This window comes from Eulemur rufifrons, chromosome 19 (genome assembly GCF_041146395.1).
Source record: "Eulemur rufifrons isolate Redbay chromosome 19, OSU_ERuf_1, whole genome shotgun sequence".
In the NCBI taxonomy this organism is placed as follows: domain Eukaryota; kingdom Metazoa; phylum Chordata; class Mammalia; order Primates; family Lemuridae; genus Eulemur; species Eulemur rufifrons.
Window position 1 is genome coordinate 6,887,041 of NC_091001.1, and position 144,179 is coordinate 7,031,219.

Here is a 144,179-nt window from a genome sequence, read left to right on the forward strand (position 1 = left end):
AGCTGGCTTGAGGTCTTGCTGGGCTTTGTGACATGGGGCTAGGGACTCAACTTTTTAAAGACATAGTTTTGCCTTCTGGAAAATGGGTATAATCATGGAATCTTGATCCAAGTATCGTTGTGAGCATTAAACGAAAGGACTTACAGTATGTGCAGTAACAGGCACGTAGTAAGTGCTCAGTAAATGTTACCTATAATGAAGTACTCTTATTTTACAGATAACTTACAATGTTCAGTCACTTAAGTAACTTCCCTAAAATCTCTAACTTGCTAGGAAGTGGCAGTGCTTTTTGTCTGAGTCCAGTGCTTTTTTTCTTGGTGCCACCAATGAACGGTAAGAATAAAGAGTAGCTAAAAGGTCTGGTCCTGAAGAAGCAGGTGCTGCTCTCAGCACTTTATCCACGTGAGCGCAATTTATCCTCATTAACCAGAGAGTAGGCACTGTACTGTGACTGTCCCCATTGCACAAAGGAAGAAGCTGGGACACAGAGTGGTTAAATGGTTTACATATATACTATTAAGTGACAGAGCTAGGATTTATAGCAAGACAGTCTATTGCTTAATGATGTTGGCTTCAGAGATGACACCATAGTTCGTTTTCCAGCATGATTTGGAGCTTCTGCCAGGTCACTTACTGCGAGAATGAGCACCCGGCTAACCTGCAGGTGTAGCTGCAGTGGGGACCCTGCCACCCTGGAGGCACTGACCTGACCCGAAGCAGCTCTCTCCGCAGGGCACCGCAGCCACTCCACGTTGCTCTTTGCTTTTTTCCTTTCTCTTGTCTCTGCCTCATTCCTCCTATTATTTTAATTCTGTGTCCTTATTGTTTATCACCATTTTTTTTTTTAACCCTAGCCCCTGTGCTTTGGGCTTGCTCTGAAAATGGTGTGAGCTGGGGAGGGGGTGAAAGAGACCAGCATTTACTAAGAAATTAAAGCTCAAAGAACGTAAGTAATAAATTGCCCACCGTCCTTCTGTTGGATTGGAACAGAATTAAGATTAGAACCCACGTCTGTTTCCAAGGCTTGGACATTTCGCCAGGGCTGCTAATCGTATGCACTGGACAGCCGTGCAGGCTGTTACGATGTCCAGCCAGGCTGGGTGCGTGGCTCACACATGCAATCTCATCGCTTGAGCCCAGAAGTTCAAGACCAGCTTGGGCTACATGGCAAGACACCGACTCTACAAAAAATAAAAATAATTAGCTGGGTGTGGTGGTTTGAGTCTATAGTCCTAGCTACACAGGAGGCTGAGGCAGGAGGATCATTCCAGCTGGGGAGCTCAAGGCTGAGCAACAGAGCAAGACGCTGTCTCTTAAACAAACAAACAAACAAACAGTTCAAAGTTCAAGTCTCTCTGTCCCCTCTTGGTGGAGAGCTGCTCCCTGAAGCCTCCTGTCTACCTGTCCACCACCCCCAGCCTGGCCTCCCTAACGCCTTCCCCAGGACCCCCTAATCCTGCCCGTGAGCCAGCCACGGCAAGGTCGCTGCCCAGCCCAGCAGGGCAGACGGGCCCAGCGCGCAGCTGGCGGGCGGAGGGGGCCGGTGCCTTTGAGGTGCCCCTGCTCTCAACCACACCGCCCGGTGGCATCGGTACCACGCTGCGCTCCGCTTAACGTCACCGGGGAGTTCAGGATGAATGAGAAAATAACTTCACAGCTCATTAATGACAATGCCATTTGGGATCAAATCAAAAGCACCGTGGCAGCTTAGTTGAATTCAGTGCGTCCCTTGGTGAAGCACAGCGTGAAGACTGTGGCCTCTGTGGACACAGATTTTGAGCTGGAGGGCGCGTTTCCTCGGCCCCTGCCCTCTGGCCCTGCCCTCCGCCCCGCCACTGCGCGGGCCACCCAGCAGGGCCCTCCCCGGTCGCCAGGCCCCAGGGCCCCTGCTTGGGCACTCCCCGCTGAGGGTCCCCGGGCCTCAGAAGACCAAAAGGCCGGTGCTGCTTTTAGGATGGTTCCTCTTACACTTGGGCAAAAAAGGTTATCAGTAGGGCCTGGGCTCCTGAAAGTCATTTCCAACATCTTTCCTTGAGAAAAGCCTTCTACATTTCAAAAAGTAACTGGTAAATAAGGAGCTTTTCTAAAAGTTAAATAGGAATTTCTTGCATTCTAGAAGAAAACTAAATTAGTATGTTTTACTCTTCCCCAAACTCTGTTGATTTCTTCCTGTTGCTTTATGTTTGATGATAGGCCAGCAGATGTTTTACCTGCGTTATTTATTTCTTTTACTTTATTTCTTTATCAGATGTTAGCGCGCAGGCGCACTGCGGGCCAGCAGGCGCGGCTCCCGGGACCCGTTTCTTTTACATTAAAGCCATACTTTTCCTCATCGTCAGAGATTCCTTGTGTATTCATCAGGATAGGCTGGGTGGCAGTAACATAAAAACCCCAAAATATCGGTGGTCTCCCAACAGAAATGTATTCCTTGCTTAAGTAGCATTGCTTGGGGGGATGCTGGCTGGGGGTGGCTCACCCCCGTAGGCTCATTTGGAGATGCAAACTCACAGTAGCTTTGCCTTTTCCAACACGCGGGTCCAAGGCTGCCTGGCATCACCACCCCAGTCGGAGGAGGAGGGAGCCCAGAGGAGGGTGCGTGGTACGTCTTTAAGGGCCAGGTGCGCGTCACGTCGTGGTGACGCCTCCCACTTCCTCGCCACCCGCGGGCCAGAGCGCAGTGGGCGGCCACTCCTCACCGCAGTGTGGGAACTGTGGTCGAGCTGTGGACCAGAGAAGGGCGGCCTCCACACCTTGGATTCCTCATAACCCTTGCGTACATCAGCGACTGCTGTTGTCAGTGTGCTTCGAAGGCTGTGCTTGGAGGACATGCCACAGCAGTCCTGTTGCTCTTTTGTTTTGATTTCAAGAAGTAGCCTTGGTAACACGGTCACACTGGGAGGGGTGTCTCTGACATCTGTGGATGAGGCAAGTCCAAAGAGGGGAGCAGGTGGAGGCTTAGCACGTGGGGGAGGCCCCCCACCCCCGGCTCTGCTTGGTGGACACTACCTCTCTGAGCACCACCAGGTGTGTGGGGGAAAGGCCTTGGTGTGGGGCCCCCAGCTGACCACTGGCCTGTTGTGTGACCTTGGGAAAGTCACCTGACCCTCTGAATCTGTTTTCTTATCTAGATCAACAAGCTGATATCCAAGGTATTTTGCAGTTTTAAGAGGGCACGATGCTAAGAATTTGGCCCATAGGTCATCCTGCAGGATAACCACAGCAGAAGCACAGAGTTTGGAGAGCATTTTACATCTTTTACAGCCATTTAATCATTTTTTTAAAGAGATAAAAAGAAAAGAAAAGACAGCATCACAGATCATTAAAGCGTTCATGGTTTAAATACTGTGTGGGAAGCAAAACAGATTTATGTGGGCCGGCCTCGTGGAATGGTGAGCAGCTCAGCGGTCACCAGCCACGCTGAAGTGTACTTTTGATTTTAGCAAGGGCTAAAAAAATGCCAGTCTGATATAACACGTGGACCCATTCATTTTGGATAATTTAATATATTTTTTAAAATTCAGTTTAATTTTTTTAGAGATGGGGGCTCACTACGTTGCCCAGGCTGGTCTCAAACTCCTGGACTCAAGTGATCCTCCAGTTCTAGTCTCCTGAGTAGCTGAGATTATAGGTGTGAGCCACCACGCCCGACTCTCATTTTGGATTATTTTAAGCAGCCTGTTTACCCTACCTTATCATTGAACTTGACATTTTTTGCAGTATGGCATTTGGTGCGTCACACTCACCAAATGTGACTCGCAACCCTTAAAGTCAATTCTTCCTTGCTGTTGTCTTTTCCAAGAATAATATGGCTTGAGCAGCCCTAAAGTTACATTGTCAGTGAAACAAGCTCTAGCTTCTAGGGAGTAGTAGTCACAAATAGGAAAGAAACATTTCGAGGGCAAATTATGTGTATGTATGTCATCCCCTGTAAGAAGCAATGTATTGTGCACATAAAAATGTCTGCAGGCTTTGGCCTAGGAAGAGCCAGTCCAGGGCTGTTGGAAAAAGTATTGAGTGCCTATTTGCACAAGGTGTTGGGCTAAGGATTGTGTTAGCATTTTTGAATATCAGCATTAGCTAGGGCAACCTAGCATTGGCCGATCTTCTGAGTATTATGTCATGTGGGGTTTCAGTGGGGCAGGATTTAAGTTTCTGAGACTTCACTTGCTAGGATTCGGGGCAAAGGAGCAAGGAGAAAGCGTTCTTGGTTGTACAATACGAGCCGTTGTAGTATTATCTCTCAAAGCAGTTTTCTAAACCCCGAATCTTACTGCCTCTCACCGGGCCCACGTCCACGATGGGCAGTATGAATTGCCAGAGAACTGTAGTAGTCAAACCTGCCTGGGGATTAGAATTGTCTGGGCAGGGTCTAAAAGGAGGGATTTCTAGACCCCTTCTTTGGAGGTGCTGACACAGAAGACACAGAGCAAGGCCCAGGAATCTGAGGTTGAACTGCTTCTGCGGAGCAGTTGTCCCCAGCCTGTCAGGAGAAGGGCGCTCCGAGGGGCAGTGTGGGAATGAGATGTGCCCCACTCTAAGGACCAGGCGGCAAAAAGTCAGCGTGACCGTCTAGCACAGCAGCGGCCTAGAGCAGGCCCTGCGTGGATATTGGTTACCCATTGAAGATAGGGTTCCTCTGGGGAAGGAGCACATTCTCTCCCTCCAGGCAGCCTTGGGTGCGTGAGTCGGGCAGCGGAGTCAAGTCATATTCAGAAGACGACCCGGTGAGCTTGGGATTGCAGCCGGGGAGCAGAAGGGTCTGAAGTTTAATGGCGCCTGCCTGCTTAGACGGATGCGACTGCAATTTCACAGTAGAGTGATCTTGGCTTTGGGACCGGAACCCTTCTGCAGCCCCTCTCCTGGTCTGTGCCCCAGCAGGCATTGTCAACTGTCACCTGTCCTCCGTCCTCCAGGCTGCTGAAGGAGGACCACTCCTCCTTTTGATAGCGGCATTTTCTTCGATCATGTTAATCCTACAGTCTGGTTCCCCACCCCTCCTGCGGTCTTGGAGCCCAGCGGACCATGTGGTCTCTTTCTATTGACTTTGCATATCTTTAAATCTAGTGGATCCTGCAGATTATCTCTCAAGAGGTTTATTCCCTGGATTGTGATCTTACTGTACTGATTGTAAAACTTGCGGTTGATTTAATGATAGCTTTTAAAGTGAGTAAATATACACGTGGCTTATTTGAGAAATATTAAAATGTAAAATGTGGTGTATTGTAGAAGGGAAGAGACAGATTTCAAGTCATTGAGGGAACCACGAATTGTAGACCTCTAATGAGTGTTAACTGATTGGCTGAATGAATAAATAACTGAAGGAAGGGTATAGATTTCTGATCTCCTTGTGGAAGGAATGGAATAATTAAGACAATGAAATAATGCCATAAAGACCAAGGTTTAAGTCCCAGTCTGCCTCTTACAAGCCTTTTAACAAGACAATCTCTCTGGGCCTCAGTTTCCTTCACTGAAAATGGGTTTAGCAGTTCCTACCTTCCTTGGTTGCTGGGAAGAATAAAACTAGACACATGGTCTTGGTCAATGCAGTGCCTGGCATATAGCCAGTGCTAACAATATGGCAAATAATGGAAGAAAAGGGAACAGCAACAACTTTTGATTTGTTACGGTGGTCAGCAAAGAGGACATAGGGAAATACCACGTAGAGAATATATGAAGACATCAGATTCACGAGTGGGCAGGGGAGAGCCAGGGGAGGTCACCTTCTGGTTGCCTGGGCTTGCAAGTGACCAGAGGCCAGCATTCGGAGAAGGGGGAGAGCCCGGGTATTGTCATTCCATCTGAGGAATTGGTTGTATTGTGAGCTGATTTTTTTGTTTAACTGAACCTGGCAAGTATGCTTTGAATTCTGTTGGTCATCTGAGAGTGACAAGAAAGTTCTGGGCCATGCACATTCTCATTCCTCCGAAACACCTGCACCTTGGGAAAGTAGAGCCAACCGCAACTGAGAATCTCCAGGTTCTTATACTTTAAAGTCTGACCTTACTAAGTGCTGAAAGCATTTTAGGGGTTTTCTGCACTTTTCATGGAGTGGGTTCAGATTTTGCAGGTGATGCTGGGGAAACCTTTAACTGCCAGCGCCCCTGGCCGGGTTAGGAAGTTCCTGACCAGCGTGAGAACTCTGAGTAGCGAGGCTGTGTTTTGACAACAGTGTTTCGGCTGACTGGTCTCGTGTTAAACCTCGTGCCTCTTGGAGGGTTGGGACGGAACAACGAGAAGAGGGTAGTGTCGCCAAGCGAGTGTGTGGTCCTGGGAGAATGATTCGCAGACCTACTTGCTAAGCTGTCTAATGGCTATCCAGTAATTTGACCAAAAATTTTTAAAAAAGTAAACACTAGAAACTGCTTGAAACTTACAAATTTGAAGGAATACTGAGTTATCTCTTTCATTTGTGGTTTGTTGTGCTTGAGGGTCAAGGCTGGGACCTATTTGTGCTGCCCGCAGGAATCAAAAATTGAGAGATCAGGAACAAGTGTTCTTTCTACTCTATCATAAAGGGCCTGACTTAGCAAAAACAACAGTAATCCTACTGTGGCACCACCAAAAGTCTTCCTGATTTGGGTGGAGCCTTAAAGGACAGTGGGGGGGCTATTTCATGAAACTCAAAAGAACTTTGCTGAATCAAGATTTTCTCTACCCTGGTGTTGGTCACTCAGAGGAGCAAAGATAGAATCTGTATTTTATATGTAAACACCACAGTTTTTCTTCCTTGGCAGTCTTATTTTTTTTTTAATTTAGATAAAATCTCCACGTTTGCTTCAGACTTTCTCATTTGACCTTATCCTGCACGTTGGTGCTTTAGAGAGAAAACACAGCTTCTCTGTAGAGCGTCTGAAGCGATGCATTGCACACCTGCGCAACTGGATCTGTTACTGTAGAAATAACACTCGCATTATGGGCTAACCCATATCATATTCTGTATTTGCCACCTGTCATGGTTTTAGGAGACACAGTCTGATTTCATGTTAGACTCACCTGAAAAATATTTATTAGGCTCTTTTCTTCTTTGCGCCAGGTATAGAGGCAAAGGTCCTCCTTTCCCAGAACTTATATTCTAGTTCGGTTAGGTCGCCTCTAAAGAAACAACCATTACTGAGAGAAAAATGGTATCTCTGTAATGGTAGTATTTTATACCATGTCCTATGGGCAAAATAAAGGCTGGGTCTGCGCTGCTCACCACGGTGACCAGCACAATGAGTGGCACATAGTAGAGTCTTCACAAATATTTCTTAGAACAAATGATTGAATAAATGAATGTCTACATATTAAAAATTATACAATCCAATATAGCATAATATGAAACAGATGAAAGACCCAAAGTTCACAGGCAGGAAAAATGATTTCTAAACCTATGTTGAGACCCCTCTATCAGAAGGGAAGAGCAGAAGCTTGTCTGAATTCAAATCCCAACTTGTATGAACTGTGAGTCACTTAATTTCTCTGAGCCTCAGTTTCTCCATCTGTAAAAAAACAAGAATAGTAATACCAGTTTTGAGCACTAAATGAAGCAATAGTATAAAAAGGGTAGCTGTAAAAAAAAAAAAACCACCACCATGGGAGTGCTCAGAAATTCAAGACAGTATATTAATAATTTATACTCAGTGTATTTATAATCTGGTTGGGAAGACAAGATCTAACCAGGGTAAAAGTTAAATAAGAATAATAAAGTTGGGCAACAATCCCAAACTACAGAGGCAACAGGTCACCGGGCAGCGCATGGTGAATTGCCACATAGGGTTACCCAGGCAGCAGCAGTTGCACAATTCAGAGGTGGGAGAGGCCTTGTGCATGTCTACTGCGGAAGTGCTGGCCGACCCGTTTTTAATTGTGAAATTCTAGACTCATTCCCTCATTCAACAAATATTTATTGAGCTACTAGGATGTGTCAGGTGCTGGGCTCCATGCTGGGGACACCGAGGTGAGCAAATGGACAAGTCCTGTCTTCATGGAGATGACAGTCTGCTGGGGACAGCCAGAGACAGTGAACCAATAAAGCCACAGGTGTTTAATCACAACCCATGATTCATGCCGTAAGGGAAAGCTTATAGCAAGAGTGGGTGAGAATAAAAGGAGGGAGACAGTCTAATCTGGGGTGGGGGAAGGCTTCTCTGAGGAGGAGACATTTGCACTGAGATCAGAAAAAGGGAGGTAATCCCACGCACCTGGCGAGGTAAGAACACTGCTGACCCAAATGAAGCAGCATCTTTTATTTCTACAAATAATCAATTTAGGGAATAAAAATAAGAGCTGAAATACAACTTACAGTTGTTCTGCATTCTGGACATCAGAGAAAACTCATTCTGCAACGAGCACACGCCACGTGTGCAGCCCCTGCGCACGCTCTCACGCTCACCCTGCCCTCAGTTTTCCCACCCCCCGCACAGCGTGATGTTTTTAAAAATGTGGAAAGATCATTCCAGATCCCTGGCAGATCCGCCCTGATGCTTCCCAGCGGCTCCTGTGCAGAGTCAGGGAGGTGACAGTTTTGATCCCCAAAGCCTTGGATGCTCTCGTCCCAGGTGTGGGCCGTGAGGCCCAGTGTGGGGGCTGCCACACCAGAGCACCGACTCGGCCGGGGCCACGGCTAGTCTGAATCGGCCTTCACAGGTGACAACACAGGCTGCTCCGGCTGCTCACCTTGCTGAATCCTATTTCCTGGAGCCACATCAGAAGAACAGCTGAGGCAATCATTGACTTCACATCACAGCCTGCCGGCCACCAGCGAGGCAGTGTGCTGCGGTGGCCACAGGCACGGGCTGCAGAATTAGACTCCCCGGAGCACAGTCCTGGCTTTGCCACTTATTAAGTGTGTGATGTGGACAAGTTACTTCTCTACATTCATGTACATCAGAGACATCCTCGTCTGAAGCCCTTTATATCAGATGTGTTTTAGAATCCCAGAATATTTCAGATTTTACAAAGATAGTAAGTCGCACATGCCCTGTATTGCTTGCTGTGACTAGTCTTGGGCAGCCTTCCACAATCAGATGTGTCGCTGTTTCTTCGGCAAAGCGTATGAATGCTCAGACTTGCTGGAAGAAATAAAATCTGTAGAGAGTCTCATTAGAAACTAGAGAATCAGATTTTGCTGCTAATTTGTTTCTAAAAAATACTTGGGTTTTCAGAGTTGTAGTATCTCTCTTACAGGTGACGTGTACGTCTTGGGAGAATTCGATGAGATAATATACATAAAATTTTGAGAGCAGAAGGAAGCATGCAAGTGTGAGCTCTTATAAAGTAAACTTATTTGTCATGGGGAAGCCAGTGTTGACTGGGTGTACACTGGATCTGCAGTGTCCTCTTTCTATTCTGCTCCCTCCCTACAAACAGGTCTCGACTATGTGCCAGGCACACTGCTGGGTGCTTCCAGAGTACAAACCCGAGCCAGACAGGGCATCTGCCTGCAATGACATTGAGGGCACCTGTGGCCAGTCTGCCTGCTTTTGCCTTTTTTTTTTTAAGTGCATATCCCACTTTTTTCTCAGGTATTTTCCATTCTGGGCTATTTGAATTATGTTAGAATCAAACCAGACCTGAGCTACACTATTGTGCCTGGTGTGTTGTCAGACTGCACCTTAACACATTGGCTGCCTCACCAGAAAAGAAAATATTTTGGGGGGTGGCCACATTGTTCTATTACAAAAATAGAATAAAAACTTCGAAAACAAAATGATCCTTTCTAATTTAATGAAAAATTTGTTATTTTTTATTGTTTTCTGTGCGTGACTTACACGCAACTGGAAAAAGAGTTCTCGGGGCTCGCAAGGTGAAGAGACGTGTGAGTTACATACCCTTCACGAGGCCCAGGCTCAAAACTAGCGTGAGTTAAATACAACTCACACAGCAGTTAGTGTGTTAAAAGGAGAGAAGACAGGAAGTAACGCCACGTGACTGGAATGGTTCTCGGATAGGAAGTTATGTTTGGGACGGTAACGAGAGGAAGTACAGTTAGTGGAATGAGCACTTAGAGTGGGACTGAGGGCAGCGGTGCCTCGGTGCAATTCTGCTGAGCTCATTCTTTGTGCCAGGCACCGTGCTGAGTCCTGGCGTCATGCAGATGACTAAGGCACTGTGCACTTTTAAGTTGTCCCAGGTCTGCTGATGTTCGCCATTTCCGAGTGAGCTTGGAGAACCCAGGGAAGCTCTCAGCACCTGTGCAGCTTCAAAACAAAAGGCCTGGAGTAGGTTACAACTGTGGCCGTAGTCTACCTTCAAAAGTCTGTGATCTCAAAGAATTACTTAACGAAGAGTGTTGGTCAACCACTGTCCATCACTCTGGGATTCAAGTAAAGGCCATGGGCTTTTATTGCAGCAAGAAGGACTTGAGGTAGACCTGAGGAAGGACTTGTTGACAGTGATAGTGTTGGAACGAGTTTGATTAAGGGCTTATTATCTCTCCAAGCAGTGATATTTTATTTCTTCAGTATTGTCTAGTGCCAGGCTCTGCTTTATGAGCTGGGGGTTCCTTGGTGAAGAACAGAAAGTTCCTTCTCATGGAGTTCATGTTTCAGTGGGGCCAGATAGGTACTAAAAAAATGATAAAAAGGAATATGTAATGCAATTTCCATTACTAATAAGGGCAAAGAAGAAAAATAAAGCTAGGGAAGAGGAGAAAAAATACAAGGCTGGTGATTGAAGGATTCTTTTAAAAGAATGGTCAGGGAAGACTTCTTGGAGGAGGCGACATTTTGAGCAAGACCTGAATCCAGTCAGGGAGACCGATGAGGGCAGAGAGGTGAAGAGGGCAGGATGAGGCTGGGAATGGAAATTCCAGGTGGGGGCAGCAGTGGGTGCTAAGGTGGGGAGGAGGGAATGAGCTGGCATTTTGAAGAAATTGCCAGAAGGCAGTGGTGTAGCTGTGAGGCTGTTGGAGGGAGGCAGGAACAAAGCAGAGCCGGCCGGCCGTGTGGCGCAGGCTCATAGAGGGAACCCCAGGAAGGACTTTGGATTTTATTCTAAGCTTGAGGAGAAGCCATTGGAGGGTTTGGGAAGGGAAGTGAAGCGATTGGATTTAAAAAGAGATGGATCTGCTAGAATATGGATGCAGCAGCCATTTGTCAAGAACGAGTCTGGCCAGGTGCAAGTTAATTTAGTCCAGCCTGATGCTACAGGGTCTGGACTAGACAAATTTCTAACATCTCAGCAGTTGAAATACAGCGTCTATTTCCATCTATATTCTTATCTTTTAAAAGCTCTGTATTTTTCTTTTAAAAGTGATCTTATAGGAAGATGGATTGCTTTCTAAGGGAAACTTTGCCATTTTTTGAGTCAGTGCTTGTGTCCCTATGTTCTTTCTTCAGTGCAACGTTTGAAAAAATATGCTATTTGATCCTCCTTCCCTTATTTCTTTCCTTCTTGTGTACTTCTTTCTTTCCCCCCTCCGTCCCTTTCTTTTTTAAACGAATCCTTAATGTTTTATTAGACACCTGGATTCCTCATGCTAATGCTAATAAAAAACAATGTTGGGTACTATTTGATTGCTTTTGTTGTTTTCTTTCTTTGTACAAAGATATCTTGGGAATATGGAATATATTCACAGGTGGTGGAATTGGAACTTGCGGTTCTGCTTTCTTTGCACTGACCTAGTTGGAGACATGCTTGCTTCTGATGACGCCGATTTCGCAGTGCAAAAGTGAAAGTATGTACTGAAGTACATTAAAATTAAGCAGCAATGTAAATTGAGATTAAATCGTCTCTGGAATATGTCAGCCTCAAACCTTATGTATTTTCTGCCAACCCCATTTTCTTACTTATTTAAAACTGTGACCTAAACCCATAATGACGCAAGCACTCTCTCCGTGGAAGCGAGTCGGCTCACTCACTCTCAGTCACTGTGACAAGTGCTTGCGGGCAGGCTGGGCTTGGACCTGCACAGCTTGAGACCTGCCCGCTTTTGTGCTCCAGCAATATAGCGAAAGCACAAGAGGGCAGCTTGTCCAGCGAACCTAAGGGTAGGAAGTGCTGCTCTTTAGCCAGAGGATAATGAGGACAAAGACATTTGACTTTTTCAAAATGTTGCTCGCATAAGGAAGCTTTTTTGCATCCCTAGCTAGCTTCATCCATTCACAGAAGGGATAATTTTGGAAATTAAAATTTTAAGTTAAGTTCTTTCACACGAATCTATTTTTCCCTTATCTTTGGAATATAAATATCCATTTCTCCTTGAATCTCCTATTCCTCCATCTTCCTTCCCTTCAGTCTTTACTGAGGTATAATTTATGTATAAGTGATGACTTTTAACAAATGTATACAATAGTGGAACCACTGCCCCGATCAAGAAAGAGAAATTTTCATCTCTCTGGAAAGTTCTCTCAGGCCCCTCTGCAGTCAGTCGCACTGTGTCCCCTTGAATCTTGAACACTTGAGCACATTTTACCCGAGATAAGGCATTTTATAGATTTAAAGTAATGGTCATGCATAAATAATGTGGCCCTTTATAGGAGGCCATGTGAGAATTCTGGAGAGAGCTGAGGAAATCAAACCCAGCTCCCTTGAAAACAATTATGTAGGTTTAACCTTTGTGGCTGTGGTGGTGGTTTTAATCTGGCTCATACTCAGAAAGAGAGAGAACTGTCATTAACTGCACAATCGTTAATTGCCCATTTGTTCTTTAATGTTTATTTCTGCTTTAATTAACATTTATCACTCTTAAGTGCTTGTATTATTTAACTCAGGAGTCCTCCCAGTGAGGGAAGTACTAGCATTGTCCTTATTTACAGAATGGGGAAAATATCAGGAAACCGAGGTACTGTCACATGTGGCTTTGATTGATAAAAGGATTGAGTGAGGCTAGTTTCCTGATGCGAAATGAAGACAAGTGAAATTAAAAGTTTCTTAAGAAATACATTTTCTCATGATCAAAGTAGTACGCAGGTTAAAAAGCCGGTGTTTTTTCGTACATAATGCCCTTGGGCGGTGTCCTCCGTGGCCGGACAGCATGGCGGTTCCAGTCCTGCACTCCTGGCCCCGAACACCGAGCGTCCCTGTGTCTGTTTCCCTGGCTCCTGCCTTCATCTCCTCCCTGCAGGTCGCCCTGCCTTCGGCCCTGCTCTGCATCGTGGTCAGAGTGATCTTTCTGACACGCAGTCTGGTGGTGTCACCTTTCAGATTAAAATTCTTAATGGCTCCCCATGCAGCGTGAGCTCCTAGTTCCTTGCCTTGACAGCGTCCTGTCCTGTTGGTCCCCACTGCCCACTCTCAGACTGGCTGTGCCCAATTCACTGTCATTCTCCAAAGATACTGTGAGTGCTTGTGTCCCCGGACCCAGGAAGTGACTGTTCTGTCTGGAAAATGCTCTCTCATGCTTCATCCCTGTCTGCAGGGTGAACTGTCACTCATCCTTCAGGACTGGGCTCACGTCGTCCTGGGTTAGCCCAGGCAGACAAGGGATCATCCTTTCCCCAGTCTCCAGTGCCCTCGGTGTGTTGGAGCCAGTGTCACATTGTTTTATAATGGTCTCATTCCAACCCTGCCCCCATTAATCTGCACCCTCCTGGCAGTGACTTTGTTTTTTCACCTTGGTATTTCTAGTCTAGCTCAGTTCCCGGACTCACTGTCTGGACTGTGTGTACCATGAAGGCAGAGGATACATCCGTACAATTCCATTCACCAAGGCTGCTACCAGCACCTGCCATAGGGCCTGGCTTGTAGTAGGTGTTCAGCTCATATTTACTGAAAACATGAATAGTGGATGTTTTTAAACGTCAAGCTGTAGTGGTTTAGCCTGGGGATTGCAAACTGAAGGGCTACCAGCATAATCAAGCTTTGGCCACCTTTTGTGAATTTGATGCCTGCAGATACAGCAGTATGCCAGTAGGCGTAGCAGCCTCCGTTCAGCACTGTCCACAACACTCCTATGATCATGCACTTGGCCTACATGACATCACTCATTTGTTACCCACCTGGTCGTGGGACATAAGGTTGTGGGCTATGGGGAGAGGGGCAACGTATACATTTGCTCTGGCTGCCGTGACAAAATGCCACAGACTGGGTGGCTTCGGTAACAGAACTTTCTCACAGTGTGGTGGCTGGAAGTCCAGATCACGGTGTCAGCAGGTTTGGTTTCCCTGGAAGCCTTTCTGTTTGGCTTGCAGATGGCCACTTTCTTGGTGTGACCTCACGCGGTCATCCCTAAGTCTGTATTGTCTGTGAACTAATCTCTTCTCATAAGGACACCAGTCATGTCAGATTAAGGCCCACTCCAATGACCTCATTTGACCATAATTACCGCTTTAAAGGACCTGTCTCAAATACAGTCACATTCTGAGGTACTGGGGGTTAGGACTTCAATTTATTAATTCGGGGGAGGACACTATCCTATGACAGGAAGAGACATGAACTCTCTAGTGTGGAGATCCCTTCCTTGCGTCTGGTTCCTGCTTTGTAACATGTCAATAAAAGGGAACCCAGGACTGTCAGAGAGCAGAGTGCTCACTGAGGCAGAATCTGGGTGGCCATATGTGCACCTGCTAAAACACCTGATCGCCACGGTGCTTGCTTTGATCTTGAGGCCATATTCATGTTTCTTAAACATCTGACATGTAGTCAAAATGCCAGGTAGAGCTTGGGTGTTTTCAGTTTGGAAATATATACCCTTTCATTCTATTTGCTCCAAAAACTGACGTGTGGGCTGCAAACCTTCCTTGCAAAAGGGTTCGGTGGACAGCAAGGGTGAAAGCTGTGTAATGACATGGCGCCACCTCCATTGGCTATAAGCAAACAGCCAGGTCCTTTATTACCCTTGAAGTGGGCACTCGTGACACAGGTTGGACTTGAAGAAGCAAGTCAAATGCCAAGTTTCCCTGGGTCAAAGTTCGTTCCAGCCCTGTGTGTTAATCAGAAGCTCAGCCTTAGTTAATTTGGCTGTAGCGCTGGGCAGAACTTTGGAACAAATGCTTACTGAGTTGGACTGCAGGAGTTAGCGTAACTCAGTATTTTCTTACCCAAGAGGTAGGTTGCAGTCTTTCTTAGAGGGGGTGGCGGGAGTGAGACACTTGTCACAGCTTTATTTATTCTTGGTGGAGTAATAGTATAATATCTGCTGTACAGAACCGAGCTTATCAAAAGCCATTTATTTAAATATACAGCTGAATAGTTAGGGGATATTACTTATGTATAGGCAGAAAGGCCAGCTGTAAAGGGTCTTGAAGGTAAAGAAACGTTTACAACACCAACAATTCACAATGCTTTAAATGATTTTGAGTGTTTGGCGATTTACCCTAAAAGATCACTATTTAAGGTACCTCTGCAGAAAAAATTTTAAATGAATATGGTAATCATAGCTGCCCTTCATTGAGCATTTTCTCTGTGCCAGGCCCTAGGAACTTTATATTAATATCTGTTGTTGGCCGGGCATGGTGGCTCACGCCTGTAATCCTAGCACTCTGGGAGGCCGAGGCAGGAGGATCGCTCGAGGTCAGGAGTTCGAGACCGGCCTGAGGAAGAGTGAGACCCCATCTCTACTAAAAATGGAAAGAAATTAGCTGGCCAACTAAAAATATATAGAAAAAACTAGCCGGGCCTGGTGGTGCATGCCTGTAGTCCCAGCTACTTGGGAGGCTGAGGCAGTAGGATCGCTTGAGCCCAGGAGTTGGAGGTTCCTGTGAGCTAGGCTGACGCCACGGCACTCTAGCCCAGGCAACAGAGTGAGACTCTGTCTCAAAAAAAAAAAAAAATATGTTGTCACAATACTCTGACAGTTGGGTAACATCAGGCCCATATGAGGTGGGAAAACTCAGAGGCTCAGAAGACCGAGTGAGATGCCCAGGGTACCCCAGCCAGCAAGCAGTAGAGCCGACTTGGAGCAACCTGGTCAAACTTGTGAGTTTCCTCTTCCTGCTACTCCACCTCTTTATGCATTTTCCTCTTCTCTCCTTGGCAGAGTAAGGTGTTTTTTTCTTTGAATGTCCTTTGACTAATGTGAAACTGAATGGTCTTGCAGAGCTGGCAGAAGGATGTGACCTATTGCCTCCACGTATATGTGGGCCAGAGAAAAGCACCTTACTGCCCGGTTAGACGGCTTCCCTTGGAATTCCACGCGCACATAAAGGTGTGTGATGACAGCAACACACCCTGCTTCTTCGTCTTTCCCTTCCACGCCCAGTGCACCTCGTGGTCACTCACTGCGGACCCCTCGTTATCCGTCTTTGGGTCAGTAGTGCCGCCTTCTCCATTCCACAGTCCCCACACAGAGGCGGCGGAAGAGCACCTCGTGCCAGGGCTCCCCGCGGGCATCGGCAGCTCCTCGGCTCACTGAGGAGGTTTGGCAGGTCAGCATCACCCTCGCCACGGCTTGAACATAACCAGGGGTGGAAAACAGTAGGTGCATGTGGCATCGTGACATCCAAGGCTAATGTCCCCTTTTTCTTTTTGCAAACATGTATTGTTTTCGTGTTTGCTTACTTTACTAGGCCAGAGTGCCCTGTGTATTTGTAAGCGTGAATGTGCCCAGAGCACTCCCACAGTCAGAAAGAATTACAAAGCTGTATTTGAACGATTTTGCTTAAATTTTTTTAGCACTCATTTTTGTGGCAAGAGCTGGAGGGAGTTCTTCCTGTGGTGGCACCGGTGTGCTCCATGGCACCAGCTCCCGCGTGCCTTCCCTTCCCGGCTCACACACCCCACTCGGCATGTCTGAAAGTGAGATGCACCTTGTGGAGACTTAGATTTCTCTGATAACCCCCAAATGACCAGCATTTAATCGTTCCCTACCTCTGATTTTTCACAGAATACAAGTGCTTTTTTTTTTTTTTTTTTTTTTTTTTGGGTTAAATTTTTTTCTTTTCTTTTTTTTTTTTTTTTTTGAGACAGAGTCTTGCTTTGTTGCCTGGGCTAGAGTGCCGTGGCGTCAGTCTAGCTCACAGCAACCTCGAACTCCTGGGCTTAAGCGATCCTACTGCCTCAGCCTCCCGAGTAGCTGGGACTACAGGCATGAGCCACCATGCCCGGCTAATTTTTTTTTATATATATATATTTTTTAGTTGGCCAGATAATTTCTTTGTATTTTTTTTTAGTAGAGACGGGGTCTCACTCTTGCTCAGGCTGGTCTCGAACTCTTGACTTCAAGCGATCCACCCGCCTCGGCCTCCCAGAGTGCTAGGATTACAGGCGTGAGCCACCGCGCCCGGCCTTAAAGGGTTAAATTTTTAAGGGCAGGGAAAGAATAGTCCCCCGATAAATAGCAATTTAATAAGAACTCTTATTACCAAAGACAGAATTTAGATTTCTAATACTGAAAGAAAAACTACATTTTTTTGTTGCCTTCAGAGTGGTGGCTTTGAGCTGAGGAGCCCGAGGACCTCCTAGGCAGCGGGTGCTGGTGTCCAGGCCAGCCCGCGGGAGGTAGCAGTGCGGCCTCTGGCGCGAGGGCTCCCCGCCAGCGCTTGGCTCGTAGGAGTTTGCAGCTGAAATACCCCATGCAGCGTCCCAGAGTGGTTCGTCTGGTTGTCTGTGCATGGGCCCAGATCCACATCCACGTTAAATGTGTGGGAAAGTAGCGTCTCCAGCGTTAACGCCACAGAATGGGCAGGGTCCCCCAAGCCACATGGGCCTGATTTGTACAGACTTTAGGATTTGCAAAACCTCCACATTATGGGGCCCCACAGGTGACAGTCCACTAATCCTGCAATCCGTAGAGACACAGGTAAATCAGTTAACAAGCATTTTCTGAGCACCTGCTATGTGCCAGGCCCTGTGCCAGGCTCTGTGCTGGGTGCGAGATAATTAAGAGGAAATTAAGACAGAAAGGACTTCTGTCCCCACAGGGCCACTCTAGTAGTCAAAGCAGACATTAAATAATTAAGAGTAATGAGTGGGCTGATGAAGAACTGTGAGGAATTAAGGGAGTTTAAAACAAGAGACCCAGCATAATCTGGGGTCAGGGAATGACCACCAGGGAAGTGTAAGTGGTGCTTTCACTGAGAACTGAAGGACAAGGAATGGGCTGCCAGGCAGAGGAGGTTGGGGATGGGTGGTGGTGACAGTACCAAACAGCCTGTGTGAGGGTCCCAACGTGGAGAGGGAATGGCGGGTTCAAGGAACGGCGTGAACCTAGTGGGAGAGTGAGAGATGAGGAGGGAGAGTGACTTCAGATGAACAGGTGTCCCTTATAAAATGAGGACTTACTCAACTTTCTGGAAGAGTCTTATAAAAACCATAAAGAGATTGATTTCAGACTGATGCTCAGATGTTTTTGTTTTTGTGGTTCAGACAGAAATCCTACCTTGTCTATCAGCATTATTTCCTAGGGCAGGATCCCAAGTCCTGCTAATCCTCTGGATTCTCCCCAAATCTATGTTCTTAATTTCCCTCACCTACCTCCCCCAGGAAGGTCGTCAGCTTCCAGTGAGAGGTTGTTTGCACGAGCAAATGTGTCCACTTTCTTTTTCTCTACTTCCTTGACAGCAGCAGAGAAAGGTGATCATTGGTATAGTCAGTACATGTATGTGATTCCCCCGCCGAAAGGCGAGATGAAACAAAAAACAGATGCTTTAAACAGGATGAAGAAAGGCCAGCTACTGGACCCTGCTTCTGCTTTTGGACCGGTCTGAGATTCTCAGATTTCGAACCTTAGTGGTCTGTGTTGACCTTTTCTATTGAGAATCCTGCTGATCTGGGGCACTTTGGCTGGTATCTGAACGGGCTGAGAAATTCACACATGTACATGTGTACACGCACACGGAACCCTGATCCACTGAATTGATCATCCCAAGCTAGCTGATTTCTTAGTCATGAGTAAATTTGATGCAATCATTTTCTGAGAAGTCTGTTGAGTGTAGGTGCCTGACCAGACTTAGACTCATATTTTTAATGGACATATAACCTTTTTTGTTTTTGTTTTCAGAGACACAGACACAGTTTCGATCTGTCACCTCAGATAGAGTGCAGTGGTGTTATCATAGCTCACTGCAACCTCAAACTCCTGGGCTCAGGCGATCCTCCTGCCTCAGCCTCCCGAGTAGCTGGGACTACAGGCACGCACCACCAACCTGACTAATTTTTCTATGTTTTGGTAGAGACAGGGTCTTGCTCTTACTCAGGCTGGTCTCGAACTCCTGAGCTCAAACAATCCGCCCCCCTCAGCCTCCCAGAGTGTTAGGATTACAGGCATGAGCCGCCGCGCCTGGCCTTTTTTTTTTTTTTTTTTTTTTTTCTTTTTTGGAAATTTTTAACTCAGTCTGAGATGAGACTGGTCCATTTTCACCATACAGAAGGAAAGAGAATCACTGACCATGATTGACATAAAGAAATTTGAACTTCTAATATGAACTTTTGGTGAACTGTTTGGCCATTCCTCTTAAAAAGTTAACATTCAGGTCATCACCTGATTTTTCTCAGGTCCTAGGAAGTATGTGTCCCTCTGTCAACATGGGGCATCAGAAGCCAGAAGGGGGAGATGCCTGGGAAAGGCTGGGGAAGATGTCACAGAGTTCCTGGCAGGAACTTTGAATAAAACAGTAAACATTTCCAGTCTTGACCCTTTCCTACTAATCACAGCCTAGATTTTCATTCCAAGTAAGTTAATGCATTAAGAGGTGGATATTGTTTGACCAAATGCAAGTTGCATTTGAAAAGGAGGAAAAGGTGGGCTGCATAAGACGTTGTTTCTTTGAGAAATGGCTCTTCACGTTTCTGAATTGTAGCTCATTTAGTGAAACCACAGATCTCTTAGAAACAAATTTCCCTAAAAACTCTAAAAATCAGTAGAAGATACACCTTTTGGAAAATGACCTTCTCATCGCTTTGTTTCAAGAAAGCAGACTCTGCCCAGATCGGGCTTCAGGGGAGCGCTGTAGAGTTGAACAACTCATGGGTCCTTAGGAAGGAAATTTGGAAAAGAACAAATACACCCAAAAGTCAGCCAACTGAGTTGAAACAGACTTCGTTTTGTTTAGTCAGCTGCTATTAGGGACCTGTCACAAAGTGACCCCAGGCTGCTCAAGGCAATCCCAAAAGGCAGATTCCAAAAATGACCTTTCTGCTTCTTCACTTGAAGGCGGGAGAGATGTTTCCCCATCACACATCACTTGTTACTGTTTATTTTGTGGAACGTAACTTCCTACTCGAAGAGGGAATGAAAGGGCTCACAGTTTAATTTGACTCAAATTAAGAAACCTACCCAGGACTTCCATATGGAAGCCACTGGGGCAAGTTCACAAGGGATGCAAAGATAACTCAGACATCATCCTGCCCCCAGCAGAGTTTAAGAATAAGAGTTTAATTAATAATTGGTTAATAAGAAATACTAACAATAAAACAAGAGTGAATTAGAACAAGGAATATCATAACTCAAAACATGTAATGGTATTTCTGAAAAATGTAGAAGTTAATGGATCCTGTTTCTCATATATACCCAGATTTACCAGAGAGTAAATTCATTACCCTTTTGTCTCCACCTCTCTCTTTCCTTTTCTTTCATTTGATCTCTGATCCAATTCAGTATCAGTGTTAATTTAGGTATGGGGCCTCCTGGTGTTGAGAGCTTATGCAAAAGTAACCCTGGAGTCCTTTGCAGTTTATAAATATAAATGTGTAATTACCAACATGATATAAATGGAAGAACTTTCCAAGACTTGCTGTCAGAGTAATTGGGCCTGACTCCTACTTAGCCCACTGCAGATACAGTGACCTCCTCACAAGGCCTTCCTGTGATAACTAAACTGGTGCTGAGGTCCGTTTTCTGTGCCCAAACAACTGTTTGGAAAAGCTGGCTTTTGTAGGGTAGAAGAGCAGAGACTTTCAGGCTAATTCTAAACTTGATGATTTACCCTTTTAAAAAATCATTTCATTCATGTGGGCAAAAGTTTCATAGATCCAGTGGTTCCTTTGGCCACCCGCTCTTTGATGACTTTTCAAAACCGAAAAGGTAAAGAGGTGGGTGTGAGCCATCACTCAGCCAGTAACCAGGCAGACAAGCGATGTTGCTACAAAAAGAGGTCTGTCTTCCGAAAAGGAAGAAGTTTGCTCCTACCACGGAGAAGGAAAAAGAAAGCTACTGGCATCAACAAGATGAGTGTGTCTTTTGGCAGATTAACAGGTCAATGATGGCTTTATGCTTTGTAGGAGGCTATTTAATGCTCTGGAAGGCAAGGAGAGTACTCCAAGGTTATGAGGCAGAAATCTGTGGTTAATGTCAACATTGAACCTTTAGGCAAATTTCATGGGTGACACTCAAATGTCAGCCCTGAAGTTTCCAAGAACAAGGTCTTCCAACCCATCATTAGACATGCATCAAAGTTATGATGAGTTGGGGCCTCATCCGAGGCTGCGTGTTGGCTAAACGGGTTGCCCCAGGTGTGCCAGCAGGTGCTGCACCAGGGACAGAAAGCAACAGAATGTCTGTGTTCACTCCAGCCGGGCCCGCTGGTGTCTGTGCTGGGATTGGCTGCCAAGAAGTAACAGTAACAGAACCATATTGCTTTTGTCAAGAATAGCAAAAATTCTATGTCTGCAAAATAAATGAGGTCATTTTGAACCTAAGAACAAGATCAGCAAAATATAAGGAACACCTCAAGGAAAGAATGAAGTGGTTATTGAAATATCAGACCAGGCCGGAGTGAAAGGGTGTGGAACACAAACAAGGCCTTTCAATCTGGGCGTGTCAGGACTCCTGATTTTTGTTCACCTCTACCTGTGTAATCTGAGTGACTCTTAGAATCATAAAATATTGGAGTTAGAAGGAACTCTAGAGATCATGATGAAAATAATTATGATAATATGTATTAAGAATTTGCCATGTGCTAGGCACAAGAGAAGTCTTTCTCTCTCTCTCTTTTTTTTTTGAAACAGAGTCTCGCTCTGTTGCCCGGGCTAGAGTGCCGGGGCGTCAGCCTAGCTCACAGCAACCTCAAACTCCTGGGCTCAAGTGATCCTCCTGCCTCAGCCTCCCAAGTAGCTGGAACTACAGGCATGTGCCACCATGCTCGGCTAATTTTTTCTATATGTTTTTAGCTGTCCATATAATTTCTTTCTATTTTTAGTAGAGATGGGGTCTCGCTCTTGCTCAGGCTAGTCTTGAACTCCTGAGCTCAAGCGATCCTCCCACCTTGGCCTCCCAGAGAACTGGGATTACAGGCGTGAGCCACCGCGCCCGGCCTAAGAGAAGTCATTTTTTACTTGCACAGCCTCATCTAATCTCTACCATAAGCCTATAAAGGTTTCAGGATTCCTATTCTGCAAATAAGGAAACAGGTTTAAAGGCGAACCTGGAGCTTACACGAGGTCGCACAGCCAGCACGACAGAGCTGCGGAGACACCTGGTGGGTCGGAGGCCCCCGCCTGCGCTTTCTTAACTACCGGCTCCTTAGAGGCGGAGGGGTCCTCAGGGAAAGTCAGGTTCGCTGATAGTGCGGCCAGGTCCCCAGAAGTCCTCTATCTCGCAGGTTAGTGAAAATGACCAAAGGATGTGTCGAAATGACAGAATCTACACTCTGAAGCAGAAACTATACGTAGTTTAACGCGCGATTAAGGTGCCTCTGCGGGTTCCACTTTGGCGTCCAGTTCTCCCATCGCTGAGGAACTCGCTGCCACCCTTAACCAGGGGGCCAAGGGCACAGTGTGGACCCTACACTGCTCCTCTGTCCCTTGAACTGTTTTTCCTCTGGGGCGTCTTCCTGTGCTTCAGTTTCAATCATTGTGAGAACTTAAAAAAAATGCCCGCGCGCAGCTGCCACTCGGGGACGCTCCGATTTGGTTGGCCCGGGGGAAGCCGGCGTGGGGTTTTGCAAAGACTCTGGGGCGTGGTCTGACGCACGTCGGGTGATGACAGCCCAGCCGGAGACAGCCCCCGGGTGGCGTTTCGCTTGCAGCCCGGGGACAGCTGTGTGTTGCGCTTTCCCACCCGAGAGCGTCCAGTGTGCTCCCCAGCAGCTGTTTCTGTTGTGGTTTTTCTCCTGGCCTGCGAGGACGGATTGGGCTTCCTTCCGGCCCCTAGGAAGGAGGTATTGCCGCGTGTGGAGCCCTGTCTGGAATCGTCCCGCCGGTTACACGCCCGTCCCGGTCCTGCGGGCCACAGCTGCGAGGCCTCCTTACAAGACTGCTCAGACTATTTCTATGTTATGGTAGCCACTGCTATCTATATGTGATGTCCACTAAAAATACACGCAGATACACACTTGCACACATTTTAGTTCCATTTTAGGCCTTGGTGCGGGGGCAGCGGGGGGTGGAGCTGGGAAGGTCTCAAAAAATCTCATCGGACCCTTAAGACAACAATGAAAAAAGGTTGAGAGATTGAGGCAGAGTAGTATCTTAAGGGGTTGGGATCCAACAAAATAGCCAGGCCTAGAACTCAGATCTTCGATGCCAAAGACCTTCCCTGTTCACCCCGTTGCCGCCCTTAAATGTTCCTCTCACGGTGTTTCCTCTGCACTCACCCCGCCGCCCTCCCAGTCCAAGTCGCAACTTTGTGTCTAAATTATTGCAATGCCGTGGGAGGAGAACAAAAACTAGAAGAAAGTACATCAAAATGTCAACATTGCTTAGGTTTGAATGATAGATGTCTGACTTTAATTTATTTTTATTTTTTATTTATTATAGAGACAGGGTCTCACTATGTTGCTCAGGCTGCTCTCCAACTCCTGGCCTCAAGCAATCCTCTGCCTTGGCCTCCCAAAGTACTGGGGTTACAGGGTGAGCCACTGCACCTGGCTTTAATATTTTTTTATATCTGCTTTTCTGTGGTTTATACATTTTATATAATAATATTCTATGGTTTACTATACATTTTATATAATAAACAAGTATTACTTTCCTAAAGGGAAAACAAAATCCATTCCTGGAATAGCCTTTTTCCTGGACTCTGAAAGTATATGTCTGTTATACAACCTGTTCTAAGGCTAGCTAGGAGAGTCGACTAAAACATGTTCTTCAATCATTATCTTGCTTAAACCTTCAGGGGCTCCTGTTGCTCATGAGAGAAAGTCTTTGTTTTTTTGTTGTTGTTGTTTTTTTCAGACAGCGTCTTGCTTTGTTGCCCTGGGTAGAATGCAGTGGTATCACTGTAGCTCACAACAGCCTCAAACTCCCGGGCTCAAGCAATCCTCCTGTCTCAGCCTCCCGAGTAGCTGGGACTGCAGGCACGCGCCATCACTCCTGGCTAATTTTCCTATGTTTAGTGGAGACGGGGTCTCACACTTGCTCAGGCTGGTCTCGCACTCCTGAGCTCAAATGATCCTCCCGCCTCAGCCTCCCAGAGTGCTGGGATTATAGGCGTGAGCCACTGCGCCGGGCCCAGCTGAGAGAAAGTCTTAACCTAGCCCCACCCTTCTGTCTACTTCTCTCCCACCCCACCTAGCACAGTCTTCCCTTCCTGTGCCAGCGTTCTCCCTGTCCCAGGATCAGCAAGTGCCATACAGGTCCTTTGCTCCTACTCTTCGTTACATGGAGAACCCCATTCTTTTTGTCTTGTCCTCTGTACCTGTCCAAATGTTATCTTTCAAAGCTCAGCTCAAGTACTTCCTCCTCCAGTTCACCTTTGTCACCTTTTAGCTGTATCAGGAATGACAAAAAGGTCTCGTTTTATACGCCAAGTCACGGCCATCGGAAACGGTTGCATGGAGAATCCTGAGAGTCAGCCCACGTTCAGGGGGAGAGAGTTCTGTGATCAACAGTATTTTCTGGCATAGGCACAAGAAGGAGAAATGACAGAATGCATGTGACATTTTCCATCCAGGTCTATAACCACTCTTGTAGACCTGTGGTGTCCAAGATGGTAGCCAATAGCCACATGTGACTACTTAAATTTAGATTACTTAAAATTAAATATGGTGTGACTTAACAATTTTTTGACATGATGATGGATTTATCAGGTTATTAAATGCATTTTTGACGTAAGATAGTTTTGACTTACGGTGAGTTTGTCAGGATGTAGCCCTGTAGTAAGTCGAGGAGCACGTGTACAATTACAGTGTTCAGTTTCCTAGACACATGACCCACATTTCATGTGCTCAGTGGCCACATGTGACCACTGGCTACCATATTGAACAGCAAAGAACCGTTCCACCATTGCAGAAAGTTATATTAGTCCTGTTTTAGACATATAGTTACATAACAATATAAGACGGAATGTGTTTGTTTCATGTGCATGTACCTTATTTTCCCGGTGTTTATGGGCAGTAATGCTTGCTTACATTTATTTCATAACCCTAAGATACCCAGCCAGTGCTGGGTATGTAAGAAATGCTTTGTAAGTGTTTGTTGAATTGAAGTTTTTAGCACTAAATTGACAGTGTGCTGTAAAGAAAGAGAATGCATTTGGAAATAGGAAACTGAGTGTCGAGTCTCAGCTCTTCTACCAATTAGCATGTGACTTAGAATATCTCATTTAACTGAAGTAGGTCAAAGTTTCCTCAAATATAAACAGCTGTAGACTGGGCTATATCAGAGGATTTTTACAGGCTTGGAAATTTGTGATACATAGGGAGTATTCACTTTTAACTAAAAATGTACACACACACACACTCAGAATGCCAACTAGCAGGTTAAATAATATGCCAGCTTATTTTAAGCCTCATTCATCTAATTTTCCAAATATATAAGACTAACATTTCAGGCTTTAGTTCTCTGCCAGAGCTACAGCTGAATTCTTCTTTGAGGCCATCAAAGCAAAGGTAAGACGGCCCCCCAGTAGACACTGTCGGATTGGAGGCAAGTCAGACGGAGAGTTAGGTGGCTTTTGTCAGCGAGAAGGCAACGCAGCACAACCTCATGTGTGATACAGTCTTCCCTCACACTGTGGACAGAGGCCACCAGTGATTGCTGTCCACTTTTTTTTTTTTTTTTTTTTGAGACAGAGTCTTGCTATGTTGCCCTGGCTAGAGTGAGTGCCGTGGCGTCAGCCTAGCTCACAGCAACCTCAAACTCCTGGGCTTAAGCAATCCTCCTGCCTCAGCCTCCCAAGTAGCTGGGACTATAGGAATGCGCCACCATGCCCGGCTAATTTTTTTTTTTCTATATATATTTTAGTTGGCCAGATAATTTCTTTCTATTTTTAGTAGAGACGGGGTCTCGCTCTTGCTCAGGCTGGTCCCGAACTCCTGATCTCGAGCTATCCACCCACCTCGGCCTCCCAGAGTGCTAGGATTACAGGCGTGAGCCACCACGCCCGGCCTGCTGTCCACCTTTTGCTGTTGTTCTAAGGGAGGGATCAGCAAACTGTGGTGGGCTACCTGTTTTTGTGTGGCCCCTTAGCAATGGTTTTTACATTTTTAAAGGGTTGCAACAATGAAAAAGATAAGAAGGAAAGAAGGAAAAAAAGAGTGAATGAAAAAGGGAAGTATGTACCAGAAACTGATGGCCTGCAAAGCATATAGTATTTACCATGTGGCTCTTGGCAGAAAGTTCGCCGTCCCCTGTACTAAGGGATGTTCATGTACAGACCCAACCAGTTTTTAAGGCAAATCGTTTTTTAAGTGCTATGATAGCTGGTGACTCACACAGTGGAATAAAACGCCTTGTGCTCTGTGCTTTAGAGAACCCTGTAGATGGAGGGAGACAGCTGGGCTGGTGGGGAGGAGGTGGGGACATTTGGCTCTGTCACCTTTGCACCGCATACCATGAAGCAGGCAGGGCCCTGTGTTCGGAAGGTGGAAAGCGAGTCCTTGGATTCAGAGTCTGTGTGTTCTGGTCTTGGCTTTAGGAATTTGATGAGTCACAGGTCCTGGCTGTGTCCTCTTTGCCATTCAGCACTCACAGGAGTAAATTCCGAAGGCCCCACGAAGGGGCCAGCCGCGAGAGCTCCCGGAGGCTGAGGGCGAAGGCCCGTGACTGCATTTCACTTTGTCCTTCTTTTCCTTTTTGTTCTCGCTGCCTCTCCTAGCAGCACTGGAGGGATCTAGATTGGGTGGGCAGATAAAGCCACCAACCTGGGGCAGCAGGATCCAACAACCTTCAGGGCCCAGGGCGGGCTGGGCCAGTGTGTACAGATAACAGCACCGCCAGGTGGGCCCCAGGCAAACTGCAAAGTTGGCAGTTTCTCTTAAGGACTCTTATCCACTGGCCAGGGAGGGATTCAGGGCCCTCGGGCTTCCCCAAACCTTCTTTCTACCTTTCTCTAGGTTTTCGCCAAATCTTGGCTTCTAAAATGCCCCTCTTCTTAATTATCTAATCCTCCAGTTTTGGCAACATTTTCCCCCTAATCTGTTTTTTTTTCTTCTTTCCTAGTCCCATTCTTTTCTCTAGGCTAATTTTCAAAGTTCTGTTGGTTTTGGCTTCTATATACACAACTGCCCTTAGCATAATCCAGTGTGCCTCACCTCTGATAAAAATCCAGATTTACAAAACAAAAAATATCTGAAAGGTAAATCTTCCCTTTGTTAAAAAAAAATTTTCCCTGCACTCTGTCCCTCTCCTTCTGCCACACTACCTACCTCTCTCCCTCTCCCCTCCCCTCTTAAAAAAATCATTACCGTATAAAAGACTGGTATCTCTCCCTTATGTTTATTACTTTCTACATTCCATCATGGCAATTGGCAATGGGGGAGGCCCCCTAGCTGGCTGAAAGCAGGTACATTTTTGTATTTGCAGGTCATGTAGCACAGTGGAGTATATGGCCTTGCCCCATGCTGGGTCATCAAAAAATTCACTTTCCCTAATATTGAGCCTGAGCTCGTTAAACATATCCAGTCACCGAGGTCATGGTCATTCAAGAAACAGGACCTTGGCTTACTTAGCTGCATTTGCTTCTGTTAGTGCAGATTCGTTTGGAGAAATTCCCAACTTACTCTCAAGGATGATTCTAGTGCAGCATGAGGCTCTAGTGTCTTTCAATTAATAGTAATAGTAATGAGCAGGGTCTGTGCACTCTTGCTCCATTCTAGAATCCCCAGCCTGGAACAATGCTGTTTGTTATGCCCGGGAAAGCATCGTTAGGAAAGTCTGCCCCGAGTCCTGCGCGGATGGCGGTTCTGCATGCAGGTCCCTGGCGCGCACCGCACTCACAGCCTTGGCTCTCACTGCGGCTTTGATGGCACAATACACAGCTGCGAGACAGAAGGAGAGAGAAGATGAGCAACAGAAATTGATGTACCAAAATCTGAGGTGCAAATATGCAGAGAAGCCATCTGTCTTTAGGAATCTCACTTATTCAGAATTCAGTGTAAGCCTAATATTAATAGTTATGAGCTGCGTGGTGGGTTCCAGTCTTGCCTTTCACCAATGAGTAGCTTCATTTGACTCTTTTGGGTTCCTGTTTCCTCATTTGTGTGAGGAGACGGGGATCATGATAGTACTTGGCACACAGGACTTTGGAGAAGAGTGTGCGTGTCTTCAATCTAGCACCGTGTTTAGTACCCAGCAGGTACTAAGTGAATGTTCGTCTTAGTGTTTTGGCACATGTGGGAGGGATATGATCCAGGGCAGTGTTTCTCAAATTTTTTGAACTGTAGACATTTTAACAAGCTGATACAATACATGATATTCAATTAAATATGAACTTCAGATAAGCAGCGAGTAATTTTTTAGTATAAGAATGTCCCAAATATTGCATGGGATATATTATACTAAAATGTCGTTCATTGTTTACCTGAAATTCAAGTGTAACTGGACATCCTGCATTTTTATTGCTAAATCTGGCAGCCCTGTCTTATATAATATTCTTAAAAAATTATTCAGGAACCCAAAGTGTTTTTGTTTACAAGGATTCTATCTATTGATATTTACTGCAGTAGAAATTAAAATTAAGAAATTAACATAGGCCGGGTGCGGTGGCTCACGCTTGTAATCCTAGCACTCTGGGAAGCCAAGGCGGGTGGATCGCTAGAGGTCAGGAGTTCAAAACCAGCCTGAGCAAGAGCGAGACCCCATCTCTACTAAAAATAGAAAGAAACGATCTGACAGCTAAAAATATATATAGAAAAAATTAGCCGGGCATGGTGGCGCATGCCTGTACTCCCAGCTACTCGGGAGGCTGAGGCAGAAGGATCACTTGAGCCCAGGAGTTTGAGGTTGCTGTGAGCTAGGCTGATGCCACGGCACTCTAGCCCGGGCAAACAGAGCGAGACTCTGTCTCAAAAAAAAAAAAAAAAAAAAAAAAAGAAAGAAAGAAAGAAATTAACATAAATAACAATTTTATGAAAAATAATTATATGTCCCCAAAAAGTACATAATGAGAAAAGCATACTGTTTATATTTTTGCACATCTCTTTAATGACTGGCTTGACAGATGTCAGCTATATTCACATATTTGCTTCTGGTTCAGTCTATTGATATATGTTGTTTTCATTGGAGAACTATACCGAGAAAATTCAGCCTCATAATGTATATAGTTGGAAAAGGGAGGAATATTTTAGTAGCTTTTTCAGGTAATTATGAACATTCTTCTTTGACACTAAACCCAAACTCTACTAGAGGTAGCTTGTTAAAGGTTAGTTGCAGTGTGGAATCTGAGACTACATCAATAAACTTTTCATGCTCTGTTACATTATAATCTGTTGGCCTGCCTTGAACTTTGAATGGATCTCTTACCAGTGCATGATTCTGTAGTATCTTGCATCGATCCTTTGGAAAATATTGGTTCACTCAGTTGTGATCATCTTCCAAATATTGACACCTTTCAGTATGTAATATTAAAAAAAATCACATTTGGTAATATCACAACTGATCTCAGTAGAAAAGCCTTTAAATATTGACAAGCTGTCAAGCTCATGACAGTAAACACAAGTTCCCCCAAATTTTAAATTTTGCTTGAAAGTTTCAATTTTGTCATTGAAAACAAATATCATCAGTTGTGTTCTTTGAAGTGACAGACCCCTTCATTCATTTTCTAGAAAACATCTGCCACATATCCAGGTCTGAATAACCATAGTTTGTTCTTTCAAGTACAAATGTTTCAGGACAAAAGCAGCTAGGTTAGGCTATGACTCAGTCACACAGGTAATTTTCCTTGAGACAATGATCATAATTTGTTATGCAGTAGAAGTGCTTTATCACACTTCCCATTTCATCATACAGAATTTTAAAAAATACTTGAGTTGATTTAATAAAATTAATATTTTACTACTTTGTCAAATACATTCTTGAGGAAAAATGGCTCTGAAAAAAAGAGATAAAAAAGCTCTGAGTGCCCGGTGGTGAAAAATGCCATAATTACTAGTACACTTTGGCGGCACTGCCTTTTATAGTGCCAGCAATTTTACCCAGCATTGCCTTTTCATCAGTGGTGCAAATGTCAAAGCAGTGAAAAAGGGAAGTATGTTAGTATTATTTAGAGTCTTGGAGGCTCCCAGGGTTCTGGGGACCTCACTTTGAGAACTGCTGGTCTAGGGGATGATGTCCCAGAGAAAGACAGTGCTGGACAGTGTAGATTCATCTCGTGCTTCTCTCACCTGTCCTAGCCTCTCCTTCCTTGGCAATTTTGGAAAAACCAAGGGTGGCTGGGAGATTCCTGAGAGTCTGGGATGTGGCTGGGCTGGGTGATGAGTACTTTCTGAGGCTGCCCTCTCCGCACTCTTTGAAGCCCTGTCCAGACAACCGAAGGGGCTTGAGTGATTCATGGGAGTTCAAAGGCCTTTTGGAGAATGTGGGAGACTAAGAAGCTCCAGATTAAATCTCCACCTCTCCTGGTCCCTAATGTCCCAGGGAGCTCAGAACCTCTTTCAGAATCTGAAACCATTCTGCAGGCCAAATATTTACTAGCTTCAAAGATGTCTGGGCTAGAAGTAGGCCCCTAATGCTGACAGGCGCTTTGGAACAGGTCTGGGGTGACAGCAGCACTGGCAGAGATGAACTGTTCTGCTCGTCAGAACCCTGCAGTGGGCATGCCCACCTGTGTGCTGGCATACCAAAGACAGCAGAGCAAAAATTAGGCTTAGCATTGTATGGCGGGAGGTGGGGAATGCTATGATAAAACATTACTATTGTACAGAAGGCACAGTCCTTTCTCAGGGACACAGAATTTAGTCTCTGACCACCATGAGGTATAATATTTGAATACAGTCACATGACAGGTGCTGTATAGAACACAGGGAATTCTTTTGGTGTTTTTTGTTGTTGTTGTTGTTGTTGTTGTTGTTGTTGTTTTGAGACAGAGCCTCACTCTGTTGCCCAGGCTAGAGTGCCGTGGCGTCAGCCTAGCTCACAGCAACCTCCAACTCCTGGGCTCAAGCAATCCTCCTGCCTCAGCCTCCCGAGTAGCTGGGACTACAGGCACACACCACCATGCCCGAGTAACTTTTTCTATTTTTAGTAGAGACAGGGTCTTGCTCTTGCTCAGGCTGGTCTCAGACTCCAGACCTCAAGCGATCCTCCCGCCTCGGGCCTCCCAGAGTGCTAGGATTACAGGAGTGAGCCACCATGCCCTGCCTAAACACAGGGAATTCTAACACAACCTACAGTGTTTAAAGTCAAATATCAAATTTGTGACCACAGAAAAAAATAAATATAAAAGGCTGGCCAGGTGAGGTGGCTCATGCCTGTAAGCACTCTGGGAGGCTGAGGTGGGAGGATCACTCGAGGTCAGGAGTTTGAGACCAGCCTGAGCAAGAGCGAGACCCCGTCTCTACTAAAAATAGAAAGAAATTAGCTGGACAACTGCAAAAATATACATATATAGAAAAAATTAGCTGAGCATGGTGGCACATGCCTGTAGTCCCAGTTACGCGGGAGGCTGAGGCAGGAGGATCACTTGAGCCCAGGAGTCTGAGGTTGCTGTGAGCTGGCTGATGCCACGGCACTCTAGCCCGGGCAACAGAGTGAGACTCTGTCTCAAATAAAATAAAATAAAATAAAAGACTTACCCAAGGTAGGGGAATCCATACTCTTCGGTTGGGTTTTACGGTGAAATGGGGGCCCCAATAACAAATAGAATTGATCAGTAGATTTCAGAGTGGCAGTGGACATTGGCTTAGGCATGAGGAGCACAGGTGGAGGAAGAGGGTGGGAGGTGAGCAGGCCAAGGCAGAGGAGTGCAGCAGAGCAGGGCTGAGCAGGCTCTGGGCACAGAGTGGAGGAAAATCCACACAAGTGGATCTTGATTCAGGCACTAGACATGCTCCTGGAGTGAGTAGGCCCCAGTGTGCACGTGGCACAGTAGTGTGACTCGGGCAAGGAGCAAGGACTCCAACTGGGAGCTGCCTTGATTCTCAGTTCTGCACTTATCAGCTGTGTGCCCTTGGGCAGCGTTTCTGGATCTATCTTCTCATCTGGCTTATTACATTAAACGACGTCTCATGTATCCAGTACCTGGTAAATTGCAGACACTTAAGAGAGGATGCTTGTTGTATGGTGGGATTTGATAGCTAGCTTATTTGCTGTCTTGTCTTTATAATCCACATTTCTCATCCTCATTTAAATACCAAAAAAAAAAAAAAGAAGAAGCAAAGCAACAACATCAAACCCTCCAAACCCTGGCTTTTGCTTACACCTGGAATTTACTCCATTGAGGTACTGCTCTGCATTCACATATTTTGCCTTCAAATTTTTTACATTGAAATTGAAGTCTGTTTCTGGCTGAGTGCCATGGCTCACACCTGTGATCCTAAAACTCTGGGAGGCCGAGGCAGAAAGATCACTTGAGCTCAGACTGAGCAAGAGAGAGACCCCATCTCTACAAAAAATAGAAAAATTAGCTGGGCATGGTGGCGCATGCCTGTAGTCCCAGCTACTCGGGAGGCTGAGGCAGGAGGATCGCTTGAGCCCAGGAGTTTGAGGTTGCAGTGAGCTAGGCTGACGCCACGGCACTCTAGCATGACTCTGTCTCAAAACAAACAAACCAAAATTCAAGTATATTTCTGAAGAGTAAGTGCTAGACTCCATGCCAGAGGGTGCGGAGGTGAGTGCTCCGGTGGTAAGGCAGCGGAGGACACGCAGGTGCCCTGGTGCAGAGTGGAACAAGGCACGTGACCCAGGAGAGGCGCTCATAGGAAAGACTCCTGTGAAGGGAGCAATTACATTCCCAACGTTCAGGTTTGTCACTTTGAAGATTCATTCCTGTTGTGTTTACCTGAAGAAGGGCACACAAGGGACAGGAGGGCCCAGGCATGGATTATAGAGAGGTCCAGTGAGACAGACCCTACAAACCAGAATAAGGCTGACCAGTCTGGAGCCAGGAAGGGTGGAGCTGAGCAGATCGATGGAGAGGAAAATACGTCGCAGTTGGCAGGGAGAGCAGATTAGACTGGGGGGGACTCACGGGCCTGAGAAGAGGCACGTCTGGGGTGAGGAGCTGGTCAGTGGCTTGAGTGGCAGCAGGGAAATAAATCCTGGGCTGTCAGGACAGCAGTGGCTCTGGGACCTGGAGCCCACTGTTGAATCTGTCTTTACTCTCAGTTCCCTCACCTGTGGCACCTGGATAGCAGTGACATCTAACCTCGCACCGGGCTGTCTGGCTGTTTGACAGGTCACTGCTAAGGGCTGCAGCAGAACGGAATGATGAGAATAGTCACCCCACCCCCCTCTGGCCTCTCTCGGGGAAGCCAGGCAGGAAAGGAAGAGGGAAGAAGGAAGGGAGCAGGAAGGGGAGAGAGAGGCCAGGGCGAGACTTCCCAAGGCCGGTAGCGAATTGTGGCAGAGGGCAGGACGAGGAGCAATGTGAAAGCAAGGGAGTTGACAGGCGGGCGGAGGGCGGGAGGCCGTGGGGCCACGCCCCGCAGGCAGATAAACCCACCCTAGCAGATTAGTCATTCGGACCCTGGAGACAAGTCAGTTGCCCTTCGCCACAGGACTAACCTGAAGCTTCTGTAACAGGAGGAAATTGAAAATAAGATGGGACCCAGCCACTTAAGGTAGGGGGTGGACAAAAAAATTACAACGACCTAAAGTTTTGATGTTTTGAAAATTCGAAGAACTGCTCTGTGCCATTTTCTAGGAGCTTGGAGTTCTTTGAGGTAATTTTTGTGGTTGTAGACATTTTTATTTTATAGATAAGGAAACGGGGTCAGAGAGGTTAAGATACTTGCTCAAGGTCACACAGCTGGAACGCAGAAAATGTATGTACTCAGTTTTAAGTTCAGTTTTCTTTTCACCTCACCAGACATCTTGAAGGTATGAAATGGAGAATTCTGAGTACTCTTGAGGACTGGGGCAGGGGGTGGGGACAAGAGAGTGGGTTATCTCATTTGTCTTCCCTGTCTGTGTGTGTGATTCCCAAGCCAAAGCCAACTCTCGCCTTTGCTCTAAATGGACTTGGGTCTCCTCTTAGCAAGCAGGCTTGGCGGTAGCTAAATAATTCGACCATCTCAGTTCCCATGTCTTGGACTGTCCCACTCAGAACTCCAAGGGCAGGTGGTTGTGCTTTGCCCGCATGGGCTCAAGTCTCCAGCAGTCTCCGTGTGGAGTTCCGCAGAGCCAGGCACCCCTGGCGCCCTCTCTTTATCTCGTTAACCCTGGCGGCGCCAAGAGGCACCTGACATTCTGGGTGTGCTGATAGTTCTGTGCCAGCAAGTTTCTGTTTCCCTGTAGTTGTAATTGTTAACTTGAATGGAATGCAAAACTCCTGGTTTTCAACTGCGCAGAACTTGCGGAATATAGAAAACGGGAGTATCCCTTGTTATTGTGGCAGTTTATGAAAACTTTTCAGAGTTGCATCTCCTCTGATAAATAGAAATATGTGGTGAATGTATAGATGCTACTGTGTCTACAGATTCCCTGGTGAACTCTACCCTTCATTAACTCTTGCCTTGGATACTTTTTCAGTTCAGCAAGCCAAGACTTGTTTGGGGATTAGAACCATGAGCTTATCATAACGCCACCTTAAAAAAAAAAAAAAAAGCTCAACACTTCCAGCATCAAGGTTTATTTCTACAAGCCCTTCCTACTAGTCCACTCCCACCATCTGCAAGCTTCGATTTTCCCCCTCCCTTAAGGGGAAGTGTGGAAATAGAGCCTGCTTGTTCATTTTCATTACTGTACATGACACGGTATCTTTTCGACCATTATATTGTGTTCTCTCAATGGTGTTTGCTCTGAGGGTGGGACACAAGGCTGTTTAGTGTCTCGTAAAACATTTACCAAAAGCACTGAGCCATGGTTCTGAAGGGCATTCCGTTGCCAGAGTGTGGGAGGAGAGAGGGAGCAGGGGAAGGAGAGAGCCAGGTGTTCCGCAGGTACGTGCTTCCTACGTTAGTGTTTATTAATATTTAAAATTTCAGGTTATGTGCGATTCGTTTCCCTTCTGCTGAAGGGGCAGGAATGGTGAGGGGAGGCCGGGGGCGACAGGGAGGTCTCTTTGCCAACTGTTTCTCGGTGGCTCAGAGTCCCTGGATAATTGTAATCTTCGGTTTCCATCAAGCGTTGTTTTCAGTTTTGCTAGAGGGACGTGCGTGTGACAGAGAGTGAGGTAAAACCTACCTGTGCTCGAGGTTTTCTGGTGGACCGAATCAGATGTTAGCATGCGCTTTGGCCGAGGGTTCAGAACCGGGCTCCGGGTTTCTAGGAGGCGATTGTAGCCTTGCGATTTGCGCTTCCGTGTGCCGGTGACTCATCCCATTTAAAGGTTTTGCTAAATGGTGGCTCTGGTTTCATGAAAATACTTTTAAACTTTCTCCCCCCGCCCCTGCCCTTGATTCTGTTAAATTTAGACAAGATAACAACAAATTAAAGGTCAGGCTTGAATGACAGCCTCTTATCCTCAAATCTGTGTCTTTAGAACATAGCAGTGTAAGAGTGACTTTTTATATCCTGGTCATAGTTTTGGAGAAACTAATGAATAAATACTTCTTGAGAATACTAAATCTTTATATTCTAACTTTTTTTGTGTAGAAAAATATGAGCATATATGGTAAAGGTAGAGCCTTAATCAAATGTTTACATGTGATCAATTGTAATATGATGCGCCAGACACAGACACCTACACCTGTGTCATCAGTGGCCAAAACCCGAATGGCAAATGGGTTTTAGGAAAGGGTAGCTCCCACAGAGCTCTACCATTGCCGGCTCTTGGGGAAAGGTGTTGCAGTGTATAACATATGCAATGTAACAAGCGTGTGGGATCTTTGGCCTGTTTACTGTGTCTTACAGCAGGAGGCATAAGTATAAGGTCAAAGAGCTCATCGATTATGGAAGAACACGATTGGGGTACATTTTTTTGCCCGGCATCAGCTGGCAGTAACAAACCAAGGACCTTTCTTATGACAAGTTCTAGTCATTGTAAAATGGCTGGAATAAATCATTGTTTCAGAATTGGGAGGAAACTTCCTCCATGAGAAAAACTGCACTGTGGCTTTGTCTATTTAGTCAAATAGGATTAAATCTAACAACTGTGGAGTCAAAAGAATTCGCTGGAGGGATGGCAGATACCTTCGATATCTTTTATATGCAGATCAGAAAATGGAGTTTAGCAGCAAGTCATCTCACTGCTCTTACCGCTGACGGTTTGTGTAACTTCTGACAAGTGGATTAACCTTTTCCTACCTCTCTTTTAAGATTTTGATACTTGCTATCTATTTGCCTGTCACAGAGACCTACTTAGATTGCTTAAGAATCTGTCCATCTTTTGACTTTCTGTGATATGGCATAAATCCAAAATACAGACCCTGACAGGTGAAAGAACTCACGCATTAATGCCACACTCTCTGAAGGAGATTGATGCCGTAAGTCTGAAATTTTATCAGAGGAACAGAAAGACTCTGGGGAAAAGTCTAAAAACAAATCATTTCTCGATACTTGTCACTCTTTGTTTCCCTTTATTTCATCGGAAAAGTCTATATTTTATGCAAGCCCTTTGTTTGGTTTTTTCACATTTCAAGTTCTAAAGGTCTCTGTGGAACAGTAAGAAACTGAGATCACTAACGGCTGTATTTACACCTCTTGTTAGGGGTTCTTACAGCTTCCTGATAGTTTGTTGATGGATCAAGTCATGCATCAAATTAAACCCTGAATAACCTCGCCCACATCTCTGGCATTTTAAACTCTGCTGCTATTAAATGTGATATGATAATAAAGCTGTTAAGTCAGGTTGACTTTATAAGGCATAGAATTGAGTAACATCTCTCGACAGGGTTGTCGTTAGTATCTGTTTCTTCCGTTCTTTAGACTGTAAATTCTTCTTGATGTGTAAAATGTCATGAAGGTGAAATCTCTGGGGACAATAATAGGCCCCGAATTAAATGACATTTTGTAACATGCGATTATGCCCAAGGAGGCCTGCTTTGGCCTTCCTGGACAGAGCTGTTATGGCTTTGTTAAGGTTTGGGTGGGCGACAACCTTTCAAGGTGATTCTGGTGACGGTGCCAGAAAAGTCACACACGTGGTGGCTCAGGGTCAGAACCACATAGGCAACCTGGAGGGACTTTCATGGGGACTTGGGCCATCCATGGCTGGTTTTGTTTTTGCAAGAGGAAATAAAAACTGAATATGTATAGGTTAGCTGAGTGGTAACTAAAGATCCTTCACTTGTCCAGCAACTCAAGGCCTTAGGGTTAGGCGAAAACCAGTCTTCGAGGCAGCCCAGATTAATGCGGTAAATTCTGCCAGGGCCTCAGTCAGTGCCTATCAACTCCTAGGTTAGACATCTTTCAATAAAACTTCTGGTTTCTCAGTGCATAATAAATTCAGAACTCTTCCTTCTCCTCTTTGCTCTGCTAATGACCATGCGTGGCTTCATTCAGAAAATACCAAGGGCTCGCTTTTGGCTAGGTTCTTATCTCTCAGTTCTTAAATGTCACTTCTTCAAGGTGATCTTCCCAGACCCCTAAATAAGGTCCTATACTTTTGCCTTCAAGACACACACCACACTTGTTTTATACTTGGTTCTTCTGCTAAAATATAAGCTTCCTTAGGACATGGACCATGAGTATTTTATTCATCACTATATCCAGTGCTTGGCACATGCCAGGTGTTCTAAAGATATGTACCGAATATATGAATAAATGAATGAAAGATATGAGAAGGACAGAGATGGTTAGAGACAGGCATGCAACAGTGAGAAACAGCAGAAATAACAAAGAATGGGCAAAAACAACTATGGTCCAGTGTAGAAGCAACGGCCCCTTAAACCATCGCTTCATCTCAGCCGAGCTCCACCATATGAGTTTCTGCAGACAACCTTGGTTCACCAAGAAGAATGTGTTTCATAGCCTCTGCTTAAAATGATAGTGAGGAGTACAAATCATTGTAGAAATATTTTCACCCGAGGATGTAATAGTTTTCTTGCTTAAATGGATAAATTCAATTATTTGGAAAATTTTATTTACAAATAATTCCTACTATCATGAGGCACCAATGAAAAGTTTATCATTCATGTAAATGTGAAAGAGACTGGAAGAAAGCATCAGAGAAAAAGTTAAAATTAAGTCAAATAAGCGCTTTGAAAAAAAATGATTTTAAAACATTTATTGAAATATAACATAAAGGTAGTAAAGTGCACAGTTCAAGTATGTAGTTCGATGAATCGTCACATGCATGTGCCTGCACCTGTGTACCCACCGCCCAGGTCGAGGCACACGGCATCTCCAGCGTCCCAGGAGGCTCCCTTGTGCCTCTCCTGTCACCTGCCCGTGCCCCTCCCCCCACAGAAAGCTACTATTCTGACTTTCCCCCCTTTCTTTCACTGAACTTTTATTACTTTCTATCCACTATTCCAACTTCTATTACCATAGATCAGCTTTGGCTGCTCTTGTACTTTGTAAAAATAGAATGACATGGTATGTGCTCTTTTACATGTGGCTTCTTTCACTTGCCGTGTATGCCTGTCATGTTCATCCTTGTAGCTTCATGTTATAATTTATTCTCGGGTTGCTGCATAGTATTTCTTTGTAAGAACAGACCACACGTAAGACATTTTAGGGAATTAAAAATAGGACTATATGAGCTGAAAATCATTCCCTGTATGTGCCGGCTCTTTAAAGTTAAGTGATCTCATAAAAGGTGGGGTGGAAGGAGAGGAGTCTGTTTCTGGGAGTGGATTTGCTGGGTGCTCTACACTGGCTGTTTATTTAACCGAAATAGTAGCCCGAGGAGGTGGCTGCCACTGTTCTGTACATGAGGAGAGTGAGCTGAGAGAAGTTTCACGACTTTACAGTTGGGCTGAACTAAAAACGAAAATTGTTGGTGGCGCCAGGGAGCAGTCCCATCCTGGCGACAAGCCAACGCTGGGCGCTGCTGAGGCTGGGCCCGTCGGCCTCCTGAGGCTCAGCTTCTGTGGAACAGCTCAGACTTGCATCTCTTCTGTTGGGAAGCCGGCCGCTGACCGGACCTTTTCCTTAGGTCGTTTTCTCTTTCCCTTCAAATTTGTTTTGCTTTAAAAATAAGGCTCTCTCTGTATTTTTACATTTTTGCTTACGAATAATTTATATTTTCAGGTGCACGTGGTATATTCTAAAATCTGTGTTGGGCAATTTTTTTTTTTTTTTTTTAAGATCAGTTTTTAGTATGTATGTGTAAAGAAATATTTAATCACTATAAGAAAGTTAGAAATTTCAAGTCAGAATTGCTGAGAAGTTTCCTGGGAGTCAAAGGTCATGTGTTTTAAAGTGGAGTTTAAGAAAGTGCTTAAAATTCTAACTCACTGAAGACTGCCTGCTGACTGGATGGGGTAAAAGTCTCTCAACTAAACATCTTGAAAATGAACAGTGTTGAGGGTAGGGGCGAGGGCCTACAGTTTCTAAATTTCCTTTTCATTACTACCTTCTTCAATTTTCCATCCTACAAAGATACAGATTCGCAAATGCATAACACAAAAAAGTTACCAGACACTTGCTCAGAATGTCCTTACTTAGACTAACAAAAGGGGGTATGTACCCTTTCGACTTTTTCTAATTGTGAATTAAAGAGGTTATGTTTTTAACTTTGCATTAATGTTATAAAGCACGTGCAGTCACGGCATTGTTTCAACTAGGCCAGATAGATAGGCTGGTTACCCCACCCTAGATAGGCTGGTTACCCCACCCTAGATAGGCTGGTTAACCCCCCCTTTTGCCCGATGAAGCACATGGAAACACCTGGATAGTGTCTCAGTCAAACATGTTAAGTCACTTCTAGAAAGAGAGCACGAGATGCCCACATCCTCTGCTGCAGAGACTTATTATTTTCACAGTTGATAGAAAGCCTCTTCTACATGGGACTGCTTGAAAGCAATCATCAAAGCTTGTCTTGAATGGATTCTTTTTAACTGTATGAATGACCCTGGGAACAATATCTTGTATTTGTGTACTTTTAAGAAAATACTTCCTCAAATCATTTTCATGTTTACCTTTTTTCTTTAATGCTGTGATGATAAACATGCCCATTTTGTATATGAGAAAGTTGAAATAGAGACACTAAGGTCACAGCTGGTTCGTGAAAGAGCCGACATCCAGATTTTCTACCTCCAGCTCTTCCCGCTGGCTCGCACTGTCACCTGCAGTGTTTGGGGACTGTCCGCCATGGAAAACAGTTCCTTTTACAGCACGCTGGGCTATGATGGTTTCTCGAATCATACTGTTTTATTGCGCACTCAGCATATCAGTGTCAAGTACTGCACCAAGCACCCCATGTATATTATTCCCAATTCTCACCACAATTCTGCTAGCTAGCAGACATTAACCCCTTCTTACAAATGGGGAAACCAAGGCACCCAGCGGTCAAGTGCCTTGCTCAAAGCCACATTGTTTAGGATGCCAGAGAATACCTTCACAACTCAGATGACTTTGACCTCCAAAGTGCATTCTGTTGCCCCGTGCTATCATGCCACCCATCAGAAAATAACATCTTTTAATTACCTTCTCAATTATAATTGAGGCAAATAACAGAGCCCTGGAACAAATTGTTAACAAGTCTTGACTTACCTCAACACACCCTCCTGGCAAATGGGTGTTTGTTTTTTTTTTTTTAGAACTAGACAAAGACGTGTCCTGGGTTGGATTCAGTTTTTAAACCAGAGCTGTAGGAAAACCAGATTTGGTTGCCATGGGGTCAAATTGTGTCTGCAGAGCAGTGTCTTCCTCAGCAAGACTGGGTGACCCTTTGTTGGGGGTGCTGGAGAAAGGGCAGCTCCTTGGGTGGGAGGTTGGTCAGGTGACCCCCAAGATCTCTTTAAGTCGCAAACTTTTGTGAAGAAAAATTGGAGAGAAGCATGAAAGCCACTGCTTATTTGGTTCTGCCTGAATCGTTCTCTTGCTCCACCAGAGAGCAAAGTATTTAGGCAGCAGAAGAAGCAGAATCAAGTGGTGTCCAGCACCTAAGATAGCAATAAATGCTGGCTGGCAGTCAGGATGGTTTCAGAGACATCGAGTCAGCCAGAAAGGTGTCTTGGAAGCCACTTAACATTGCCATAAGGTTGCCGCCATGCTGGTCTTTTCCTGTACAACATGATGAGAGCCAGTCGGCAGCGGAGCCCTCTGCCCTTCCCAGTGTGGTGGCTTCTCTGTACAGCACTTTGACTCTTTCCGCAGATACATACCAACCTTTGGTGGTTATTATTCGGATTAACTAGGATAATGTGCAGTATAGGGAAGTATCTGGCACAGCATGGGCGTTCGAGAAATCTTTAGTTTGCCTTTCCTTCAAACAGGATTCCCTGGAAGGAATTTTGCACACATGAACAGAAGTGGACTCTCTCTCTCTCTCTTTTTTTTTTGTTGAGACAGAGTCTCGCTCTGTTGCTCCGGGGCTAGAGTGAGTGCCGTGGCATCAGCCTAGCTCACAGCAACCTCAAACTCCTGGGCTTAAGCGATCCTACTGCCTCAGCCTCCCGAGTAGCTGGGACTACAGGCATGTGCCACCATGCCCGGCTAATTTTTTCTATATATATTTTTAGTTGGCCAGATAATTTCTTTCTATGTTTAGTAGAGATGGGGGGTCTCGCTCTTGCTCAGGCTGGTTTCGAACTCCTGACCTGGAGTGATCCATCTGTCTTGGCCTCCCAGAGTGCTGGGATTACAGGCGTGAGCCACCTCGCCCTGCCCTGGCCCTGCCCTCTCCCCTCCCCTCCCTCTCCCCTCCCCTCCCCTCCCCTCCCTCTCCCCTCCCCTCCCCTCCCCTCTCCTCCCCTCTCCTCTCCTCCTTTCTGTTAGAGTGTCACTCTGTGGCCCTGGCTAGAGTGCCGTGGCATCACTGTAGCTCACTGCAACCTCCAGCTCCTGGGCTCAAGCGATCTTCCTGCCTCAGTTTCCTGAGTAGCTGGGACTACAGGCGCACACTACTGTGCCCAGCTAATTTTTTTTATTAATTTGCTGTAGATACAGAGTCTTGCTATGTTGCTCTGGCTGGTCTCAAACTCCTGGGCTCAAGTGATCCTCCCACCTCAGCCTCACAAAGTGCTGGCCAAAAATATACTTTTTTAATTCTAGGAGATAACATTGATTTGAATATTGTACTGTTATTACAGAAAAATTAAATATCAGGGAATGCTGGCTTACATATTTTAGTCTAGCATCTTTAAAAGATAAAAGTCTTATCTTTGCATAAAGGAAAATTAAGGAATCTTGTTCTTATTCCAAAAAACGGAAAACAAACAACATCTAAAAAAAGCTTTTTCATTTTCACAATTTGCCTTCAGAAGTTGGCAGTCCTTGGTCTTCCCTAAGTACTTTTTTGGTAAAGAATCTACTATTGCCAGATATCTCAAAAATGGCATATCTCTGGGCCGCATAAAAATTGTGACCAAAATAATGTGAGTGGGATGTGAACAAATTAAATTAATGGTGATAATTGTTTGGTGGGGAGGGATATACAACACAAATAAATAATCCAATATTTTATTAATTCAATTTCAATTAACAAGGCCTTATCATAGAATCTGAAGTTGGAGGGAAGTAGAAAGAAACAGTCTAATTTACAAAAGAAAAATACTGGTTTACAACATAAGCAAGAAAGTCAATATCACATATAACCTGCAAATTAAAACAATAGGGAGGTACCTTTTCCCTGCCATGAAAAGCCCAGCTTACTCATTTGGCCACACAAATTGGTGTGCCCCCTTCGAAAACCCGCGTGGCAACGTATACTTAAAAATGCTTAAGCCAGTATTCCCACTAATGGAATTCTGCTCCAAAGAAAGAATCTAAAATAGAAGAACATCTCTGAAGAATCAGAACATCCTCATTCCCACTCGTAATGAGTTTACAATTTCATTTCTAATTATCCATATTTCCCATGTCATCTTCTCTTTTGCTTTCCTTTCTTTAATGAGAAACCTCTAGCTATACCCTCAAGTGTGTGTGTGTATAAAAAATGTATACATATATTCTTTCTCTCCCCCCACTTTAGGCTTTTCCATGTTTTCCATGGTGAACATGGGTTTCTTGTATAATCAGAAGAAGCATTTAACACATGTTATTTCTAAAAATAACTGAAATACTTAAATGCCTCCTACTGGCAAATCTATAAGATGACAATAAACACTGTCCAAGGGGGAGGGCAGTAGTGAGCAGCGACCATGGGAAGGTTTTTAACCTTCCCCTTTATACTGGTAGTGGCACATTTCTTTTTTCTTCTTCTGGGTTTTTTGTTGTTGTTGTTGTTGTTGTTGTTTTGTTTTTGTTTTTGAGACAGTGTCTTGCTCTGTCACCCAGCCTAGAGTGCCGTGGTGTCATCGTAGCTCATTGCAACCTCAAACTCCTGGGCTCAAGCAATCCTCCCACCTTGGCCTCCCGAAGTGCTGGGATTATAGGCCTGAGCCACAGCAACTGTGAGCTCATTATACTTCTATTACATTTGCTCTTCCCTCTCAGCTTTAGGTTCTGATTTCAATTCTTTGTAGTGCTTGTTTCAAAGACAGGAAGTGAAGGAAGAAGGAAGATATAAATGTCAGATTTTAGTCACTGTTCTGAGTCTATGACACAACACCATCTTATGTCTGTCCAGGCTTAACAAAGTCAACTGTTTTCAAGTTCTGTGTCATTGAAGCCTTACTGATTCACAAGCAGTCACTGGCCTCTCCTCCCTTCCCCCCACCTCCACTGGAGAGATGGGAAAAACACCGTCTCAGCTGGGGAAACATTTCTCAACAGCTGCCAGGGAGTTCGGTCCACTTCCTCCTTCATGCACGACTTCCCCTCAATTCAGACCAGGCTGGATTCATCAAATGAAGTTCTGGACTCCTTTTTCTGAACACAGTAGCAAGGACACATCAGACAAATTTGCTGTGGGAAATGTGTCAACATGACAACAATATAACAGGTGATTTATCCGACGTGGCATATCCACCCTTGTAACCCAAGAAGAAAGGCAGTCAAACCTGCTTCAAACTTACATCAGAAATAGTTTTAAAATGCTCAAACTTGACCTTTGTGTAAATTCATTCTGATGAGCTGATTGGCCGGCACCAAGGTTTTAGACCATGTTAGTGTTCGAGACTACATGGATGGAAACTTCTTGGGGAAGCAGGGAATGGTGGGAGAATATGTGTATGCTAGGCCCTCGCCGCCATGGGCCTGTGGTGGTAGAGGAGTTGGTGGAAGTGACTGTGTGTGTAATTAACGTCAGTGCCAGGAAGGGAAGCTTTATCTGATTCTCACCTGTACATCTACTGAACCTTGAGGGAAGTTGACCAAAATTTTTTTTTTTTTTTAAGAGACAGGGCCTTGCTCTGTCACCCAGGCTGGAGTGCAGTGACCTGATCATAGCTCACTGCAACCTTGAATTCCTGAGCTCAAGCAATCCTCCCGCCTTGGCCTCCCAAAGTGCTGGATTACAGGTGCGAGCCACTGCGCCCGGCCTGACAAAACATTTGAATAGTGTATTAACTGGTCCTGGAGCTTTCCCATCACTGGAATGGGAAAGGCATTAATTAGATTAGCTCCTTGACCAGAGTAGATGCAACATTTCTAAGACTGACTGATCTAACTCTGTCCCAAATCTCTTGTTCTTCTGTCCAGGAACTACCCTATGAACCTATACCTGTGTTGTCCAATATGGTAGCCAATAGCAACATGCAGTGCAGCTATGTATGTTTAATTAGCTAAAATTAAATGAAATAAATAATACAGGTCTTTCTTTGCACTAAGCACATGTCAAGTGTTCAGTGGCACTTGTTTAGTGGCTATGGTACTGGACAATGCAGATGCAGAATATTTTTGTCATCACAGAGAGTTCCGTTGGCTAGCACTGGTCTTCAGGATCTGACTGTATGAAAGATGGTCTGTGTATCCCTCTACCCTCTGAGGCTAAACCTGTAAGTGGCAGAACCTAGATAGGTTTTACATCCTAACCTTCTTTCTGCTTTCCACATCTTCTTTGCCATCCTACCTTCACTGTAACTTTTACGTTAGTGTTTCTACATGAAGGTGTGGCTCCAAATTGCCATGAGATCAAGTTCAAGTTTAGATTATGCTCAAATTAAAACCAGGAATGTTTCTCTGTGTTTGCTTCACTCTTCATAATAAATGAAGCCACCAGCTGATCTTCTATGCAGCATTTGGATTGTGAGTTACGACTTCAGGCCCCTGGATCTCTCGTTTTATATCTCTGTTAGTTTTTGACATTGTGGAACTAAGTGAAGGACGTAACTGTTGCCAGAGGCCAGTTTAAATATTGACTTGCAGACATTTTTTAAAAAACTTAGAACTTGAAATTCAGAAACAGGTGAAACCTGAATACGAGATATGGTATAAAACCAACCAAAGAATGTCACGGATCACAGTCAGTGTTTTCTGTGATAGATTTGTTTACCGAAAAATTGTGTGAAAGGGGAATCTGGTGAAACAAGCAAGTTTTAAATGTATTGAAGAAGCATGAGAGAATGTTGTGGTATATCATTTTGTTAAGTATTGTTTTGTTAGATGACTTTAAACCACCTCCTAATTCATTTGTTTGATAAATTCACAAGTTCATGTGCTATGTGCTTATCCTAGTAAGGCTATAATTACCTAATCAGTCCATTTGGACCTCAGATCAGTTCATTAAACACAAAATTAAGGCAAGTTGTTCAGGGTCAAGTAGATCAAATTTTTTTGGTTATATTACTATGGAGTTTGCAAAAGAGAGGCATTAAACACACATTTATTGAGTGAATGAATAAATACTCTCTCTAATTGAATATGACTAACACAAAAGTTCCAAGAACAGCAGTTATGACCTGGGTGTTTCTAATTCATTCCAAGAAGTCATAGAATTTAATTTTTAAAATTCTAATAGCAAATTGAAATCATATTTACTTTACTTTTAAAAAGAAAATCTACGTCCTAACAATACTTTCAATGAAAGAGGAGTACAATTACATCAATCACAGATTGTTATAATTTCAAAAATTTAGGAGAATTTTGACTAGTCCTCTGATTTTTTGCAGTCTTACTATAAGTGTGTGCTGATTTATTTCATTTTTAAAAAATTGCAAACATACATTGAAGTTTAGAGGGAATAAAATACAAATTTCAGTATACCCATCATACAGATTTTATAGCTGTGAATGTTGCTACACTATCCTTCCCCTTCCATTTGGCCGAGTCTTTTAAAGCAAAGCTCAGACATCATGTTCTTTTCACCTGTAGCATTTTAATATGCATCTTGAGAAATACAACAACGTTGTGATCCTACTCAAGAAAATAAACAGTAGTGCCTTGGTATTGTCTAATAATGCCCAGTTCATATACACGTTTCCCCAGTTGTCTTAAAATTTCTTTTTACATTTGGTTTCTTCATTAAGGCACCAGACAACGTCCACAGAGTGTGCTTGTTTTAAGTCTTTTTTCACCATTTTATGATTATTTTATTATTTCAAATATGCAGTAAATCTGAATTTTACAACAAACACCCACATACCCAAAATGTGGAATCTGCCATTAATATTTTGCTATACTTGCTTTATCATATATCCACCTATCAATCCATTCCTCTGTCTATCCATGAATTCATGGTATTTTTGATGCCCTTCAAAATAAATTGCTGAAGACTGCAATACTCACCCTGAAGCACTGTACTAACTAAAGTTCAATATTTGTTTGTGGTTATTTTCAGAGAAAGTTTGCATACAATGAAATGCACAGATTGTAATTGTACGTTTACTGAGCTTTCACAAAGGCATACTCTTGCATAACCCAGATCCCTATGAAGATGAAGAACGTTAACATCATCCCAGAAAGTTTCCTTATGCCCCTTCCAAGTCAATCCCTGCCCCCACCCTCCATCCCCAGAGTCAACCACTGATGAGATTTGCCCCCCACCATATATTTGTTTTGCCTATTTTCAAATTTCATATAAATGGAATTCACTCAGTATCTGCTTATCTGTGTAAGACTTCTTTAAAGTTTGTAACTAGAATATTAACTTATAGTATAATTAATTACTCATCTTCATTATTTAAGGACTTCACCTAACTTGCAGAACTCACATTGCTCATTTATAAAGAATATTCCATGAAAATGCAGTGTTTAGCCAACAAATGGGAGACTTGGCTCTTAAGACATTAGTGAGCTTTTGAGCTAAAAGAAAATAACTATCACAGAGCCCACTTGAGTTGTGAATTGACTTAGAGTCAATCATAAATGAATTTTATGTGAACTTTGGATTGGGAGAAAGGAAATCTGACCTTCAGTTCCAGCCCTACCACTGGATAGTAGCTTTGTCACCGTGAGAAACAGCTAGGTAGGTCACTGCCAGGAGAGGAGGGGTGGCTAAGCCAGATGATCTCTCAGGTACAACTTGATTCAACACACCTTTACCGAAATAGGAGTTCTCTGAGGCTGACTGGAACATCTTGTCCAGTTTATAAAGGTACCACATTACAGTCACATTTATTATACATTGTGTTAGAAATGAAAACTTGTATTTTCAGATGCCATGTATAAATGCTTTATGTTTTCTAGCAGTTAGCAGCTATTACACCAACTGTCATACTTAACAATTTTTAATAGAATATTGTATTATAGTTTTCTTTCCAAGGATGCCCAAGGGACATTCCCAGAATTACCAATAATATGAGGATTTCAGGAAAGTGAATATACAGAGGTATCAATTTTAGCTAACCAGTGTCTTGAAATATGCATTACTAGAAAGTTCACCTCTAGTAATTATACGGTCCAAACCAATTGTATATTCACTAAACTAAGCAAAACAAGCTTGCTCAATGAAGTACGTTCATATTACAAATGGACATTGGCGTTCTGAAGGTGGTCTAATAACAGGTCTTGACATTTGTCTCTGCTTTCTAGAATTGGAGAAATTAAAAACAATAACAAGCACTCACATTTTATATGCAAAATGAGGGACTTATTTTGAATTTCTCAGTATTTCTCTTCAATTTTTGCTAGTTTTTAAATAGTCGTATATTTGCACACATGGTGGGAAATTAGAAGGATATGAACTGAAAGCACTTTGGATATGTCAAAAGAAAAAGAAAAAAGTAAAGCCAGGAGTAAGGACACACGGAGGTAATCTTTATTGTGGAGAGAGGGCAAGCTTTGGGGTTAGGGTCATCTTGGGTCTGGATCCTGCTGTGCCACTTAATTTCTGTGCTGTCTCTTGGGCGAATTCCTTAACCTCTCTGTTTCTCCATTTCTTGTACGGAAAATGGGAATGTTGCTGCTTTCCGGTGTGGTTGCAAAGATTAGGGATAACGAATGTGAAGTGCTCTACTGATAGACATAATCACTTCCTGGTAGAGAAGCATTGCTAGTGGCCATTTTGGAGACAGCCAAAATTGGCCGCATAATTGGAGTGACTGAATAAAGAGTTTATTTGGATGTGTATACGGACAGGTGAATTTCTACCTTGGCTACATAACAGAATCACCTGGCTGAGGTGGGAGGGTGCTTTTAAAAACTGCCAAGTCGCTGGATCCTACAAAGATGCTAGGTTTTTTTTAAGTTCTCCAGCCAAAGTTGATATGTAATAGTTTGAACCAATGACAGTTTGGAAGCTGCCACTCCTGCTGGTGACCGTGCCTTGATTTGTGAGTGAGCCACTGCTTGGTCCACACAGGCGCTGATCTGGCTCAACCCTGGTCAAAAAGTCTGAGAGGTTTTCCATAGTTTCTGGTAGAGTTGCCTCCCAGTAGGTTTTGTTCCTTACTCTGTCTGCTCTCTCTGCCTTTGTTCTCAGAGGGAAGCAGAAGGCAGATAAAATAAAAGGAAGTAGGAAGATGGGGGCGATCGATTGCCTCCCCGTCCTCTGAGCAATCCCAGCCAGCCGCCCAGGACGCCAGACACAGACAAGGCGTGGGCAGGCCAGTGGGTGTGTAGGGGTGGCACTCAAGCGGCAGCCGGCTGTCATCACTGAAAAAAGGTCCTCTCCATAAACGTGAGGATTCTGCGTTAGTTTCTGCTACAGAGGAGAGAGGGACGGAGAGATCCGACCACTTTTCAGAAGTTTAAAGATGAGGAACTTCTAGGAGGAGCCTCCCCCCACTGCGGTGCTCGGTCAGTCCCCCGTCTGACGCCAGCCTCCTCTGTTCAAAGAAATGGTGGATTAGCACCACTCTTCTCTAGAAATGATTACATGTCCTTTTCAACAAGGGCAAAGAGTCATAGAGTAAAATTTTAGGAAACGAATTGAAGAGGGAAAGTGACAACTTTTCAAGAGACCTGGAAAAATGGGTAGGAAGAGTGGATCATGTGAGATTTCTAGGTGACCTTGGTTACCCCATTCCGTAATATATACCAAGGAAGAAAGCCACAGTGAATGGTTGCAAGTAATAGAAACCCAGTCCAAAATAGCTTAAGGAATCAGTCCACAAACAAATACATCGAATTACATATATACGTATTTATCTAAGTGGAAATCCGGAGCGTAGAGCATGACAGTATTCCAAAGAGGCCATTGGCACTGTCATTCTCTATATATCTCTCAGTCAGTTGTCCTGTGTGTTGGTTTTGTTTCTGGTATCCCTAAGGAAAGTGCTATAGCCTTCTCATCTGCAGGATCCGTAACTATCCCCCCAAAAGGACTCTGATTCATCCTCATGGTGCCACACCTGCACCTGTTCCTGACCTCTGGGGCTCGGGGAGCAGTCTGTTCTGGGACACTTGGGAGGCCGATGGGCAGGAGAAAGCAGGCCCAGCTGCACACCCGAGCTCCCTCTCCTCAAGGCAGGTGCCTTGTTGGTCTCCGGTCTAGGACTCTCCACAGCTTACGCCACAGACACTGTTGCCCGCAGAGGTGAATTAGACCTTGTTTGTTGCACTACCGTGGATTTACTGACTCTCAAAATTGGTTCTATATAAGTGGTAGAGGTGCTATCATTTCACCAAAATTTTGTTCTGAGGACACTGAGGACTTGAGTCATCTCTACTGAAAAACTTTGTCATTTCTTTTTTTCACCAAGGGAAACCCCATTCAAAAACAGTCCTGAGCAATTACCGTGGGGGGATGAATGGAACATGCTATTCTGCCACGTATCAATATTATAATTATTGAGGACTTGTTTTCTTTTTCCTAGTCGTGTGTAAGCTTGCTGTAAGTTCAGTTTTGTGTCTCTGTTACCTGGTATCACACAGAAGGGAGTCAACAAATATGGGTCGACTGAAGGAAGATTCAAGGATCTTTTGGGCCATTTTTCCAGAATGTCTTTATATGGCAAAGTTAGAATTATTGGTTGAAATTCACAATATTAACCCCAGGACATCAACATTTATTTGTTCTACTATAAATTTATCATAACTAATGTCTTTCTAGTTATCATGTCTATGGACAGGAAGACATACAGAAGCTGAGCCCAGCTTTCTTTAGCTGAATTAACCCTTGGTGATCCTCTGGCTGGAGCAGTTGCCTTTCCAGTTTCTACCACTCGCACTCTTGCCCCCTAAATTCCTAGGGCTCTTTGTAGAGAAAGAACTTCACACTCTGAGCACCTACTGTGTGCCAAGTGTTCTGTGGACACATTGTCTTATTGAAGTCTCACATGTACCCCAGATTAAGAGGATTAATCATTCCCTCTTCTTTGACACCATCTCTCATGGCATTTATCACACTGCAGTGTAGTGATTTGTTTGCATTTCTACATCTCCTACAAACTCCTACTATGTAGTGAGTTTCTTACCTACAGAGTCTGTATCTTACTCAGATTGTAACCTCAGCACCCAGCTCATGGTGGGAACTCTATAAATATTAATAGGTCTCAACAGTGGGTATTGTGTGATCTTTATTTGACAGATTTGACATCTTAGGCTTGCCCAGGGTTGCTGAGTAGAAAGTGACAGGGTTGGTTTTTGCGTTCCTGTCTACCAGACTCCAAAGCCCGTTTTCTTTCTGCTGTTTGGCTGTACATTTGCTTTGTTTAGATTGGTCTTTTGGGAATATTGGAAAGCAGCATTGGTGGGGGGTGATGAGGGTGTTGGGGAGGGTGGAAGAGGAAGGAGAAGGGAAGCTCTTGCTTGCTGAGGCTGGGAAGGGAGGCTAATCATACACGGCTCAGTTTAGCAACGTCAGGACCCCCCTGACTCCCTTCCCAGAGACCAGAGAAAGCATTTCATTAGAAACTATTCCTTGTGAGAATAAAAAAGAGCTGGGACACTAAGCCATCCATCCACTGGGACAGAAAAATGGCATCATGCAGAACCTTCTCTATAAGGTTATTCTGCGTAGTGAGGTTTTACCTACAAGGTTCTAGTCCGAAATGAAATTGGGGGAGAACATGGAGCGTGGACATCACAGCACCCACAGCCACATGCCTGACTTTTATTCCTTGGAAATAACGATTGGAACAGGAGAGATTTCGGGGGAGCTTTTGGAATGTATTCTTCTGAACTGGGCAGGGAGAGAGCCGCACTCCCCACCCCCCCGCCCCCCGCCCCGTCCTGTGTGTGGCTTTTTCTCTCTTTTAAGTAACAGCTTTATTGAGATGTAACTCACATGCCATAAAGTTCTCCTATTTCAAGTGTATGGTTCAGCGGGTTTAGTATATTCACAGATTTGTGCAGCCACCATTACGATCGCTCTTAGAACATGTTCATGGCCCTGCAGAAATCCCCTGCTCATTACGCGCTGCCCCAGCCCCTAATCTTTCTGTCCTCTGTAGATTTGCCTGTTCTGGACAGTTCACAGAAATGGAGTCAGACCATGGGTGGTATTCTGTGTCTGGCTTCTTTCACTTGACATAGTATTTTCTAAGTTCATCCGTGTTGCGGCATGTGTCAATATTTAATTTCTTTTTATTGCTGAGTACTATTCTATTGTTCAAATATACCATAATTTAGTTACTTATTTATTTATTCATCAGTTGATGGATATTTGGGTTGTTTCCACTTTTCAGCTATTATGATGCTGCTGTGACCAAGTTTTTGTGAGGTCATGGGTATTCATTTCCCTTGGGGATACACTTTAGAACAGAATTTCTGGGTCACATAGGAACTCTGTGTCCAATCTTTTGAGGAACTGCCAGACAGTTTTCAAAGTGGTTGCACCATTGCTCATTTCCAGCAGCAGTGTATGAAGCTTCTAATTTCTTCACATCCTTGCCAACATTTGTTACTACCTATCTTTTTGATTGCAGCTATCCTAGTGGGTATGAAGTGGGACCTCACTGGGGTTTTAATTTGCATTTCCCTGATGGCTAAATGATGTCAAACAGGTGCTTATGCAGCTTTTTGTGTGCTTATTGGCCATTTGTGTATCTTCTTTGGAGAAAGATCTCTTCAGACCCTTTACCTATTTTTAAATTGGGTATTTTGTCTTTTTATCATTGAGTTATAGGAATTCTTTATATATTATAGATACAAGGCCACTATCAGAGGAATGATTTGCAATATTTTCTCCCATTTTGTGGGTTGTCTTTTTACTTAATGATGTCCTTTGAAGAACAAAAACTTGTAATTTTGAAGAAGTCCAATTTAATTATTTTTTCTTTTGTTGGTTGTGCTTTTGGTGTCATATCTAAAAGGCCGCTGCCTGCCTGATCTATGTTTTCTTCTAAGAGTTTTACAGTTTTAGCTCTTATTTTTAGGTGTTTGATCGATTATGATTTAATTTTTGTGTGTGGTATGAATTAGGGGTCCAGCTCATTCTCTTGCATTGTGGATATACAGTTTTTCCAGCATCATTTCTTGAAAAGATTATTCTTTTCCCATTGAATGGTCTTGTCACCCTTGTCAAAAATCAGTTGACCATAGACATATGCTTTTGGGTTCCCCCTGTACTTTTCACTTCCATTCAATTGTTCTATGTCTATCCTTATGCTAGCACCACACTATCTTGTTTACTCTGGCTTTGTAGTACATTTTGAATCCAGAAAATGTGAGTCTGGAGCTCTATTCTTTTTATTCAAGGTTGTTTTGGCTATTCTGGGTCCCTTGAATTTCCATATGAATTTTAGGATCAGCTTATCAATTACTTCACAGAAGCTAGCTGAAATTTTGGTGGGGACTGTGTTGACTCTGTAGATCAATTTGAGGAATATTGTCATTTTAACAATATTAAGTCTTCAGTTCACAAAAATGAAATGTCTTTCCGTTTGTTTAGATCTTCTTTACTTTCTTTCAACAAGGTTTTGTAGTTTTCACAGTATTTTATTATTTTTTGGTGCTAGTATAAATGAAATTGCTTTGTTAATTTCATGTTTTAGATTGTTCATTGCTATTATATAGAAATAACAAGTGATTTTTCTATATTGGTCTTGTGTCCTTCAACCTTGTTGAGCTTGTCTATTAGTTCTAATAATTTTTTAGTGGATTCCTTAAACTTTCTACATATATTGATCATGTCATCTATGAATAGATATAGTTTTCCTTCTCCCTTTCTTACATGGATACCCTTTATTTCTTGTTTTTGCCTAATTTCCCAGCCTAGAATCTCCAGTACAATGTTGAATAGAAGTGACTAGAGTGCACATCCTTGTCTTGTTGCTGATTTTAGGGGAAGAGCATTCGGTCTTTAAGTGTGTTAGTTGTGGGTTTTTTGTCGACGTCCTTTACCAGAGTGAAAGAGTTCCCTTCTGCTCATAGTATGTTGAGTGTTTTAGTCATGAAAATTTGTTGCATTGTATCAAATGCTTTTTTTAGTGCCTGTTGAGGATAGGTTTTTGTCCTTTATTAATCTGGTGTATTGCACTAATTGACTTTCATCTGTTAAGCCCACCTTGCATTCCTGGGAAAAATTGCACTTGGTCATGGTGTGTAAGCCTTTTTACATGTTGCTGAATTTGGTTTGCTAGTATTTAGCTGTAAATTTTCACATCTTTATGCATAAGAGATAGTGACTTGTAGTTTTCTTGTGATATTTTTGTCTGGATTTTATATTGGAGCAATACTGGCCTCACTGGGAAAGTGTTCCATCCTATTCTATTTTTTGAAGCAGTTTGTGATGGGTTGGTGTTAATTATACTTTAAACATTTGCAGATTTCACCAGGGAAGTCATCTGTTCCTGGGCTTTTCTTGGTGGGGAATTTTTTTGTATTACTAATTCGGTATCTTTACTTACAAGTCTATTCAGATTTTCTGTTTCTTTTTAAATCTGTTTTGGCAGCTTTTATCTTTCTAGGAGTTTGTCCATTTCACCTAAGTTATCTAATTTCTGGCATACAATTATTGATAGTATTCTTTTACAGTCCTTTTTATTTTTATGTGGTCAGTAGTGATGTCCTCTCTTTTATTGCTGTGTTTAGTGAGTTGAGTCTTTTTTCTTATTTTCTTGGTCATTCTAGCTAGAAGTCTGTCAGTGGTGTTGACCTTTTAAAAGAACTACCTTTTGATTTTGTTAATTTTCTGTATTGTTTTTCTAGTCTATTTCCACTGAAGTCTTTATTATTTCCTTCCTTATGCTGTTTCGATTTAGTTTGCTGTTCTTTTTCTGGTTTCTTAAAGTGGAAGCTTAGAGTGTTTGCTGAATTTGACTGTTGTCTCCAACCCCCAGGCTCTACTTCACCGACAGCTGTGAGTGTGAAGGACAACTGCTGAAAATGAGTCAGGGCTCCTGTCTCCTTTGCAGACAGTTATGGGTTAACCGAATGCATGAGGGGAGCGTGCAGTGTGGTGCCATTCACGTGGCATTGTGGTTCTGGGGTCCAGCTGCCTGGGTATGAATTCTGCCTCTGCCGTCTAATAGCTGCAGCCTATTTAAACTTTCTACCTCAATTTCCACATCTATAAAATAAGCAGAAAGATAGTTACTACCTCATAGGACTGTTGTGAGCATGAAGTGGAATAACACACGTGAAGCGCTTAGCCCAGAGCTGGTTCAGGGCAGACACTGAGCAAGGGCCCGCTGTTCTGTCCTGCGTTGTCAGCCCAGACGGGCACGTGCTGACTCAGCTCCCCGGGAAGCAGCTGCAGAGCTCAGAGCTGCGCTTCCAGCAGTCGGAGCCTCCGTGCCAGCCGTCTGCGACCTCGCTGCTTACGGCCCCAGGTGCTGAGACACATTTCTGGGGGTGCAGCCCTGGCTGTTACTTCCCAGCGCCATCTTTTCTCAGACAGGTTGCAGATCTTACTTCTTTGATCATCCAACCACATTACAAGGGTGATATGAGAACAAATAATGATATAAGAACAAAGGCAGTGTTTTCTTAAACAAATTTGAAACAAGCTCAAGGTGGAAGTACCATAAATTATGAAAATGCTACTCACTAAAAAATTCTCCCGTATCCCTGATCATCACCTAAATACACACCTGGGAACGACACCAATCGGATATCAGACTGAGGTGGGGGGTGGGGGAGGGGATGGGGGTATGCCTACACAATGAGTGCATTGCACACCGTTTGGGGAGTGGTCACGCTTGAAGGTGCTGACTCGGGAAGGGGGGGTGGGGGGGAGGGACATATACCTACATGATGGGTGCAACGCGCACGACCTGGGGAACGGACACGCCTGGAGCTCTGACTTGGGGGGACAGGCGGTACATGGGCAACGTATGTAACCTGCAATTCTGTATCCCCCGTAACAATAAGATGAAATTAAAAAAAATAAAAATAAATAAATAAATAAATTTAAAAGATGAGATGAAAGGCTCACTAATATAGTAAAAAAAAAAAAGAAAAAGAAAATCCATTTATTTGTACATTAAGTTTCATGAATTATATATGTTAATTAACGTTTTTATCTTCTCACTGAAGTGGAATTTTTCAATGCATTTCAAAATAAATACCCAAAAGAGCTAGCTTTTCTTCTTTAATTAAATTAAAATTAATTTAATTATGAAAAAAAATTCTCACATAGATTTTGTAGACCTCAAGTTCTCTTCTTTAAGAGAGGGATGGATGTACCTTTTTCTGAACTTATCAGTTATTAAAAGTCCTCTTATTTGAGGCTATATGTGTATAGCCTGTTCTCTCATTGCACCTTCAGGGAACTTGGCTGCTATTTCTATAGCTAACTGACATTTCTCAGGGATTTAAAAAACAAAACAAAACATACATTATTATTCTCATCTTTCAGTCAAAAAATGGCCATTATTTTTGCAAGAAGGAAAAAAGTGTGGATTATTCCTCATTATGAAACTTTCAGTAGCCTCCTTTAAAATGAAAAGATTTAAATAATATTAATATTAAAATGAAAATATTTATGAATGATATTAGCTAAGATAATCCTAAAACCTTCAGGCAAAGTAATATTTTAGTAATAGAAATATTTTAACTATAGCTAGATAATAGTTCGATGTCATTGCCATTTGAAATGATACTAACATTTCATGTGTAAATAAGAGGCAGGTGTTATTTTAGTAATAATGAGTTCTGGCTAATGATGTTGCTTCTCTTCCTGAAAACTCTGAACATTTCTACTCTTACTGTATATTTTTCCCCTCACAACATCTCTGGGGTTGTTATAGGGAAATTATTATTCCCATTTTACCATGTTACCTAAGGAAGAAGAAGTACAATATTCTAAAAAGATTTTTCTCAAGATCTTCTAATTAATAGAATAAGTACAAACCAGTACTCAAACCAACCAATCAACTTTGCTTCCTTTCTCTTTCTCTCTCTCTCTCTCTCTCTCATTCCTTTTTATCAAAAGTATCATTAAGTAGCTTTAAAAATGTGTATTCCCATTTTTTCCTCTGGCCCTGTAGGTGCGAGAAATTAGAAAATACTAGGTAATACTTAGGAAAAAGTGAAGAAAATTCATTAGTATACAAATTGATAATTAGCTTTCTCTGGCATATACATCAAGGTGAATATATACACCAAGGATGAGCTAAAAGTAGATTTATTTTTTGGAAAACTAAATCTTTTCATACTTGAGCATGAAGAGCTATACCAGGCTGTGAAAGGTGGGGCTCAGGGGTGCCCGGTCGACCTGCTGGCTCTGGGTTCTGAACTGGAGTGGCCTGGGGTCAGATAGATGCTTTTCCAGGCTTGGGCTCCTTAAACATTTAACTAGCCCACAGAAATGTGTGTGATCTGCTGAGGATATATTAATGAGAGCCGTTGCATTGAAAACATTTTGTAGCTCCGTTGTCAGTCAGTGAATTTTATTGGCCATCTATTATTTGCGAAAACTTTTAGGCTTGCCAGAATAAGAGACCACGAGCACCTTAACCCTAAGTGATCGCTTTCGAGAGGGCCAAGACATGTTCATCAAGTTCACCACATGTACTGAGACGGGTATAAAGGGGGGTATGTATAATTATATATCATATCTAGACACTAGTTTTTGATAGAAAAGAAACGGAAGATTAAGAGTTGAAATCACTGATGTCATCAGATGGTGGAGAACATGAGGGACATCTCAGTTCCTGAGACCCTGACTCATGCTTACATCTTTTTTGTCTCATTTAATTCTATCTGCCAATCCCCAGTGAAGGTTCTGCTGTCGTCTGAAAGAGCTTATCGATGACCCCAGAACATCGTAAGGCTGCTCATGGAATCTCCGCCTTCTGGGGCAACACAGAGAATAATTTTTGGTGGCTACTGAAATCTTAGGACCCGTCTGCTCTTTAAGTACTGGCATTGACTTCAGGAATCCAAAATAAACCCGGATCTCAGTGAGTGGACCAAAAGTGTCTAGAGGCTAAGGATTGGCTAAAAACATGGATTATCAAGATCAAGCAACATGTAAATTACCTAGAGACATGCAATAAATGTTGCATAAATGTTTGTGCTCTGATTTCCTCTGAGGATCCTAAACTGGGGAGATTATTTTTACAACTTCCATTTAAATCTGTGACCATTACAGTCCTAACATTGTCGAAAAGTACTCCCTACATGCAGTCTTTTTCTAAATGTAGATAAATATTTTAATTATCCCATAATCTGAGATAAGCTATGGACAAGAGTGAGCTTTTGTAAATTATACAACACTATACAAACAGTAATTATCTTTACTACTGAAAATATAAACAGATTTTCTCTTTTTCTGATAGAACTGAAGCTAGATTGTTCTCTCATGCAAATGAAAAATTAATACATTTTTATTTAACAAACTTTTATTGAGCATCTACTATGTACAAGTAAGCCAGTTGGCTAGGCAGCTCAGAATATGGACATGAAAAATTTTACTCTGTGTCTTCAGGCATGTAACAACTCTTTGTACCAATTTATATTTCCACTGTAATATGTGCGAGTGCCTGTTTCACAAACTCTCACCAACACCAGGTATTGTCAAAGTTTAAAATTTTCACTGATCTGATAGGACCCATTGTTTAGATTTCCATCTATTTTAATTGAATAAAGTTCAATTTGAATAAAATTGAACATATTTTCATGTTTATTAGCCACAGAATTTTCTCTCTCTCTCTCTCTCTCTCTTCTTCTTCCTTTCCTTTTCCTTCCTCCCTTCCTTCCTTCTTTCTTTCTTTCTTTTCTTCACAGGTTCTTGTTCTGTTGCCCAGGCTGGAGTGCAATGGTCTGCTTATAGCTCCCTACAACCTCTAACTGCTGGGCTCAAGGGATCCTCCCAACTCAGCCTCCTGAGTAGCTGGGACTACAGGTGTGTGCCACCCTGCCTGGTTAGTTTTTTTATAAATTTTTAAAATTTATTTTTATTTTTTGTAGAGATGGGGTCTCGTTATGTTGCCCACGCTGGTCTCAAACTCCCGGGCTCAAGCAGTCTTCCCACCCCAGCCTCCCAAAGTGCTGGGATTATAGGCACAAGCCATGGCACCCGGCCTAAAATTTTCTTTTTCTACAAACTGCCTATTCATATCTTTGCTCTTATTTGTTGGATTGTATTTTTTTTTGACTGATATGTAAGAGCTCTGGCATATTAAGGAAATTGACTCTTTAACAATCCACCCCTATTTGTAGTTTGTTTCATTTTAATAAATGTTTTAAAATTCCATTTAGTGCTCTTAGAAAATGGGAAAGGGTGATTGGGACCAATTTCTGTGTTCAATTTGAAATTTTGATAAATTCTGAATTTCTACCTTAGTTACTGTGTTTAGTTTTTTAATTCTACAAGCTAAGTACAATTATTAACTAATGCATCTTCTGGCACCAATGTATGTGCATATAGGGAGTCTACAATGGAGATTTCTTTTCTTTTTCTTTCTTTCTTTCTTTTTTTTTTGAGACAGAGTCTCGCTCTGTTTCCCTGGCTAGAGTGCCGTGGCATCAGCCTAGCTCACAGCAACCTCAGACTCCTGGGCTTAAGCGATCCTCCTGCCTCAGCCTCCCAAGTAATTGGAACTACAGGCATGCGCCACCATGCTCGGCTAATTTTTTTTTATATATTTGTAGTTGTCCAGCTAATTTCTTACTATTTTTAGTAGAGACGGGGTCTCATTCTTGCTCGGGCTGGTCTTGAACTCCTGAGCTCAAACAATCCTCCAGCCTCAGCCTCAGCCTCCCAGAGTGCTAGGATTACAGGTGTGAGCCACCGCGCCCGGCCAATGGAGATTTTTTATACATGATTTTCCCCACTTCATTTCTGAAAGAGAGCTAAGTACCACTAATGGCATTCTAGTCCTTCAATTAATCATTATTGCTATTTTTTGTAGTTTTACTTCCAATAAATGCATTAGTGACAAGCATTCAACAGAAGTGTAATAAGCAGTTACTGTATACCACGTGCTTGTATGTTTGGGGAATGTGTCCATTTTTCTCTTTATAAAAGTATATTCTCACAGAAATATGTTGTCCTAATTTAAGAAATTATCTCTTTGAGGAATTATTAAGAGTCATGACTGACCCTATCATTTCCATTAATACTTCAGATCAAAGTAATTCTCACGTAATTCTTACAATAGTTTCACCTGGACTTGAGGACTGGGAATTTCGGCACTGACAAGCTGTGTTAAGCTGCTCCATCACCATTGCGTTCCTGACTGTTTCCAGAGTTTGTCACCAAACAGGGAAATAGATTGAGCTTTCATGTCTTTATTTCACAATGGTTCTTCATAAACTATATTTTCTTATTATGACTTCTGGCTCCATGTTGTAAGAAAAAAGTATTTTACCAATAGCTTGGAAATTTTGTCAATAACAATTATCAAGCACCCAAGTTAGTGAATTTCTGTGTTTATACACTGGGTGGAGAGACAGGTTGAAAGCAAATGGCTTGGCTATACTTTGTAAGAAACTATCAGCTTGTCATGCAAGCAAATGACAAATGTGTAAACAAACATTTTTGTTGTTTTTTGTTTGTTTTGTAGATACAGGGTCTCCCTATGTTGCCCAGGCTGGTCTTGAACTCCTGGCCTCAGGGGATCCTGTCTCCTTGGCCTCCCAAAATGCTGGGGTTATAAGCGTGAGCCACCGCCACAGACAAACATTTTTTTTTTTTTTTAACAAGAGACAGCCTTAAACTTTGTGTATAAGTTTTAATTTTCAAGTGTGGAATCATAGATTATGTACACTTAGAAGCATTTGCTGTTGAGGCAATGTTGTGATAAAACAGGAATTCCCGTCCATTTTGCAAGACTGATGGCAAATGACAAACACACAATTGCCAAATATATAGAAAAGAAGGAATGCCGAAGTAATGTGGCAGTAAATAAAATTGGAGAGGGTAGATACCCGAATAAAAAGCCTTTTTGAGTAAGACGATTACAGAGGGGAGTTGTAAAGGAAAACAAGGATCTGGTAGATAGAGGAAGAAGAAGTCTTGGGGATTTTGTGAGTGGGTGTGTGTCTGTTAAGGTTGAAGGAAACAGGAAATTACGCAGTGGTTTGTAATCAGAAGTGAGCCAAAGATTTGCAGTTCATGATCAAACGCTTGTGTTAATGATATTAAATGGATCACCAAGGACCACATGAAATGCCCTTCATGGGAGTCATATGACCCCAGCCACACGAAAGGAAGACGGTTCTTCCTACCGCTTTCAGGATGGTTAGCAGGGAAAGGTGTCAGGAAGGGAACCGAAGGTGTGGGGGTGGGAAGTTGTGCGCGGTTAGGGCTGAGCTAGATCAGTAAGAAAGGGAAAGAAAATAACTGGCAGAACTTAGTGATGGGCTGAAAAGGAGAGAATGGGGGATAGAACAAAGAGATTTATTTTATCAAATCATTTAAATTTGCTGATTAGTTATATATGTTACAGATATTTAACATAATATATATTTAAAATCACACATTCATATTCTTAATACCCAGAAACAACTACTATTAATATTTTATTATATTTTTCTAATTTTTATTTCCATAGTCTCAGGGGAAATCACACTCTACATTAAATTTTTTCTACTGTCCTTTTTCTTAATCTCACATATATGAACCTTTACTTATGACATTAAAATTCTTCATAAATGTATTTTAGTGCCTGATGTAGTTTCTCAATTTATTATAAAGAATTCTGAGGTAAACATTTTTGTATGTAAACTTCATTTTTTATTATTTCTTTACCAGAGATCTTTAATGACTTTATTGCTAAGTGAAGAGAATGAATACTTCTAAGGCTCTTCAAATAGGTTATAAAATTTTCTTTAGAAAGGTTTTGATCAATTCATACTTGTCTTAACACTATCCATTAATAAGTATTTGCTGATTTTATTTTAGTCATTTATTTATTTGTTTTTGAGGCAGAGTCTTGCTCTGTCACCTTGGCTAGAGTGCCGTGGCGTCATCATAGTTCACAGCAACCTCAAACTCCTGGGCTCAAGCCACGCTCCTACCTCAGCCTCCCTAGTAGCTGGGACTACAGGCATGTGCCACCATGCCTGGCTAATTTTTTCTATATATTTTTAGTTGGCCAGATAATTTCTTTATATTTTTAGCGGTGACGGGGTCTTGCTCTTGCTCAGGCTGGTCTCGAACTCCTGACCTCGAGCAATCCTTCCGCCTCAGCCTCCCAGAGTGCTAGAATTACGGGCGTGAGCCACCGTGCCTGGCCAGTATTTGTGTCTTTACGGCTTATGACCGAAAGCCATGTCATAACAAAAACTAAGTTCTGCCCCATATTCCTGACATGGCTTTATGGCAGCACCCTTCTCCCAGTCGCTCAGGCTGCAAACCTTAGAGTCATCCTGGATGCTGCCATTCTACACGCCATCCATTAGCTATTTCTGTAAATTCTGTCCTCAAAATACAGCTCAAAGCCAATCTCTTCTTCTCAACACCCCAACACGACTGTGCTAGTGTTAGCCACCGTCCTTCCAGCCCTGGGTGGCCAATCCCCTGCTTCCTCTTCTGCATGTCTGTGATCTCTATTCCACACCAGAGTGATCTTTTTTTTTTTTTTTTTGAGACAGAGTCTCACTCTGTTGCCTTGGCTACAGTGCCGTAGCTTCAGCCTCGCTCACAGCAACCTCCCACTCCTGGGCTCAAGCAATCCTCCTGCCTCAGCCTCCCAAGTAGCTGGGACTACAGGCATGCACCACCATGCCCCGCTAATTTTTTCTATATGTTTTTTAGTTGTCCAGCTAATTTCTTTCTATTTTTAGTAGAGAAGGGGTCTCGCTCTTGTTCAGGCTGGTCTCGAACTGCTGACCTCGAACGATCCTCCCGCAGTGCTAGGATTACAGGTGTGAGCCACCATGCCCGGCCTGCAGCTAAAGTTTTAATGTTAGATTTTTTGGCATGATTTCTATTATTTCCATATTCTTTTCAAATTTTATCACATCTACTTTTATTTCTCAAAAAACTGAGAGCCCCTTTTTGAAGTGGTAAAAGATTATGTTGAACAGGAAATCAAGCTTAAATAAGAACTAAACCCAAAGGTCTTCAGAATAAAATTTTCTCAGTTTTTTAGAGTAGACGTAGCTTATTTAGTTACTTGCCAGCTTATCAAGATCCTGATAATGACAACATATGTATAGAATATATTATGTGTAAGGTTTATTCCAATTTTGGTTATACTCAATTTTTGGAATAGGAAGATTCTTCAGGAAAGAGGTGTTTTTTTTAAAAAATTACAAAGTAAAGAAATACAGAGAAGTGCATATTTTGAAGTTGTAGGGTCTGTGATTGTCTGTGTTTGTAATGTCAGGTCATTGTAAATAAGAATGCAGGCTAGCCACGCCTCTCCCGGGAGGCTTTCCCCACGGACTGCAGTCTAACTTGGCTGTGCCCTGCCGTGGTGGCCCTTTCCGAGGGTGGGCTCAGTGAGTACCAGCAATCAGGATGGGCCTGAAGACTGCGGTTCACAGGGCAGAGGGGCGGGCGTGAGACAGTGACGGTGACTGGAGATCCCACAGCACACAGCCTGGCCAGCTGAAACCCTCTGAAGTTCCTGCTAACCTGAGAAAATCACAGGAAATTAGTTTTGACTTCAAAACGATCATCCAAAAGCATTATGTTGTCTCTTGGATTTTCCCCATAACGCCCCGTACCTGGCTCCCATTGCTGTGTGAAGCTGTCTGCTGCCCTGCCCGTGTCCGCACTGAACGGCCACCGCCATGTGAACAGGAAGTACTTATGGTTTAAATGGGCTTAGATATATGCTTAGATTGATAGCATACCCCATGAGAAATCTAATGGATGCACACGCTTAGTTTTTAGAACTAATAAGTAATAGATACACTTTCCCGTATAAATCAGAGACCACGCCGACCCACTTTCCCTCCCTGCACGCATGCGTTCCTATTCTCTTTCCCTGCTGTTTTTTCTCCTTGGCTCTCTCACCCTCTAACATGCTACGTATTTTACTGATTTATTCATTCAACGTCCGTCTCCCCCGTGAGACCACAGTGTTCACTAGGAGGGATTTTCATCTGTTTTGCTCATGGCTACAGCCCCAATACCTAGAACCACGCCAGGCACTCAGAATGGATGAAATAGACAAATGCTAGTTACTGTTATAACTTGACTCTTTAAAGCTGTTGTACCGATTGAGAGGACAGCATTTTAAATTTTAAAATGAAAGCCCTCAGAGCCTTCCTAATGTCCCTGTCAGATAAGCCTTTCGTTCCAGATATGGCAATGTCCATTGTTTATTCCTTCTCTGTGCCTGTTGATACCATAACAGGATATTTGACAAATTAACCAAAAGAAACTACTATGGTACTTTAATCCTACAGGTTTGCGGATTCTCTCTATACCTCCTCTTTTTTCCAGTGCTCATTCATTGGCTTCATGGCCAGCTGCTACCGCTGACAACACTGATACAGGAACGTGACTTCATTGCCCATGTTTGACACCTTGTCGGCTGGAGGCTAGAACCTCAATGTGTGTGCGTGTGGATATGTGAGCACACGCGTGTGCACATACATTCATTCACACAACAAACCATCATTTCAGCAAATGTTTTGAAATTCGAAATAATGTCAAATCTACTTCAGGGAAATGACATACAAATGCAAATACACACTCACATGATCTTTACATTGGCTATATCTTAGCCTTTAGATAAATTAAAATAAAAACAATGCTCTCTTAGTAGAATGGCAAGGCGGCCTTAATAGATATTACCTGTATTTAAAATATCCTATATAATTATACATTCTATTTTACTGTGCTCCACTGACTCCTCTCCCACATGTCTGAGTCATGTCTCTTGTTCATTTTTCCAAATCTACCTTAGAGCTTATCTTGTCCCGAGCTTCTATTTTGCCTCTGTATTTCTTTTTTTCAGTCTCAGACCTCAGATTTGCCTGCTGTCTCTCTATCTAAAACAAAGGTGCTTTGTGAAGGCAAAGATCATTTTCCCAGGGGTGACTTAAGCCTGTTGCAGGCCAGATCTATCAGGAGCTAACGTAGGGTGACATGTCTGCTATGATGCTGTCTATGTAAATCTTGTACATTTGTCTACACAGAGGGCTATGTGGAGGGAGCCACTGTCAATGTCAGCAGAGGGGTGACTTTTACTTTTTCTGTGTATTTTTCTATATTGTTTGAATATGTGAAAACTAGTGTGCAAATGTGCATATATTTTTTAAAGTAACTTTGTTCAAAGCCAAGGCAAGAAGAATTTGCTTATTTTTTGTTTTGGGCTGGCTATAATTGTGATTCTAATTATTGTGTTCAGGTATTCAGTGAAAAGCTGCCTTGTCCTTACCTCTTTACTCTTACAAGTTATCATCTTGAGATGGTTTGTTTTCTAAGTTTTTGTGTTTTGGGGGAAATGTTTGGAATAAGAATGCATATACACACCCTCACATCAAACTTCCAAACCCCGAATACTCCCTTTCTAATGCTTAAAACATGCCATCATCCAGAATTTTTTCTTGTATAATATACCTAATTACTCTTATATAAAAACAGATTTCCTGGTGGGACGTGGTGGCTCACGCCTGTAACCCTAGCACTTTGGGAGGCCGAGGCGGGAGGATCATTTGAGCTCAGGAGTTTGAGACCAGCCTGAGCAAGAGTGAGACCCTGTCTCTACTAAAACATACAAAAATTAGCCAGGTGTGGTGGCACATGCCTGTAGTCCCAGCCATTTGAGAGGCTGAGGCAGGAGGATTGCTTAAGCCCAGGAGGTGGAGGTTGCTGTGAGCTAGGCTGACGCCACGGCACTCTAGCCCGTGTGAAAGAGTGAGAAACACACACACACACACCCTAACAGATTATCTGAATCCCATTTGTAGTCAAGAGAAATTTAAATTTATCTGAAATCAGTAGTCTTTGAAAACACTGCCTTAGAAACCAAGGATTGCTTCAGTTTTCCTTCAGTCAGAACCTAGCAATTTAGTTTTATATAATATTTAACATGATGTGATCTTAGACTTGTTTTGGATTTTGACCCTTTATTAACTTGTTGATATTTTATAGTCGCTATTGATAGTTTTAGATTATTTTATCTAGGAGTAATAAAACTGTCTTTCTTTAAAAATATGGGAGGGTGAATAGATTGGACTTGCTCTTGTCGCACTGCCCGTTTTACTTCCAACCGTAGTTGCTTCAGATTGCTACGGCTTCACTGAACAAGGTTAACAATGCCATGATAACCAGTAAGGGAAGACGTAGGACCACAAATGGAAATTTTTGCTTTAGGGAGAGTTACAGATCTTCATTTCTCTCCTGTATGCTGTGGGGCTTGTTGTCATCCTAGTTCAGAGCACCCGGGTGTCACTTTGCTTTCAGGACCCCCTCAGGTGCCTCCTCTGAGCCCCCAGTCGCCTGAACCAACAAACTCACCCTCCAGAGAGACTTTCCATGAGGTTCCTCCTCTGAACCGCTGGAAAGGGAGTGTTGTGACTCGCCCTAGGTGCTTCCGCCCCCGTCCGTTGTTATGTACAGATGACTTTACTATTACAAGTCGTGTTTTATCATGCGTCCTCTTTTGTCCTATGTTTCTTTTGCTTTTCTCTACTTCTTTCCAGTAAATCCATTTCCAGCTCCAAACTGATAAAGTAAAATAGAATGAGGGTTTAACAGTTTTTGCCTATATATATATTTTCCACCAGATTTACCATAAACATGATTGTTAATGGTGATTGGGAGAAAAGACAAGGGGTACCTTATCCAAATTACCTACCTCAAATAGAACGAGAAGAAAAAAAGCAATATTTGCTAAAAATACAACATTTCTGAGAAGTCATAGGAACATCTTTTGAGTGCTTACTAGATGTCACGAGCTTTCCCAAATACTTTATGTGTATTTTCATTTATTTAATCCCCAGAACAACCTGGATGAGGCAGGAATTACTGTCTTTACCTGCATCGAGCAGTACAAAGTTATGGGCAGTCATCTGGTTTCAGGGTGCTGGGTTTTTAAAAAATGTTTCTTTTTAGTCATTATGGGAGTTTGAATAAAATATTTCAGTTAAATTTCCTTCCCTATGAAATGCCAAAGCCCTTGTCTCCCTGGGCCTTCCCCAGACCCAGCCGCTGGGGCACGTTCTCCATGGCGTTTCCGGTTGCTCCATAGCATTTTCTATGTAGCAGTTTTAAGGCCTGCCTTCTTTCCGCATCACCCACGCAAGCTCATTCCAGGTGCCCTTAGCAAGTGACTCCCAAGGTATTTAAGTGGCCAAAGCTCATTCCATTGGCCAATGAGGAGACCTGTGCCATGTCCGCCAGAATGACGCAGTTCCTGGGATCAGGACCGGAAGGTTGCTTTAAGCAAAGCTTTTGTTACAATTAGCCTGTTGCAGCCAGATTTCAAGACTGGAAAGGTAGGGGAAGTCTTATTTGTTTTAATCAAAGAGAGGAGACAACGGTTGTGTTTGGTTAAAGCGATTTAAATCACACCAGATAAACAAATGCTCTGTTTTGTTTGTTTTTTAATTGAAGGCAAAAAGAAAATTTGGAAGTTTATAGAAATTTCAACGGCTGCACAATTTGCCTTACCCACACGCAGTAACACCGAAATTCTTAAGTTATAACATTAAAAAAAAATCAGGTCATCTAGCAGCTTTTCACTTAACATACTTGAAAAATATGGATCTTTACAAAATAAAGTCTTTTTTTTTCATAATTTGCTGCTACTTAGGATGAAGCAGGAATTTATCGATAATTTCCACATTTGTTTTCCAAGTCATTTCTGAGTCTTTTCGAGAAGAAAACTGTAATTTTAAGACGTGATGATTAAAAATAAGAAAATTTAATGTAATTAGCTTTATGATAATTAATACATAAAGGTTAACGATGCCATTTACTTTCAGAGAAAAGTTCTGGTATAAAGAGAGACTCTTGTCAATCATTTTTTCAAACCAATATTTATGAAATGGAATTATTTAAGTGTAGGTTATATGCTTTAAAGCATTGAAAATAGTTTCACTTTCGGTTAGTTATATCTTATATGCTGTTCAACATTTGTTTTTATATTAACTCAAATGACCAGAGAAATAGAATTTTTATTATATCTTAATTCACTCTACTTGGAAATGGAGTCATTTGGATAGCACTTGAAATAGAAGCTATTCTTCAAAAGAAAGATACTCTTTCCTCTTAAGGAACCCTTTTCCCCCCATAATAAAATCCCTCTTCATTATGATGAATCAATGTTTCGACAAAATGTATACATGAGAAATGAATATAATTATACTTACTTATTAGCTCCATCTAATATTTAGTATTGAAAGATAAGTTTGGATTCAAGGAAAAGTGCAATTGGTTTTCCACGATGGCTTTTTCCCCAAAGGTGGCTTAATCTGGGTTTGTATTTTTATAACAGAGATTAAGTGAGACTTGGCACCATTTGGTTAAAAATTATTTTAAATATTTAGTTTTTAACTCTGCTTGTGTCTAATTTGTAAAGAGAATTTTTTAGGGCCCATATCCCTAAGTATTAAATGTCTAATCATTTTAATTATCTCAGATTCCCTTTTCTAATTTTAGCACATTCATTTAAAAAGATTCGCACCCTGAAATTTTCTGCTTTTATTAGATTTGTTCCTCATGCCATCTTGTGAGTCATCTACTACTCTTAAGATCCCTGCTGTGTATGGTCTCACTCTGGCTGACTCTCGGGGGAGGCAGGGGTGGGGGCGATTCACAGTCACAGTGTTAACTATTCACAGGGCAGAACTCTTCCCAGCCATCTTCCCCAGTGTAGGTCATGCTGTTTCTCAGTTCTAAGCTAAGGTTCAAAGGTTTAGACTAACTTCACAGATCAGAGGTCAGGCACCAATTGCTGCAATTTGTAGTTCAATTCTGTGGATATGACAGAATTTCACAGCTATGATGATTGCTTTTTTCTGCTTCTACACACAGGCCAGGCTCTGCAGTTAACAGCATAATTTGTACAAGTCAGCCCTTGGCACCCAAGTTTAATGAGTAACTAACTGAGGCCTTAGGTTTCACTGGTACAAGGTGCATATTATAAAAAGGGTCAAATGTCAGCACACAAAGATGGAAGGGGGAGGGGAATGATAATCTCATAACTACCACCTATGAATCATACGGAAAGATTCAGTAATTTGTGTTTATTTTTTAAATTATATTTCCATGGTGTGAATGTTAGTATGTTCATTTTCTCTGCTACTGAAAGAGGTAAGTAATTTTGTTAAATGTTAGTAAGAAAGAACTGTCTGATTAAGGATTATTGACTAACCAGTAGAAAATGAAATTGCAGGCTTATTTATTCATTTCGTAGAGTCTCTGATTTCCAAAACTTTCTAAAATGTGAAAATTTTTTAAGAATCTACAAAACAGGCCAGGCATGGTGACTCATACCTGTATTCCTAGCACTCTGGGAGGCCAAGGTGGGAGGATTGCTTGAGCCCAGGAGTTTGAGGTTGCTGTGAGCTGTGAGCTGATGCCACGTCACTCTGGCCCAGGACAATGGAGTGAGACTCTGTCTGGGGAAAAAAAAAAAAAAATCTAGGGAACAAATTGGAATACCAAGTATTTCTGAGCCTGTGATATTTATGCACATCTGACATTCTCTGTTCTTCACCCATAAAGTTGAACTCCTATCTTTATTTCCAACCCAGGTTAAGAATATCTTTTACTGTTTACAGTTGAATACTGGGGCTCTTGAAAAAATTCTTAGATAGTGGGCGTTGACAATTCATGGATTTGCTATTCAGTTTTGATGCCTCATGGTAACTCTGAAACTGCAACGTATACACATAGAGTATCATTTGTCACTTTTGTGATAGCACAAATTTGAATTTTCCACTCTTCCAAACTGGGGAGCAGAAGCACTTGGATTCTTCCATAGAAGGCCTGGCTTTGAATCTGGGCTTTATGCCTTACAGCTAGGGGACCTTATACCAAATGGGCAGCCTCATTTTGCCTCAGTTTCATTATAGAACTTGCTTCATGAAGTTGTAGCGAGGATTAAATAAGATGATATATGTGGGATGCTTAGCCCAGTGCCTTGTGCATAATAAACATGAATGTTAACTGTTAACTGCCGTTGTTAATATTATTAAGTTGCTTGGGTTGTGAGTTAGCTTAGCCTACCCTGTCTACCGTCCCAACTTGGTTTAGGCTTGGTCTTTGTTCCTTTCATGAGAGGCACGGCTATGGCATAGTTGGACACGGGGAGTTGGAAATGTTTCAGGATGCATCTCCTTTGAATGTCATGGGGACGTGTATTGTAACATCGCTCAGTTTCGAGTCTAGCACACTTGTAGATGCTATCTTTTTTCCTTAGCTGATTTGCCGTCACATGGCAAAGCTGTAAAAGGAAATAAATCCAAATTATCTGGTTTCCTTTCAGAGTTCTTTTCATTCTGCCCAGCAGTGAGAAACATTTCAGCTTTTAATAAAATCCATAAATGATACCTTACCAGTGAGTTAAATTCTGTCCTTGATGATATATATTATATATGTCACACTTACCAGAATTCATGCCTTCCAGAAATAACAGAAATGAAAATGATTAAAGTGATTTTTTATTCCATTTAAAAAAATTTCATTCTTATGGAATGTAAAAATAGCATTTGAATAAAAGCATGTTTTTAACTATTAATGACAATATAATAATTATGTGCTTAGCATTAAAAAGGTAGTAACAACACCCACATTATTAAACAGTTAAGCATCTACTGTGGGCCAGGATTGGGTGTGGGGCCCTGGGATTATAGCTGTGAGTCAGATAGATTCTGCCCTGGTAGAGTTTAAAATGGACTCTAGATGACCACTATTATAGCAATTACTGTAAGATTAAAGCATATAAAATCGTCAACATTCTACCATTTTTGCCCTACAGAATGGTACTCTCACAGGGCTTGACCTAGTGCTATGAAGGATAATGTGGTGTTGGGGGAACACACCTCGGGGGGCTCTAGAGATGGCTTTCTGGAAGCAGTGAAGTTTGGGATGGGTACAAGCTGGCTAAGCAGGGGCGAGGCAGGGGGCTTGGTGAGGGTTTGAAGTATTGGGAACAGCCTGTTTATACTGGGGAGAGTAACCCAAGATGAGGCTGCAGGAGGACCTGGATTCTTCCTCGTGGGCCTTTACAAAGGACACTCACTGACTCTAAGGGCAATGGGAACAGAGTGTAGGGGTTTAAGCAGGAGGGTGGTGTGACCAAATTGTATATATATACATACATTTTTAATTTTTTTTTTTTGACACAGTCTCACTCTGTCGCCCAGCTGGAGTGTAGTGGCATCAGCATAGCTCACTACAACCTCAAACTCCTGGGCTCAAGTGATCTTCTGCCTCAGCCTCCCAAGTAGCTGGGACGACAGGTGTGTGCCACCATGCCCAGGTGATTTTTTTCTATTTTTGTTGGGACAGGGTCTCACTCTTGCTCAGGTTGGTCTTGAATGCCTGGCCTGAAGCGATCCTCCCTCCTTGTCCTCCCAGAGTGCTAGGATTATACGCGTGAGCCACCACACCTGGCCTCAAGTGTATATTTTTTATTTTTTTATTTACTTTATTTATTTATTTGGAGACAGAGTCTCACTCTGTTGCCCGGGCTAGAGTGCCGTGCCATCAGCCTAGCTCACAGCAACCTCAAACTCCTGGGCTCAAGCAGTCCTCCTGCCTCAGTCTCCCAAGTAGCTGGGGCTACAGGCATGCGCCACCATGCCCGGCTAACTTTTTGTATATGTATATTTTTAGTTGGCCAGCTAATTTCTTTCTATTTTTAGTAGAGACAGGGTCTCGCTCTTGCTCAGGCTGGTCTTGAACTCCTGAGCTTGAAGGATCCACCTGCCTCGGCCTCCCAGAGTGCTAGGATTACAATTGTGTATTTTTTAAAAGGTTACTTTACCTGCACAGAGACCTAGATTGATTGTAGTGGGCCCAAGTGGATCGGATGAAGCCAGCTGAGAACCTACTGCAGGTGTCCAAATAGGAGCTGATGGTTGGCAGTTTACAAGATGCTTTCAAATGCTATATCTTATTTACTCCTTGTTGGGACCTCACGTGAGATATTAACATCAGCTTCATATGTAGGTGAGGAAGTTGAGACCCAGAACGTTACGTGGCATGCCCCTGGTCGCACCATGCAGATGGCAGGATGAGAATTAGAACTCTGGTATCTGGCCCTCATCCTGTTGGTCTCATGGCAGCTTTAGGCCCATGTGTTAGCATCCCTGGGTGTGAGCAATTGATTTATCTTCAGAAAGGATCTGGGTTGTTTGTTATTGTTGTTCTGGTTTTTAGAAACAGGGTCTCATTCTGTTGCCTAGTATTGTGTGAGATCTTAGCTCACTGCAGCCTCAAACTCCTGTTCTCAGGTGATCCTCCTGCCTCAGCCTCCTAAGTAGCTAGGACTACAGGTGTGCACTACTACACCCAGCTAATTTCTTTGTTTTATTTTTTTGTAGAGGCAGGGTCTCACTATATTGCCGAGGCAGGTCTTAAACTCCCAGGCTCAAGTGATCCTCCTGCCTGGGCCTCCCAGAATCCTGAGATTACAGGCATGAGCCACTGTGCCCAGCCAGGATCTGTTTTTAAGAAATGGAATTCTCATTCCTTGGTGGAGGGTAGGGGTAAGAAAGTTATTTTTAGCCTAGGTTTATGATGGAAGAAGTAAAATAGGACATGACTTGATATTAGACTGGAGCATCTTTTTGGAAAAAATAAATTTCTTAATGTCATGTATTTATGTATGCCCTGCCTCATTCCCAAAATGGATTTGAAACAGCTTTCAGAACTACATACGGTATGATAAGGTGCAGAAAGAAGACGGGGCAAAAAACTCAGGGCAGGCAAATTAAGGTATTGCCGGGGGCATCCAACAAACATTTGCCCTCCAGTCTCACCGTCTGTTGAAAAGGGAGTCATGAGCAGTGAGATTCACATGTTGAAAATGTTGTGTTCAGTGTGGCTTTTCCTTCCACTGGGATCTGCAGCGCTCTCCCCATTTGGTCTCCATGTGACTGTGACGCAGTGTCACAGCGCACAGAGAGTGAATGCAATGGTGGAATGAGTTTGTGGACACGGTTAATGTCTGGAAACCAATCATTTCTCCAGGAACTGCCCCACAAATCTCATCAATATATTTCCTACCTACTGTGTGACCTTTGGTAACGCAGTTTCCTCTGTAGTAAAATCAAGGGTTTCCATTAGAACGCAACTTCTCAAACTGAGTGCCCTGGGGTACCCAGTGTCGTGTCAGGAGGAATGTGAAGCCACAGGACAAACACGGCAGGTGGGTTTTGTCTGAAGGTTTTGGTGACAAAACAATAGAAAAAAAAACAATGGAAAAAAAAGTGATCCTTCTTTCCCTGTATATGATATAGCACAAAGCTACATGAATCCTGTGTTTCATTTACGTATTAATAATTTGCTTTCAACTCATGGAGCTTATATGTGTATTACCTTGATATTATGTTTTAAAGGGAGAAATTTTAGCATTGTAGAAAGAGTGAAAACTCACAATTCTGCACAAATAATATGTGCTAGGAATGGTGCTTTACGAATATTTTCTGTTCTCCACAATAGTTCTGCCAAGAATTATCTCCATTTTATAGATGTGAAAACTGAGGCTCAAAAAAGTGGAATAAACTTGTCCAGATTCACTTAGCTAGTAAATGAGTGATGTAGCAGTCTAAATTTTCTTCTACTCTCTTGACAGTATATAATTAATTTTATGACATACCTTCTTGTAATTTGCACATTCATTTTCATAGTTTTTATCAAACACTGTGATGTTGATTATTAGGTATCATTCAGGATGCAGCATTTAAGGAATTATCTTTTCACAGAGTTGGGTGACGATTATACACATTAAGAAATACACAGTTTAGCAGCTATTGCTGTGTATTTTTTTTTCTTTTTTCTTTTTAATTATTGTGAGTACATAATAGTTGCATATCTTTAGAGGGTGCATGTGTTGTTTCAGCACAGGCACACAGTGAATTAATCACATCAGGGTAATTGGGGTGTCCATCACCTCAGGCATTTATCATTTCTTTGTGTTAGGAACATTTCCAGTTCCACTCTTTTAGTTATTTTAAAGTGTACCTTAACTTATCATTGATTATAGTCACTTTGTTGTGCTATAAAATATTGTTCATTCTCTCTAACTACTAACATATTTTTGCACCATTAACCATCCCCACTTTATCCCCACTCCCTGCTACCCTTCCCAGCCTCTGGTAACCGTCATTCTACTCTCTGTCTCCTTGAGATCAATTGTTTTTAATATTTAGCTCCCACATAAAGTGAGAACATGCAAGATTGGTCTTTCTGAGCTTGGCTTATTTTATTAATACTTAACATAATGTTCTCCAGTTCCATCCATGCTGTAAATGGCAGAATTTCATTCTTTTTGTGGCTATATGATATTCCTTGTGTATATGTACCACAATTTCTTTATCCATTCATCTGTTGATGGACATTTAAGTTGATTCCAATTCTTGGCTATTGTGAATAATGCTGCAATAAACATGGGAGTATTGCTCTGTAATTTATATGAGGGTGTGGCTTTTTTTTCTTTTAGGAGATCATTGATATTACTAATAAGGATTAAAACTATGTCATGGCTTTAAGAATTGTTTGTATTCTCATAAGGTTACAAATGCCACTGAGCTCCAGTCATTCCAGTGTGAAGATAGTTATGGCAGAACAATTTTGAGCTTTAACTGACTTTAGATAGAGGCCGTCTAATCCAGAAGGTTCCAGTTGTGCTCTGTGGAATCCTAAAGGTCCTATAGTGTCTCCACAGTGAATGATGGAGCTAGAGGTACCTCCCCACTTCATCCCCTACCCGCACTCAACCAGCTCCTATTTTATTGGTTTTATTTGTTTCTTCATCTAGTTAGATTTTTAGTAGAAGAAAGAGTGTTACTACTAAAAAAACAAAGAAAGAAAAAGTTTGAAAACTACTGATAATCCAACTCTTGTATTTTTTGAAGGGGAGCAAACTTTGGCTCAGAATGGTGAAAAGATTTGCCTAAAATCACAGAACAGGACATGGCAGGGCTAGAATCAAAACTAGCCTTCTAGCTCCCAGTCTGGTTTTGCAACCACTGTGCCATATTGAATCTTACACATTTGGACATATATAAGTTATTTGGATGGTAGATGAGGACTCCCAGTAGTTGAGAGAATCAGGCAGATTATATTTCCACATGTAAAATAAAAATAATTTTGTGCTTAGGATATATTTTAATGCCTCATCTGAAATATCTTTGTCTTGAACTTTAAATCCTTTTCTTTTGAATATTTTCTATATCATGACTTTTAAGATTATCCTGGAACCCCAAATCATATTTTGCATAGGCCTCTCCGGGCAAAGAACATCTTCAAAAGAGTCTAAACTGTACATTTTAGGGCAGAATAGTAAATCTCTTTCATACCAACTCTGATTGGTAGTGGATAGCTGGAATGCTTGTTTCAGTGGTTTTGGGGACCCTCTCTGGAATCTGTGGGATGAGTGTGACGAACTGTTAGTGATGTGCAGCATAAGCCCCAGATGGGCTGGGGAGGCCCGTGAGCTAAATATTATCATCTCCATAAAAGGCACTACCTCTTCTTTTTGTGGGTTCATAAGCATAAAATACAGTCTACAACTGTATTCCTTCCTGAACATTATGCCCATCTTGAAGTCATGCATGCTCTAAAAAAGGAGGAGGGAAAAACAACAAATGGAAGAAATTGGCCATTTTCTTATTCCTGTTCCCTGTTTCTTCTAGAATAGGATGACAGCTTTCATTTCTTGGTTTGTAGAGAACATGGTAATTAGAGTAATGGCATTTCATTTTCTGGAAAAAATGACCCTCTAATTTCTAATGCACATACGAAAATTATATTGAAATAGAAAACATTTCTATTTTTTTTTTTTTTTTTTTTTTACCCCTTAGGATTTGCCACAAAGGGCATTCTAAAAACTGAACAGAGAAATCCAAAGCAAGCTGCCTGAATTTGCCTATATACTCTTGTTCTACGTCTTACAAAGGACCAGACAAATCAAATTGGTAGTTTTTGGTGAGTACACCTCCTCGGCTCTTTTCTACTTAAGAAAAAACATAAATTTTCATTCCTGTCAACTAAGACAGCTGCTGCTTAGACAATGTGTACCTAGTGTGCATTTAGGGCATTAGTAGTGTATACAACATGTTCAGTCATTTGGAACTCACAACATAAATCTTCACTTTTTTGTACACTTTACATCTTTGTAGCCTAAAAGGAAAACAACTGCTGCTGTATGCATGTGAGCATCTTAGGAGTTAAGACACACAAAATAACTATATGTTGCTTATAAATCTGCCTCTTAACCCCCCCAAAAAAGAGGTCAATAGTATTTCAATCAGACTTTCAGTGTGTGGGACACAAGGAAGGGTTCTTTGCACAAGCTAGACTAGGATTTAGTGTGATAGTATTTTGTTTTTGAGCAATCCTCATACCTTCTCTAAGTTTCTATTTCCTCACTTGTCATATAAGATAAAAATAACTTCGCCGGGCACGGTAGCTCGTGCCTGTAATCCTAGCACTCTGGCAGGCCGAGGTGGAAGGATTGCTTGAGCTCAGGAGTTCAAGATCAGCCTGAGCAAGAGCGAGACCCCATCTCTACTAAAAATAGAAAGGAATTAGCTGGACAACTAAAAATATACATAGAAAAAATTAGCCGGGCATGGTGGCGCATGCCTGTAGTCCCAGCTACTGGGGAGGCTGTGGCAGGAGGATTGCTTGAGTCCAGGAGTTTGAGGTTGCTATGAGCTAGTGACATCACAGCACTCTAGCCTGGGCAAGAGAGTGAGACTCTGTCTCAAAAAAAAAAAAAAAAAAAGATAAAAATAACTGTCATGTCAGACTCTCCAGTTCATCACAATCCAATGAATTGCATTCATCCATCAATGGACATGGTGGTGTTTGCATTTTTTAGTTATTGTGATTAATATTGCTATGAACATTAGTGTACAAATGTCTGTTTGAGTTTTGCTTTCAGTTCTTTTGGATATATACCCAGTAGTAGAATTGCTCGCTCATGTGGTATTTCTGTTTTTTAATTTTATATATTTTTTTAAGTACCACCATATTGTTTTCCCTAGCGCCTGTACCATTTTACATTCTGACCAACAGTGCCCAAGGGTTTCAATTTCTCCACATTCTCTTTAACACTTGTTTTGTTTTTTTGATAATTGCCTAAATTATAATGCATGTGAAGTGGTTTACCTTTGTGGCTTTGATTTGCATTTCCTTAATGATTAATGATGTTGAGCATCTTTTCATGTTCTTATTGGGTATCTATATATCTTCTTTGGAGAAATGTCTAAGTCATTTGCCCATTTTTAATTGGGTTGTTTGCTTTTTTTGTTGTCATTGTAGGAGTTCTTTATATAGACTGGATATTAATCCCTTATTTGATATATGATTTGCAAATATTTTTTCCTACACTATGGGTTGCCTTTTTACTCTCTTGACAGTGTCCTTTTATAAGCAAAAGTTTTTAATTTCGATGAAGTGTAATTTATTTATTTTTTCTTTTGTTGCCTGTAGCTTTTGGTGTCATCCAGGAAATCACTGCCAAATCTAATATTGTGAAACTTTCCCTTTAGATTTTCTTCTAAGAGTTTTATAGTTTGAGGCCGGGCGCGGTGGCTCACGCCTGTAATCCTAGCACTCTGGGAGGCCGAGGTGGGCGGATCGTTTGAGCTCAGGAGTTCGAGACCAGCCTGAGCAAGAGCGAGACCCCATCTCTACTAAAAATAGAAAGAAATTATATGGACAGCTAAAAATATATATAGAAAAAAAACTAGCTGGGCATGGTGGTGCATGCCTGTAATCCCAGCTACTCGGGAGGCTGAGACAGGAGGATCGCTTGAGCCCAGGAGTTTGAGGTTGCTGTGAGCTAGGCTGACGCCACGGCACTCACTCTAGCCTGGGCAACAGAGTGAGACTCTGTCTCAAAAAAAAAAAAAAAAAAAGAGTTTTATAGTTTGAGCTCTTACATTTAGGTCTTTGATCGCTTTTGAGATCATTTTTGTACTTAGTGTAAGGTAAAGCCAGGATTCCTTTAAAGATGTACTTTTCAGTCCCACCAAGTCTCGGTAAAGGCCTGTGTCAGCTGGGTAAGCAAGCAACACAAATATTTGCACCCAAAATTTGTTCTGAATTATTTTTCTTCCTGGACGAGGCGTAGGTGGTTTCCCAACAGACAGCTGAAATGAAGCTGGAGCGTTTGGGGAACCGAGGGCTGCTGTAGCTGGGTTGCAGCAGGGAGGCGCTCCTTGGGGTCAGCAGGAGTTTTGACGCAAACGTGCTGGAAGGAATCCCAGCAGAAACCGGCAGAGGTAGGCAGTGTTTTAGACTAGAGGACAGGTGTGCGTGTCCTTGCAGCGGTGTGTTGTGTAGGTACACAGGTTTGGCAGCAGAGGGAAAGAGAGGGACACACTAAATGTGGTTGTGAACTGTGGGCTACGGTAGGTAAAAACATCGTTTGTACAGAAATAAATCTCTCTTCATGCTGCTTCAAGAAACACAACTAGATCAGCCACAGATATGTGCTAACCGTGTTTCCCAAACAGTTGTCCTAGTTCTGTTTTATTGTGGACAGAACCTGGCTGTACTTAAACTATAAAACATGAAGGTCTGTCTGGACGTCCCTTGCAGAAGCTGGAGAAGTAAGAGGAAACCCCTGCTGCGTGAGCCGCCCCGCCCAGCACCCAGCGCCCCGCCGGGCTGGGAGCGCGCACAGCCCGCCACGCGCTGCCCCTGCCGGCGGCGGCGCCCCCACGTGGCCGGAGTCTCGGTGACACTCTCAACGTCACAGTGCTCGCCCCTGGCAGTTAGGTGTGCAGATTCCAAATAAATTGATGTTAAATACATTAAAATCTGACTTCAGGACCTATGAAACAACCGTGACCCTGCCCGTCCCTCTTTTGGTTTTCACGGGGACTGGTTTAGGTCCTCAGCCGTGCTGGCTGCTGTAGGTCCTCGTTTTCTCTTTGCCATAAAAGGGGATTTGGAGAAAGAGGAAATAATTGAGCCAATTAAAATTTCTGATGCAGAATGGGATAAGATAGGCCATGCTTTCTGAAAACAATTTGCAAGACTGGTATACTATGTTTCTCTTGAAGCATTAAAGTCATTTCACACTTTGTTAACTCAGAGAATATCCAGTATTTCTCTGTGAGACTGGGAATAAATGATTAGCTCAAGTCAGGGGCGTTTTTACTGGTATGTTAGTTTTTCAATTGAAATATTAACTCCAAGTGCACACAATGAAAGTACAGAGTACATGAGACATGAACAGCAATTAAATTATAACAATAGTCACAGGAGTTTGATATACCTAGAAAATCCTAAGTTTCGTAACACTTGAGCTTGAGCATTCATTTTAAACACGCTAGGTTCAGTAAAACTCTGGATATGTGTTTTCTGTTTTTCATTCTTAATTTAAGTGCATATTTCATGAGTTTCTTAATTAGTATAGTTCTGCTTTCTAAGTAACTTTTAATGATTTCCAACTAACTTTAACTGCCTAGTTTAATTATAGAGACTGGGAAAACTGGTTCTCCTCCCTTCCCTCTCTTCCTTCTCCTTTTTGTAAGTATCTTTCCTTAGAAGTAAATGGAGCAACTTTGTTTTTTCCAAATGATCTGCAACGTCTACCTCGAAAATTATTTATATAAAAGTTTAGCATTTAAGTAGTCTTTAATTGACACACTCTCTTCCTTTCCTAGTTTTAAACCATATATTGCTGCATTTTGTTCATATGGAGAATACTCATTAAAAAATGTTTTGGGTTTCTTTTCTTTTTTCTTTCTCTTTTTTGAATAAAAACAAGGATTACAGCAGATAGCTAATCAGACAGTATCACCGCTCCATTCCTACATGTTATTCTGGGGTACTTATTAACCAGGGTAATTACATTGGAAAACCAGGGATAGTACATGAGAATTTGAGGTGAGAGAGGGAAAAAAAATTAACAAGATAAAGAAAAGGTTTTTCTTTTGGAAAGAGAGAGAGAGAGAAGGAGGGAGGGAGAGAGAAAGGGCAAAGGAAAGGTGAGTACAGAGGACAGGTGGCGGTGTGTGTAGGCAGATGGTTTCCCACTGAGACCAGACTGTTGTGCTGCGTCCCTGCCTTTCCCCGTCCCCGTCCCCGTCCCTCCCCGTCCCCGTCCCCGTCCCTCCCCGTCCCCGTCCCCGTCCCCGTCCCCGGCTCTCCCCGTCCGCACACACGATGCTTCCCCCGAGCGCGGCGCATGCTCATGCGATGTGGAACGAGAGGTGCGCGGGTGGCGTCAGCGGACTGAGAACCTTCGACTTTGTCCTTCTGTGTTTGTGTAGCTGTATTATGGGCAGGATCAGACTGACCTGTGACCTACTTCCAGCTCATCAAGACCCACTGCTGCCCAGGGGCAGAGACACTCCAGAGAGAAGGGGACCCTGTCCCCTTGCCAGTACCTTCCTCAGTCTTTGCACAGGTCGCCAGCCACACAAGGCAAATGCACCCACGTTCAGTGGTCGATTTTTCTATGCTTAAATCAGAGAATCTTCATCCCGCATTTAAAATTAAGCACATAGAGAAACCGTTTTTAAATTAGTAGATTAAAGGTAATGATCAGTTATCCCAGTAACCAGTATGAGTGTTTACTAAGTGCCCCTGTTTAAGATACTATGTTTATAATAATACATTTTATATGGTCTGATGCCGTATCTGTAACAACCCTAAATATGGTTATTTTTACTATTCGCATTTTCCAGTTGAGTGAACTGAGGCTTGGGACGTTAAGTCACCCTTTGAAAGTCACACAGCTGCTAAGTAGTATTGAACTCAAGTAGTCCAGCTCCAGTATGCATGAACTCAAACACTCTAATTCTCAGTCTCTCAAACTACCTTAAAACAAAAGAGCAATTAAAAACTGCCTTCATGTTCAGGCCTAATTTATGGGCCTATTTCCTCGTGGCAAAAAAAAAAAAAAATCTCTATCCAATTCCTGAGATAACTATAACAGAAGCTGTGCAGACTTTGAGCCTACGTGTTATAGCTGGATCATTCATTCCTTACGGTCTGTTTGGACCCATGTCTGCTGTTGCCTGCACAATTTACTAAGCTGGTGTCCTAGTTCAGGCATTCAGTACAGGCTTGTTGAAAGAATGTGTGTGACCTCTCAGGGTTAAACAGTCTTATGTGGCTTTGTATGTTCCCATCCCCACCCCGCTGCCATTGTTTCTAGCACAGTGCTTTGCACAAAAATAAGTGATCTCTAAATATTTATTGCTATTGATTAGGTTACTAAGAAGGAAATCAAAATCCATTTATTTATTTCATAAATATTTATTGTCTTTTAAGTGCCAAGCTTTGAGGACCCTGTGGTGACCAAGAAGAGACATGGAGTCTGCTTTCTTGCAGTTTACATTCTACCTGTAGAAGAAAGACTTAGAAAACGTAATGGCAGTAGCAATATGTGTTACGAAAGGAGAACATTTACAAGAAACAGTGGATTTGACCTAGCACACTCTAGACTAAGGTTGGCTAGGTACAGAACCTTCAGGTGTATTTTGTGCCTTTAATTCTTGGGTTTCGGGTCTCCCATCCTCTTACAAGCACTACTCACACCCCCTGCTTGATTAACAGAACAGTTCATGAATGCATTAGTGAAACTGTTTCTATTCCTCTGAATAACCCCCTAGTGCAAGAGCTGTTCTTTCTTTCACTGAGGACTCAACCTATTCTTTCTAGACACAGCTATGGCTTCATGGCTCTCCACTGGCTACCACAGAAAGAGTGAGATTTAGACCCTTCACAATCTGGCTTCATCTTTTTTTTTTTTTGAGCCTCCTCTTCTGCCCCATACCCACCTCCTACATGTCAGCCATTCTGGACTATTCCAGCATTTTTGCAAATACTCATCTTTGCTCACGGTGTTCCTCTGCTATCTCTTCTCTCCCTCCTTGTTTGTCCACCCTTGTTGGACTGTGAACTCCAAGGTCTGTGCAGTAGTCACCACTGTATCCCCAGAGACCTACCACAGCCTGGCATGCAGCAAGTGCTCAATTAGTGTTTGAATGAGTGAGTGAATGAATGAATGTATATGCAGATAGAGGTACTGAGGCTGACTTCAGTACCAGTGAATTGACTGTGTTCCAAGAGCACATTTTCAGTGATTGCTCACAATGTGTCGTTAAAAAAGAAAAAGGCCAGGCAGGTGGCGGTGGCTCACACCTGTAATCCTAGCACTCTGGGAGGCCGAGGCGGGAGGATCTCTCAAGATCAGGAGTTCAAGACCAGCCTGAGCAAGAGTGAGACCCCCGTCTCTACTAAAAAATAGAAAGAAATTATTTGGACAGCTAAAAATATATATAGAGAAAAAATTAGCTGGGCATGGTGGCGCATGCCTGTAGTCCCAGTTACTTGGGAGGCTGAGGCAGTAGGATCGCTTGAGCCCAGGAGTTTGAAGTTGCTGTGAGCGAGGCTGATGCCACAGCACTCTAGCCCAGGCAACAGAGTGAGACTCTGTCTCAAAAAAAAAAATTAAAAAAAAAGCATGACCCTTAAGTGAGGGTTATTACATTATTGAAGAAACCAGTAATGCCATTTGAGAACGGTCCAAGTCTAAAAAACCAGATTGTCATCAGTTCTCATGTGTCCATGAAGTGGTGGGTTCTGAATTTAAATGAGACACTTTGATACTTTGGTAGATCCTTAGACTGGTTTTGCAAGTGTTGTTTGTGTGACCCAGGCCTGTCAGTTTGCCTGTGATGACAAATCAATTAGACAATAGACTCAATCTGACAAAGCTGTATAGTGGTAGTAGTTTAGGGTTTCAACCAAATTAAGTAAGTATAGTGTGGTATATCCTAGAGACATTTACCTGGACCCTTGAAAAATGTTACACATTTTTCAATCTTGATAGCCTTGACAGTAAGAGCCAGATCAAGACACCAAGCCCATGTTGAGGGCAGACAGTATAAAATACCAACTTTCTGGCTGGGTGCAGTGGCTCATGCCTATAATCCCAATACTTTGGGAGGCTAAGGTGGGAGGAACGCTTGAGCCCAAGAGTTCGAGACCAGCCTGGGCAACACAATGAGACCCTATCTCAAAAAAACATATATAAAAATTAGTCAGGCGTAGTGGCACACACCCGTAGTCACAGATACTCAGGAAGCTGGGGCAGGCAGATTGCTTGAGCCCAGGAGTCTGAGGCTGTAGTGAGCTGTGATTGTGCCACTGCGTTCCAGTCTGGGTGACGGAGCGAGACTGTGTCTCCACAAAAGAAAAAAAAGTTAAAAACTTGTACTATTTAATGAATACCTCCCACGTGCAAGTATATAATCCCAGTTCATAGCTCCAGGATAGACTCAATATGTAATTCTCAACAGAGAGCAATTTTGTGCACACACACCCTACCCTCAACATTTGCAGCATCTGGAGACATTTCTGGTTGTCACAACCTCGTCGAGGTTAGAGATGCTTCTGCATCCAGTGGGTAGATTGCGAGGCTGTCATGAAACATCCTACAAGGCCCCGGATGGCCCCCACTTGTCCATAGGGCTCAGGTTCAGAAACCCCGGATTAGAAAACACCTAAATTCCCTTTGCAGCTCAGATTCTGGGATTTTATGAAACTAGATAATGCATGTGAAAGTTGCAAAAACCGCATCAATTCAAGCTGCTCTCACATGACTCGAGCCACTGTGGCTTCTCCCTCTTCCTTCTCCTTTCTGGTGCCTCTCGGCCAGGGGGCCTTTCTGTTCCCTGCCAGATGCCTCAAAGGCCTGGGTCAGAGGACCCAAGATAAGGAGTGAAACCAGAAGTGCCTCCTGCTGCTTGTTCACCATTTGGGAAAACGTTAGCCCGGGAGGCATATGTGTGCTGAAGTTTCAAGTTTCGTTTTTTTTCTGGTCATTATTTCCCCATCAACCTGTTGAGAAAAAGTGAGTAATGCTTATTTAAAGGGAACAAGATAACAGATTCCTAACAGGTATTTGTCCAAACACCCGCAGAAAATCCCCCTACTTCACCCTTGCAGGTGGGCGGCCTCCACCCCTCCTGTGGTGCCCGCGGCGTCCCCGAGAGCCCGCAGCGACACAGCCATTCACCGACGCTGTGCTTTGCCGTCGCATGTCTGTGCGGCCTCAGCACAGCGGAGGCCCATTTTGGAGGAATCTTCCTCAGGTTAGCCAGGCGGGCAGAAGGGACGGCCCAGAATGTCATCAACCCACTGTCTCTTCACCCCTCAGGATTTTGCCTAAAGAAAGGAGAGTCATGGAAAGATTTTTATGTGTCCCAGGGGCCATGCCCTTAAATAGCACAGGTGACAGGCCAAGATAGAAAACAAGAGTCTGTGTTTCAGAGTCTTCAGCTTGTGGTTTAGGGTGCCGCCTGCGTTTTGCCCGGAACTCCTTTTACGCTTTCAAACTCTGAGGTCATAGAAATCGCCCAGTGCCAGAGGCTGGGAGTGTTCTCTCTGGTGTTTACTCTAGTGGGTGGCGCCAACTTGGACCAGGGCAGTAAGATAAAATGCTCAGGGTAAAGCCAAACCTTGGAAACATTTTGCAGAAGCTAGTCTTCCCCCCCGCCCCCGATTTTTTTTTTTTTTTCTTACCTCCTGATTTGGAACAACTTCTTCCTTTACAAAATAATTTTTCTGTAAACCACAAGGTTATTCTCAACTTTTGTGACAGATACCTCTAAAACTTGAATCATGGCCTTTAGGTGACATTCTTTAAAGTAATAGTCATAATGATTGCTGACCTTTTTTATCACATTGTGTGCCAGACATTGGCAGGTACATTTCACACTGGAACCGATCCTCAGAAATAGGTGCTATTGCTAGAACCAGCCTAGAGGTGTGGAAATGGAGCTGAGGTGATTGGCCTCAGGCAGGAGACACAGCTGGTAAGTGGCACAGTCATGATATGAATTCATATTTCTTTGACTCCAGGGTCCTTGTTCATAATAACTGTGGTATGTATTTTATTGTATCTGTACATTTTATGTTTTAGGTCATGCTTTAGAAGTAATTATTAGAAAAGACAAAATTTTATGGTATGAATGAGGAACATCAAAATACATATCTAACCACAGAGATAGAATTACTTCTTCAATAAAGACATTCTAAAACCTGTTGCAGAATTAAATTCCAGTTAGCGGTTGGAAGACACAATACCCCCCCAGTGTATTTGTAAATTGCTGTTTTTCAGTTGGTCTGCAAGTAAAACTCTCCAGGAATTCCAAATTGCATATTCATCTCAAACACACACAGACACACACACACACACACACACACACACACACGTACCCGCTCCAAGAGCTGTGAACCAGTTAACTTGTAGTCTGAATAATTCTGGAGTAAACTCGTGCCTGTTTCTGTTCCTAGATCAAGATGGGTTTATACACATTGGAAATATTTCCCAGTAGTACAGTGGTATCCCTTGCCCTCTAGAACTTCCCAGTTCAAAGTTAAAATCCTAATGAAAGGTACTCTGAACCAATACTAAAATGGTCATTCTAATCCTTCATGATTTCTACTCTACATCTGAGTTTGCCCTGAAATTTTATTTTAGCCCAACAAGTTCAAACTTGACCTAAAGCAAAGCAAACAAAAAATTCTAGCTAATAGTTCAGAATAATAATAGCTTGACTTTCAAGTATATTTTTCTATGTTTATTTTATAGGCCAAACTGTGAGTAAATGATTTGTCTCAAATCTAGTGCCATGTTTATGTAATGCCAACAGGCTTTGGAGAAGACTGATGCATTTTTAGTGTGTGCAAGGGTAGCTAGCTATGTGCTCGGTGGGTCCTCCCACAGGGTTTGCCATTCACCTGGACAGCTGGACCTGTGCTTCCAGTGAGGCAAGCCTCTTCAGGTTCTTTCTGGAAGCGTCTCTGCAAAGTGCTGTAGCCAAGGGTCAGGGGAGAAACAGGCTCCCAGTGGTGCCTGAGGCACCCCACCAGAGGAGGATCACCTGCCAGACAGCCTCCCTCCGGGAGTGGAATCTCGGAGCCTCTGCTGCCCCGCCCCCCCTGCCCCCTCAGTCTGCACCAGAACTCACGCTTCTCATACCGACTGGTTTACAGTTGGCCGGGGTGACCGCCTGCCTGTTTTCTCGTAAGCACGGAATCCTACACAGGGGCAAGAGTCTTCTCTCAAGTTCAATGTCCCTTTTAAGTTCAAATTTCTTACACTAGCATTCCTTGATCTCTTAGTGCTAGGTTCTTTTTTTTTTTTTTTTTTTTTTTTTTTTGAGACAGAGTCTCGCTCTGTTGCCCAGGCTAGAGTGAGTGCCGTGGCGTCAGCCTAGCTCACAGCAACCTCAAACTCCTGGGCTTAAGGGATCCTCCTGTCTCAGCCTCCCGAGTAGCTGGGACTACAGGCATGCACCACCATGCCCGGCTAATTTTTTCTATATATATTTTTAGCTGTCCATATAATTTCTTTCTATTTTTAGTAGAGGTGGGGTCTCGCTCTTGCTCAGGCTGGTCTCGAACTCCTGAGCTCAAACGATCCGCCCACCTCGGCCTCCCAGAGAGCTAGGATTACAGGCGTGAGCCACCGCGCCCGGCCAGTGCTAGGTTCTGCATTAAGAACTTTACACAAGGCCGGGCGCGGTGGCTCACACCTGTAATCCTAGCACTCTGGGAGGCCAAGGCGGGTGGATCGCTCGAGGTCAGGAGTTCGAGACCAGCCTGAGCAAGAGCGAGACTCTGTCTCTACAAAAAAAATAAAAATAAAAAATTAGAAAGAAATTATCTGGCCAACTAAAATATATATAGAAAAAAATTAGCCGGGCATGGTGGCACATGCCTGTAGTCCCAGCTACTCGGGAGGCTGAGGCAGTAGGATCGCTTAAGCCCAGGAGTTTGAGGTTGCTGTGAGCTAGACTGACACCACGGCACTCACTCTAGCCCAGGCAACAAAGCGAGACTCTGTCTCAAAAAAAAAAAAAAGAACTTTACACAAATCATCTCATTTAATCCTCGTCACAGCCCTGCGATGCAATCGTCCAGGGCGGCTGGGCATGAGCCCTGACCGACTGCTGGGGCCACGCGGCGGCCATGATGCTCATCCACTGAGGATTGATTCCTCTCCCTGCGAGTCAGTTTCCTCATCTGTACGGTGGAGGTCCTGATAACATCCCACGTAGACCCTGAGGACTGGAGTGAGTTAATACACATAAAGATCAGAGCACTCTGCCTGGCACATAATAGGTATTCAATAAATATTAGCTATGATTGTCACCATTTGAAAGATGAGAGTACTGAGGCTTAACAAGGTTAAATGCCTTTCTACAAAGTTCACAATCAGTAAGTGAAGAAACCAAGATTTGGACCTAGGGCTCTCTGACTCCAGAGACTGCATTTGTCCAACATGCCGTGAAGCCTAAATCAGACAGCTCAATCCATCTGAAAACTGGCACATGTCGAATGGATGAAATTGGGGGATTCTGAGCTACTTATCTAGATATCTTGATTTACTCATAGACAGCTGCCACTTTTGAAGTCTGCTTATCATTCATTGTGTCCACACTTCTACCCCAAGCAAGAATCTCATCATTCAACATATACTTATTCACACTATTCCTCAGACACCCTCAGGCTTCTAAGCTAATTTTTAAAAGCAAAATTCTGGCGGTGGCTGGGCCTTTAACTTGGGAAACTCTGGCCTTATTAGAAACAAATTATTAGCAATATTGAGGTGCAGCCCTTTTGAAGCAGTCTCTGGTCAGTGAGTGTGAGTACAAAATGCCTTAATTCTCAATTATTTGGTCTTTGAAGCGTAATTCAGTTAACTCAGAGGTCAGGTCCACGAGGACAAGGTCCACCGTTAGCTAGCGCAGCACCTGGCTCATAGTAGATGCTCAGTAGACGTCTGCTGAATGAATGGATGAAAACAACTCCTTTGTGTCTCTTTTGTAATCTCAGAAAATTACCTTTCACATGTGTCAGGAGCTGAGCCAACAACCTTCACTAGATATTTCTTCTTCCAGGTCCCATAAATCTGACCATTGGAGTTAAATGAAATACAGCTTAGAATGAGGAGAAACAGGCAGCTCAAGAAGACTGTTCTTTAAATGTTAGAATTTAAAATTGGTCCTGAAATGAAGTTATCGCTCAGCATGGGCGAAGGGGGGAAAAGTGACTATTATACTTAGCAAGCAGAATCTAGGTTACTGTGCCCCACGGATGTGCTCCACACGTTTCCTAGTCCAGAGTGGACAGCCAGATAGCAAATATATGAGGCTTTGTGGGCCATGCTGTCTGTATCTTAACGATTTAATTCTGCCATGGTAGTACAATAGCGGCCATAAGTAATACATTTTTTTAAAAGGATATGGTTGTGTTTCAATAAAACTTTATTTATAAAAACAGATGGCAGGCCATATTTGGCCAACCCTGGTCAGTCTAAAGCATGTATAATTGTAATACGCATTCCATTATGTCTCTAAGAGAAGGGCACTATTAGCTGTATCGTTGCCCTTTTCAGGCATTAAATTAATCAATAAGTCATTTCTTTCATTTTTTTCCCCTGAAGACAGAGGCTCACTGTGTTGCCCTGGCCAGAGTGTAGTGGCATCATCCTAGCTCACGACAACCTCAAACTCCTGGGCTCAAGCCATGCTCCTGCCTCAGCCTCCCGAGTAGCTGGGACTACAGGCATGTGCCACCACGTCTGGCTTATTTTTCTATTTTTTTGTAGAGATGGGGTCTTGCTATGTTGCTGAAGCTGGTCTCTAACTCCTGGCCTCAAGCAATCCTCCTGCCTCAGCCTCCCAAAGTGCTAGGATTACAGGCATGAGCCATCTCGCCTGGCCATCATTTATCTTTTAATATATCTAAGCCTTTGGCCTCAAGAATTCACTGAGCTGCACACCATATAGTTTATTTAACAGTGGTATATTAGACATGATGGTAGAGAGAACAGAATTTGTAGACTGGAAGATTTTCTCGAATGTGTTTGCCTGGCTCAGTGTACCATTTAATGGACTCTAATGAAATCTTAACTTTATTGACTCTTATTTTGTCATTTTTGCATCTCTGAACCTTCTCACTTTTTTTACAGAATTTTTCTTTTACTGTGGTGAAGTATATACAACAAAACTTACCAGTTTCACCATTTTTAAGTGTGTAGTTCAGTGGCATTAAGTGCATTCACATTGTTGTGCAACTGTCACCGCCGTCCACCTCCAGAACTGCTTTGTCACCCTGACTGAAACTCCATGCCCATCAAACACTAACTCCCCCCGGCCCACGGCGGCCACTGCTGTGCTTCCTGCCTAGCAATTTACTACAGGTGCCTCACAGAAGTGGCATCATACAGTATTTGTCCTTTAGTGCCTGGCTTACTTCACTTAGCATAATGTCTTCAAAGTTCTTCTATATTGTGGCACGTATCAGAATTTTATTGAAGGCTGAATAATATTCTGTTGTACGTATGTAACATATTTTGTTTATCATAATCTGTTGATGGGCCTTTGGGTTCTTTCCATCTTTTGGCTATTGCTGTGAACATTGGTGTACAAATATCCATTTGAGTCTTTTGGGTATATACTCAGAAGTGGAATTGCAGGATCGTGTGGTAAATCTATGTTAAATTTTTTTTTTTTATGGAACCATTACACTGTTTTCCACGGTTGCTGCACCATTTTACATTCTCATTAGCATTGCATGACGGTTACAACTTCTCCACATCCTTGCCAATGCTTATTTTCTATTTTTTGCTATTATTGTTTTTATAGTAGCCATCCTAATGAGTGTGAAGTAGTATCTCATTGTAGTTCTCACTTGTTTTTTAAACAATATTTGTAGTTAGTACAGAAGACCCAGTACATTTGGAAATTTGGCTATTACAGTAATCAGTATGTGGTGCAAATGAGGTATATATACATATATATATGCATGCATGTATTAATTTATTCCTCTGCTAGCCCTAAAATTATGTGAGATGGCTTCTAAGAACATGTAAACAGTAAGATGAATAATATTATATAAATAGCTCATTCATGGCACTGGGAATTTAGAAGAAAACAAACAAACAAAAATGAATCTATAGCCCAAAATAGATGAACATGAAAGTGTATTGTAATGTCTGCTACAATTACTAAAAGTGGGATGAAATAGTCAATTCTGAACTTCCTAGTGGCCAAAAAAAAAAGGGAAATAGGGTCACTAACATGGTTTGTTTATTTGAGATGATGGAAGCACAGGAAAGTAGAAGGCTTTTCTTGGCTCACTGATGTAAGAAATAAACTATAATTATTTTGAAGGGTTTTTTTTTTTGTTTTGAGGAGAAGGAAAATTTATTAATTTGCCACCCAATGAAGATGTTGGCAGACTCCCACCTCAAAGTAGCAACATCTTCCCGCATAGCAAAATTACAGAGCTTTTAAAGGTTCTGATTAATCCCATAATCCATCTTTAGCTAAAACAATCTCGTGACCTCTACCGGGGGAATTCCCTTGAGCCATCTCCTGTGGCACAAAGAACAAAGGACATCGTCCTCCTCCCAACCACTGGCCTGAGGCAGGGAAGCAGGTTTTAGTTCTCAGAAAGGGTGAGGGGGTTTTGAAGAGACAGAAAACATTTTTACCCTTTTTCAGGCCGTTTTTTCTGTTAGGTATTCCCACTGTCGATTTCACCCTTCCACGTGTATGGGAGGAGGGTTGATGTAGCCATGGAGCCACTTCCTGCCGAACTGGGGCCATGTTTTAGATGGGAGGTGCAGATTATCAGGTGAAAAAGGGCGTACGCAGTAACTACCACCATGAGGACTGACGACAAGGTGACATGGACTGTCACCTTGTACACAATGTCCAATACACAGCTGGCTTAGAAAAGAAACATGGGACCTCTGAGTGCAGAGCTATAAATTGTACCCTGTAGGTGATACGAGAGACCGGCTTCTGCAAATTCAGAAATCATGTGCAGAAATACTTGCACGGAACAAGGTTTAGAATAACACACCCGGCCGCAAGACGGATCGGCAGAAGAGGCCATCGCCCTGGGAAATCCTCACTGACGAGCTGTCCCTCTATCTTTGGCATGGTGGACCCAAGGTTTCACTTCTGACAGTTTTAACAAGGTGTGAGTTAGAGGCACTTCGTAGTCTTATTTTGAAGTTTTTAAAGAGGCAACTATGTTACTGACATCAGCAGATTTCAGACTGAAAGCAAACAGAATTTTCCATTAAATTATTGGAGTCGGAAACAACTCCACAGACTGACCATTAGACTGTTTTTGTGTAAAACAGTAGCTTCAAAGTACAATTAGGAAAATAAAAAGTCAGCTCCATGTATCTCAGCAGAGCCGTAAGTTCTACTCCTTTGGACTTTAGTCAGCTAATATTTTATGTAGTACAATAGGTAAAATCTTAAGTTCCCTCATTTTACATATGTACCTGACATTTCCTTCCCAGGTTACAGATTATAAATGTATGTGTGTTTTGTACAAATAGTCTTCTTAAAAATATATCCTTATCTTCCATTTGTAAGGAGGGAAAGATCTTCATGTTCAAATCTGATATTGAAATTTCTTTATGAACTTGAAACTACAGGAACTAATGTCTCATTTTAAATTTATACTGGGAAAAAACTTTATGATAACTGGAGATGCTGTCAGACTCGTTTCCAAGCACTTGAATAGCAAAGAAAACCAAAAATAAGAATAGAAGCCACATCCAACAGATATTTTTAAAGAACTGAGAAAATTGGGCTTATGGAAAGAATTGGTCTGAAGTTTTACTCAAAGGTTTGGTTGAAAGATATTAACTGACATTTCTTGAGCATTTACAATATTATAGGCACAGTTCAAAGTGCTTTGTGTGTTAACACTCTTATTCCTCTAAATTCAATGAGGTTAATACTATGGTTATTCCCATTTTACAGGTAGGGAAATTGAGGCATGGAGCAGCTGAGTATCTTTGCTCCAGATTATATAACGAGGAAGTGTTAGAGCTGGGATTCATATACAACTATGTGGTCTGGCTCCAAAGGCCACATGCTTACCCCAAAGTGTACTGCCTCGAGATGTCATAGCAAAAGAAACAGAGGACTATTTTGGCCACCTGGCAAATAAATATCTCAGATTTGTTTTATGTCATTATAGTTCCCCCCCCCTTTAGATGATCAAACTCACCTTAATTCTCCTTGAAAATTCCCTTAATAGTCATGTATTCAATTCCTGGTACTAAATTTTTTAATAAGCCAAGCTCTATTCCCTCCCCCTCCAAAAAAAAAAAAAAAAGCTTTAATTGGCTAGGAGAATTGAGAATGATTTCTTGTTTATTTTTCTTAATTTTCTATATAATTTAATACTTTTATAGTCCAAACAATGAAGTAGACTTCATTTTTTAAGAGGCCAATCAGAGCCTTTCATTACAAAAGCATAGCTTGCAGCACTTGGTGATGATCTTAGTGTATCATTTAGAATTATTTCCATGGAGCCTGTGCTATGAGTGAGATAGCACAGTTCAGACCTGCACTGCTATATGTGGCTACTTAATTTTAAACTAATTAAAATAAAATAAAATAAAATTTAAAATTCAGTTCCTCAGTCACATTAGCCTCATTTCAAGTGCTCAATAGCCACCTGTGGCTAGGTGACAACTCTTCCAGCATCACAGAAAATTCTACTGCGCAGCACTGGTTTAGAAGAAAGAACACAGAATCTGGAGCCAGAAGACTTGGAATCAGGTCCTCTTACAAGGTGACACTTGCTGTGTGACATGGGGCAATTTTCTCAAGCTCTCTAAGCCTATTTCCCCACGGGCAAATTGGGACCAATGGTAATACCATTTACCACACATGTAAATTAAGAAGGTTAAATACGAGAATGCAGGTGACAGTTCTCTGAAAACCGCAGTGTAGTTTACCAGATGGATAGACGTAGCTTCCCAAGTCCCCCAGTGTGAAGTTAATCTAGCTCTTCGGAGATTGATTCCAAACCCATGAATGCTTCATAGCAAGAATTTTGCCTGAATGGCACCGTAAAAATCAGATTTACTATAGTTCCTAGACCAAGTCCGTGGCAGTGTGGACATTCCATTTCTTCCTTGTAAAAAGCTTCAGTACACAGCTCTGTATTTATCTTATAACACCTTTAATAATTTAAAGTCTTCACTGTAAACACATTGCTCTAGTTCCATTTCTGCAATGAAAAAGAATGCCTTAAAATAAATAGAACAGAAATAAAAATCAATAGAATAGAAAAAGGCTGTGTTCAAAGAAATCAATGAGGTTTGTAAAATGCTGTATAATAACGAAGGGAAATCAATCTAAGTTGACAGTCCAGGCATTAAGCAAAAGATCTTGCCATTCGCTGCAAGAGCATGAGGTTTTCACCAACGATGACAGCAGGTTCTCTTAAACTTCAGTGCTGTTGGGGTACCAATGATGCGGAAATACTTGCTCATTCTGGTATTTTCTTTTCCCCAGAGTCACTTCTGGTTTTTGCTGCAAGACAACTTGACTCTCTTAGATTAGTTTAGGTCTGCCGCATTTCCAAAACGCCTCCATCCTATTTCTCATTTAACCACCCGATGGCCTATTAAAAAGAGCGCACCGTGCAAGGTGCAAGAAAACAGGCGTCAACTCCAGCTGCCGGTGGTGTCGGTCCCCCACTCACGCTCCCTCCTGCCTCCCCAGGTCCCCGGCCGTGGGTGCCTTCGACGTGATGACCGCAGAGGACTCCAGCGCAGCCATGAGAAGCGACGCGGCCGCGAGCTCGCAGGCGCCCGAGGGCGTGGCGGGCGCGCCCAACGAGGCGGCGCTGCGGGCGCTGATGGCGCGCACGGGCTACAGCCTGGCGCAGGAGAACGGGCAGCGCAAGTACGGCGGCCCGCCGCCCGGCTGGGAGGGCCCGCGCCCGCAGCGCGGCTGCGAGGTCTTCGTGGGCAAGATCCCGCGCGACGTGTACGAGGACGAGCTGGTGCCCGTGTTCGAGGCGGTGGGCCGCATCTACGAGCTGCGCCTCATGATGGACTTCGACGGCAAGAACCGCGGCTACGCCTTCGTCACCTACTGCCACAAGCTCGAGGCCAAGCGCGCCGTGCGCGAGCTCAACAACCACGAGATCCGCCCGGGCCGCCTGCTCGGCGTGTGCTGCAGCGTGGACAACTGCCGCCTCTTCATCGGCGGCATCCCCAAGATGAAGAAGCGCGAGGAGATCCTGGAGGAGATCGCCAAGGTCACCGAGGGCGTGCTCGACGTGATCGTCTACGCCAGCGCGGCCGACAAGATGAAGAACCGCGGCTTCGCCTTCGTGGAGTACGAGAGCCACCGCGCCGCCGCCATGGCGCGCCGCAAGCTCATGCCCGGCCGCATCCAGCTGTGGGGCCACCAGATCGCCGTGGACTGGGCCGAGCCCGAGATCGACGTGGACGAGGACGTGATGGAGACCGTGAAGATCCTCTACGTGCGCAACCTCATGATCGAGACCACCGAGGACACCATCCGGAAGAGCTTCGGCCAGTTCAACCCGGGCTGCGTGGAGCGCGTCAAGAAGATCCGCGACTACGCCTTCGTGCACTTCGCCAGCCGCGAGGACGCCGTGCGCGCCATGAACAGCCTCAACGGCACCGAGCTGGAGGGCTCGTGCCTGGAGGTCACGCTGGCCAAGCCGGTGGACAAGGAGCAGTACTCGCGCTACCAGAAGGCGGCCAAGGGCGGCGGCGCGGCCGAGGCGGCGGCGCAGCAGCCCAGCTACGTGTACTCCTGCGACCCCTACACGCTGGCCTACTACGGCTACCCCTACAACGCGCTCGTCGGGCCCAACAGGGACTACTTCGTGAAAGGTTAGTGGGGCTCTTCTCCGGGGCGGGACCCTGGCGAGCCCGCCTCCCGGGCAGGGGCGTCCGGGTGTGCGCAGTGTCTGGGCGGAGCTGGCGGACGCTGAGCTGCTCGTTTGGGTTTCTGTCCTGGGTTTCGTTCTTTGCTAGCACTTCAGGCAGTCCCTTCCGTAGCGCTGAAGGAAGTGCAGATCATTCTGGGGTGAGCGGTAAAATCACGGGGCATGCAAGCGCTTGCATTCTGCCTTGCCGGGGTTACCAGATTTGGGGCTAGTCGGCCAGTCTCTTGGCACTTAGCTTAAAACCTGGTTGTGATAGTAAATCTTAAGGTGGGGGCAGTGTTTTTTCTTTTTGTTTTTTATAAACATTGATTAGGATATAATGAGACCAAGCATTATGTTGGAAAATAAGACACCTAGGTTCTGGGTCCTGCTCTTCGGTTACCTGGGTTTGTGGCTTTAGTCAGTCACTTTATCATCCCCTGGCCTGTTTTCTCAAGCACAAAACGTGAAAGGTGGACTAGCAGATCCCCTTCCAGATCTAACTTTGTTACAGTCTATGACTGTTTGCCTTTGCTGAAATTGCAAATACAGTCTTAGGAGCTCACCTGGTGAGTTTGCACTAAGGAACTCTTGGACTATGCAGATATACTTAGGGTGCAAATCTAGGCTGAAATAGGATGTATTTGCCAGCCCATTAAAGGTGTAGCCACCTGCAGCTTAGACTCAGGGCAAACAACCACATGCCACGAGCCGTGAGCCAAGGTCTGCCGCCTGTGCTGTCGCTGTTGGGTGCTCACCGTTGTTTGTGTTGTTATTACAAGCAGGCAGCATAAGAGGCCGAGGGCGAGGTGCGGCTGGCAACAGAGCCCCGGGGCCCAGGGGTTCCTACCTTGGGGGATATTCTGCTGGCCGCGGGATATATAGCCGATATCATGAAGGAAAAGGAAAGCAGCAAGAAAAAGGATATGAACTTGTGCCGAATTTGGAAATCTCTGCCGTCAATCCAGTTGCCATTAAACCTGGCACAGGTCAGTATAACACAGATGGAGAATGCATCCCTTCAACCTAAACTCCGGCCCTCTCTTTGAAGTGAGTCCAAGCCTTTCTCGGGCTCTTACATCTGCACATGGCCTTCTCTTCTCATAGGCAGCCAGAGACTGGGCAGAAACAAAGCTGGAACTTAGGGGACAGTCTAGCTCTCACCGTATTTGCATCAGAGTTTCTGGCAGTACGTTTTTCAAATGGATGCCACCAGTTAGGCTTTTTCTGCATCTACGGCTGAGTAGGCAAAGTTGTAGCAGGGGTTGGGATCAGGGGGAAGAACGGAAGAATATGAGGCTTTCTGTATCTTTTAGCTAAAACCTGTCTTTTCCTTACTGAGGCCTATTTCTACCTCAACCTTCAGAAGCCAGAGGGTGCAGCTATTTATTGCCCATTCTGAGAGCTGCTGGGAAGGGTAGAGAATTCCCCTTCAGGAGCAAACAGCCCCATTTGTCCGTGGTCTGAGCAAACAAGAATGCCTGGGCACAAGGCAGTGGTGCAAGACTTTGCAGCTGCTAATTCCCTGGATTCTGATTGCCAGCACTCATTTCCTCTTCCACCGGGAGTCAGTAGATTGGGAGTAGGGATGCTCAAGTATTTCAGGCTAGGGACCTTGAACTTCGCTTTCACCCCAGGCCCCACAAACCAGTTTGCCAATGTTGTTAGTGCCCATGGTCCCCTAATGTGAGGCAGGTCTTTGGATTCAAACCTGCAAAGAACGTGAACTCCATTGTGTGAGTCTAGCATAAACTCGATAATAACACACACCACACAAGCGTCCAAACATATGGAAAGTTCAGTCTGTGGGTAATTGGAATGATCCTCCTCTAGACCTCTTCCTGGCTTCACGGAGGGTAGACTGCAGAACTGTTTAAAGCTCAGCTACTCTGGTTTTCTTCTGGCTGAGACTGTGCACTTCTTCCCCTGGCCAGAGTCAAGGAGCCTGTACATTTGGGACACAGGTTCACCTTGGCCTCCGAGGGCTGAAGAGCATTTTCCCAGGGGAGCCCCCTTTTGAAGAATCCAGTGAAGATTTTTTTGCCTGTGTAAAATTATGCACTCTTTACAGTTAAGTGAATCCTTAGACTGTATTTTCGTATAAATGCCATTGGCAGCTGGGCATGCTGGCCCATGCCTGTAGTCCCAGTACTTTAGGAGGCCAAGGCAGGAGGATCACTTGAGGCCAGAAATCTGAGACATAATTTAAAAAAATAGAGAATTCCCTAATTTCTTAATGGGCAATATAGTGAGACCCCATCTCTATAAAAATTTTTTTAAACAATTATCTGGGCGTGGTGGCCCACACCTGTAGTCCCAGTAGTTACTTAGGAGCTGAGGCGGGAGGGTCACTTGAGCTCAGGAGATCAAGGCTGCAGTGAGCTGTGATCATGCCACTGCACTCCAGCCTGGGCAACACAGCGAGACCTTGTCTCTAAAAAGATAAATAAATAAATGCCTTTGAGACTGTGAGCAGTGTAAAATTGATCCTACAGCTCTGTAGCTCCATAAAACAGAACTTGGATACAGGAACTGTTGCTTCTACTTGTTGGGAAAGAGACCCTTGTTGGCAAGTTGCAATAGCCTAAGGTTTAACAAGAGAAAAGAACTGTTGAATAATCTTTAGCCATTTAAAAATGCATTCTGGGGCCTGAGGGCCAGTAGCCAGAACAGCTCGGAGTTAGTACAGCCCCTTGGAACTCAAACTCACAGCCCTCTCTGGGCCCCATCCCTTTGATTCTGGTTCTGATCATCCAGGAAATTAGAATTTTGTATTTTAAGAGACACCAGAGTAGTAGTGCAATATCTAGGCACGAGACCAACAGAAGATACGATTGGAAAGCCAGATAAAAGATTTGGTTAAGATTTTAGATATGGATTTAGATTTAGATATAAGATTTATTTATTGAATCGCTGTACCATCGTTTAGCTTCCAGCCATTTATCTCTTTAGGTTTGATCAAGTCAGTGTTTAATAGAATAAATGTACCTACAGTTGTAGAAAACCCATAAATGAAAGCATTCTTTGTGTATACATTTCGTATTTTTTGTTTATCCTTTCAACACGTACAACAGGCACATACACAAACCCCCTAAATCAGGGCCAGCCTCCTTGTGCTCTCCTTATCAGACATTGACATTTAATAACTGCTATGTTTTTGAATCTCTGGTTGCAATCAGCCCTTTGGACTTTAGTCACAGAAATTCTTTGAATTGGCAGTTCCCACCAAAAAAAAAAAAATAGTCACTCCACTGCTTCACTTCTATGAGCGGACATTAAGAAATTAGGGAATTCTCTATTTTTTTAAATTATGTATTTTTCCTTGAATCGGTAATGTTGAAATCTGAAATACAGGATGAGGAGGATATACACAGGTCTCTGAGTTCTCAGAATGAAACCCTCAACAGCCCCTGCTTCTTGAAAGGTGGTGAAAGTGGAAAAGGCCGTCAGTCTGGTAACGCGTGAGGCGCAGAAGGGCCAGGCAGACTCAGCCTCACACATGTGGGGCCTCAAGCCTCTGATCCCGCTTATTCTGAGCCCATTTTCTCAGAGTTCAAGGCTCTTTCTTGCTCAGCAGGACATCAAGAATAAGTTTCAAAATGAGCCTGTTCTATAGAAGTAGCAGAAAATGCTGGTGCAGAAGCTTAACTCCAGGCTGCCCCTCCGTGCTAATCGGCTGGGAGCCCCCGTACCCTGTCGTTCCTGAGAGACAAGCGGGGAGCTGCCTGCCACCTCCCATCTCTTCCTTTTGGGGAGCAAGTACCTGGTTACATGGCTTGTACTAAAAGACCATTGCTTAGCACGGAGAGGCCCATGACTGCTAAACTTGGTTTTTAAACATGCATAGAGTGCTTGATGGACTGTTCCTGGTGACTGAAAGTGATTGACTTGTTTTTCCCTCTTTGCTTCTCTTGCAGTAGCCATCCCCGCCATTGGGGCCCAGTATTCCATGTTTCCGGCAGCCCCAGCCCCTAAAATGATTGAAGATGGCAAAATCCACACAATGGAGCACATGCTAAGCCCTATTGCTGTGCAGCCGGACCCAGCCAGTGCCGCGGCCGCCGCCGCCGCCGCCGCCATCATTCCCGCTGTGTCCACGCCGCCGCCCTTCCAGGTGGAGTTCTCGCTGCGGTCGTTGTAACTCGTGTGTCAGCCTCTTTAGCGTGGGCGCATGTAGTGTTCAGCGCTGAGAATTCACTGTGCACCGAGCTCCCTGTTAGAGCCATGGGGTTGGGTGACACAGAGCATTTTTAATGTGAATCATGACAGAAAAGAAAAATGTTTAATAATAATTGGATTGCCCTAATATTATCATTGTATTAAGGATGGGAATCAGTATGAGAAAATGACATGTGTGATTTTTCTTAGTGTCATAATATTGCACAGACCTTTTTTTTTTTTTTTTTAATGGCACTGGATAACTTCTAGCTCATGTTGTTAAAGAGCTGACATTCGAAGTCCAGGGAGCTCTTTCACATTTTCACCTTCCAAATTGCAGCTCCAGGGAGATTTTTAAAAACTGTTTACCCCCATATATATAAGTGAGTGTGTGTGTTTATATATTTATGGGGGGGAGGGGAGAGAGAGAATATATATACATAGATTAAATGAAATTTTGCAAAATCTGCCTGTAATCCTGTCCTCCAACCGTATCTCCACTATTCCTCTATCTCTTCCCAAACTAATCTCACCATTTTGGACTCCTCCCCCACCTTTGTTCAGTGTTCTCTTTTTTTTTTTTTTTTTTTTGAGACAGAGGCTCTCTCTGTTGCCCGGACTAGAGTGCCGTGGTATCAGCCTAGCTCACAGCAACCTCAGACTCCTGGGCTCAAGTGATCCTACTGCTTCAGTCTCCTGAGTAGCTGGGACTACAGGCATGCGCCACCATGCCTGGCTAATTTTTTCTATATATTTTTAGTTATCCAGCTAATTTTTTCTATTTTTAGTAGAAAAAATTGCTGAAGCTGGTTTCAAACTCCTGACCTCAAGCAATCCTCCTGCCTCGGCCTCCCAGAGTGCTACAATTACAGGTGTGAGCCACCATAACCCGGCCCACAGTGTTCTCTTGGTTTCTTCAGTCTCACCTCTTCACAGAATCTTTCCCCACCCACCAGGCCTAGAGAATCTTCTGTCCTGTACTTCTCATTACTACGTTATTACTTAGCTTTTGGCTGCCAATGTTTTCTCTCTCCCCAGTTAAAATGAAGCTCCTCCAGCCCAAAGGCTATCTCTTAGGTTTCTTTGTATCTTTAGTACGTAGCATATAGGGAGCATGTCTGTTTAACAGAAAAAACTATCTTGATTTAAAGCTATTCTCTGTGAGGCAGAGAATCACGAACACCAGTCACAGATATAATCAGGCCCGTGGGGCTCGGATCCAGTTGAGTGAGAATTATCCAGGGCGTGTGTTTAAAAAACAGAGATTCTTAGACTCAAACCCCTGAAGGTTTCAATTCAGTTGACCTGGGCTGGGGTTCTAGAATTGATACTCTGTACACTGTCCTCAATGATTTGGAAACAGCCAGGCTGTGACCCTCCTCAGCAGGATGTCCTTTACTTGCCTTTGCCGACTCTGAACGTTTGTCTTGACTGCTTCGTCCACAGAGGGTCAGGCTGCTTGAAGTCTGTCCGTCCATCAGTATGTCCTCAAGTGTTCTTTAACTCGGACCTCCCAAAGACAAAATAAGGGCTGGGTTGTAGATGGCTCACTGCCGAGTGACAGCTCGGCGCAGTTACGACTTGTGGACTGACTGTGAATATCTGTGGTAACTTGCAAGCAATACTTAGCGGTATCCGGCAATAATTCCTAATTCTTCTTTACTAAGAAACTCATGAACACTCGTCTTTGGTAAGCGGTGTCAGTTCCGGTCAGGTGCAGATTCCAGGCCCCATGCTCATGTTCTGGGCCCCACACTATTCCTGTCTCGTATCAGTCTGCACTGGAAGTTGCCGTGGGGTCCTTATTCACCATCTTTGCTTAGGAATTTGCTCAAAGTACAATGCATTGATGCCCATGGAGATTTTTTTCCTCCTCTAGCAAATTCTGCAGAATGCCTAGAGCTCTTACCTTTTAACCTGAGAATGGCTTCTTTGGGCGGTGGGGCCTTGGTGCTCTCTCTGGAATCTCAGTACTCTGTGTCCTCATCTGAGGTCTTTACCCCGGGTTCTCTGACGGTTCTGCCTTCCGCCTCTTTTGAACTCTCTTCCAAATTGCAGCAGAGGAGGAGGATTTTAAGCACTACTGACTGACCAAAAGAACACCTTTCTGAGCGGGAGTCACTGGAAACTGATCTCCCAGCGTGGCTTTCACAACCAACCGTGGGGTCGCTTTGGCCATCCTCCCCTGCCTTGCAGGTGCTCAGGAGTATTCCTCTTTATACCAAAAATTTCACGTAGCCTTTGCAAGCAACAAAAAAATATTTGCTGGTACAGACTTAATTACATCTTCAAACTAATCTTTCATACTTTTCTCGGTGTTCACCACAAATCTATGGGGTGGGTAGAGCAAGGATGCCCATTCCTCTCTGACAGCAGGGAAGACCGCAGGGAACCATCACCTGAGTTGGAAGTTAAAGGTGCACCTGATTGGAAGTGCACAAATGCTTTCTCCACTACCACTATGGCATTTTTCTTTAGTGCTTGTCTCTGATGAAGCTGTATTAATGCACTTGTACATTGGTACGTATCCACGGGGGATACATTCCAAGACCCCCAGTGGATGCCTGAAACCACAGATCATACCAAACCCTAAATATATATGAATTTCTTTTTCCTTCTTCACAATTTCAGGGGTAGAAGATTTCCTTCTTACTGTAGATTTTACCAACCTAAGCATACTTTTTTTTTTTTTCTACTAAGTCAAGAAGTTTCACCTTTTCACTTAAAGGAAGCACTTTATGACTTCTCTTTGACATATCCAAATTGCCAGCATCACTACTCTGGTGCTTTGGGGCCAGTATTAAGTAAAATAAGGGTGATTTGAACACAAGCACTGCGATACTGTGATAGTCGATCTAATAACTGAGGCGGCCACCAAGTGAGTCGCAGGCGGAGTGCAGACAGCATGGGTGCGCTGGGCAAAGGACCCATTCACTTCCAGGGCAGGAGAGGGACGAGATGTCATTGTGTTACTCAGAATGGCGTAATATTTAAAACTTGTGAGTTGTTTCTTTTTGGAGTTTTCCATTAATATTTTCAGCTCATAATTGACTGCCGGTAACTGAAACTTCAGAGAGCAAAACGGTGGGTACGGGGCGGGGGAGGGGGACTTACTGTGCCACGTCTGGCTCTTTACAGGCGTGCTTTCCCGTGTGGAGTCGTTCTGCAGATGAGACAACTAAGGCTCAGGGAGGGGACAGAACTGCCTTAGAGCCACAGGGCTGGCCAGGGCAGACTTGGGGCTGGGAGAGCAGATGCCTGAGCTATGCCCTGTCTTGATATCACAGTGAATGCCACCCTAAAAGGGACGGCACAGGGACCAAAAAGAGAAGCCAAGAGTCCGGTGATTTCCGGCTGAGAGCTGGTGCACATTTGTGTGCGCGACCTGGTGTCGGGTGAGCAGCCCGGGCCCAGGTGTGGTGCTGGACTGCAGCACGTGGCAAAGTTTCTCTCAGGTGACCCCTTCCCTGTGATTTCCTCCCTCTGGTCATTGTTATTAAACCTGTGTCCTCACACGTGGAAAAGATGGCTTGTGTCTTTCTGTGAACCGCAGTCCTCCGAGTTCTAAGCTCCTCTCCCAGGTTGTAAGGGGCCGCTAATGAAATACGCGTCGGAGAGTTCGCAGAAGGCAGGACAGCCTAGGGCTGGAGGTGTGGGATCCAGGGTCGCACACTCCGTCGCTTAAAAGCTGTGTCACTCTGTGCGAGCCATTTAACACATCCACACTCTCCGTGTCACCGTGGCACCGACTTCACTGGTGGCTGTGATGATTCAGTCATCTCATACAAGTAAGGCACATGCTGCCTGGCAGGCAGTAGTCTCGCAGTCATTATTAGTTGTTCTGATTGTCATTAGTGTAATTACTATTTTGATTACAGTTGAAAAAGTACTCTTAGGTTAGAAGTTCCTTTGAACAGAATTTTGTGGTTCTAATTTGCAGATTTCGTAAGAGAAATGGGAACTGATTTCTTTATAAAAATCCAAGAAGAATTAATTTTACTAATTCCCCATTTCATATGTCCTGGATTGTTTATTTTGAAGATGTAGTAAGACATAGAAAGACTGTACTGCAAGGTGTTCTGTGGAACATAAGGTGCGCCAGATATTTTGTTAAATGAATTTTTGTTAATATTTTACCCAAAATCCCTTTTCCATAAAGCAGCTCGCAGCACTAGCTCCGTGGCAAGCACTTTGGGGAGCACTGACCACAGTCTTCCCACTGGTGCTCCTGTTTGTCTGGAAACGTAGCATGTTGCACTTCCCGGTAGACACAAGGAAGTAGCAAGGACTTTCACAGAGCCACTGGTGGACGTCTGCAGTTGAGGCAGCTTTACTTAGCTTGTCCTTCCCTTCCCCACTTCCTCCTCTCTCGGAAACTTCTCCTTATCCTTCAAAACCCAGCTCAAATGTCCCTACTTCTGAGATGCTTTCTCCAGCTCCCCAAGTTATCTGGTTCCTTCTCTAAGCTTCTACAACAATTTGTATATTTAGTGGTGTCATATCTTATGTGGGAGATGGTGGAAGCCATCACATTGGCTGAAAACTGTGTATGGTCCCAGTTTTTTAAGGTCACAGCTTAAGAAGCTGCCCCTTTGGAGACCGGTATACTTTGTTACATGACATTAGCACCGTCTCCTCTCCTGCCTGTCTTTGAAACAGACTGCGTTTCATCAGGTAATTGTGAGCTGAGGCAGCTGGCATATATAGGGGCCATGTTTTAGGAAAAATATTTATTTTTAGTAGATTCCCAATTCCCTTCTCTAGCTCACTCTGAGGCATAGACCAATGGAGCGGAATGAAGGGTGGAAGATTCAGAGTACAGCTCAGGGAAGGCCCTCCTTATCCACAGCTTCTGCCCCTGTGGACTCAACAACTGTGGCTTGAAAATATTTGAAAAAGTAAAAACAATAAAAGTAACAATACGACAATAAAAAATGACAAATAAAAATACCCTATTACTTTTATATACATAGCGTTTACATTGTATTAGGTATTATAAGTAACCTAGAGATGATTCAAAGCATACATGGGTTGTGTGCGTAGGTTACGGGCAGACACTGTCTTGTCTCAGGAGGGGTTGAGCATCGAGGACACGGTACCCAGGGGTGGGGAGCCCGGCTCTCGCCCAGCGCCCCTGGCCTGCGGCCTCTCCCCTCCACCCAGCTCGCGTGCCCTGAATCTGAGCATGCGACCCCGGCCCACCTCTTTCACGCCTCTTATCCCACGCCATCTTAGTCCTCAGCTGGTTGTCAGTTGTGTACACGTGTGCCTTCCCGTCCTGAGAATGGGAATCTTTGCTTCGGCATCTTTGCCCTCCCACTCCCTGGGACATGCCGTGCCCGGCAGGTCCCTGCACGTGTTCAGGAAGGATTCTTTTTGTCTTCCCTCCTCAGGGCCGCCCAATAACTCCAGTCTACACAGTGGCTCCCAACGTTCAGAGAATTCCCGCGGCCGGGATCTACGGGGCCAGTTACGTTCCGTTCGCTGCTCCGGCCACAGCCACGATCGCCACACTACAGAAGAACGCGGCCGCCGTGTACGGGGGGTACGCCGGCTACATACCTCAGGCCTTCCCTGCTGCTGCTATCCAGGTCCCCATCCCCGACGTCTACCAGACATACTGAGCGCGGTGCCAGGAGCGAAGACGACCGCAGAAACACCACTGAAGGAACGCTTTCCTATTTATGAAGAAAGAACGTGTTGGATTAGCACATACATGCAACCTGAAAGTGAAGAATGCTATGAAATCTCATACTGGAATATTTTGTATACATGAAGTTTTCACTAGTTTTTTAAGACTATTTTCAATTTAGCAGGCCTGTGTTCATACATTTCTAAGAGACTTGCAATGGTTCGTGCCTTGATACCATCTTTTAAAAATTTGTATGCCGTACTACATTTGTATAGAGGTTTTTTTTTTTTTTTAAGGATATATTTTCAGTATGAAGGTTATTTTCTTAACTTCTGCACTCCAGAGATTTCTATTTTGTAGTACCTTCAATAATATATCAACTATATATTAAAAAAGCACACTTGAGCAGCTAGGGAACTATTTTGAAAAATATAGTCAATATTTAAAGATACAAACAATAGTGCTTTAAAATACTACATAAAACATTATTTTAAAGGTTATACTGAAAAGTGCAATTTTAAAATGAGTAAAACCTCTCTATTTCCACTGGCATTAAGGGTTGACGGTGTTACTATGTGTTAGCCATGGCGGTTCTGATTTTTAAAAGAAATTAAACACTCAGTCTCTCCTTAAGCCAACATTGAAAAGACTTGTTATACTTCTTGAGTCCAAACACTGGAAAGTGCTCACCTGCCTCCGTTGCCCTGGGCTTATTCTCCGTGGGCCTTTTCCCTTAAAAATGCCCCCCACCTCCATCTCCCACCATCTCCCCTCCTCCCCAAATCCCCAAACTGACCCCAGTGTTTGGCAAGTCTGGGATAAACGAGTAACTGTGGTAGAGAGAACAGCTGATGGGTTTTATACTACTTCTTTTTGGGTTTTTGCTGGGTTTTTTTGTTTTCTTGTGGGTTTTTTTTGTTTGTTTTGGTGGGGAGGTTTTATCCTCGATGTGTGCCATTTTCAATAGCAGAGTAAGCACAAAGTTTTAATGGGTTTGGGTAAGACATCTTTGCATAGCCTATTCAATTGCCCAATATAAAACTTTAATTCCTGTTCTAATGCTTTTATTCATTTTTGAAGTATGAGTTTGCAGGGGCAAAGAATGCATATTATTGCAGACAACACCCCCAAAGGCTCTCATCAGCAAAGACTTCTGCCTCTAGTTGCCTTACCATGTTTCATGCAAAACGTCTGTCCTCAAGGGTATTGGAAGCATTACGTTCGTAGAATGGGGCTTTCCTCTGTTGCTGTGCACCTGGCGGGTGAACTGAATTGGGGTGTGCACCTCCGGGAGGAGGGGAGACCTATGAGAGTTAAAAGATAGTTTGTAAATATCTCCTAATGCTTGTTTTTAGTCCTTTTGTGTTGTAGAACTTCATGGTATGTAGTTTAATGCAAAATGATACCATTTTATTTCAATGTTATTAAACAGGTTTGTTTTATCAGGAAATAACTGTATTGTGGCAGTGTTTTGTGCCTGGTTAAAGGCTTCTGTTTAGCAGAGTGAATGTAAAATACAGTAAAATGTTAAGATTGTCATATCCTTTATGAAAAATATCAACTTGGAATTTTTTTTAAAGGCTCAATCAAGGAAATGAGGTGTGCAATAAGGTAGCAGATATGGAATTGTGTTTTTATGTCATGCTAGCCATAAAACCTTTCCACCCACTGGTTTGTTGGGTTTTTTTTGATGGTGGAATTCTTACTTGTGGATTAATAATAGGATTATGGCCTTAGCCAATACTTTTGTTTTGTTTTAAATTAAGAGATCCCCAAATGCCTTTTCCCCCCTCATCTTGGGATGAGAGATGAGTTTTTATATATGAGCAATATTTATTTAACTATTCTATAAAATTATTGAGTGCCTGCTAAGGCCTTTGAACATTCCTAACATTCCCTTCCATCGTTCTTAAATGACATAAAGTAATTTTGCAACGTTCCTGATCATGTGCCCAGCAAGCTGCACCCAAACCCGAGTCTGCTGGACTGAGTAATTCAACAAAATACATTTTGGATCCAATCCTCTTCCCTTGGCTGTGTGAAAGGATTGTCACAGAGGTTCACCGGATGAAACTCTGACCCAGCTTTCTACTGTATTTTACATGTGCCTGTAAATTATTGGCAAGAAAGAAAGGAAATGGTATTTTAACATGGCAACTACCAAACTACCTTGTAACCAAATGTTGGTGATGCAGCCAGTGAAGTGTCAGTGAGCCTCGTGTCTGTGGACTTGTCTGTCCCTGCTGTTTCAGAACCATTTCATGTACACTACTGAGGTAAGTTTATAACTTGAAATGTGAACTTTTTTTTTTTTTAGGGTTAAGAACAAATTATATAATGTACAAAAGAAAGTTTTAGAGTTCTGTTTTCAGACATGCTAGTGGTTTAGTTATCTTTAGCTGCTTTGTATTTGAAAAGCTTTTACGCAGCCGTGCTCCATTTACAGTACGTTCCTAGGATGTGTGTAGAAAATAAAGCTGTCTTCAAAGCAATTTCAAGACCTTATTTTAAATTGTGTATTCTTTATACTGATTTATTTTTTTTCTAGCAAAATTAACAAAACCCTTACAGCACAGAAGGGACCAAGTAATTCAGTATTTTCAGTTGGGGAAATTGGCAAGTTATAGTCACGTGTTTGGCTTGGAATTACCCTTGAAGTCGAGTTGCATAGTTGAATGCTCAGTATGCTCGAACTCCAGCTCCTTAAAACACGACTCGGCATCTGGATTGGAATAGGACGTGGCAAAGCCCCTCACTGCTCTCAGGAAATGGAGGCAGCTGATGTGACATTGAGTATTTTGGTGGTCTCATGAGTGTGCTCGGGTGACCTTGACGTTGGTCACTGCGTCTGAAACCAAAGCTGCCTTGTTTGTCCTTTTCACAGTGCACAGCAAGGTTAATAGAACACTTGCTTCCCTGTTCTCCAGAGGTCGTCACTAACTTCAGACGGTGTCTATCAGCAAAGTCAATCAAATGACAGGAGGGAAGGTGGTAGGTTGTCGATGGCGTTACTTGTAAAAATTGTTCCAGTTAGGTTTGCCCATGAGTAAGAATTTTACCTTCCTAACTTTGAACCTGGGTTATGACTTCTCAACATCCATTTCTCAGAATTCTAACTTCCTGTTTCCTCTAAAAATGGATAAAGACCTTTTTAGAGCCAGAATAGGCTGGGAAACCTCCCCAAATGACAGACCATTAGACAGTGTTTTTAAGGGCAACAAGATCTGCTGATTCCTTCTTATTCTAAGAGGAAAGTACAGATGCCCTTCGAGTTGCTGAATCACATTCAGAGTTAGATTCATCTCATTAGAAAAAGAATTCACGGTCATACCAGTCACGTGTTGTGTCTCTCCCAGGTGCCAGGCTTGCTCCAGTGCCGCAGCAACAGAATGAACAGACGTTCGCACGTGCGGCTGGCGTTATAGTGGGGGGACAGACAGTGAGGAGGCCAGCAGTATGTCAAGCGAGGCCAAAGGCCGTCGTCCTGCGATGGACGAGGCTCCTTGGCTTCCGCCGTCTCACGTGGGCCTCACGGGAACTCAGCGGTGCAGGCACAGCAGAAGGGTGACTGGCCAAGGTCACACGGTCGGTGAGAACCAGGACTGAAGTCTGCAGTCAGACTCCAAGTCCCAGAGCCTTCCTAGCAGTACACGGCCCCTGGAAATGGGTAAATAGAGCAGAATAAGAAAAGAAAAGCCTTTCAAAGGGTGTAGTCTCTTTTCTGTTGGCTTTTTGTGTGTTTTTATATGTAACTTAGGGAGTGGAAAGAATGGCTGAAAATGCCTCCTCTCAGCCTGGAAGACAGCAGCTATGAGTACGGCTGGCAAAACTGTGTACGCTGCTAGATTTAGGAATTCTAACTACAAGGCTGTTCCCAGGGCTATGAAGGAGGCTAACGAACTAGCATCAGAATCCTTCTGATTCTTCACTAGAGTAGATGCCCGATTGTTTTATTCCAAAAATAAGTTATGACAACATAGCAAAGCACTCATTTAGTTGAAAGTCAGAACAATGAGAAAACCTAATGTTTCTTAAACATTGCCTCAATTTTTACATGATATTTTCTTTATTATAAAATATTCTGGGCACTTAGCTTTTATATCGGTTTTAGGGGTTTGTTGTTTTTTTTTAATCACATGAATTTTGACATTTTGGCCTGGCCGTTTTGGCAAAATGGCATTTTGACACCACGATCCTAAGAAAAATACATCTTCAACTTTTTTTTGTTTGTTTGTTTTTCCTTTCATTTTTACATGGAGAGAATCTTCAACTTTTTAAAAAAATTACTAAGTTGACACATATGTACTTACCTTATCCTACCTCTTCCTTGACACATTCCCCATTTTTGAATCCCCAAGGTCAAACATAGGATTAGGTTTACATAATGTTTTGCATTAAAGAAAAAGTTTTGCAAAATGTTTTGCTTCAATTCCGAGGTCTAAGCTACCAGACTGGTCATAGCCTTTTCTTTCTCCTCCTTTTGTTTATTAGTCTTCCCTTTCTAGATGCCCAGTATTCCTGTTTTCTAAGCCCTCATGCTAATAAACCTGGGGGGAAAATGTGATTACCCCAATACTTACCTCTATGAGCAAGCCCCATGGCCTAGTAAACAGTCAGAACGCCTGGGAGAAACCTCCGCTTTGCTACTTACCAGTCATTCAACCTTGGAAAAGACTCCTTCCCTCTTTGTGCACCAGTTTCTAAACTGGCAAAATAGAGGTAATAATTCTGACCTCATAAGGTCATTGTGAAAATCTGATGAGTTAATGAATCTTTAAAAGCCTGGCATGTTGTAGACACTCTTCTAGAAAGTTATTTCCTTTCCCTTCCACTTTTAAAACCATGGTGAGAATGCTTTCTTCCATATGAATTCCACCGAGCCTTTCCATCTTAAGCCTTTTTATTCACCCATTTAGTCAATAAACATTGACGAGGCCCGACTATGTGCTGGTATAACAGGGGCACGGGAGAAACAACAGTCAACAAAAGTGACCCTCTCTGCCTTCTGGAAACTCCCAGGCATGATAAGACAGGGTTTCACGGGAGGGGCACCCACCGGCCTTGGGCAGGGAGTTCATGAAGCTTTGGGGATGACGTGGCTTCTGCGCAGAGATCTGCAGAACGAGTAGGAGTTAGGGCGGATGAGCAGGGAGGAAGTAAGAGGCAAGGCCCAGGCCCAGAGGAAAAACATAGTCATGCCCCTGGAAGCAGGTCAGGGTGCCTCACAGGAGAAGGAGAAAGGGTGTGAAGCAGCTCAGCCTTTGCTCCGTTCAGCGGCAAACGTGGTTCATGGCCCTGCATTAACTGCGGAAGGAAGAGGTTTAGTCCCTGCGACAAGGAAGATGGGCGCCAATACTCAAGTGGGAAGAACCCTAAATCATTCATTCTTCCTTAGGACTTTCAAAAACTGATGGGGCCCTGCGTTGATTCACACCGCTGGAGATGACGGTCTTTAGCATAGTGCGTCTGGGGCTCCCCTCGCGGAAAGCTTCCTCCCTGCTGCCTCCCTGGCCCCAGGGGTGCCTGTCAACACTGACCTTGCCCAGGAGTCTGTAGTGTTGCCCACCCCGTCCTTCCTCAGGTCCAGGTTCCAGCCTCTGGAACCTTCTACCTTTTCCTCTCTGGGGTTAGCAGCTGCATGTGCCTGCCAGCGTGTCCCCACTGTCCCCAGGTAACCCCTCCTTGGGACAGGCATGCAGCCTTCTCAGCAAAGGTGATGGGGGCCTACAGTTCTCCAGATGACTGTGAGGGTGGAGGAGGGTCCCAAGGAAAATCTTCAGAGACGCATTGGCTTCCCCAGTAGGACCATATTTCCATGCCACTCCGTTCTGCATGCTATACCCGCAAACAACAGCAACGCCAAACCCTTCGTGTGCAAGAAATATGATCTTTGCTGAGCTAATTTTTAGCCACCCTTATTTCTTGGCTTGCTCTACTTTGTTTGTCAAAAAATCTTCATTAATGATTAACCAACCATGAGGTTTAAATAGGCCTTAGTCATTTGGAAGCAGCCAAAGTCACCAAAGCCCAGTTGTTTCTGAGGTGACCTTGCTGGGGTGCTGGGTCAAGACACTTGAGCTTATGATATTATGATAACGTCGGGCCAGGCCAGTGCCATTTTGCTGGGATTTTTCCTCTCCTTTTTCAAGACCTTTCTTCCAAACTGTGGTAGCACCCTGGGATGGTATCATTTCCAACAGCCTCACCGTCCTTACCACCCCAACTCAAATATGGCCATTTAACACCTTCTCAATCTTCCATAAAGTGCTAGGTGGACTCAGCTAATCTCTTCTTCTCAAATAAGATGCTTCCCCTAAGAAGTGAAGTTCTGGAAATGCAACTGATTCTAAATGTGCTCTAGCATTTGTAGAGGGAACCTTTCCAGTATAAGAAAACAACAGCAAAAATAATCCAGTCAGCAGAATTTCCCAATCTTTAAGTGCAAATATCCAAACCATTGAGCACTCAGTGACGGCTGCCTTCAGTGAGCATTTCTTTTTCTCGTTCTTCATTTTCCTCATGTTTGAGAATGATGTTAAAGTCTTAGATGGTGATTGCGCAGCAGAAAGGGAGAGTAATGGCTGACTCACTATATGCCAGTTGAACACTCACTGTACATCAAGTAGTTTACACAGATGTTTTAAAAACTTCTCATTAAAAGATAACATAGATACAGAATAGTGCACATATCACACACGGCGTGATGCACGTTTACAAACAGCACAGCCGTGTACCCAGCATCCAGATGAAGAACGAGACCAGTATTCCAGAAGCTTCTCTGTGGTTCTTTCCAGTGACCACGTCATCAAGATGAACTGCCATCGTGACTTCTAACAGCACTGGAAGAAGTTTGGGGGTCCTTTTTTCATACCTGAGATAACTATTACTAGTGCCACATTTTACAGATGGAAAGCAAGGAGGCAGAAGGAGGTTGAATGACTTGCCCCGGATGACACAGCTGGTCAGCGAGGGAGGAGCCTGGTTCTGAACTGGGATTAGCTCATCGCAGAGCTGGGGCTGACACCGAGGGGGATTATAATTCACCCATTTTGGAAGGACTTCGAGTCATTTGTTTGTTCTAGAAGTTACACTGATCTCCCAGCAGAGTCACTGCATCATGGAGGTCATTGGAGCAAGTGGAAAGGAGTGAATGACAAAAGGTCACACACGTGGCAGAGCACAGAATACGCTCCTTTCGGGAGTCCCCAGGTCCCTAGGATTGCCTTTCTGCGTTTGTTTTTCCCTGGTGCCCCCACCTCTCCTGCACTCCCTCGCGCCTTTATCAAACTCTGACCTCAGGAAGGGCAGGAAGAAACTAATTTCGCACTGAGGCGAGTTATGTGTTTTTCACTAAGGACAAATGTCTTGTCCAACAAACTGAGGAATAAAGCCCCAATTTTAAAATGTAAGGCCATAGCCAGTCCAATGAAGAGAATAACTTCAGGGGCCAGGAGGTCCTTCCCCGGCCCCCGCCACTGTACCACAAAGGCAGCCAGATCTAGGGCAGCCAGCCTGAGAGTCCCGAGTCTCCAGGGGGCCAAATAATCAGACCCTCCGGAGAGTTCGCTGAGCAGTGTTAACAGCAAGTGTCTCACATGTGAGACCTGTTGTGTAAAATGCCGGAAAGACATGCCAGTCAAGGATCGTCAGCTCATCTTCGAGTGGCATGTCACTGCCCACAGAACCGTCCCCGGCTGTCTCGCTGGAGCCTCGTGACAGTCCCGTAACACAGTTGCAGAAGACATTCTTCTCTTCCTCCCCATTCGCTCATTCCAGAAGTGTTTCTCAAGCGTCTCACACGTGCCAGGCTTTGTGGTGGGGACTAAAGACAGGATGGTGAGCATGGTCTCCACTTTATCAAAACAGAAACCGAGGCCTAAAGAGGATAAATAACTTGCCCAAGATCACAGTGATGCTCTAAATAATACTGTGTGACTGTTTACCATGTGCCAAGCTCTGTGCCAAGGACTCTAAATGCAATATCTCATCAAGTCCTCACAATGACTGTGAAGTGGTTATTATTATTTTACCCCCTAATTTCACATATAGGGAAACTGAGATCAGAGAGAGATTAAATGACTACCCAGAGTCTCACAGCTGTGTGAGTGGAGGAGCCAACATTTGTGCACGACTCAGTCTGACTCCAGAAATGAGGGTTTCAGTATTAACTTACAGACTCAACAATCGATGACATCACCAAACCCTCTGGAACCTGAATAAGCTCATGTGAGGCTCAGCTCTGGTGCAAGTAACGTAAGAGCCATATGGTTCTGTAAGGTGACTTCGCTGGCTCAGTATGAGCCCGACTTCTGGGGTTAAACAGACATTTCAGTGCATCCCTTACAGAACAGCTCTTTCACCCAAATGTTAAATATATCCATCCAAATGGAACTGGCAAGAAAGCCCTTGGGATTTGAAGTTTCAAAAACATGCAATGATAGTTTGAGGCTTTAATTTAAACATTCTGTCCTTAATAAAGCAGGGATGCCCCAGAGCTGCAAGGGAGATTGGCCCTAGAGGTCTCACTTTCACTTTTCAGAATGCTCCTCTTCTTCCCTCAAGGTTAGTCCTACCATGGCAATCACACAGGGGAGAACCTGGCTCCTTGTGTCTTAAAGGTCCGATGAGCAGGGACAGCGCCGCCTTTTCCCTGGAGAGCACCAGCAGCACCTAGTACCGTGTTGCGACGTCCAACATTGCCGCTGGCAGCCTCCTCCTGGGTCTCCTGCCTCCGTTCTTGCTTCCTTCCCATTCATCCTCCACACTGGAGCCAGAGTGATCTTCCTAAAATCAAATCTGAGTGTCACTCACATCAAAAATCTTCAGGGACATCCCACTGAAAGTTCAGACACAAGGCCCTTATAAACTGGCCTCTGCACATCTCTCTTGAGTTATATCCTCCAATTGCATCTAGACAGAACTGGCATTCAGCCGGAATGAGTCGGTGTGGCCTTTCTGGTCATTTGCTGCTGGTGTCCCTCTGGCTGACCAGTGCCTCTGCTGGTTACTGAAGGTTGGACTTTGTTCCTTTCACCTGGTTACCATTATCTCCAATTACGCCTAATTATTTGCAGTTCCTTTAGAAAGCTCCCTTCCCTCTAGTAGTGTCCACCTTGTTATACCTCATTCATCAAGCATTTATTGAGCACCTACTATATAATAAGCCTTGTGCTAGGCATTCAAGACAGAGAGCTAAAAGTCCTGCCCTCAAGAAGGTGCCCGTCTAGTGAGAACACAGACAACTTAAGAGACAGTTATAAAAAATAAAGTCAGAAAGAAAAAGAGATAGTTATAAAATAGGGGTACAATTGTTAGGACAAAATAAATCCTGGGTGCCTAGAGAGCTCAAAGAAGGGGCACATAACCCAGGCTCAGGGTTCAGGGAGCTGTTCCTGGAGGGGGCAGACCTAAACTGGCTTCCAAAAGCTGAGAAGGGGTAGGAGGATTCTAGAAAAAGGGAACGATGAGTCTGTAAAGAACACAAAATAAGTAAAGCCTGGAGTGGAGGAGAGCTAGAGACAGGAAGCTGGAGAGGGATGCAGGGTGTGGGGGGCGGTGCCGAGTCACCCACTCCCATGTGAGACTCCATCCTGACCACAGAGGGACTCAGTGACTGATTTTCAACAGGAGAGCGGCTTGATCAGAACTGCACTTTGCAGAGAACGTTCTGGCCAGGGCATGGAGAGTAGACTGGAGGGGAAGGGGGCCGAAGGGGGAACCAGTTGGGAAGCTGTTGCAGAAAGCAGGTGAGAGGTGACAGTGGGCTGGACCAAAGCCATATGGCAAAGGGACAGGGAATGGACCCAAGAGGTGTTAAGTTGGAGTCAGTAAACGCTGGTGGCCAGTATGTGACAGGACACCGGGAAGGGAAGGATGACTCCCGAGAGTCTGGCCTGGGGCATCAGGCGGCGGGTTCGGGCGCTAACCTTCCCCGGCAGCTCTGTGTGGGGCACCGGCGCGAACCGGCCCATTTACCCCTCGCAGCCACTCCGTGAGACAGCATGATTCTATGTCCACTTTATAGGCTAGGAACTGAGGCACAGAGAGTTTAAGTAGGTTGCACACGGTCACACAGCCGGTAAGTGACACAATCAGGATTTAGACCCAGGCGGTCTGACGACAGACTCCGTGCTCTCGATTGGCACCGCTGGACTGCAGTGCACTGAAGTGGCGAGCACAGAGGAGTGGCGGATTGGGTTGAGCATATGACAAGTCCAGTCATGGTGGGACACATTGAGACACATGGAGCTTGAGACGCCTGCGGGATCCAAGCAAAGTGCGGAAGACAGCTGGGCACATGCAGGCAGAGTGACACGCGGGGCTGACAAGTAGGACCTGTTACAACCTAACGCAGCGCGTTGCTTTCGGAAATTGTAAATGAACGTGTTTTTACTTGCCTTAAGCCACGGTGCTCTGGGGCTCCCCACACATGGTGTCAGTGGGACTGAAGGTTCCAGGGAGGGGGACGCCAGCCAGGCGTCCCCGTCATCCCCCAGTCAGTTTCTTTTCAGTGCAGACTGGGACAACAGTTCTGAGAGTCAGGTCTTATCAAAAGAGAGAAGGAATTCCTGTTTTGCGACAGTTCTCTTCTCAAGGGCCAGTCTTAAAGACTCAGACCGCTGAACGTCCTCACGACTGCTCAGCAGAGAGCACACGGGTGTCGGCGGCGCCGGCGCTGACTGGTCGGGTCCGCTCTGGCGGTGGGTTCCGTGTCGCTCATGCGCGCGCACACACACACACGCACACGCACACACACACACGCACGCGCACACACACACACGCACACACACACGCACGCACACGCACACACACGCGCGCGCGCACGCACACACACACACACACACACACACGCGCACACACACACACACGCACACACACGCACACACGCGCGCGCGCACACACACACACACGCACACACACACGCACGCACGCGCACACACACGCGCGCGCACGCGCACACACACACACACGCACGCACACACGCACACGCGAGCGCGCACACACACACGCACACACACACGCACACACACGCGCGTGCACACACACACACGCACACACACACACGCACGCACACACACACACACGCACACACACACACACGCACACACACACACGCGTAGAAAACCCAAGACAGACTAAAGAAGCATGTCCACGCCACAGAAAGGGAGGAGGAGAAGGCAACATGTAAGAAAGGGCAGGAAGTCACTGACAAAAGTTCTGGTCCAGAGTCAAAAAAGTTGGCAAGTGGGTGAGCGTAGATTTTTGAAATATTTCGGTGCGGAGGAACAAGGTAAGATAATCCAAAATCCTTTGTTCAAGGAGAGTCAAAGAACACTGCGGCCAGTGTTCCTGTCCCCTCCGGCCCGGCACATAAAGGCAGAGTGCTGTGTTGAAGGCAGGTGACTGGAGAGATGTCCCTGAGACAGCACTGCTGGTTCTTGCTATGCTTCCACACGCTGCCGCCCCACTCCCCATGCCCTGCCCCCTCGGGGAAGGCGAGTGACTAGGGTGACCCAAAGCAAACGTCGCCATGGCCACTCCAGGCAGGGCCTGGTGGAGGGTGTGACCGACTGACTCCAAGGGGCTGTGGTACCAACACCGTCAAATGCCCTGGTCATCTAGATAGACTTCCCCACGCCTGGCCAAGACAACCAGGCACAGATTCAGCAGCCACGGACCCCACTGCCCAGCACCAGGACCCAAACCAACCAGGCGTCAGGTGAAATCAGCTCACTGCGTCAGAAACCAGCAAGCACCCATCGGCCAACCTGAAGATGCAGAACTTCTTACCTTAGTTAAATTTATTCCTATTTTATTGTTTTGATGCTATTGTAAATGGAATTATTAATTTAATTTTTAGATTGTTCATTGCTAGTGTATAGAAATATATCTGGGTTTTCTATGTTTTTAGTACCCATTTTAACTCGTTTCATTTTTCAGTTTATTCAGAATATGGAAGGGGAAAAGAGGTGCTACTGCTTAGGACTCTTTCAGAAACCAACACCTGATAGACATACATTTGCAGCTAAAGACACAGGATGAAGAAGATCGGATAGGAGGAGTGTACACGTCACAGAGGAGATGGATCGTGAATAGAACTTTGGAGAACACCAGTGATTCGGAGGCAGTTAGAAGAAGACATGCCCATGCGTGTGTGGGAGAAGCCACAATCAGAGATGCAGGAGGAAAACTATGTGTTTCAGTTATTTATTGCTACATAAAAAATCTACTACAAATAAAGCTTAAAGGCTTAAAACACCAGCTAGGCCAAGTCTGCTTTTGCCCGTTTCATGCACCAGGCTACTGCCTGACATTGGACAAAGTAGTGTTCCCCAGTATAAAACACGTCTGGCGCCCACCAAGTTAGATTTCTTCTCTGGTCTTTTAGCCCCAAGATGGAAAGGTTCTGAACTAGAGCAGTGGTTTACCAGTAGCGCTCCAGAAAGAAAAAAACCTGATTGTAGCATTTACCAATTTCTGTGGTACAAATACTACCCTCGCGGCTGATTGCAAACTACCAAAGTGCCAACACTGAGTGCACAGTCGGGAGGAGATGCGCCATAGTCCGGCGTTCGACAGCATTTCCCCCACGCAGGTACCACAGGCGCAAAGGACCTTAAGAGCATAGATAGTGGCGGTGAGTTCTAAGTATTTATTACCTGTGTTTTTAACAGAATTTATTTCATTTTAAGTTGATATTTGATTTTTAATAATAGCTGTGTTTAACAATCGGCATGCCAAATTCCTGAATATTAAACAATCAGCTCTCACGAGCCAGCACAAGCCAGCTGCAGCCTGGGCTCCTGGAGGCTTTAGCTAAGGGACACTTTAAGCTAAGGGACACCAGTCCTTGGATAAGGGCAGGAACAGACAAACCTTCCTCAGACTGACTTCTTATGAAAATCTGAGCCAGTCGCTGAATCTGCTTCTTCATCAATAAAGCGATATCATAATATTAATCTCTCAAGGTTGTGATAAAGGTGAGAGATGAACACGGAGTGTCTGATCCACAGCGTTCAAAATACCGGTTTAATATTCTCCTGCATGCTTTCAAGCATGCTTCAGTTTTCTTTGTGCACGGAAAGACAACTAGGAGTGGCGCAGGGTAGAATCGGTCCCCCATGGGGCCTGGCACTTGCGTGGGAAGCAGGTAAGTGCCACTCGTTGCACACCTGCGCAGGCAGGACACGGAACGCCTGCCCAGGAGCCTGGCGGGAGGGGAAGCAGAGAGGAGTGTGTCCCCTCCAAGGCCCTCCTGGCTCCCCTAACGCATCCCTGACAGGCTGCTCAGAAACCTGACAACTCTGCTACCCTCTCAATTTCAACTGTTACCTAAAGGGCGAGCAAGTCTCCCCGAGCACATCACACGATCAGCTTATCGGTCAGCCCGGAGGGCAGAGAGCAGGCCCCGGAGAAATGGCACCTGGGACGGGTCTTTATGGGGCAGAGGGAGGGGGCACTGGGGCAAAGGTTCTGGCGTGAAGCAGGGCCTGCTGGGGACGGTGGGGACGCGAAGGCAGGAAAAGCTACCAGGCCACTGCGAGAGGGAAGGGGCAAGAAGAGACACAGCCGGCTGGGCCCCACCTGCCAGAGCTGTGGGAGCCTCTGATTCCACCTCATCCCGTGAGAAAGCTAACATCCTCTTGGCTTCTCTGTGTCCCCAACGACAAGTGCCAGGGCTACAGCTAATCAAGAAGTAAATGCACAGGGCTGGCACCTGACCCGACTTCAACTCGTTTGTCAGCATTTCACAGCCTTTTTGGAGAGGCCTGTGGACAGAGGAGCTGAGAGGTATAATCCTCCCGCCTGGGAGGCCAGGTGGTTTTTTCCCCCTATTGTACTGGTCACTTACGAATCAGCAGTTGCAACCTGCCAATCATGTTTTAGATGTAAAATCCAGCATTCTGACAACCCCGCAGAAACAGGGTCTAACTGTAGAGAGCGGTGGCCAAGAGTGTGTTGGAAACCTGGCTCTGTGCTCAGCTGGGGGCTCCCTGGGCAAGAACCTGGCTTCCCCAGGCTTCCATTTCCTTCCTGCAAATGGAAGATTCTAGTACCCATCCTGCATGGTTGCTGTGGGAAGGCACATGCAGGTAACCTCTTTGCCCAACAGTAACGTAGTAGGTGCTTAGTAAGTTGGAATGACTAGGGTTACTACTCCTGCCTGCATGACCTTGGGCAAGTTATTTTATCTTTCTGGGGCTTAGTTTCCTCATTTGTGCACTGTGGGTCAGATGATCTCCAGGCGTCTTCTGGATCTAGCATTCTATTATTCCATGACGAACAAGATTCTTTGCCTCAGCTGTGGCCCTGCCTAGCTAAGGAAGAGATCAGGCCACTTGCTTTTGCTGTTGCAATGCTGTGATAGCAAAGACCTTTGACAGCCGAGAAGGCTTGTTCACTCCCTCCCCTTAAACCGAGTTCCAAGGCTGTGGGACAAGGAGCAAACTGGGCTGTTTCTATAAACACAGGATTAGAAATGCGGACAGCGTGCTGAGCAGCCGGACCTGGGTGTATTGAAACCTGCCCAGAAAGGGGCATTGCTAGGATTTGGGCTTCGGTCATGACAGACGTGCCAACATCTGCCAGGGGGCCCAGCACCACCTCCTAGGACTCTACCCGCTAAACAGGCCGGGGGTGGGCAGTGGGGGAGACTGATCTCCACTTTTGGAAGAAAATTTCCCTCTGGACTCTGAATGAGGCAAAAGCTCTTCCTTCCAAATGAGTCCCTGTGAATGATTATCAGACGGGGAGGGAGAGGGCCGGGGGATGAGGTCAATGCCGGGGTCTCCTGGTGGGAGGGCGGAGGCTGAAGGCAGGTGGAACCCCATTAATGCTCTTAGTTCTGCCTAGTATTTCGGGCTGTCCTAATGTCCTTAACTGGGGCACACGATGGGGTGCGGGTGGAACACCTTGAACGCAAAGCAGAGGGAAATTCTCCTTTCCCGAAGACCTGGTCCCTGGGGCAGGGAGCTGTGAAATCCAGGCTGGCTCATTCCCGGAATATCTAGCATCAGCCCCATCTACATCACACATATTTTTAAAATAGGAAATCCTAGGCTTATGTGTAGGGCACATTTTCTATAATCCATATTTTCCCAGAGTCTGATTTGTTTTGGGGCCTCCCCTAATTTCCATTAGCAATTTTCAGATGTCGGTTAAGGAGCTGGTTTCCAGCTGGTAGCAAGCCTTGCTCGTTAAGAATATTCACAAGACCCAGGGCTTTGGATGACAAGTCACAGGGTTTCTCTCACCCTCCCAGCTGGAAGGTCTCTGCTAAATGACAAACTTCCGGAAGTTTTTTCTCCATAGCTTGTACTGGGATAAACTTTCAAGATCTCGTTTCAGTTTTTGTGCTGTCTTTCATGATGTGGTACGAATTCCCTGCCCCCCTCTTCAGTGTAAAAGAAGCATCTGTCACCTCCCAGCTCCAGCCACTCGCCCCAACGACAGGAGCGACCTTTGTGCTCCTCTGTGGCTCTGTCTGCGGCCGGGGCTCGGAGGGGCGAGAGCTGCCCGGGCCTGCGGAGATCATGTGTCCCCACCTAGTACCGGCTCGCTCACTGGTCCCTCCCGCCACAGCCACACTCTCGTGCTAAATGATGACAACACATCAGCACAGGAGCACGGCCTTGTAGAATGATGCCCCATTTCTGTGCAAAGTGTGCCCACGAGGCCTCCAAATGCGGCTCTCACTAACCAGAGGGACACTCATTTGCACAGTTCTGTTATCTGGGTAAAAACAAAAGAAGGCGAGTGGATTGATTTTCCAGGGTTGCCATAACAACATACCACAGACCGGCTGGCTTAGACAACAGGAATTATTCTCTTCCAGCTGTGGAGGCCAGAAGTCCAGGGCCAGGGCGTGGGCAGCTTTGGTTTCTCCTGAGGCCCGTTTCCTTGGCTTGCGGATGGCCCCTGCCCGGCGAGGACGCTCGGTGGTCTTTTCTCTGTGCACACGCAGCCTGCTGCCGTGTCTTCCGATGAGGACGCCGGTCAGATTGGATGAGAGCCCGTCCTCGTGCCTCGTGTTAGCTTAGCCACCGCTTTAAAGGTCCCCTCTCTACATCCAGTCGCATTCTAAGGGACTGGGGGTGAGGGCTTCGACACGAGAATTTAGGGAGTGTCACACTTCAGCCCCATAACCGCGAGGCTTTCCTGCTTCTTGTTGCAGCTGATGTCAAGGAGGAAGCAGAGGAACAAGAGGACATACACTAGAATTTCAAAGGGTATAAAATTTCAGAGGGATATAAAAATACGAGAACTGTGGTAAGAATGCAAAATAAGAAGAGAAGTTAAAAGAACTGCAACCACTGGGCCTGAAGCAGAGGGGCTGACTTTCTCCTCTGGCGGTCGGGGCGGCAGACGGCGGCGCGCTCGGCGCAGCTGGGTGCGCGGGAAGACGTCTCTGTGCGCTGCCGTCGCATTTGCTGCCGTTTGCTCGGTAAAGAGAGGAAATATAACTAAACGCCCAATCCAGCTTAAACGTTAGTCCAAATCCATAGTTTCGCTGGTCCCTTTTGGGTCCCGCTCAGGGCTACTTCCTTCTGTCGGCTTCTCCTCTCCCTCTCAGGAGCTGTCTGAGCCCATGGCCCACAGCTCCGTCAGGGGAAGAAGGTACCTTGGCTTTGAGCAGGTCCTTGGGAGGGTGTTTGACCCCGGGGGTGAGTGACGCCCTCTGCTGATGTCCACACCTGGCAGAGCTCCCGGCCCGGGCTTCCTCTTTTTTGCCCCCGACCTCTCACCTTACCGCAGCTCCCTCTGGAGCGAAAGACCCACTAGAGTTCGGCCCACCCTCCCTCTGCCTTCCTGAGGCAGGGGGACATCAGGGCTGTCTCCCTGGACCTCAGAGGGGACCATGGAGTAGCCTCTCTCACTGCCCGGCAGCCGCCCCCGCTTTGTCCGGCCTCTCCCTGCTGCAGGTCGCAGAGGAGAGCCTGCCTCAGACTGCGCCTCCCAGCGTCCCACCCAGGGAGCGCAGCCCTGTCCCCTGCGGGGCACTCGGCTCCTCCAGCGGCCTTTCAGAGGGTGTCGGAGCGCACATCTCACGCTCCCCTCCTGCTCGGCTTTGTTCCTGGCCTCCTCTTCCCACAGCCCCCAGGACAAGAAGGGGCAGCAAATTCATTCACTTCCTCTGCTTGACGATTTCCTTATTCCTGATGTCAGAGTCCAGGCTAAACCTAAATGTAAGCAGAGTTATCTTCTCTATGGTGCAGGAGAAACTCTACGATCTGGACCAACTGGGAGCTCAAATGATTCAGAAAATCCTTTCTCTCGCTCCAGACCCAGCGCTCAAGTCATTGTCTTGCTTTGAAATCCTATTTTGAACGTCAGAAACTGAATGCTGACTCTCTTTCTCTTTGAATTCCTTCCGGAGCCATTCTGATCACTTCCTCCCCTTCGCCAGAGAAAAGGATTCCTCCAGCCAGCAGCGAAAACTCGAAAAAGGAAGGCACACTACCCCCCAGTCAGTAGGCCCCTTGCCATGGTTTGTGTGCTTCTTGGTGGGCAGGGACAATTCCCCCAAAGCTCTTGCTTCATATTTTTTTTAGAGAGGGGAAAAGGAAGGAAGGAAATTAATATTTCAAAGATCATAACTAACTGTTCCGTGATTTGCTAGGGTAGAACAAGGAAAACTTGGTTTAAACAGAAATGGAATCAAGTTGACTGAAGAGGAGCTAAAAAGAAAAAAGAAAAAGAAAATGTAAAAAATCGAAATGGAAAATGTTTTGAGTAGTATGAGACAGGCTGCACGTATAACCATACTTGGGATCTGGAATAAGGAAGCATAAATCATGGCGAAGATGAAGGGATGAAGTCAGAGACTTCGCAAATCCCTCCTAAATGACACTCCTGTTCTCCTCACCCCGAGAAAGCCCAGAACCGCTGCCAGAGCCGTGCTTCCCGGGCCGGTGTTCGCCTGCGGTCAGAGGGGCTCGTCAGCCTGAGCTCCTGGGCCACCCTCAGCATCGCGGCTCCTGTGAGAGCCAGAATATTATGGGGCCGAGAAGTCCTGGGCTCTACACGGCGTCTGTGAAATCCTTCCCAGCAAGGCCACTGCCGCTCGGCAAACTGCGGGAGGCGAGAAGCTTCTGGGAAGAAGAAAATCCAAAAGGCAACAGAGCTTCCTCTACCCCTGGAGATGAGGAAGCTGCAGGAGCTGAAGGGACTTTGGGGCCTGCTTGCTGGCTCCATGGAACCTGCTAGACAGGCCTCCTGGGGAAAAGGTGCCTTGTGGTAACAGAGCCGGCACCTAGCATAGGGCCTGGCACGTGGCAAGTTGTGAGTCAATGGTGGCTGTTTTCATGACTGCCATTATTTTTAATGAAAACCCAAAGAAACAATACAGGAAAGGCAGAGTGGAAAAACCTGCAAGAGGATCTCTGGTGTATAAAATAAGCAAAAAAATCACTGTATATGGCTTTTTTCCTCCTTCTGGGTAAAACCAAGGAGCAAGGGAACGATTCTGAAGTCACAGTCTATGTTGTCAAAAAGCAGCATCATGGGACTAGGATCATCTGGGTTTTTACTGAGAAAATGATGGGGATATTTGACTCCCACGCTGTAGGGTAAGGGTCAGATGCTGAGGGCCCAGCCCTTCTGCTGTGCTCTGGTGACCCCAGAAAAGTCAGACCCCTCGGGCCGAGTGATTCAGGGCAAGGTATGCACAGTCCTGAGTGGGACAACTCTGGGGGAAGCACAGAATGGAAAATTTCCATGTTTATTGCGGCTTCCCAACTAGTCCGTTAAAATGAACAAAAGGGACAGAAACAAAGCAGACCCGGAGCAGCAGCAGGAGAGTCAGAGAAGTCAGGGACCCGAGAAGTAGAGTTGAGAAAAAAAGACGCTTGTGTTAAAATCATGATCACTGTGATTCAGCAGCTCAAGAACTCTTTGCAGTCACCACCTCCCTGTCTCCAGATAAGGAAACCGAGGCTCATAAATCAGATTCCTTGCGCAAGCCCACAGTTAACAAATCTGAATCTCTCTGCTTCAGTTCAGCACTCTTTTCATATCCAGGGATTGGAGAGAAGACCCTTAGAGGAAGAACCAAGTAGGGGAGGGAAAAAAAAGGTCATTTCTATCCAAGTCCCAAGATCCATGACTGGCTTAGCTGGCAACGTGCAGCTTTGTGAAAGGAAACTCGACTCCAAGAACTGCAGCCAGGAGAAGTCCTGGAGATGGAGGCCAAATGTTAGAACAACAAGAGGCTGGAGTTGAGCAATGGATGGCAGGAGTCCAGGCACCGGAAGGGGCACATGCACCTGCCCAGGTGCTGGAGCGTGACGGGCTGGCGCAGGCCCGAGCCCCACAGGGGAGATGCTGGGAGAGGGCAGAGCAGAGGGCTTGGATTGTAAACACTGTCCAAGTTTCTGGCATGTCAGTGGATGTTCTTTTTTTATTCCTTGCTGCCCAGGATCTAAATCCCCGTCCTAATTTTGAGGAATCCCCCAGTGTGAGTCAGAGCATTCTTCTGGCACCAGCATCTCAAGAGTTAACCATAGGCAAGGGAGCCCAGTGTAATTATGCTGAATCTTCTGCTTGTTAGCCAACACATGCACGGTACAGAAGCTAAAAGGCTAAAACTCTTGCCCTCTTGTCCCTGGCTGCCAAAGAGACCACATAGGTTCAAGGGCACCACCATCCAGGACTCTGAACCACGAAAAATCATAGGAACAGTGATATTTGGATCCGTGGTGGTGGCTGAAGTGGGCTAACATTAAGATCAGTGTCCAAGGATGGTGACCTCGGTTGGCAATGGTGGCGACATCCTGGCCACATAGTGTCTGCTGATTTCTAAGCCTGCTTCTCATGCCTTCTTACTGATTCTGTGTGCAACCTTTCAATAAATTCCTTTTATTATTACCTGGTTGATACAGATGCCATTTCTCACCTGCAACAGGAAAAGCCAAGGAGTTTCAGGAAGCCAGCACTCACCTAGATTGTGAATGTTACAAACGCAGAAAACGTAATAGCACATACGACAGAAGATTTTAAAAAGTTCGCAACAGAACACATGCTGGGGAAAACCGCCTGTCAAGCTTGCCTTCCGTGATGCCGGGACGGAGCTCTGGCTGCACTGCTGGTCACTGCGGGCCTGCTGCTGCTCTCTGTGCAGAGCAGACCTGTGTTCCAGCGGAAGGATTAGACACTTGCCCAGGGTCACATAGGTAGCCAAGTGACAGAATGCTTGGAAGCGATGGGGTTCACTTGGGCCTTGAAATGTCAGGAAGAAAAGGGCTTTGGTGCCTTTTAAAAAGAGGCATTAGATGTTAAAGGTCTGGTCTGGGTTATAAAACCTGCACCAGGGACTTCCTCAGTTCGATAAACAATGAAGCATTGATTGAGGGAGGGGGGAGTTTGAGAGCTGTTTCCTGATTGGAACCAGGAAGGCGACCCTGGGATTTGTAAGCCACGCTAAGAAAGTTACAGAGATACACTCTCCCTGCTTTGCTCTGATCATGAGAGAGGAAGAGGGAACATGCATGGTGGATTTGGAGAAATACCCTCTGATCTTCTGTTAGGCCACTTTCGAGGGCCCGGCCTCGGCTCCTCTTTCCTTCTTTGCGACAAACCCCAGGAACTCATCCTGTTTCCATTCCTTCCCCTACGCTGCCTTCACCCGCCCTATGCCCTGGAGTTCTCACTGCTCCTCCACTCCACCCCAAAATGGTTGCAGAGTAAGCTCTCATTCTAGCTGTCCCCAAGAACAAATGCACATCTTTATTCTTTTAAGGGCTCTCTTTTTAAGAATTCCAGAAAAACAAGGGGACTAGAAAAATACAAAGGGGTTAGTTGCAAAGCTTAAGAATCTTATACGATTCACATAGTCATGGTTTTGCATGCTGAGCCAATACTAACTACAGGTATCACTTACCAGACATTTAGTATTTACCAGGCACTGGGCTAAGAGTTTCAGCAGGTGTTATCTCATTTTATATTCCTGTGCATTTTATTAATGGATCTGAGACCAAGAGAGATTAAGGAATTTTCCAAGGTCACGTGGCGGTTAGCTGCAGAATTGGAATTTGAACCCACATCTATCTGACTCTATATCTGATGCTCTTCTTTTTAACTTAATTTAATTTACATAATGCTCACTTCCATCCTTGTCCACTCTCCTCATCCCTTCTCCCCATTATAGGTAATAATTTCTATTAATTTCTGATTTATCTTTCCAGTGTTTCTTTTTGAGAATACACCTACACACACAAAGATTAAAGCTAGTGTCCTTTATGCCATGCAATGTCCAGTTGAATACTTACAATTTTTTTTTTTAAATCAATTTAGTCAGAAGGAAAGAGTTCTCCAGAGCCATATAAGGGCACTTGTAGGAAGTGAATGCTTCTTTAGGTGGTTGAAAACAGATACACACAGAATTTTCAACATTATTTAGTCATATTAGTGCTTGGACATCAGAAAACAAAAGTGTGGGCAAATGAAAAGTTTCCCTAACATAAAAGACTAATCAGTAAAAACCTGGTTCAGGCCTGGTGCTCGTGTGGCCGAACCTCCGCAGAGGCACAGACAAGGAAGCGTATTCCTGTAACCCAAAGTAATAAACACCGAGTTTCAATCTTCACTCATATCTCACAAAGAACAGCAACAGAAACACAATTCATAAGCCCCATCAAATTTCTCAAATCCAGACCCCCCCTCCCCATTCAGCCTGCAATGTTTTCCTTCCTCACGGTCTTTCTCACTCTCCCCAGCTGTTTATTACACAGACCAATGTAGCTTCTCTTGCTAAGTCTTCTCCCCTTTCATTGCACTTCTCTGATCCTGCCTATTTCTACCTATTGGCCTTATTCCTTCTGAAACTGAGCTGGTGATGATTCTTCCCTAGTGGGTAAGAGAGCAGGTTACTTTAATACAGTAATGCATCTTTGATAACAATTGCAGTTTAGTAGAGAAACATCAGGTACATCTCCAGCAAGGAGAAAGAAACCACACCAATATTTGAGGAGGGAAACTTTAATATAAAGAATTGTTCACTAGGAGAAACTGATTAACCATTGAAAGGAGTAAGAGAGGCCTCCCAGGGGTTCAGAAGTAGCTGGTGCAGTAAAAAGAAGCTTCTCCCTCTGGCCTAAAGAGAATAGACCAAGAAGGAATTAAGGGCTTAGGAGACGTCTTCAAGACGCTTTGGCTACAAGAACACACACCTGCCAGTGGTATGAACTGGCCAGAGAGCACAGGCTAGAGCTGGTCTCTAGATGCAGCCTCTATTGTCAGAAGGTGTGGGCAGATCAGATCTGCTTGGAAGCCACAGGCGGGAGAGCAAGGTGTTCGGGTGCAGCAGAAGCTTGTCCACAGGAGTTGTTGGGCTCCCGTGCCGAATAATGGTAATGGAGGGCCAGACCCTAGAAGGGAACTATCTTTCGGCAGCTCTGTCCTTTCAGTGTCACTCCAGTGCCTTATTGATGAAACCTGACATTCTGCCAGCTGGAAAAGGAGGAATGTTTACAGGGTCTGGCTCTGTTATCACACAGCTATGTAACTGGAGCTGAGAGACAACACACTACAACTGGCCCTGCCTCAGAGTGGATGCAGCTATAAACCACCTACAGCCTTCCTGGGTGTGTTTTAGTTGAATATCACCCTTGAGTTGTACAAAGATGTTGCATTTCTCTAAATTTCGTCTCAGCTTTCTGCTATATCCCGAGTTCTGATGATGGAAAAATCCAGGCATAGTCTGTATTCAAAATCAAAAAGACCCGACAGGGACACAGCAGGTGATCGGGCGGGGTGGGGACAAGGGATCCAAAGGATAATTTTTATTGTAGCCATTTATGAATTACCAGTTGTGGACCAAACATTGTACTGGAAAACTTGCATGTATTATCTCACTTAAAGCTTGTAGCAATCTTAGGAGGCTGATGTTATCATTCCTGTTATTCGCATTGAGAATACTAGGCTTCACCAAGCCTAGGTAACTTAATGAAGTCACACGGCCAGTAACTGGTGGAAAAGGGGATATGAGTTCAGGTCAGCTTGATCTTCACCAAAGCCTGCTTGATCTAGCTGTTTCTTAGGCAGACATCTAAATGCCTTTCAATCTGTAAGTTGTTGCTTCACGTGTTTCAAGGCTATCTTATTAGGTGCATATTTGTTCATGATTCTTGATCTTGAACACATGATTCTTGGTTCTTTTAACCAACATTTCATGTGTTCCTCATCCCTTATGATTATTTTTCATCATAAATTCTATTTTATTTATTATTAAAATTGCTACCTTAGCTTTCTATATTGCCCAGGCTGGTCTCGAACTCCTGGCCTCAAGTGATCCTCCCACTTCAGCCTCCCAAAGTGCTGAGGTTACAGGCGTGAGCCACCGTGCCTGGCCAGGGACCTATTCTTAGAAGGGTGAAATGCAAGATGGGAGTCACATCATGGGGGCACAGGCAAGATTAGAGTTACTATAGCCAGAGACAAAGTCAAATGAAGTAAATTTGAAAAAACATGGTGTCTACAAATGTTAAAATATTTATGATTATATATTCTAATATCAATGGGCTTCTTGAGCAGGTGTGCTAAATGTTTTTCTCAGCAAGGCATTCCAAAACAATAGCTTCCTTCTTCCAGTGCTGCGTTTTTTCCAACCTGTCTTCATGACGTTTGTATTTGATTCCTTTAAATCAGATTCCTTTAAAACGATTGAACAAAACAGCTTCCAACCACAAGTTAAATCTAGTAACCACTCTTCTACTGGACGATTGAATTACTTAACCAGCTTTCTCCTCCCAGCCCGGTGCCTACTCCCTGACATCAGAGCCACTCCTCTCATCCGCAAAAGGGAATCATGTCACTAAACACTGTACTTCTAGAGTTATTCATCACAGAAAGAGAACCGGAAAGACTGGCAACGGGAAGGTCTCAAAGAGTCATCCGTTCAGCTGCTTTATTATTGTCCTCTGGTAGCCTCTCAGCTTACGCAACGTCCCAGACACTGAAGTTTGGAGCTCTGTTGACTCTTGCTTTGGTTCACTAACTAAGAAAAGGTTACTTTGCATCTTTTCCAGTGGTTACAGTCCCTCACAAAGAGAGAGCATTTTCCAGCCTATGAAACAGTTTTACATATATTACGCCATTTAGGGTCTTCCATTGCACGCCAGACTGGCACTTTACACTTGGGGACATGGAGGCTTAGAATGGTAGAGTACATTTTTGAGATTACACAGCTAGTCAGTGACTGAACAGGGACTCAAACCCAGGATTTCTGACTCCTGAGTTCAGTACTCTTTTCACTTTTCACTGTTTCCTCCTCTGCTTCAGTGATTTTTTTTTTTTTTTTTTTTTTTTTTTGAGACAGAGTCTCACTCTGTTGCCCAGGCTAGAGTGAGTGCCGTGGCGTCAGCCTAGCTCACAGCAACCTCAAACTCCTGAGCTCAAGCGATCCTCCTGTCTCAGCCTCCCGAGTAGCTGGGACTACAGGCATGCACCACCATGCCCGGCTAATTTTTTCTATATATATTTTTAGCTGTCCATATAATTTCTTTCTATTTTTAGTAGAGATGGGGTCTCGCTCTTGCTCAGGCTGGTCTCGAACTCCTGAGCTCAAACGATCCGCCCACCTCGGCCTCCCAGAGTGCTAGGATTACAGGCGTGAGCCACCGCGCCTGGCCTGCTTCAGTGATTTTGTCCTCTGTACCCCCTCAGCCCCTGCCACGGTTACGCCATAGACCTTGTTGTTACTAACAATCTATTTACAGTCTTAGTGTTACACATTTCAACTCTCATCCCCTTTTATCTTTTCAGTTCTTCTTCTTCTTCTTCTTTTTTTTTTTTTTTTTGTATGACACAGGGTCTCATTCTGTTGCCCAGGCTGGAGGGCAGTGGCATGATCATAGCTCACTGCAATCTCTAACTCCCAGGCTCAAGAGATCCTCCTGCCTCCACCTCCCAAGCAGCTAGGACTATAGACGAGCACCACCACACCTGGCTAATATTTGTTATTTTTGGTAGAGCTGGGGTCTCACTGAGTTGCCCGGGCTAGCCTCGAACATCTGGCCTCAAGTGATCCTCCCACCTTGGCCTTCTAAAGTGCTGGGATCACAGGCATGAGCCACCACACCTGGCCTCCAGTGCACGCGCGCTCTCTCTCTCTCTCTCTCTCTCCCCCGAGTCCAGCAATTCTTTTTATCCTTCAGTCTTTATCGGGGTATGATTGGCAAACAGAAATTGTATACAATTAAGGTGTTCAACTTGATATTTTGACAAACAATTCTTTAGCCCCACCAGGGCCTATGATCCGTCAGTCATACCACCTCCTCTTCACCAGATAGTCTCTCCTTCCCTCAGATTCCAGGGTACATTCTTGGCATCATTCCCTTATGTACATCTTGCCTCTGTCTTCTCCCTGGTGGAATATAATAATATAATTCACCACCAATGTGGCAACTGCCCCTGGGTAGCTGAGTGTGGCCAGACGTGTGTGCACACACACTGGTTCATTATGGGTCCCTAAGAATTTTCTCCCATAAATAGCATCCTTCTTTCCCATCCAGGTTCTCAACAAGTTGAGAAAGAGCACAAAGTAAACAGGGAGCCCAAAACTCACCTTTCTTGCTGATAGAGACCAGCTGAGAAGACAGGCTTTAGGTCTGTTGGTCGGCACCCACCCAGCCCCGGCAGCAGTAGCAGTACTGGATCAGGGCTCTGCCTTAAATTATTTCCATAATCCGACCTTTCCTCACCATCTCCATCACTACTGCTGGGAGCATGCCAGCCTCCTCCCTGCCCTGGCCTAAATGTCCCCACACCTCCAGCCTTGGCCCCACTCCTCTCTTCTCATAACAGTCAGGGGGAGCCCTTTCATCCATGGTTCCTGACCCTGACTTCACATTAAAATCAAGTTTTAATTTTTTTTTTTTTTTTTGAGACAGAGTCTCACTCTGTTGCCCGGGCTAGAGTGCCGTGGCATCAGCCTAGCTCACAGCAACCTCAAACTCCTGGGCTAAAGTGATCCTTCTGCCTCAGTGTCCTGAATAGCTGGGACTACAGCATGTGCCACCATGCCCAGCTAATTTTTCTATTTTTAGTAGAGATAGGGTCTCACTCTTACTCAGGCTGGTCTTGAACTCCCGAACTCAAGTGATCCTCCCACCTTGGCTTCCCAGAAGTTTTAAAATTTTGATGTCCAGAACTCACCAATGAACTTGGAATCTCTGAGGGTGGGAGGACTCAGGCATCATGATTTTTTTAGAAGCTTCTCAGGAGACCCACTGTGCAACCAAGGTTGAGAACCACTTCTGGCAGATATGTCACGTCTCTGTTCAAACCCTCCTGTGACTTCCCATCTCACTCAGAGCGAGAAGCAAAGCCCTTTAAAAGGCCTACAGAGTTGCAGATGGTCCCACCCTCCCAAAACTCTCCAACCTCATCCCTGGCCACACTGGCCTCCTCTCTCCTCCTCAGTCACACGAAGCATCCTCATCCTTGGGGTCTTCACACTTGCTGTTCCCTCTGCCTAGAAAGCCCTCAAGACACTCACTCTCCCACTTCCTTCAGGTCTCTGTTAACGTATCTCTTTGTTAAGAGGCCTTTCCCAAGCGTTCTGTCTAACAGAATACACTGCACACACACACTGCATCCCAGCATTCTCTGTCTCCATTACCCTGCTTCATTTTTCTTCACTGCACTATTAGCCATTGACTCTCACCCCCAGTACATAACCTCCATCAAAGCAGAAAGTTTTCCTGATTTGTTCAGATATATTCCCAGTGCCTAAAACAGTGCGTGACACAGAGTAGGAGCTAGGAGTGAATGAATGAATGAACCTTCATTCTCTTGCAAAAATGTCAAGCTCAAACACATTGTTTTCTTCTTGGTCTGAGACTAAACAAGTTCTCATCAACCAAGATAAATCCAACTGAGAATACCAGGTATGACTTTTAATTTGCTAAGAAAAAATATTAGTGGATAAGAAAGCTATTACCCTCCCTCCTCCCTCTTTTTCCCACTTCCTGGGGCCTATTCTGAGATCTCTGAAACAAGATGAACTTTAAGCAAAGAAAGCCGAATTAAGCCTGGAGAGTCCCCATGGGTGAAGTGACCTGCCCAGTTTGGCTTTGTCCCCAAAAATGTGACTGTTGAGAGGCATCTCCTGCAGGGTTCCATCACACTGGAGGAAGCCATGAGACCCCAGTCCAGAGCCCACAGCAAAATCAAAAACGGGAGAGAGGAGGACCAAGGACAAAGTCCACAATGGGCCATCATGTGCCTGTCATTACCAGAATAACCAGGCTCTTGATTTGCAAAGAGAGAGAGGCAGAGGAGGAATGGAAAGAAGGAAATGAATTTTTATTTAATGTATGTTAAAAGACTTCGTTTTTATTTTTAAAGAGCACTTTTATGTTCACAGCAAAATTGAGAAGGAACGGAGGTATCCCATATACCCCCACTCTCTCCCCTGCTATCAACATCCTGCACCAGAGAGGCACATCTGTCACAGTGACGCGCCTACACCCTCCACTGACACGTCATTGTCGCCCAGCGTCAACAGTTTACATCAGGCTCCCTCTCATGTTGCACATTCCATGGGTTTGGACAAAGGTACAATGGCCTGTGTCTGCCATCACGGTATCCAGGGGAGTATTTCACTGCCCTAAACATCCATTTATTTTTAAATATATTTTTCTTATAAGTAACATATTGGAGAAATTTAGGAAAGTCTTAAAAGTAAAATGAGGTAAGTAGTTTTTCATAATCCCACTCCCCAGATATAACAACTGATCAAAATTTTATGAGTTTCTCTACAGTCTCCTTCTTATGTACTTCCTGTTTGTTACTCATGTGCGCAACATCGACGGCCTCCCTTTCATCAGCCATTTCTGATGCTTTCCACAGGAGGCGGCTCCAAAGTTTGCGCCCAGATGGATGGCCAATTTTAAGGCATTTTGAGATGCATTTGCCAAGTTGCTTTGCAAACAAGTTTGTACTAATTTACATTTCCTCCAACAGGGCCTGAGAGTACATGCCATGCCTCGCCCGGCCTCCCCCCCGCCTCGCTCCGCCCCCGCCCCACCCCGCCCGGCCTCGCCCCGCCCCGCCCGGCCTCGCCCCGCCCCCGCTCCCCCCAGCGTCGCCCGGCCCCGCCTCGCCCCGCAACCCCCCCCCCACCGCGTCGCCCCGCCCGGACCCTCCCCCGCACCACCCGGCCTCCCCCCTCGCCCCGCCCCCGCCCCCGCCCCCGCCTCGCCAGGCCTAGCCCCGCCCCACCCGGCCTCGCCTGGACCCTCCCCGGCTCCACCCGACCTCCCCCCCCGCCCCCGCCCCCGCCCCCGCCTCGCCGGGTCCGGCCTCGCCCCGCCCCGCCTCTGCTGACCAAAGGCACCTAGAAAACATTTTAATCAAGACAGTGTGTAAAAGGACAAAATCAATGGGCACTACCCTCTGACCACCTTCAACTTCCCGGAGAGGCAGTGAAAAAGCAAAGCATAACATTTGACAGATTGAGATGCCTCTTAGTCTAAAAAACATGCTTCCTGTCACCTGCCTAGGAGTTTTAGAATCCCTATTCACCTGCTCCCCAGCTCTCTTACCACTGCGGTCCCCACCCCCAAGCAGTGGCCTGTCAGGGACTGGGCCACTGAGCTCCTCCACACCCCACCCCCTTCCGCGACACTTACGAGCCAGCCTCGCGGCGGGAGGCCAGCGAGCGTCGTCTGTGTTCACAGCCGTTCCCGCCACTCGCGTCACCGCCTGAGCCCCGCCTCCTCCCCACCCCACCAACCAGGTCTGTGGAAAAATTGTCTTCCATGAAACCAGTCCCTGGTGCCAGAAAGGTTGGGGACCGCTGTCAGACTTCTCAGATCTGTGGACAATCAAACCCGTGCCCCAAGGGCTTCTCTTCTTCCCTAAAGCCAAATTAACTCTCTGCGTCTTCTCTGTGATGTCCCTGTCCGCTCCTGGGTGATCTCCCGAGCTCACAGCCCCTTCCCGGGCGCAGCCGCCGCGTTCTCACAGCGGCGCATTCGGCCTCTCCCGCTGGTGACGATGACAGTGACGGTGTCACCGCTCTGGGCAGCAGCGCCCGACATTGACTGAGCTTCCCGTTGACGACACTCGGCGTTATTCCTGTGACCCTCACGGCTACCCTGCGGCGTGCACACTGCTATTGTACCCATTGTACAGATTGAGGAGATTTAGGAAGGAAGGTTCACTTAGGTCACTTAACTGCGAAATGTCAGAGCCACCCGTAGAGCTCTGTCTGACTCCGAAAATGTGTTCTTAAACTTTCCCCTGGCTTTTTAACGTGTCTGTTCAAGTGTTCCCAACATTTTCACCCTTCCAGGCTCACCTTGTCTTTAACAACACAGTAATCACGATAATATCTTGAAACCACATCCTATGTACTTGCATAAAATCTATTTCCTTCCCGAAGATTTCTCAAGATCTTAGGGGAGCCGGACACCGTCACCCCTTACCGAGACAGCTGCTCCCAGCCGCTCTGTGGACTGGTTCTGCCTTCTCGTACCTCTCTCCGGGAGGTGGTTCCCCTCAAACACCCCAGCGCCACTTCTCCCCAGTGTACGCACAGCCTCACTCTTCCCTCGTCCTTCACGACACTGCTGTACTCGGAGCCGGAAACAGACTGCTTTGTGGACGGCTGGGCGGGAGCGCGTGATGCCGCGCAGCACGCGAGGGCCGCGACGGGCTGCCGGACTCCCTGCTGCGGGGGCCGCGGCAGGACGGCAGGACGCGTCAGGAGCGAAGGCCCCGGAGCCCCCGGCCCACCTTCCACAAAAGAGCCCGTTCTCAGTGGGGGGCCATAGTGGTTATTCCCAGCTGGCCTCTGTTCTGATTGGTCAGAGTTCATACTTGTCTCTGCTCTGATTGGTCAGTTTTTGGTGTCTATCATGCCAGTCATTAAATGTCTTGAATGTCACTCTCTGTGTAAATTGCTTAAACATTGTTGTGTCTCAGTTTCCCCATCTTTTTGCCAGAGGCCACGAAGTCCTTTGGGTTTGGAGTAGGGGAGGCTACTAATTTGGGGATTGGTGTCTGAGGATGGATGAGAGACAGCTTAGAAAACGAGAGAGCCCTGAATTTGCTGCTGGAAGTCAGCCCATCCGCCACACAAGCCACGGCCAATCTCGTGGAACTGGGCTCTGGATGTCGCCATAAATCCACACGACTGTTTGTGGACAATTACAACGTAATGAGGGCAAAACTCATGTGAGGTTACTGCTATAAAAACTCACCGACACTCCTTACAGGAAAATAGTTTACTGTCACCTGCCCAAAGTGAGTGAGTTTCAGATAAGTGAGCATCAGAGGGGTCTATGGAAATAAGAAAAGGGAAGATTTTCTGAGAAATTGACAGAATTATAAAAAGCTGCTGCTTTAGGACCAAGCTCACCTAAGAGGAAGAACTCACAGTAGACTTAACTACATAAAAAATATAAATTATTTTATTTAAAAAGGTCACTAAAAGGTGAACCTTAAGCTACAAATATATATATTATAAAATGTGGCAACAGAGGGTTTAATCTCTTTAGTATGCAACTCATACTAGTTAGTAATGTTTGGAGGAGAAGCAGTAGCATTTGGATTGTCACTTATCACTCATTCCTGGCCACCGTATCTAGGAGTATCCCCACCCCTAACACCCTCCCCTCTCTGACTTTCTTGTTCTTTTTAGCACCTATCACTCATCCAACAGATTATATATTTTATTGTCTAGTGTCTATGTCCAACACTGGAATGACATTTTTAGTATTAATACTTCATTTTTCATTTTTTATTGTGGTAAAATATACATAGCATAAAACTTACCATTCTTACCCCCCTTTTTTTTTTTTTGAGAGAGGGTCTCACTCTGTTGCCCAGGCTAGAGTGCAGTGATGTCACCATAACTCACAGCAACCTCAGACTCCTGGGCTCAAATGCCTCAGCCTCCTGAGTAGCTGGGACTACAGGCATGAGCCATGATGCCCAGCTAATTTTTCTATTTTTTGCAGAGATGGGTCTCACCATGTTGCTGAGGCTGGTCTTGAACTCCTGGCCTTAAGTGATCCTCCCGCCTTGGCCTCCCAAAGTGCTAGGATTACAGGTGTGAGCCACCAAACCCAGCCCATTGTTACCATTTTTAAGTGTACAGTTCAGTGGCGTTAAGTACATTGACATTGTTGTGCAGCTGTCACCACCGTCCATCTCCAGAATATTTTTCATCATCTCAAACTGAAACTGTACTGATTAAACAATAACTCCTCATTCTCCTGTCCTCCCAGCCCTGGCAGCAACCATTTTATTTTCTGTCTCTATGAAGTTTACCCACTCTGGGTAAAACATATAAGTGGAATAAAATAATATTTGTCCTTTTTATGAATTACTTCTTAAATTAAAAAAAAAACTATTAGTATTTGAAAAATAAGGCTGAACTCATCAGAACAAGTTCAACCTTGTTAAAAGCCATGATACATGGCAATAAACAGTTCAAACATAATTTAAGCAGCTCACTGAATGTCTCAACATGAGAAGACTTAGCAATTTCTTGGCAAAGACCTATTTTTTGTATATTCCTACTGTTTCCAAGTTTCCCCAAACCAGTTTGGGTGGGAGCGGAGGCAGAAGCCACAGAACAGGAGGAAGGTTTAAGGATGCCAAGTCATCCTCCCAGCGTGCCTGTCACCTTATCCTGCTAACCCTTGCCTGGGAAATGTTCATAGCAGAACAAGAACTGCAATGGGACTATTAATGATTAATGACACCAGCTGTCACCTATTAAACACTTAATATGGGTAGGTCCCATTTTAAGCACTTTATAGGTATTAACTCACTGCATCCTCACAGCAGCCCTATGAGATAGGTATAACTATTATCCTCATTGTGCAGATGAGGAAATCGAGGCACAGGAAGTTGAATCACTTGCTCAAGATAGTAGGAAGTCGAGCTGGTTCTACACCTGGGCAGTCTGGCTTCTTGCCAGTGCTCCTCCCCAGGGGCCCAGTGGTTCTCAAACCTGAATAAGCCTCAGAGTCCCAGGAGGGCCTTTTAAAACACTGGTTGCCATCAGTCCACCCCAGAGTTTCTGATTCAGCGGTTTGGGGTAGCCCCAGAGTGTGCATGTCTAACAGGTTCCTGGCTACGCCGACGCTGCTGGTCCGGGGACCACATGTTAAAAACCGTTGCTCTTACTAAACTTAAAAGTAACAACCATGTCTCAAGGATCCCTACAAATCAAGAACAAAAACACTGCAAGAGAGGTTATTCCCATTTAACAAATGAGTATTTGAGAATCAACAAGATTAAGGATCTGTTCAAGGTCACAGAGGTGAAATGCTGCAGGCTGGGTTTCAGGCCGGCTTTCTGCACCCACAGCCCCGCAGGAACTGGACCAGGTGCTCTAGGCAAAGTAGTAACTGTGCACCTCTTCTAAGCTACGTTCAGTAAATATTTGTTGTTTATTTTACTTGAGACAGGAGAAATGGGTTTTCTATTAATTAAATGATATACCTCACACACATATATTTTTATGTTCAAAAATAGAATTAATCCCTGGTACTCAACAGAGCCTAGCTTTTTGACATCTGTGGCAGTGTCTTTCATTTTACATTATTTTTGTTACTCATAACTGGGTAGTATTTGGTCATTCAGTCATTAAGGATGACATAAAGGATATAGTTTCAAAGTCTTGCTCAACAGTTATTAAGTTGGCTTTGTTCTTTTCTGATTTTCATGTAGGCATAGTATCTCCTTGATTTCTAGTTATTTTTCTCCCTTACATGTGCTTTTACAATTTATTAAACCAGACAAATTCTGAGAAAAATTAGTAAAGTTTAAAGTAAACTTTAAATCTGTATTAGTAAAGATTTAAGTTTCAGATGTTCAACTGGCTCTAGGAGCCAACCTTATGCTACTGTTGGCTGATTGATCTCAGAGTTGGTGGCGGGATCTGTAATGGACTACTTGCAACATACACGTACATAGAGAAGAATTTTTCCTCCCCATTCAAGGATGATGTCTACTTTGGCAAGACAGGAACAAATTATATTTGCCCTGTTACATAAAGAGTGGTGTGCCGATACCTGAATTAATTGGTGCCCTATTTTCTATTTTTTCCCCAGTGTTGTTGTGATCCATACTGTTGACTACCCAACCAAAATCTCCCTTGCCTACAGAGCCCTGATTGCTCAGGTATTGGGAGAGAAGCAGTGTGGTAGGGGAGAGTGGCTCCTTCCTCAGCTCCAGGGAATAAATCTGATTATTCTAAAGTGAGCCACAGTACTCCACACCTTTGTTGGTGACAGATCCAGGGGTTCACATGTGACCAAATTCTAGCCCATGAGCCATAGAAGGAATACTAGTGGAGCCTCTGGGAAAGATTTCCTCCCTGATAAAACTAGGAGAAGTTATTCTACTTCTTAATTCTTTCTCATTGCAAATCTTTTTTATAGTACTTGCTCCATTTGCAAAACATTTTCCAGAATGGTATAAATTGCTGCCCAATTCTCTTAGGAAGGGTTGAATCAAATGTTAGAACTAGTCCCTATGGAAAGATAGAACTGCTGGAATTCAGTAGCTTTGACCCCACAGCAGTTGCCCAAGACTCGGCAGGAATTAGAATGCTCAGAGTCCACTCTGGGGACAAAGAATATCTGGATGTCGGCCATCTCTCTGCCTACTAGCTGGTCTCTGGACCTTGGCCCAGTTATCTGATGTAAGAATCTCAATTGCTATATGTTCTACAGCTATATTACCTTTGAAGGCTCAGATAGTCTTATGGCTTAAATTACTTCTCACAAAACCAACCATTAAGAATTCAATGTAGCTGGCACAGAAGGTAGGTTTTGTGGATTACAGGGACACCTGTGGGCTATGTCGGAGCCCTTGCAACTGTTCAATTACCACTGTAGTCATGTACCATTTATTAATTGAATTAATTAGGAAAACAAGGACGATAGCATCAACTTTGGCCTGGAATTTGTTTCAACCTAGCCCAAGACTCTCAGGGGTTGGGGAAGAGACCCCTATTTTGAATCTCCAAGATCTTAGAACAAGGCAATTCACTTTCTTTGGGTTTATGTATTAACCTTCTAACCTTGGGACCTGCAAGTGGAGTTACTAGTCTGTAAATGACTGAACCCAGAAAGTTCTAACCACAGGCCAGAAACAGAGTGAAGAAAACTCTTCGTCGGTTTATAGCCAGAAAGGAGACCTCTCAGTCAGAATTTGTGAAAACGCTGTTCCCCTAGACTAGAAGAAGAATCAGATTTTCATTGTCACCATGAAAACAGTGAATCGTTTTACAGCTCACGTCTCTGAATCACACCACCTTCTCTACTTGCCTAGTGTTTCTCAACATTTTTTTTAAACTCAGGCCCCCTTCGAAGCTTCCTCACTCTGAGTTCTGTGTGCTCCTCAGCCAAGGTTTACTCAGCTTTGTTTCCTGTAGTTTGGTTAATGAAAACAACAGCTATGTGGAATATTCTTTCTTTAACCACAGGCACATCTCTCTCTGCGGGGTCCCCAGAAGTAGTGCCCTTTCCCTGATTTAAGAATATGTGTTCTAGTCTGAATAACCCTAATCCTTGCACCTTCAATCCGTGGTGAGCCATTTATCTCTAAATGCAATTAAGGCATAAACAATGTAAAGTAGAAATTTTATTACATTTGGGTTTCATGACTTGGATAAGGAAACAGGTAAAAAGGAAAGAGATCTTCTATCACATCTCTCCTAATCCCTATCCCCATCCTTATGTCCCCCGCATTTATTTATTTTATTATTATTACTTCACTCCCCCCAATTGACACGAATGGCTACAATCAGTGTATATTTTGCTTGCATTACGCTTTCCCTTAGATTACTACAATTTTATTGCTTGGTAAAAATTCTATGAAGATTTTATGACTTCAATTAAATTAAAAATTATTTTATCAAGTATGCATGCCTGTTAGGGGTTGAATTGTGTCCCCAAAAAGATATGTTTCTTTTTTTTTTTTTTTTTTTTTTTTTTGAGACAGAGTCTCACTCTGTTGCCCAGGCTAGAGTGAGTGCCGTGGCGTCAGCCTAGCTCACAGCAACCTCAAACTCCTGAGCTCAAGCGATCCTCCTGCCTCAGCCTCCCGAGTAGCTGGGACTACAGGCATGCACCACCATGCCCAGCTAATTTTTTCTATATATATTTTTTAGCTGTCCATATAATTTCTTTCTATTTTTAGTAGAGATGGGGTCTCGCTCTTGCTCAGGCTGGTCTCGAACTCCTGAGCTCAAATGATCTGCCCACCTCGGCCTCCCAGAGTGCTAGGATTACAGGCGTGAGCCACCGCGCCCGGCCCAAAAAGATATGTTGAAGTCCCAAGCCTTGATACCTGTGAATGTGACCTTATTTAGAACTGGGGTCTTTGCAGATGTGCTCCAGTTAAAATGAGGTCATGCTGGATTAGGGCGGGCCCTACCCCAGTGCCTGGATCCGTATGAGAAAAGAGCAATTTGGACATAGAGACAAAGACATACGAGGAGAAAACCATGTCAAGACAGAGAGAGGGATGAGAGCACTGGAGCTATAGACCAAGGAACACCAGGGATTGTGGGCAACCACCAGAAGCCAGAAAAAGCAAGGAAGGATTCTCCCCTAGAATCTTCCAGAACATGTCTCTGCCAACAAATTCCTTTTGGACTTCTAGCCTCTGGAACCGTGAGACAATAGCTTTCAGCTGATTTATGCCGCCCAGGCCATGGTACTTGGTTACAGTGGCCCTTGGACGACAGCCAGCGTGACGATGGAACGCGCCAACAAACGCGATGCCGCTCCTGTCATCGTGGTGGTCACAATCTAGAGGCAAAGCTGTGGACATATTTAAATTAATATAATTACAAATTTTTAGTGTGTCATAGGAAAAATTTGTAGCTAAATGTACCCTTATTTACAAAATATTCATTGCAAAACTTTACAAAATTTTTCCTTTGGTTTCTATGTAGTCAAATATGTCCATTGTTTCTAGTTTCTGGTTTTTGTCAGGAGATTCCCTCTGCCTCTTACATGCAGTCTCCTAAGAATTATATTTTTTTATTTTTTTTGCATTTCAGTCTTTAATTCATCTTGAATTAATTTTTGTATCTCATATAAAACAAGAGGCTGATTTTATTTTATCTTCCTAATGGACAGCTTTTTCCCATTGATTCGAGTTACTCTTGTTGTCATATATTAAATTCTCACATGCACTGAGATCCATTTCTCAATTCTCTATTCATTTCCACTGATTTTTTCTTTTTCTTTTCTTCCTTTTTTAAAATTTAATTTAATTTTTTTTTTTTATCTACTTCTAGTCCAATCTCAATTTGATTTGCCTACCATGACCTCCAACTTCCTCTCAGGTAAGAACCCTCTTTGATGTCCACTTTTCATATAAACTCAAGGTGTCATGTCTAGCTCAGCCAGAGTGGCACGCCCAGGTAGGAAGTCAGCTTTGCTTCTTCCTCAGCTGCCAACCCCCAAAGGTCTTATTCCTATGCCCCCTTCCATGATGAAGACCCTGACTGCTCCCAGGGGTCTCAGACCCTCAAAGAGCCAAGGAAGTCTGACTAATTCCTTTGAAAGAGGTTGGAGGGTGGCTATTTTCTGTGCCAAGAAGGTAATTCCCACACCTGGGGAGAACAAGGTGACATTTCATCCTAGAGTATCAGAAAAGAAACCACACACACACACACACACACACAGACACGCACTTTTAATCTCTGCTATATCATATTAAGGAAGTTGAATTTTATCCTGTAGCTATTGAGTTAGCCATTTAAAAGTTTTAGGTGGAAACGTCACAAGATCAGTTTGGCAGCAGCGAGGAAGATGGAGTCAACAGGGAAGAGCCGGAGGCTTAGTTAGGGTGCGACTGTGAGAGTCCAGGCAAAGACGACAGAGACCTGAATGAAATCAGGCCATTGTCAGGGGCTTAGCGAGAAGTGGACAGACTTGAAAAGCACTGCGCAGGTAGGATTGCCAGGGTCAGCGATGGGTTTGATACCGGGTTAGATGAGAATCCAGAATGACCGCCCGGAGTCTGGCCTGGGTGATGGAGCTGACGGTCGTACAACCAACTGCCACAGGGAACACAGGAGGAGTAGGCTTGGGCGGCAACAGACAGTGCACTTAGTTACGAAGGCCTGTGAGACAGTCACGTGGAGATGACCAGTGGACATGAAGATTGTACTGGGTTTGGGGCTAAGGGGAGATTAAGATCAGACAAATAGTTTTGAGAATCATCAGGATTACTTGGTGGTAAAAACCACAGGGGAGGACAGCTGAGGTTGGAACCCTGAGGGACGTGGGCTTTTACCAGAAGAGGAGGCCTCGGAGCCAGCCAGAGCTTCCGAGAACTAGCCATTTAAGAAGTAGAAAGCGGCTACAAGGCAGATAAGAGAGAAGTTTCCGGAAGGAGGAAGCACTCAGCAGAGAGGCCTCAGAGGCAGCCAGTGGGCTTGGCGATCGCCACGTCCAGCGTGGACTTGGCGAGAGCAGCTTGAGTGGAGTGTGGCGAAAAGTCAAGTTTTAAATGCAGAGTGAAAGCAAAGAGGGAGGAAATGTGCCAGATGTCACCCCCTTGTCCCTCCAGATTCGCGCTCAGCCCTTCCCCACGCTGCGCTCTGTCTCGGGCACACAGGCAACAGCCACAGGTGCCCGTGACAGCTGGCCACAGGTGAGCCCGGGAAGGGGGTGAGGGAGGGAGACATGTCCCCCCAGCTCCCTCCCGAAGGGGCTGCTGCTCTTGCTCCACCAGCAGTCACTCCCCGCTCCTCCTCGGCCTAGGTCACCTCCCACCTCTTCTCAGGCCTCGGAGTGGAAACAGCTCTTCTTAGCCAGGCCTGGGACTCTCGGCCACCTGCCCACGCCTTTGACGTAGCATTTGCTCAAGCCTTCCTCAAATGCTTCTGATTTGAACACACCGTCTGCGTCCTGCTGGAGCCCTGGATGATGCGGGAAGGAGCCTTGGCTGGGAGGAGGAGAGAGAGAGAAATACACAAAGGCGAGGGGGCTCCTTGTGGGGTCTTATCTTTCTCGGGCTGGAGAGGCTTGGATACAGTGACAAGCTCATGGAGTTTGAATAGCCAGGTCCCATTTCAAAGGTGTAACCTGAGAGGGAGGAAGACATAGGCAGAATGTTCTTTGCTGGCCTCTGCAGCTGGTGACTTTACAAGTGGCCTCACCACAACAGCTTCGGATGTTCTAGAACTTGCATTTCCAGTTTGCCCAAGACACTCCGTTTGCCAGGTGCCCCTGGCTGGGCTGGCAAGTGTTGGTGTGAGCCCTGCGCCGATGGAAAAGTAGACACAGAGGCTAAAGAAGGAGAAAGAACAAAGGTCAGGGCCTCCACAAACCCGGACACACCTCAGTGCACCCGGCAGTCAGACAATAAACAAAGTGGTGAGTGTTTTTTTAAACTTTGCAAGGCTCTGCATGACCTGGCCCTGTTCACCCTGCCGGTCTCAGCTCATGCCTGTCTCGTGGGTCGCTGGTTTGACCGCGCTGTTCCGCCTCAGGACCTCTTTTCTCTTTCTCAAATGTAGTAGGCCCTGTTCTGCCCTTGAGCCTGAGCTCCGAGCTGCAATCTGGCACTTTCCTCAGCTCTTCCCCTGGCCGACTCCTCATCCTCAGTTCTCACCTGGGACACCACTTCCTCAGCAGTCTGGCCACCCACGGTGACTCTCCTTCAGGAACCCTGGGCTCCTCTTTCGTAGCAGCCATCACATTTTAAAATGTATTAAAGTGGAGTATTTTATGCAGAAAGTCTCCTAAATTGTCTCACAAGCCTTTTCTTTTCTTTTTCTTGAGACAGGATCTCTCTCTATCGCCCCAGCTAGAGTGCAGTGGCTTCATCATAGCTCACTGCAATCTCAAACTCCTGGGCTCAAGTGATCCTCCTGCCTCAGCCTCCCGAGTGGCTGGGACTACAGGCACAGGCCACCCACCTGGCTAACATTTCTATTTTTAGTAGAAACAGGGTCTCACTCTTGCTCAGGCTGGTCTCCAACTCCTGGGCTCAAGCAATCCTCCTGCCTCAGCCTCCCAGAGTGCTAGGATTACAGGTGTGAGCCACTGTGTCTGGCCATGGCTATAAGCCTTTTTGTTTGTTTGTTTTTGTTTTTATATCTAAGTCTTTAATCCATCTGAAATTCATTTTTATATACAGTAGGCTGGTTGTCCCAATAGTTGCCTAACATTTACCCTCCCACTTTGCTACCATATTTTGTATTTCATGTTTGTGTTGGTTTGCACTGCCTGCCCAGGGAATGCAATAACTAAGCGTGGCTAAGAGCAGTCTAATGAAGTGTTTCTTCAATTTTTCTCCTTTCCTGTCTTCTTTTGTGTTGAAAAAAGTTTCCATTTCCTTTTTTAACTTGGGAGACACAAATAATATTTCTATACTCTTAATGCTGATCTTTACATTTTTTGGCATCTGTTCAAATATTACTTATTTTATTTTACCAGTATTAAAAGTCATTTGATCTCAGGGAAATGCAAATCAAAACCACAATGAGATATCATTTAACTCCAGTGAGAATGGCCTTTATCAAAAAGTCCCAAAGCAACAAATGTTGACATGGATGCAGAGAGACAGGAGCACTCACACACTGCTGTTGGGACTGCAAACTAGTGCAGCCTCTGTGGAAAATATTATGGAGATAGTTCAAAGAACTAAAAGTGGATACCGTTTGATCCAAAGGAAAAAAGACATTCTATAAAAAAGACATCTGCACTCGAATGTTTATAGCAGCACAATTCACAATTGCAAAGATGTGGAAACAACCCAAGTGCCCATCAATACATGAGTGGA

General features: G+C 44.5%; 1 protein-coding gene across 2 annotated transcripts; it reads left to right on the forward strand.

Moving 5' to 3' along the window:
• Positions 1–33,599: 33,599 nt before the first annotated feature.
• On the forward strand, positions 33,600–106,767 carry RBM47 (RNA binding motif protein 47). Of its 2 annotated transcripts, none has more exons than XM_069494797.1 (5): positions 33,600–33,734; positions 93,433–94,580; positions 95,401–95,604; positions 98,533–98,729; positions 104,167–106,767. In XM_069494797.1, the coding sequence occupies exons 1-5, from the start codon at positions 33,715–33,717 to the stop codon at positions 104,395–104,397; spliced, it is 1,800 nt and encodes a 599-aa protein (XP_069350898.1). In that variant the 5' UTR covers positions 33,600–33,714; the 3' UTR covers positions 104,398–106,767. The 2 variants fall into 2 exon arrangements, with proteins under 2 accessions (XP_069350898.1, XP_069350897.1); XM_069494796.1 differs by having other exon boundaries at positions 33,601–33,734; positions 95,398–95,604.
• Positions 106,768–144,179: the final 37,412 nt, after the last annotated feature.

What these genes read in the sequence shown, in the direction of transcription:
- RBM47 (XM_069494796.1), top strand. Translation starts at nt 33,715, where the DNA reads ATGGGACCCAGCCACTTAAG. An exon ending in TGCCATTAAACCTGGCACAG is followed by an intron (nt 95,605 to 98,532) that starts GTCAGTATAACA and finishes CTTCTCTTGCAG; the next exon opens with TAGCCATCCCCGCCATTGGG. An exon ending in CCACGCCGCCGCCCTTCCAG is followed by an intron (nt 98,730 to 104,166) that starts GTGGAGTTCTCG and finishes TTCCCTCCTCAG; the next exon opens with GGCCGCCCAATAACTCCAGT.